Source organism: Peromyscus maniculatus, chromosome 17, assembly GCF_049852395.1.
Source record: "Peromyscus maniculatus bairdii isolate BWxNUB_F1_BW_parent chromosome 17, HU_Pman_BW_mat_3.1, whole genome shotgun sequence".
NCBI lineage: Eukaryota > Metazoa > Chordata > Mammalia > Rodentia > Cricetidae > Peromyscus > Peromyscus maniculatus.
The window spans coordinates 51,531,291-51,675,469 of record NC_134868.1 but is presented as its reverse complement, the minus strand read 5'-3'; the positions used below and the strand labels follow the sequence as shown (position 1 = coordinate 51,675,469).

General features: G+C 39.8%; 5 protein-coding genes, 2 long non-coding RNA genes and 1 pseudogene across 9 annotated transcripts; 2 read left to right on the top strand and 6 right to left on the bottom strand.

The window, feature by feature from the left end:
* Positions 1-1,270: 1,270 nt before the first annotated feature.
* On the bottom strand, positions 1,271-2,335 carry LOC102928918 (alpha-defensin 3-like). The gene is made up of 2 exons (XM_042262850.2): positions 2,016-2,335; positions 1,271-1,433 (listed from the first exon to the last, which is right to left on the bottom strand). Exons 1-2 carry the CDS (start codon positions 2,185-2,187, stop codon positions 1,330-1,332), a joined length of 276 nt encoding a protein of 91 aa, XP_042118784.1. The 5' UTR covers positions 2,188-2,335; the 3' UTR covers positions 1,271-1,329.
* A 31,044-nt stretch (positions 2,336-33,379) lies between these two features.
* LOC102927420 (alpha-defensin 3-like) lies at positions 33,380-34,236 on the bottom strand. The gene is made up of 2 exons (XM_042262849.1): positions 34,061-34,236; positions 33,380-33,485 (listed from the first exon to the last, which is right to left on the bottom strand). The coding sequence occupies exons 1-2, from the start codon at positions 34,234-34,236 to the stop codon at positions 33,380-33,382; spliced, it is 282 nt and encodes a 93-aa protein (XP_042118783.1).
* Positions 34,237-62,474: 28,238 nt separating this feature from the next.
* On the bottom strand, positions 62,475-64,758 carry LOC102907726 (neutrophil antibiotic peptide NP-2-like). Its single transcript, XM_006997781.2, has 3 exons — positions 64,687-64,758; positions 63,259-63,440; positions 62,475-62,720 (listed from the first exon to the last, which is right to left on the bottom strand). Exons 2-3 carry the CDS (start codon positions 63,425-63,427, stop codon positions 62,605-62,607), a joined length of 285 nt encoding a protein of 94 aa, XP_006997843.1. The 5' UTR covers positions 63,428-63,440; positions 64,687-64,758; the 3' UTR covers positions 62,475-62,604.
* A 5,319-nt stretch (positions 64,759-70,077) lies between these two features.
* On the bottom strand, positions 70,078-75,391 carry LOC143266827 (alpha-defensin 23-like; annotated as a pseudogene).
* Positions 75,392-87,074: 11,683 nt separating this feature from the next.
* LOC143269121 (uncharacterized) lies at positions 87,075-99,711 on the top strand. Its single transcript, XR_013045484.1, has 3 exons — positions 87,075-87,172; positions 98,742-98,825; positions 99,288-99,711. It is a non-coding gene; the product is annotated as an uncharacterized LOC143269121 (long non-coding RNA).
* A 14,486-nt stretch (positions 99,712-114,197) lies between these two features.
* LOC143269069 (uncharacterized) lies at positions 114,198-116,565 on the top strand. Its single transcript, XR_013045409.1, has 3 exons — positions 114,198-114,302; positions 116,231-116,317; positions 116,402-116,565. It is a non-coding gene; the product is annotated as an uncharacterized LOC143269069 (long non-coding RNA).
* A 2,735-nt stretch (positions 116,566-119,300) lies between these two features.
* On the bottom strand, positions 119,301-126,676 carry LOC102906712 (beta-defensin 33-like). 3 transcript variants are annotated; one of them, XM_015990771.3, is made up of 3 exons: positions 126,588-126,676; positions 122,796-122,952; positions 119,301-119,518 (listed from the first exon to the last, which is right to left on the bottom strand). In XM_015990771.3, exons 2-3 carry the CDS (start codon positions 122,851-122,853, stop codon positions 119,388-119,390), a joined length of 189 nt encoding a protein of 62 aa, XP_015846257.1. In that variant the 5' UTR covers positions 122,854-122,952; positions 126,588-126,676; the 3' UTR covers positions 119,301-119,387. The 3 variants fall into 3 exon arrangements, with proteins under 3 accessions (XP_015846257.1, XP_076409775.1, XP_076409776.1); XM_076553660.1 differs by having other exon boundaries at positions 122,796-122,930; positions 126,588-126,663; XM_076553661.1 differs by lacking the exon at positions 126,588-126,676 and adding an exon at positions 123,024-123,053 and having other exon boundaries at positions 122,796-122,930.
* Positions 126,677-133,431: 6,755 nt separating this feature from the next.
* On the bottom strand, positions 133,432-136,048 carry LOC102906403 (beta-defensin 4-like). Its single transcript, XM_006997779.3, has 2 exons — positions 135,870-136,048; positions 133,432-133,686 (listed from the first exon to the last, which is right to left on the bottom strand). The coding sequence occupies exons 1-2, from the start codon at positions 135,925-135,927 to the stop codon at positions 133,553-133,555; spliced, it is 192 nt and encodes a 63-aa protein (XP_006997841.1). The 5' UTR covers positions 135,928-136,048; the 3' UTR covers positions 133,432-133,552.
* Between the last annotated feature and the right edge of the window lie 8,131 nt (positions 136,049-144,179).

The window sequence follows — 144,179 nt, the reverse complement described above, 5'->3', positions numbered from 1 at the left end:
CGCAAGTAACTTATTGGAGACAAAGGAGAAACACAAGGGCCTCAGATGGTCATCGTGCTGTTTCTGGTCTCCATGCTCAGCTGCAGCAGAACGCATAGGTTTTGCTACCCTTGGTGCAACCTCTACTGATGCGTTCTAGTATTTTATAGTATTGGCTTTGACAGTAGCATATCAAGAGCTTTTTTGAGGCTGGAGACACAGAGAGAAAGAGGAACTGAGTTTAGAGGTTGGTAGGATGGGATAGTATACAGCCCTATGAAGATGTGTGACAGAGCATGGGCATATTTTGTTGGCAGCATTACAGCCAGCAAGATGGTCAACTCAACACAAATTGAAATAATGTGCTGAAGGAATGTTGGTAAAATGTAGGGCTTGAGATCCATGCTGACGTGTCTAATTTTTTATGGTCTTTTCCTCACCATTATTATACTAGACTGAACTCTACAACTGATTTGAATTTCTCTTAGACAAAGAAAATTTTCTCATTATAACTAAGACTACTCATTTTTTTCGATAAGAATCTACTCAGTATATTGCTCCTATTCTGGTGAAATTTCTAAGAGTACTTGTAGAGCAAAAGGCTTATGAGAAAGAAAATCAATTGACTTACTCCACTCTCACCATTACTGCTATGAATAAGAAAGTGAAGGAAGTAAGATAGAGTAATCAAGGGAGTCAGATCGCTTTTGACAGGATTGCAAGGCACATCTTCAACCCTCTCTCAGGAGACTGAGAAAGGAGATTCCCTCATTCAATGCTGGTGGGATTGTAAACAGAAACTATGGAAATTAGTGTGGAGACTTCTCAAAGACTATAAGGAACTCTCTATATGGCACAGCTGAAACAATCCTTGGCAAATTCCCAAAGGACTCAGTATCCTACTCCACAGATACTTGCTCAGCGATGGTCATTGCTGCTATGTTCACAATAACTGGAGAGTGGCAACGTCAATGTCTTTAAATTGAAGAATGGATCCTGGATATGTGGGACATGTTTCTGAGGGTGAGTCCCATCTAAAGAACAGGAGAGTTGACAGACAGAAATAGCTAGAGCAGAATCACTGAGATGTGACTTTGTATCTACCTGTTCACACTTGATATGACTACTAAAATGTAACCTAGACTTGTTTTTACAAGCTATTCATTGTAGATTCTGCTAGATAGCTTGGAAGAGTCCTGACTAAGACACATAGAAAGCATGAAAGAATTGTAAAAACAGATTCATCTTCTGCAAGGAAATTTATTGGAGAAGGAAAAACCATCGAGGCAAAGTATAAGGGTGCTGACAGATGATAAAGTCTCAGAGCACATGGTGATCTTGTCTCTGGTCTCAGCGGCAGCAGAATACAGAGCCTTTGCCGCACTTGCCAACTGGACGTTCAAGAAATCTGCAGGTTCTTTTTCTACAGAAGCACATGGGGATCTTTCTTGGATCTGAAGAAAAATTGAACATCAGACATTAAATAAGGTAGCCAGCAGTATGCAATAGTGTATAATAAATTTGAAGATTAGGATACATGGTACAGAGCAAGTTTGTTTCTATTGATGACATCACACCCATCACCATGATCAACTTCAAACACTGGGAAATAATACATTAAACAAATATTGATCATATGCATGACTTGACTCCCATTTCACATCCTTCACCTGTTTTGTGTCTTCCTGAACCAACACATTCATGGCATTTGCTTCCTAATTCTATTCTTTAAAAAAAAGCAGATTTTTCATTCTATAACAAAACTTATCAATGGAAAGACAAAGAGCTAATCAGTATGTTCTATATTTTGAAACTATTCCAAACTTAAATTTTTAGATCGAAATCTTAAAAGAAAGAAAAACATTTACCCTTTTCTGACTCTCTCTGTTACGTCTAACAATAAGACAGTGAAGACTCCACAGGATCAGAAGAGATACTTACCTAGATCACACAGGTCTGGACATGATTTGGGAGCACATCATCAACCCTCTCTCAGGAGACTCTAACCCACTATCATACTGGGCACCACCACTCACCTGCATCTTGAAGAGCATCGCCTACTGGGCCTCCAAAGGAGATGGACACATCCTGGTCCTCTACCCCTGGCTGATCCTCATTTTTAGTCTCCTCAGTTGCTTCAGGGAGAGCATCAGCCTGGCCCAGGATGGCCAACAGGACAAGGGCAGAGAGGAGGACAAGTGTCTTCATGGCTGAGAGTCACCTGGAGGAAGGATGAGCAGAAGGCCAGCGTGTGGGGAGTGAGGAGCCAGGCTGCATTTATAGGGCTGTCATGAGAAGGAGCAGAGACCAGCCCTGTTGTTAGAGATGGCATGCACAGATGGGAACTGTTGGAGACTGTTGCCCTCAAGATCCCTTTGATGTTCCTCTGTTCCCAATTGAAGTCATAATGTTGTTCTGTGTGTTCAGTGACAGCTCTCCCTTCTAGCTGATAATGATGAAGGGTCCATACTATCTTCCCCTGTTTCCCATCTGCTTGAGTACTTACCTTTCTGTGGTCAGGAAAGAAAAGAGGCAGGCATTTTCTAAGTTAGTAAGCTCATAGAACAAATGATTTTTAATGTTCTAAAGTTGGAGCCCACAATTCTCAGAAAGTGTGGAACCTCAAACAGACCTGAATCCCTGTGGATTGGATAGTCAGTTCTTTGAGTGATGCTGGGGTATTGTCACCTTCATGAAGGAAGACTTTGTGAATTCCTTCCTTTGGGGACATAATGGACAAAGCCCATGGCCCTGGTAAATCGAGCTCAAGAGGAGACAAGGGACAGAGTTGGTCAGACTGAAGCTAGAGCAGGTTGTTTTGAAGAAGCCAGTGTGACCTGAACACATCTCATGAGTGCATTCCAGGTGCCTCTTCATACTTTGAGAGCCATGAAATGATGTGCTATGGATGACATCTGAGATCTTGGACATTTTCTTTTAGGAGATGAGAATTAAGGCACAATAAATAATCAACAAATACCCAGTAAAGAGTGTTGCAAGCTATTTCTCATCCTCAGCCATGCTAGGAAATTCTGTGTTTCTGCTGCTCCATGAAACCACCAGTATTCACCAGGACACTTTTCTTACTGAATGGTTACCTTTTCCCAAGTAAGATTTTTTTTACTCATGTTGTGCATGAAAAAAAATCAAAATTTTGTCTTGCTTTTAATTATTCATGGTACAGGCTATCTCTGAATTCATTTTTAAAAACTGAGGTCCTTTCCCAATTGGAAGAATTTGGCTAATTCTGTGCTTTTCTAGTAAGTAGGAAAATATCAATTAATATTATTATATGGATACATGTGTAATTAAAATACACATGTATAAATTTACCATATAGTCTAAAAGTAACACTTGTATGATTACAAATCTAGAAGCATAAATGCTGGGTGTATTACTACACTACCCCAGTAATACACAAAATATCATATATGCTCAATTTTGTCATCCATATTACACCTGTGACAGTCGATCATGATGCTGACCATCATGAAGCCAATATGACAAACATTCTGGATTCTTCAAGCATCTTTCCAAGATTGTGTCTCACTCATTGGTAATTTCTTTATCAGTGTTTTATACTCTCTCTGCATCTCCAGGCATAACCAAGACTTGTCCTGCCATTATGGGAGTATTCTCCAGTATACCTGACTTACTCTGTGTCAGGCCCAAGTTATGGCTTCTTATTGTGACCCTACACTCCTTGTAAAGCATGGAAACACAGGAAAATGTGTGTAAACTGGGGCTGGAATCAGAATTCCTGTATTGACTTAACAATTAAAATGTCACTAGAATTCACTGGTTCCTAAATACTTAATTTAAAACAGGGAGGTTTGTTTCCCTTGTCTGAGGAAACTCCTCAGCCTAATATGAAGCTCAACTTATTTTTCATTATCCATCCTAACATCATAGTCTTCTGGTCAGAAGTATCTGCACATTACTCTGTTGGACTTTCCCTATATTTTTCTTCCCACCACCATTAACGTTTCTCAGTCTTGTCAATCCTCCAGTGAAAATTGATGGCACACTCTTCTGTATTTACACTTACCTGTAGCATGAATTCTAATGGTCTTAATAATAAAAATCCAGAGTCAGATATAGTGGTAAATGCTGAAAGATCAGAGAGACAAAGGAGCAGGCCAAAGTCACTTCTTTCCTCACCAACTCCTCAGGCTGAAAAGGGGGTGAGCTCCTCTCTCTCACACCTTATATTCCTCTCTCCACCCAGCCATATCACTTCCTATCTCTACCTCCCTAGTGCTGGCATTAAAGGCATGGGCCTCCCAAGTACTGGGATCAAGGCATGGATCCCAAGTGCTGGGATTAAAGGTGTAGCCTCCACTGTGTGGCTCTGTTTCTCTTTTACACTGGATATATTTCATGTTGCCCAGAGTGTCCTTGAACTCCTGATCTTCCTGCTTTCTCCTCCCAAGTACTGGGATTAAAGGTGTGTGCTACCTCTGCCTGGCTTCTATGCTTAACTAGTGCCTGGCTCTGCTCTCTGATCTCCAGGCAAGCTTTATTTTTTGGAGCACAAACAAACTGTCACCACATTTTCCCCTTTATCTAAAATAAAGAGGTATAACTAATATAAAAAAAACTATATACAATAAGTACAATACCTATATACCATATATACAGGCAATAAATACGTTAACAATGTATAGTCTATTAGCATTTGACAAATTCAGAGAAAATATTCCATTATCAATCCTATCTTGGTGAGTCCAAAAGGTTGTGCCAAATTCACTTTCTATTCTAACGTGCATTACCAGAATTATCTTTTAATGGCTCTCAACCTTATACTCTTTACACCTCTTTAGTGAATTTCTTTTCTGAATTTGATAACAAGGAAAACTATAAGTCTTCAACTCCATCAGAGACCTAAGAAGGACATAATATTACCTGAGTAAGCAGGAAGTGCAAGAAAGTGACTTTCAAAAAATGTGAGAAATGATAGAAACAGCTGGCTGCCTGGATAGTCACCAAAGGTTCCTTTGCAATGTTGGGATATCTATTTTTGACCTATAGGCGTAGAATATCTGCCAGACTTATCTGTGAATCAGGATTTTCTGAATGGCTGTCTTACCTTGTCTTGTCAAGGATTGGCAGTCCTTTCTTTTATGTCCTGCTTGTCCATTTTGGACAGCAAATGTCAGCATTCAAGGCAAAGGCATTTTCTTGAATGTTATTTAAAACATCTTACATGCCATATTCTGTATATCTTTGAAGTGTTTGAAGACTACCTGTCTACCTAAATAAATCTCTGTTTAAATTTGAAAACATATCTAATATGACTACAAGTTTGATTATAGTAAGTAACTACTAACTTGCATTTCTTTATTATCCTAAATATTTTGTAATAATTAAAAGACTAGAAATTTACATTACATTGTTAAATGAGTTGCATAGGTACAATACTTTGAATGTGAGTTGAAATGTATGAATAGCATGTTCTAACACAAATAATCACAAATTTGTATCATTAAACAAAGATCATATCAATGTTAAATATTCAAAACATGCAGTTGCTTTTTAAAAATAAATTTAATAATCTACCCTTTTATTCTATCATATCTATATCTCCCTTTTTTCTTTTCAGTGTTGATTCAGTAATCTACTCTTTTATCCTATCTTTTTTAAATCTTCCTTTTTTCTTTTTTTTCAAAACATAAAACCCTGAATCTAATCTCCTTTTTTTCAGTTTTTTAAAAAAACCATTACAAATAACAATTTGTAACCAACCTTAAACAATGACAAATATCCATAACCCATTGGAAGACCAAAACTACCTACCCCACCTCTTGGGAATGTGGGTGTTGTGTTCTTAAAATTACTTCCTTCTGTCTGCAAGTAATAGCATCTTTAGGGGATCGTGAAAAGAAAAATTTAAATTAATTGTCAAGTCCTGGGAGAGGCAGCTGTTTCATTTGTTGTCCAGTCTCTGTGTACTGTGAAAGGGAGCGATGTCTCAAGTCCTAGGTAGAGCAGTCAGTGAGGCTGGGTCATCTCATCTAGCCGCATCGAAATTGTCCTGAGAAGTTTGTAGTCCAAAGCTGATCTTTAGGTAGTGTTTGCCAGCTTAGTGGCATTATCATAGTCCATGTGGAATCATTATTGTGAGTCTCCCCTATTTTTGGAGACTTCAGAGGTTTCACACGGCCTGATTATTCCTTTTCTGTGCATTAGCATTTTTTTTTAAAGCCAGGGATTCAATAATGATTTGTGTAGCTTCTCAATTTGGTATCATTCTATTTACTGTTGAAGTCAATCTTTGTAAGAATCAGGGAAGGTTTCTTTTGGGCCCTGTATAACTTTAGTAAATGACTCAGTTTTCTTTCATACTTCTTCAGTTCTGTCCCAAGCATTCAAGGCTACTGTGTCATATAAAACCAGGGTATGGTAATTATATAGAGATTGTCTTTCTATATAGACATAATCTCCTTCTTCAAGAGGTTGGTGTTGGGAGATTTCCATACCTCTAGTCCTACTTCACTGTTCACTGGTCTTAGCCTCAACTTTCCACCAGGTCCTCCACTGTAATTGAGGACCAGTGTGTTGATATTTTGTTTGCACTCTAAAAAATAAAGCTTGACTGGACACCACAGTGTGGAGCTAACCACTAGATAGATATAGAGGCCAGGCAGTAGTGGCACACACATTTAATCCCAACACTCTGGAGGAGCAAGCCTGAAGATCAGGAGTTCAAAGCCACCCTGGGCAACACAAGATTGATCCAGTTTAAAGGAGAAACAGAGCCAAGTTGTGGAGGCACACACCTTTAATCCCAGCACTAGTGAGGTGGAAAAAAGAAGTGACATGGCTGGGTGGAGAGAGGATTATAAGGCAGGAGGAGACAGGAGCTTAAGCTCTTTTCAATCTGAAGATTCCTAGAGGTAAGAAATCTTTCTTGGGCCTGGCTGCCTGCTTCTCTGATCTTTCAGTTTTCACCCCAATATCTGATTTTGTTTTTTTACTATTAAGACCAATTAGAATTTGTGCTACATCTGGCACCCAACGTTTGAGGCTTGAATCCACAAAAAGTACAATTGCTTGTGACTTTGCAGCGAGGCACAGGCTGGAGCTACACATGGCCCCGAGTCACCACCTCCACTGCCTAAGGTTTTCCTTTCTTTTCCCCAAGGCTCTGAGCAAGTTAGGATTTTTCTCTTACAGCCTATCTGCTGCAAACTTCATAGGGTTTCAGTTTCCCAAAACTCCAGGAGTTAGCCACTTTCACATGTTCACCTGAGCAGATAGATGGCAGGATCTTTGTCTTCTCTTCTACCCATGGGTTGTTGGCTTTCCCTGGACCCCAACATCAGGCTAACACCAAATTAGGGAGCTGTCTTGAAATGCTGACCAGGCTTCTACTGTTCTACACAGAAGCAGTCAGCCTCATAACTGAATCATCATTTTTAGCATTTTGGTCAGAAATCTGCACATTACTCTGTTGGACTTTCCCTATTTTTTTCTTCTTACCACCATTAACATTTGTTTATACATTTAATCACAACATAGTTTATACAGTGTTAAGTCTATATTGGTAAATCCTATGTTGATTATTTTATTCTTTAAATGGAAATTATCAGTGCATATGTCACATAACAAACTATTGAATTTATTTCCCCTCTAGTTTTTTGTGATACAATTAATAAAAAATTTTATGTAATGTATACAATGTAATGATTTGGTACATGTGTACACTGTGAAGTGATCACCACAACCAGCTTAATTTACATAACTATCATCTCTCGGAAATAATCACTTCAAATTTCTTTTATCTTTTCAGATTAAAATATATATAAATCCTTTTCCTCCCTCCAAATCCTCCCATGATATGTCACCTTTCTCTCTTTAAAATTTACAGCCTCTGTTTTCATTAATTTTTGTCACAAATACATATGTTCATACATATATTCCTAAACACATAAACAACCTAGATGCCCCTCAACTGAAGAATGTGTAATAAAAATGTGGTACATTTAAGCAATGGAGTACTACTCAGAGGTAAAAACATTAACTTCATGAAATTGCAGGCAATTGGATGAAACACGAAAAAGTTATTCTGGGTAAGGTAACCAAGACCTAGAAAGAAAACACAGTATATACTCACTCACAAGTGGGTAGTAGATGTAAAACAAAGGATAACCAGGCTACAGCCTACAGTCCTAGAGAAACTAAATAAGAAGGAAGACCTAGAGTGACTCTTGAATCTCCATGAGAAACAGTAAGAGATGAGATTTCCTGTGTAAATGTTGGATGGGTGTGAAAGAATGGGAACATGAGGGATTGGGATGGTTGAATTGGGTGGGACAAAGATGGAGAGCAACAAAAGAGGTATGCAAGGAAACTCCCACCATTCTACGTGGATGACCCCAGCTAAGAGTCCTAGCAATAGTGAATATGTTGTATGAAGTCTCCATCTCTTGTAATCAGATTGGTGACTACCCTAATTGTATTCAGTACTTCAACCAGTAACTGATGGGAGCAGATGCAGAAATGCTCAGCTGAGCACTTGGCCAAGCTCCTGGAATTTTGTTGAAAGTGAAGAAGGATTGTGTGAACGGTGTGTGTGTGTGTGTGTGTGTGTGTGTGTGTGTGTGTGTGTGTGTGAAGATTATCACAAAGGAACCCATAAAAACAATTAACCTGAGCTCATAGGAGTTCAGAGATCCTAGACTGACAGGTAAGTGCCCCTGTGGGACTCATCTATGCCTTCCACATATGTGTGACCATTGTAGAGCTCACTCTTCTTGTGGGACTCGTGGCAGTGGGAGTGGGTCCTGTTCTATGTGCTCAGGTCTTTATCTATATCTAAAATTACCTAGGTGTTGTTGTCCTAGGATGCCTTAATCAATATTTCTCTATTTGTGCTGAGCTGTTGACAAAGGTGACTGATCTCACTTGTATATAAGATATGCCAGACCAGAGCGAGGTACAGCAGGAGGGAACAGCTCCCAGAGAACAGTATTCTCAGTCTCCACACCAGCTCATGCCTCCTGTACAGGGGCCTAAATAATGACCAAGTATGGTGGACTGCAGAAGGAACTGTAGGCCTTGAGCTTCCAATCCTTCACAACCATCTGCCAAATTTTTCAGACAACTTAAACATGAGTGTTTAAGAATGCTTCCAAGCTTATTCTTTTCCTTTTTTTGGTTTTTTTTTTTTTGGTTTTTTTATTATTATTATTATTATTATTATTATTATTATTATTTTACAACACCATTCAGTTCAACATAATAGCCACAGAATCCCCTGTTCTCCCCCTCTCGCCCACCCCTCCCCCCAGCCCACCCCCCATTCCCACCTCCTCCAGATCAAGGTCTCCCCCGAGGACCGGGGTTGACCTGGTAGACTCAGTCCAGGCACGTCCATTCCCCCCTCCCAGACCGAGCCAAGTGTCCCTGCATAAGTCCCAGGATTCAAACAGCCAACTCATGCAACGAGTCCAGGACCTGGCACCAATGCACAGCTGCCTCCCAAACAGATCAAGCCAAATGACTGTCTCACCCGTTCAGGGGGCCTGATCCAGTTGGGGGCCCCTCAGCCTTTGGTTCATAGATCCTGTGCTTCCATTCATTTGGTTATTTGTCCAGGTGCTTTATCCAACCTTGGCTTCAACAATTCTCGCTCATATAAATCCTCTTCTTACTCACTAATTAGACTCCCAGTGCTCCACCAGGGGCCCAGCCGTGGATGTCTGCCTTCAGATTCCTCAGTCCTTGGATGGGGTTTATGGCACCACTATTTGGGTGTCTGGCCATCCCATCACCAGAGTAGGTCAGTTCCTGCCGTCTCGCGACCATTGCCAGCAGTCTTTTGAGGGGGTATCTTTGTGGATCTCTGTGGGCCTCCCTAGCTCTCTGCTTCCTCCCCTTCTCACCTTCTCATGTGGTCTTCATTTACCATGGTCTCCTATTCCTTGTTCTCCCTCTCTTTTCTTGATCCAGCTAGGATCTCCCACTCTGTCCCTCGACTGTCGCCCTTCATTGTTCCCACTCATGACCAGGCTATTCATGTAGATCTTGTCCATTTCTCCGTGTCTTTTTTTGGGGTCCCGTTTTCCAGGTAGCCTCACTGGTGATGTGAGTAGCAGTCTAGTCATCCTTGTTCCACATCTAGCATCTTCCTATGAGTGAGTACATACCATATTTGTCTTTCTGAGTCTGGGTTACCTCACTCAGGATGATTTTTTCTAGATCCATCCATTTGCCTGCAAACCGTGTGATGTCGTTGTTTTTCTCTGCTGAGTAGTATTCCATTGTGTATATGTGCCACAATTTATTTATCCATTCTTCAGTTGAAGGGCATCTAGGTTGTTTCCAGGTTTTGGCTATTACAAACAATGCTGATATGAACATAGCTGAGCAAGTGCTCTTGTGGTATGATTGAGCATTTCTTGGGTATATGCCCAGGAGTGGTATAGCTGGATCTTGGGGGAGATTGATTCCCAATTTTCTAAGAAAGCGCCATATTGATTTCCAAAGTGGTTGTACAAGCTTGCATTCCCACCAGCAGTGGAGGAGAGTTCCCCTAGTTCCACATCCTCTCCAGCATAAAGTGTCTTCAGTGTTTTTGATCTTAGCCACTCTGACAGGCGTAAGGTGGTATCTCAGAGTTGTCTTGATTTGCATTTCCCTGATGATTAGGGAAGTTGAGCAATTCCTTAAATGTCTTTCAGCCATTTGGGATTCCTCTGTTGAGAATTCTCTGTTTAGTTCTAAAGCCCATTTCTCAATTGGACTGTTGGTCCTTTTGATGTCTAATTTCTTGAGTTCCTTATATATTCTGGATATCAGTCTTTTTTTTTTTTTTTCGAGACAGGGTTTCTCTGTGTAGCTTTGCGCCTTTCCTGGAGCTCACTTGGTAGCCCAGGCTGGCCTTGAACTCACAGAGATCCGCCTGCCTCTGCCTCCCGAGTGCTGGGATTAAAGGCGTGCGCCACCAACGCCCGGCTTCTTTTCCTTTTTTTAAAAATCCACTTAAAGGTACTAGTTTAACACTAGCAAAACACAAAGAGACTCCCAAGCCTTCCAAAATCTAAAATGATAACAAGGAGTCATGATTGATTTTGTGAACTCACACCCTCACTGATTCTTAGAAGATCTCTTAATTCATAGATTCCAGCCTTTTTTACAGAGTCTCTTATTTTGTTCTTGGAATGTTTGTTTTGGAACTGAGATGGTAATGCTGCTGGTTCAGCAGACTGGTGCTTGAGTATACTTCTCTGAGGGGCCTCTGAAGACTCTCTGAGAAAAGAAGAGTCTTTGGGACAGCTGTTCCATCTGTCTAATTCTCTATGGGAGCTGGTCCTCCTTACTGGAATAGTGTATTCTTGGTCAGTGTCTCATGAAGAAAGACATTTCAATATGGAAGCACACTGGAGCAGCTAAGCATAGACAGGCAGACCTGGGTCCCAACAGGCTGCATTTCAGTGCACCATCCTAGATGACTGGCTATTAAACTGGTTAGCTGTGAGTGTAAGACTGGGGTGAAGAGACAAACCCAGATCAGAGATAAGACATCCTTGACTATCATCCTAGAGACTCCTCTTCAGCCTGGTAAATTAAGAAGGGGTAGGGGAGGGATGCTTCTCTTGTTTGCATTTGGTCACTAAAATATTGTACTGAGAAAAACGCATTGTTCAAAATAGGGTTATATTTTAGTGTTTGCATATGTGTAAGAGGGAGGCTTAGAAATGTGGACTGGAACCATGCAAAGCACCATTATTCCCCATGAACCCTTTGATGTTCCTCTGATCTGGGATTTCTGCTTATACCACATGTTGCCTCTATTTAAAGGCTAACTATGGTTACTTGATGAGCAATGAAAACATAATGATAAGATTCCTTGATCACTAGCTGCTTAAATATTTATCAACAGCCATGTGTATTCTCCTCTGTTGTAACCTATTGCTTTTAGAACAGACCAGGAAAATTCATTAATTCTCAAAATATATCACCCAGTTCCACTAATATATGTCCCTGCAATTTAAAGAAACACTTCCAAGAATGGCTTTAGTTTCCAAATGTTTTGACTCTGCAGTAATGTTAACAATAGCCTTTGAGGAAGAACTTCTATACCCAGTGTGGAAGCTTCAGTCCTGATTGCTTGTGACCCAGGTATGTGTGTTTTCTCAAAACAAGTCTCATTCAAGCACAACTGAGGTCAGGCCTGGTGGCACTGGTCTGTGACTCCAGTACCAGAGTGAAGCACTCAGGAAGACAGTAATACCCATGCCAGACTGGGCTATATAGTCAGACCCTGTCTCACAATGAACAAACATGCACACCACAGTGGCTATGATCACTCTACTGACTTTCCTGAAAGTGTCCTTCAAAGCTTAAAACATTAATATTAATTATGAACACGTGTTGCTTTTGTTGATTGCCAATCAAAAATTGTAACTCTCTTGTCCTCTCCAAGATTTGATAGTCAGGTGTCAGTTCTAAGAACCTGCTTTACTCTGAGTTGACTTTTATACATCACGTGAGGTAGAATTCCACTGCATTTTATTGCTTGTGACTACCTAGGTGCTGTAGTGGGTAGCCATTCCAGCTTGGATCTGGAAGTTCCAATCCCCATTGAGACTCTGGCAAAGCCAGGGGAGGCACCTGGAGACTCGAGAGCTGGATGGGCCAGCGCTCTCTCTGTGTGCTCTCTCTGTGCCAGGACGCTGAACATTGGAGGTGGACTGAGCAGGGCTCCAGAGAACACTGCTGGACTGAGATACACCTTTCCCAGACCCTGCGACCTACTTTTCACTTAATTTGTGAGTTACACCATTTAATAAATATCCTTTTAACTACGTGGAGTGGCCAAAATAATTTCTCCAATATCTGGCACCCCACGTTGGGTGCCATTTGTTGCTGGAGGGCTTCTCTCCAGGTTCCACCAAGCCCTGCAGTCCCACAATCCACGTATAAAATAATCACTCAGACGCTTATATTACTTATAAACTGTATGGCCATGGCAGGCTTCTTTCTAACTGTTCTTATAACTTAAATTAACCCATTTCTATAAATCTATACCTTGCCACGTGGCTGGTGTCTTACCGGTGTCTTTACATGCTGCTTGTCCTGGCAGTGGCTGCTGTGTCTCTTATGTTTCTTCTCAGGTCTTTGATGAGGTTAAAGACTAGATAGTTGTAATTTCCTCAGTTATGATAAAAGATAAGTTAGATATAAAACCTTAAACTCACAAATATAAGATAGATAGGACATCTTCTTTAATATTGTAACTGTAATTCTTGCTTGATAATTGTTTTGTTATATGTAATTTTACTATGTTAAAATTAAAACATTCCCTTTTTAAAAAAAGAAGAAAAGGGGAAGTGCTGTGGATATCACTCTATATAAATAAAACATGGATGGCCAGTGACCAGGCAGGAAGTATAGGCAGGACAAGGAGAAAGGAGAATTGGGGAAACAGGAAGAAGGAGGGAGAGACACAGCAGCCACCTTTAAAAAGAATGCCCATTTGAAGTAAGTCAATCAAGTTTTGATTTGCACCATAGTTTTCATTTTCTTATTATTTTACATTCTCTCCTTTGTTTCTTCCCAATTCCTGGTAGCAGAAGATTTCTCATTTGAAGAAAGACATCTGCTCATGTAGACACAACAGAAAGTAGAGAACAACATCCTCCATCAGTTGGCCACTTACTTCTGTGTTTGTTGAACCTTGGGCGGGGGGAGGGAAACAGAACTTTACTTTGTGAGTTTACAGTCTGCTGGAGATTTTATGATCCTTGTGAAAGTTGATACATGTATTATGATGCTTTTCTAATATTTACTAGTGCCAATATAACAGGGAAAATTGATATTTCAGCATCATAGTAGTCAGGAATTGATGGTACAAGTACCTATGCTCAAGTAGTGTGTGTACCAAGTGTATTTGGTCAAATGCTCCATTGAGGTAGTGGTTGGCATATTCATTTCATATTTTCAAGAAAACATTTACTTATTTTTATTTTGTAAGTATAAGGTATTTGTGTGTGTGTGTGTGTGTGTGTGTGTGTGTGTGTGTGCCTGTTGCCTGTGGAGTCCAGATGAGACAGTCGAATCCCCTAAAAATAGAGTTACCGAAAGCTATCAGCTAACATGTGGGTGCTGAAACAGAATTTGTGCCCTCTGAAAGAGCACCAAATGTTCTTAACAACTGAGTCATCCCTCCAGACCCACATTTTCTCTAACTTTTAGCTATTGTTCATAATCTGGAAATTTTTTCTTTGTAACATGTTACAAAACTTAAAGATTATCTTTTTCCTTTGTCTTTTTGTTTGCTATACCAAAAATGCTGGCTTTTATTTTTCTTTAATAATGTTTCTGAGTTTTATTTCTTTTAACTTAAATTTCTAAAACTCAAATTTGTGTATTCGAGTGATATTTGGCATTAGCAAAATTTTTGTCATATCCTGTGATTGAGACAGAGTTGTCTTTCTTACTCACTGCTACAAATGAGGATGTTTAGTCTTCCCAGGATGGGTTTTCATGATCATTAATGATCTGGCATATAATATCAGATGTGGATGCCCAACAAGCAGTTAGAAAGTAGAGTTGTGGATGAATGGAGTTGGTGGGTCAGATATATTGAAGTGATGTTGGAGAAATGAAGGAACTCTTCATAGTTCACACTCCATTGTACTAGATCATGTCCAAGTACCATCACTTACTCAAAGAGTGCCTCTAAAGAGTGGAAGTTACCTCCACTGACCTCTGAAAGCTCAGATCTTGTAGCTGACCCACTTGTGCTCATGGGAGGGCTCTTCCTCATTCTTCCTCACAGGCACTCAGACTCTACTGACCTGTCGTAGGTGCTGGGTAAGATGAGTCACAGCCTTGAGAGTTTGTTTCTTCTTAAGATCTCCTGAACTCGAAGATGGGTGCAGATGTAATCACTCCTATACTTGTTTTGTGTCCCAAACCAGTATGCAAAATGTCAACAGAACTCAAAATTACCCTTAATAATCTACTCTATTTTATTAGCAGTGATCATGCATGTGTCATTTCATTTGGCTCATTATAATTGACAAAAACCTTTTCTTTAGATATTTTTAGAGAATGTGGGTTATTTATTGGTGAGTTCACATCAAATCCCAGAGGAGAGAATTTGCAGAGGTAGAGACCAAGGAGAAGCTGTGGAGAGGACATCTACCAATAGGTGTCTTTCAACTTTGAGCTTCTGTCAGGTTCTAAGCAAAGAAAACAAAAAATTCCAATAAATGACAGAAGTTATCACTCTAAAATGCAGAAGTTAAGGTGGAACATTGGTTAGTGGTGATGTACAAGGGATTTTGCCATAGCCCTGTTACCTCACCTTTAGTGTCTCTGAGTAAGGCAGTTAACCACTTCAAAGTTCCTTTTACAAAGCCACAAAATATTGGTCAATAAATACAGCTACTTTGTTGGGTTGTTATAAAATCCTGTTATTGGAATAGATAAAAAAGATCTTATCACTCAACACATATTAGCTAATATAAATTTATTGCATATATTACATACTTTGAGAATGAAACCTGATATCTCAAATTTCAAAATTTGTGGTTTCTATGAAGTCACACAAAGCTGCCCTGACTCTACAATAAATGAAAATTTGGTATTCTCACCTTATGTATGAAGTTGGTAAGTTCAATATCCTTTAAATGTGTTATCTAATAGTTAATAATTTATATTTGTTAAACTAGCAAGGATCATATTTTCTAGTTTCCAATACTTCAAGAACTTTATAGCATTAGTAATCTCATTTTTAAAGAGAAATCACACAAAATAAGCAGTTTTTCAGATTAAAGTCAAAGAAGTTAAGTTTAACTACAGAAGAGTGAGACATCAATCTCCATTGAGGATGCTTGAGACTTGGATGACCTAAAAAGTGAAGTGTGTTAGAAATGTTAATGGTGGTGGGAAGAAAAATAATAGAGAAAGTCCAACAGAGTAATGTGCAGATTTCTGACCAAATCTACTAAAAATTATGATTCAGTTATGAGGCTGACTGCTTCTATGTACAACAGTAGAAGCCTGATCTGCTTTTGAAGACAGCTCCCTAATTTGGCGGTAGCCTGATGTTGGGGTCCAGGGAAAGCCAACAACCCACTGGGATAAAAGAAGCCAAAGAGCCTGCCATCTATCTGCTCAGGTGAACATGTGAAAGTGGCTAACTCCTGGAGTTTTTGGAAACCAAAACCCTATGAAGTTTGCAGCAGATAGGCTGTAAGAGAAAAATCCTAACTTGCTCAGAGCCTTGGGGAAAAGAAAGGAAAACCTTAGGCAGTGGAGGTGGTGACTCGGGACCATGTGTAGCTCTAGCCTGTGCCTGTGGCTGCAAAGTCAGAAGGAATTGGGGTTTTTGTGGATTTGAGCCTCAAATGTTGGGTCCCAGATTTAGCACAAATTCTAATTGGTCTTAATAATAAAAAACACAAAGTCAGATATTGGGGTGAAAACTGAAAGATCAGAAAAGCAGATCAGCCAGCCACTAGACAGACTTCTTCCCTCTAGGAACCTTCAGATTCAAAAAAGCCTAAGTTCCTGTCTCCTCCTGCCTTATATTCCCCTCTCTACCCAGCCATGTCACATTTTTTTTCCACCTCACTAGTGCTGGGATTAAAGGTGTGTGCCTCCACAACTTGGCTCTGTTCCTCCTTTAAACTGGATCAATCTTGTGTAGCCCAGGGTGGCCTTGAACTCCTGATATTCCTGCTTCCTCCTCCATAGTGTTGGGATATAAGGTGTGTGCCAGTACTGCCTGGCCTCTATATCTATCTAGTGGTTAGCTCCACACAGTGGTGTCCAGTCAAGCTTTATTTGTTAGAGTGCAAACAAAATATCACCACACTGGTCCTCAATTACAGTGGAGGACCTAGTGGAAAATTGAGGCTAAGACAGTGAACATTGAAGTGGTGCTAGAGGAATGAAAATCTCCTAACACCAACCTCTTGAAGAAGGAGATTATGCTGATGTAGAAAGGCAATCTCTATATGATTACCATAGCCTGGTTTTATACCACATAGCAGACTTGAATGCTTGGGACAGAATTGAAGAAGTATGAAAGAAAATGAATCATTTACTAAAGTTATACAGGGCCCAAAAGAAACCTTCCCTGATTCTTATAAAGATTGACTTCAGCAGTAAATAAAATGATACCAAATTTAGAAGCTAGACAAATATTAATTGAATCCCTGGCTTTAAAAAAATGATAATGCACAGTGCAAAGAGGTAATTAGACCGTTAACAGCAAGATCAGCAATCAGGAAATGGAGGAATGGAATTGATGTACAATCAACATTGAATCTTATAACTATAATGATGCTTGAGTCAGAGAGGTGATTTCCAGAGGTTTGAAGAAAAACCAAAATGTGAGGTGTTTCAATTGTGGTAAATAAGGTTTTTACAAGATAAAAAGGGTTTGTAAACAAGCATTCCTAGAAACAATGTTTCTTGCTAAGAATAATCCCAACAGAACGCCCCTCCCTTCTACATTATGCAGAAGGTGTGGCAATGGCAGTCATTGGACTAATGAGTGTAGATCCACAAGGAAAAGTCAAAGGAACCCTTTGCCATCAGAAAAAGCCTTGAGGGGCTCCTTGATGACCCTATGTCAAATAGTGTTCAGTTGTTTCCTGTCATCATGGAGGAAACTCCTACCCAGAGCAACTAAAAGATTAGATTTGAACAAGAGAGACCACTTGATTAGAAGAGGTGATAGTTCATCAAACGGCTTGACTACTCAATCTAAAATAACTTATAAAACTCTCAAATGCTTTTCATTGGATCAGATATAACTTGCCAAAGGGAAAACTCCCCAAATTATGGATTGGGGAGGGTTTTGCTTTTGTCTTTCCAGGAAAATATAAACAACCATATAGAGAAATTTAAAGACCTTTGGACTGTAGATGTATCCAACTGTCTTATTAAAATAAGAAACACAGAACCAATATGAAAGAGAAAGCCGAGAGGTCAGAGCTCAGAGCTAAAATCTTACCTCCTGCAGTGCTCTTAGCTTCCCGAAAGAGGAGCTACTTCCTGTGTGTCTGTCTTTAAATAGTCTTTCTGTTTTGCCTTCTCATTGGTTGTAAACCCAAACACATGACTGCCTCGTCACTGCCTGTAAGTACTGCCCTGCAGGTCTTAAAGGCAAATGTCTCTAATGCTTGCTGTATCCCTGAACACACAGAGATCTACCTAGCTCTTCTACCAAGTGCTGGGATTAAAGGCATGCACCACCACCACACTCTTGCTGTGGCTCTAATAGATCTGACCCCCGGGCAACTTTATTTATTAACATACAATGAAAATCACATTTCAGTACAAATAAAATACCACCATATGGGGAGGGTTTTTGCTTTTGTCTTTCCAGGAAAATAAAAACAACCATATAGAGTAATTTAAAGACAAATTTGGACAAATTTGGACAATAACTTTGGACAAATAACTATCCAAAGAAAGAGAACTACCTGAAATCATTACCGAGAAAAAGAATAATCTGGCCTAACGAGATCTCTGAAGTCTCCAAAAATTGGGGAGACTCACAAGGATTCCACATGGACTGTGATAATGCCACTAAGCTGTCAAACACTACCTAAAGATCAACTTTGGACTATAAACTGCTCAGGACAATTTCGATCTGGCTAGATGAGATCACCCAGCCTCACTGACTGCTCTAGCTAGTACTTGAGACATCCCTCCCTTTTACAGTACACAGAGACTGGACAACAAATGATGCAGCTGCCTCTCCCAGGACTTGACAATTAATTCAAATTTTTCTTTTCAGGATCCTCTAAAGTTGCCATTACTCTCAGACAGCAGGAAGTAATTTTAAGAACACAATACCCACATTCCCAAGAGGTGGGGTGGGTAGTTTTGGTCTTCCAATGGGTTATGGATATTTGTCATTGTTTAAGGTTGGTTACAAGTTGTTATTTGTAATGTTTTTTTTTTTTAAAAAAAAGCAGAAAAAGATTAGATTCAGTTCTTTTTGTTTTGAAAAAAAGAAAAAAAGAAAGATTTAGAAATTATAGGATAGAGTAGATTACTGAATCTACTCTGAAAAGAAAAAAGGGAGATAAAAAGGGAGATATAGATATGATAGGATAAAAGGGTAGATTATTAAATCTATTTTTAAAAGCAACTACATGTTTTGAATATTTTACATTGATATGACCTATGTTTAATGATACAAATTTGTGATTATTTTTGTTAGAACAGGTTATACATACCTTTCAACTCACATTCAAGGTATTGTACCTATACAACTCATTTAACAATGTAATGTAAATTTCTAGTCTTTGAATTATTACAAACTATTTAGGATAATAAAGAAATGCAAGTTAGTAATTAGTTACTATAATCAAACTTGTAGTCATATTAGGTATGTTTTCAAATTTAAACAGAGATTTATTTAGGTAGATAGGTGGTCTTCAAACACTTCAGAGATCTCCAGAATATGGCATTTAAGATGTTTTAAATAACATAGGCTCTTTTTTTTAATGACAATGAGACATGTCTGCTCATGACAATACCAATCTACTTCAGAGAAGATGATGGCCATTGAAAAAACTCCTTTTCTAGTTTACTTTCTTTGTGGCAAAAGTTAGCCACTGGGCAAGAAAATGCCCTTGCCTTGACTGCTGACAGTATGCGTTCCAAAATGGACAAGGAGGACATAAAAGAAAGGACTGCCAATCCTTGCCAATACAAGGTAAGGCAGCTATTCAGAAAGTCCTGATTCACAGATAAGTCTGGCAGATATTCTAGGCCTATAGGTCCAAGATAGATATCCCAAAATTGCAAAGGAACTTTGGTGACTATCCAGGCTGTTTTATCATTTCTGGCATTTTATAGAAGTCACTATCTTGCACTACCAGCTTACTGAGGTAATATTATGTCCTTCTCAGGTCTCTGATGGAGATGAAGACTTATAGTTTTCCTTGTTATCAGATTCAGAAAAGAAATTCACTAAAGAGGTATAAAGAATATAATGTTGAGAGCCATTAAAAAATAATTCTTGTAATGCACGTTAGAATAGAAAGTGAATTTGGTACAACCTTTTGGACTCACCAAGATAGGATAGATAATGGAATATTTTCTATGAATTTGTCAAATGCTAATAGATTACACATTGTTATTGTATTTATTGCCTGTATATATTGTATCAGGTATTGTACGTATTGCATATAGTTTTCCATATATTAGTTACACCTTTTTATTTTAGATAAAAGGGGAAAATGTGGTGATACTTTGTGCTCCAACAAATAAAGCTTGCCTGGAGATTAGAGAGCAGACCTAGGCACTAGTTAACCATAGAGGCCAGGCAGAGGTAGCACACACCTTTAATCCCAGTACTTAGGAGAAGAAAGTTGAAAGATCAGGAGTTCAATGACACTTTGGGCAACATGAAATATGTCCATTCTAAAAGAGAAACAGAGCCACACAATGGAGGCTACACCTTTAATCCCAGCACTTGGGAATCTCATGCCTTGATCCCAGTACTTGGGAGGCCCATGCATTTAATGCCAGCACTAGGGAGGTAGAGACAGGAAGAGATATGGCTGTGTGGAGAGAGGAATATAAGGTAGGAGAGACAGGAGCTCACCCCCTTTCCAGGCTGAGGGGTTGGCGAGGGAAGAAATGACTGTGACATGCTCCATTGTCTCTCTGATCTTTCAACATTTATTACTATATCTGACTCTGGGTTTTTATTATTAAGACCAATTAGAATTCATGCTACAGTTAAGTGTAAATATAGAAGAGTAAGCCAACAATTTTCACTGGAGGATTGACAAGACTTGAATGAGCTGAGAAATGAAGTGTATTAGAAATATTAATGGTGGTGGGAAGAAAAATATAGGGAAAGTACAATAGTGTAATGTGCAGATACTTCTGACTAGAAGGCTATGATGTTAGGATGGATAATGAAAAGTAAGTTGAGCTTCATATTAGGCTGAGGAGTTTCCTCAGACAAGGGAATCAAACCTCCCTGTTTTAAGGATAAGTATTTAGGAACCAGTGAATTCTAGTGACATTTTAATTGTTAAGTAAATACAGGAATTCTGATTCCAGCCCCAGTTTACACATATTTTCCTGTGTTTCCATGCTTTACAAGGAGTTTAGGGTCACAATAAGAAGCCATAACTTGGGCCTGACACAGAGTAAGTCAAGTATACTGGAGAATACTCCCACAATGGCAGGACAAGTCTTGGTTATGCCTGGAGATGCAGAGAGAGTATAAAACACTGATAAAGAAATTACCAATGAGTGAGACACAATCTTGGAAAGATGCTTGAAGAATCCAGAATGTTTGTCATAATGGCTTCATGATGGTCAACATCATGATCGACTGTCACAGGTGTAATAAGGATGACAAAATTGAGCATATATGATATTTTGTGTATTAGTGGGGTAGTGTAGTAATACACCCAGCATTTATGCTTCTAGATTTGTAATCCTACAAGTGTTACTTTTAGACTATATGGTAAATTTATACATGTGTATTTTAATTACACATGTATCCATATAATAATATTAATTGATATTTTCCTACTTACTAGAAAAGCACAGAATTAGCCAAATTCTTCCAATTGGGAAAGGACCTCAGTTTTTAAAAATGAATTCAGAGATAGCCTATACCATGAATAATTAAAGCAATTCAAAAAATTTTGATTTTTTTTCATGCACACCATGAATAAAATAATCTTACTGAGGAAAGGGTAATCATTCAGTAAGAAAAGTGTCCTGGTGAATACTGGTGGTTTCATGGAGCAGCAGGAACACAGAATTTCCTAGCATGGCTGAGGATGAGAAATAGCTTGCAACACTCTTTACTGGGTATTTGTTGTTTATTTATTGTGCCTTAATCCTCATCTCCTAAAAGAAAATGTCCAAGATCTCAGATGTCATCCACAGCACATCATTTCATGGCTCTCAAACTGTGAAGAGGCACCTGGAATGCACTCATGAGATGTGTTCAGGTCACACTGGCTTCTTCAGAACAACCTGCTCTAGCTTCAGTCTGACCAACTCTGTCCTTTGTCTCCTCTTGAGCTCGATTTACCAGGGCCATGGGCTTTCTCCATAATGTCCCCAAAGGAAGGGATTCACGTCTTCCTTCATGAAGGTGACAATACCCCAGCATCACTCAAAAACTGACTATCCAATCCACAGGGATTCAGGTTAGGTCCACCATCCACACTTTCTGAGAATAGCAGGTTCCAACTTCAGAACATTAAAAACTACTTGTTCTATGAGCTTACTAACTTAGAAAGCGCCTGCCTCTTTTCTTTCCTGACCACAGGAAGTTCAGTACTCAAGCAGATGGTAAACAGGGGAAGATAGTATGGACCCTTCATCATTATCATCTGGAAGGGAGGGCTGTCACTGAACACACAGAACAACATCATGATGACAGCTGTGAGAACAGAAGAACATCAAAGGGATCTGGAGGGCAACAGTCTCTCCCAGTTACCATCTGTGCATGCCCTCTCTAACAATAGGGCCTGTCTCTGCTCCTTCTCATGACAGCCCTATAAATGCAGCCTGGCTCCTCACTCCCCACATACTGGCCTTCTGCTCATTATTCCTCCAGGTGACTCTCAGCCATGAAGACACTTGTCCTCCTCTCTGCCCTTGTCCTGTTGGCCTACCTGGCTCAGGCTGATTCTCTCCCAGAAGCAACTGAGGAGACTAAAAATGAGGATCAGCCAGGAGTAGAGGACCAGGATGTGTCCATCTCCTTTGGAGGCCCAGTAGGTGATGCTCTTCAAGATGCAGGTGAGTGGTGGTGCCCAGTATGATAGTGGGTTGGAGTCTCCTGAGAGAGGGTTGATGATGGGCTCCCAAATCATGTCCAGAGCTGTGTGATTTAGTAAGTATCTCTTCTGATCCTTTAGAGTCTTCACTGTCTTATAGATAGAAGTAACAGCAAGAGTCAGAAAAGTGTAAATGATTTTCTTTCTTTTAAGTTTTTGGTCTAAAAATTTAAATGTGGAATAGTTTCAAAATATAGAACATACCGATTAGCTCTTTGTCTTTCCATTGATAAGTTTTGCTATACAAAGAAAAATCTGCTGTTCTTAAAAAAAAAATTAAGAAGCAAATGCCAGTATGTGAATGTGTTGGTTCAGGAAGACACAAGACAGGTGAAGGAATGTGTAATGGGTGTCAAGTCATGCATATGATCAATATTTGTTTAATGTATTATTTCCCAGTGTTTGAAGTTGATCATGGTGATGGATGTGATGTCATCAATAGAAACAAACTTGCTGTTTACCATGTATGCTAATCTTCAAATTTATTGTACACTATTGCATACTGATGGCTTCCTTATTTAATGTCTGATGTTAAATTTTTCTTCAGATACAAGAAGGATCCCCATATGCTTCTGTAGAAAAAGAACCTGCAGATTGCCCGAACGTGCCGTTGGCAAGTGCCCCCTAGGCTATGTATTCTGCTGCCGCTGAGACCAGAGACAAGATCACCATGTGCTCTGAGACTTTATCATCTGTCATCACCCCTATACTTTGCCTCAATGGTTTTTCCTTCTCCAATAAATTTCCTTGCAGAAGAAGAATGTGTTTTTACATTTCTTTTATGCTTTCTATGTGTCTTAGTCAGGACTCTTCCAAGCTATCTAGCAGAATCTACAATGAATTGCTTGTAAAACAAGTCTAGGTTACATTTTAGTAGTCATATCAAGTGTGAACAGGTAGATACAAAGTCACATCTCAGTGATTCTGCTCTAGCTACTTCTGTCTGTCAACTCTCCTATCCTTTAGATGGGACTCACCCTCAGAAACATGTCCCACATTTCCAGGATCCATTCTTCAATTGAAGGACATTGAGGTTGTGTCCATTCTCCAGCTATTGTGAACATAGCAGCAATGACCATCGCTGAGCAAGTATCTGTGGAGTAGGATGCTGAGTCCTTTGGGCTTTTGCCAAGGAGTGTTTCAGCTGTACCATATGGAGAGTTCCTTATAGTCTTTGAGAAGTCTCCACACTAATTTCCATAGTTCTTGTTTACAACCCACCAGCATTGAATGAGGGCCCTCCTTTCTCAGTCTCCTGAGAGAGGGTTGAAGATGTGCCTTGCAATCCTGTCAAAAGCGGTCTGGCTCCCTTGATTACTCTATCTTACTTCCTTCTCTTTCTTATTCATAGCAGTAATGGTGAGAGTGGCGTAAGTCAATTGATTTTCTTTCTCATAAGCCTTTTGCTCTACAGGTACTCTTAGAAATTTCACCAGAATAGGGAGCAATATACTGAGTAGATTCTTATAGAAAAAATGAGTAGTCTTAGTTATAATGAGAAAATTTTCTTTGTCTAAGAGAACTTCATATCAGTTGTAGAGTTCAGTCTTGTATAATAATGGTGAGGAAAAGACCATAAAAAATTAGACACATCAGCATGGATCTCAAGCCCTACATTTTACCAACGATCCTTCAGCACATTATTTCAATTTGTGTTGAGTTGACCATCCTGCTGGCTGTAATGCTGCCAACAAAATATGCCCACACTGTGTCACACATCTTCATAGGGTTGTATACTATCCCATCCTACCAACCTCTAAACTCAGTTCCTGTTTCTCTCTCTGTTTCCAGTTTCAAATAGCTCTTGACATGCTACTGTCAAAGCCAATCCTGCAAAATACTAGAATGCATCAGTGGGGTTTGCGCCAATGGTAGCAAAACCTATGTGTTCTGCTGCAGCTGAGCATGAGAACAGAAACAGCAAGATGACCATCTGAGGCGCTTGTGTTTCTCTTTTGTCTCCAATAATTTACCTGTGATATGTTCCTGTGGGTTTGCATTCTTTGGGTCTTTGTTATAAGGCTCAGTCAGGACTCTGGGTACCAAGTATCAGAACCTTAATGAAACCTTTGCTAATGAATCAATTACATCACCACCTATCATTCATTTAATTTCTTAATCTGGGATATATGGCAGAGGTGCCTATTTAACATATACTATCAATGAAATTACTAATGATCTTAATAGGCCTAAGAGATTTACAGTTGCTTTAATTTGGGGTATTACTATACTCATTACTACTATGAGAACTATTGCTGCATGTACAGCTGCCTTAATACAACAAGTTCATACCATGGAGAATGTTAATCAGCTCTCAAAAAATGTTATCATAACAACAAAAAAGAAAAAAAAACAATAAAAATGTAAAGTATAAGGTAAATACTTAAAAGAAGCAGTCTTATTTACAGGAAATCAAATTCAAAATATTGAGGTTAGATTAACTGTCTTTTGTCATTCAAAATTTAAATTTATTTATGCCACTCCACTTCCATACAATTCCTCTGAGATAACCTAGGCATAGGTTAGTCCTACTTCCTCTGCTTATGGAACAATTCTAAATTAACTAAAAACATGCAGTCTTTGCATCAGTGAACCACAGCCATTAGTTTAGCTCAACTGTAGTCTGCCTTGGTATCTGTGGTAACAAATATATTTTTATAACCTCTCACATTTTCTTCAGTACATAGCTTTTGATCTAGTATCATTAATTTGGGAATAACCCTAGGAGTTATGCTTATTTTGATTCTTGTCCTCCCAGTCATCTTTTTAAAAACAAAAGTGGGAGATGGCACAGCCATATCTGAATGGAATGTCAGAAGACCTAAAGCCAGCACAGCCGCTTGACAAAGGTCCAGCAAAGCTGAGCCACATGTTGGCTGCCATGCCACCTTTGGTTTTCATCTCCACCTGTTGCATACTTGGGGAACTTTTAAAATTGAATAATTTGGGGATATTGATTTGATGGAAAATTTCTTATGAATTATTTATGCCTTCTCCCGGGATTGCTGCTTCTTTGCTTCTCCAGGACAGTCCTGAACATACTATTTCTCCCTGCTTTTAAAAAGATATCCTTATCAACTTGAAGGTCTTCCTTATGCCTTAGAGGTTGTGACACATAAAGAAGCCAGAGGTCTCTTCATGAGGCTATGAGAAACTCCTGAAACATCTATCCCTGTACTTACTCAGGAACAAGATAATCAAAACAAAATAAAGTTTAAAAGGTTAACTAGAAGAGTTGTCCACAGTTCAGATTACAAGCCTCTTCCCACTGTACATTCAGACAATTATGTGGCATACAACTGTGCCCTACGCAGAGTCATGTTGATGAGCCCAGGGCTAGTGAAATCATGGATGTTAGAGGAGAACTTACAATCACCATTTTACTAAGCCATCACTATCCCTAATTACACTATCCATATTTATTCTTATATTCATAGATAAGTATAGACCTTACTCCTTGTCAAGGAAACATCTCTTTGCAACCAAGAAAGACCATTACGGAAAACCACAACCAATCTAAATGTAGAGTTCAGTTCCAATACATCTACAAAAAACTGGCACACTGAAGGCTCAAGGGCAGAAATTTTGGAAGAACCAGATAATCATGGAGTTTGCTATATATATTGTGTCTCCAAAGAATGTCAGAAGACACACCCATAAATTCTCCCCAACCTGACTTCCTGAGCATGAGTTGAACAAGAACAACAACAGATATGTTGAAGAGGATGAGGGAAAGCTCAGGAGGACTTAGCCCTACACCAACAACTAAAGGCAACTAAAGAATACATAAGTGGTAGAAATATTCTTCACTGGGAAGAGCACAGCAATAATTTATCCAATACTGAATGATTACCACTGAAAACATCATACAAGTAACATGCCCATAGAACAAGATGTATTTACGTGTTTAGGAATATATGTATGAACATATGTGTATGTGACAACAATTAATGAAAACAGAGGCCGTAAATTTTAAAGAGAGAAAGGAGGCATATCATGGGAGCATTTAGAGGGAGGAAAAAATGATGTGTATATATATTAATCTAAAAAGATCAAAGTAATTTGAGTGATTATTTCAGTGATGATAGTTATGTAAATTAAGCTGGTCATGGTGATCACATCACAGTGTATACATGTGCCATTCTGACAGCTGTAAGATGGTATCTCATATTCATTTTAATTTGCATTTCCCTGATGACTAATGGTGTTGAGCAATTCCTTAAATGTCTTTTGGTCACTTGAGATTTTTCTGTTGAGATTTCTCTGTTTAGATCTGTATCCCATTTTAAATTGAGTTATTTGGTATTTTGACATCTAGTTTCTTGAGTTCTGTATATATTTTGGCAACCAGTCCTCTGTCAGATGTATGGTTGTTGAAGATCTTTTCCCAACTGCAGATTGCCCTTTTGTCTTATTATCCATGTATTTTGCTTTACAGAAGCTTTTCAGTTTCAGGAGATCTCTTTTGTTTTTATGTTTTTATTTTAATATTTTAATTCATTTTACATACCAACCACAGGTCCCTCTCTCATCCCTCCTCCTGCTATACCTCCCTCCCTTATCCCCTCCTCCATCAGGGTAAGTTCTCCCATTGGTGGACAGCTAAGCCTGGTACATTCAGTTGAGACAGGATCAAGACCCTTTCCACTTTATCAGGGGTGAGCAAGGTGTCCGACCATAGGTAATGGGTCTAGAAATCTGGCTCTTGCAGCAGGGATAGATCCTGATCACACTGTCAGGGGCCCCTAAAATGGGAAAAGAGGTTGTTCTGAAGAAGTGAGTGTGACCTGCACACATCTCATAAGCACATTCCAGGTGCCTCTTCAAAATTTGGGAGCCATCAAATAATGTGCTGTTGCTCATATCTCAGATTCTGCATTCTTTTTAACTTTTAGAAAATGTGAACTTACCGACAAGAAAGAACAACTAATTTAGAGAGGGTGATGTGCTTCTTCCCAGTCAGAAGTGCTTCTACTCCAAAGAAGCCACTGCTGTACCTATACAAACCTTGTTCTGTAGATGTTTTTATCCATTTTCCCTCACTATGTATATGTAAAAAGATACAGAACATGCTACTAATTTCAGTCTTCATATGATGTCCCAGTGTTATAAGTGCTAGCTCATATTTACATGTTGATAAATACTGGTCAGTTGTTAAAATGTTTTTATTTATAGCTGTGTTCCTTTACTAGAAATCAGGAAGAATACTGTTTTACATACTCATATTTAAACATATACATGTCATATTGTCTAATGGGACATGACCTCTCCAATATCTTTGTGAACTTAGATCTATCAGTCATAAAATATATATCTCCTATTTCAGACACATCCCTCACTGTCTTCGTGATCTTCACAGAGTTGGCCTCAGTAGCACTCACTAAATTTGCATACCCAAAAGACCACCATGCTCATATGAGTGATTTATATTTTTGTGTTTTCATTTCCCTTTTTCCTGCCTGTACTCAGCACAGAACTGGTCATTGAAATCCCAGAGTATGTCCAACCAGCATATATAACCTTTCAAAAGAATGCCCATTTGAATTAAAGCAATCAAGTTTTGATTTGCACCATAGTTTTCATTTTCTTATTATTTTACATTCTCTCCTTTGTTTCTTGCCAAATCATGGTAGCAGCATCTTTCTCACTTGAAGAAAGACATCTGCTCATGTGGACACCACAGAAGGTAGAGACCAGAATCCTCCATCAATGTGGCCTCTTACCTACTTCCGTGTTTGTTGAGTCTTGGGGGGAAAACAGATCTTTACTTTGTGAATTTACAGTCTGCAGGAGATTTTATGATCCTTGTGAAGAATGATACATGTACTATGATGCTTTTCTAATATTTACCAGTCCCAATATAACAGGTAAAATTGATATTTCAGCATCATACTAGTTTACCTTATTCTCATGAATTGATGGCACAAGTACCTATGCCCAAGTAGTGTGTGTATCATGTGTATTTGGTCAAATGCTCCATTAAGGTAGTGGTTGGCACATTCATTTTACACTCTTTTTAACTTTAATTTTTTTATTAAGAGATTTTCTATTCATTTTACATATCAACCACAGATTTCATTTTACATTTTTAAAGAAAAACATTTACTTATTTTTATTTTTACATGTATAAGGAATTTGCCTGAATGTGTGTGTGTGTGTGTGTGTGTGTGTGTGTGTGTGTGTGTGTGTGTGTGTGTGCGCCTCTTGTCTATGGAGACCTGATTATACAGTTTAATCACCTAGAAAAGGAGTTTCAGAAAGCTATTAGCTACCATGTGCGTGCTGGAACAGAACTTGTGCCCTCTGCAGGAGCACCAAATGTACTTAACCATTGAGTCATCCTTCCAGACCCACATTTTCTCTAATTAACATTTAGCTTTTGTTCATAATTTCTGGAAACTTTGTCTTGGTATTATGTTACAAATCTTAAAGATTATCGTTTTTCTTTGTCTTTCTTGTTTGCTATACCAAACAACGTGGGTTTTAATTTTATTTCATAATATTTCTGAGTTTTCTTTCTTTTAACTTAAATTTGTAAAACTCAAACTGGTGTGTTAGAGTGATTTTTTGCATTTGCAAAATTTTTGTTATATCCTGTGATTGAGACAGAGTTGTCTTTCTAATCACTGCCATAACTGAGGAAATTTCATCTTCCCAGGAAGGGTTTTCAGGATCATTACATTCTGGCCTATAATATCAGATGTGGATGCAAACCAAGCACTTAGAAAGTAGAGCTGTGGATGGAGTTGGTGGGTCAGAGACATTGAAGTGATGTTGGAGAAATGAAGGAACTCTTCATAGTTCACTGCTGTTTCTCCTACATTTCATTGTACTAGATCTTGTCCAAGTACCATCACTTATTCAAAGAGTGCCGCTAAAGAGAGCAAGTTACCTCCACTGGCCTCTGAATGTTCAGATCTTATAACTGACCCACTTGTGCTCATGGGAGGGCTCTTCCACTTTCTTCCTCATAGGCACTCAGACTCTACTTACTTGGAGGATTCTTCTTAAGATTTCTTGGACTCTAAGATGGGTGTAAATGTAATCACTCCTATACTTGTTTTGTGTCCCAAACCAGTATGCAAAATGTCAATAGAACTCACAGTTACCCTTATTAATCCACTCTATTTCATTAGCAGTGATCATACATGTGTGATTTTTTTTGGATTGTTATAACTGGTAAAAACCTTTTCTTTAGGTGTTTCTTGAGAATATGGGTTATTTATTAGTGAGTTCACATCAAATCCCAGAGGAGGGAATTTACAGAGGTAGAGAGCAAGGAGAAGCAATGGAAAGCCCATCTATCAACAGGTGTCTTTCAACCTTGAGCCTCTGTGAGGTTCTAAACAAGAAAAACAAATAATTCTAATAAATGACAGAGGTTATCACTCTAAAATGCAGAACTTAAGGTGGAACCTTTGCTAGTGGTGAAGTACAAAGAATGCAGGATTAGTGTGCAACCCAAGTTCCATTCTCTGTCCTTGTGGAGAGAGTTAGTAGGAGGTGTATGGCCTTGGCAATTGCTAGAACATGAGGGAAATCAGAATGTGATATTTTTTTAACTAGGAATTTAATATAATAAGGTTCTATAGATCTGCCCTTCATTCACTCTGCCACCATATCAAAGACATCAGTAAAAGAAAGAGAAATAAAGGCCAGCACAACATTATTTTTCCTTGAACCAGTCAGTGTCTCTAGTCAGGATTCCTCTTAACAGTTCTCAAAAATTTGAATGAAAATGCTGCCTCAGCCTCAGGTGGTTCCTGAACCTTGAATCCAAAACTCCAGTTAATAATACATAGGCAAAACACGATCAGTTCTAATGTAGGGCATTCTGAATGAAAGGGATAGCTACAGCTGGCGTAGGTATCGCCTGGGCATCAGAGTTCTCAGGTCATTCTAAAGCACAACTTTACTGAGGCTAATTATCAAAGAACTGGGGTCACCCACATCAGAAGACCTGAAAGCAGTGGGATAGATTATAATCCAGGAGTATTAGGTTGACACACAAAGAAGGGGGAATCAAGGCAATGGCAAGTGTGTGGACATCTGGTCATTGGCTAGAGGGTTGAAGAGAGTGAGGTCACTGTCATCTAGGGAGTCAAACTACTAAGAGGTTGAGAAGGTGACCATCTGTGCCACCTAAGACCAGAGAAATTTTTCTCTAACCTGTACATTTCTGAAATGACCTATGGAGCTTTTATTGCGAAAAGGAAAGTTCTCAAAGCACACAAAAATATATTTTCTCACTCCTTTATATCCTGATTCTGGTTGTAGAAAGCAGGAAACCAAACTTTCAAATGGAAATGAACACAAATTGGACAGATATTGTGTATTATAGCTCTGTACATTGTACATTATTGCCAAGAGATGGCATTGATCTCCATGTTCCACAGTGGGTGTGTCAATATGGAGAATTTGGTATACAAAAACATTGTGTGTGTGCGTGTATTTGTGTGTTTGTGTATGTGTGTGTGTATGTATTTGCGTGTGTACAGATAGAGTACTGTTCAACCATAAAAAGATGGAATTTTCAATAACTGAGATGATCCTGGAGGACACTTTCTGTGTAAAATCCAGATGCACAAATATAAGGACAACATGTTCTCACATATACAAGGTAAAAATCAACATAATAGAAAGTGAGAATAGAATACTTGCTAAAGAAGACTGGCAAGGTCAAGGGTTGCAGAGGAAATGTTGGTCAATGGGTACAGAATTACATCTAGGTAGGAACAATGAGTTCTGGTCAATTACTATATAATAACATGATTTTAAATAATAATGGATTATGTATTTCAAAATAGCTAAGACAGTAGAATTTTAGTGTTTCATCAGAAAGAAATTATAAATGTCTGAGGTAACAGACATGCTAATTCCCCAGTTCAATAATTTCACAATCTGCATATACATATATCAACCCTTACTATTATGCACTGTAATTTTTCACCATTACAATAGGTCAGTTTAAAAACAAACAACTCTTGCATTTTATAAGAAAATTTCACCTCAAACTTCAAAAGTGGGAAGGAAGAATTCATAAGATTAATTCAACCATGGTCAAGAATTGGCAATAGAGTGAGAAGTTTGAATGAACTCTTTAGAGACAAAGTCAGGCTTTCGGCATTGTGGTCTAGTGGAGAAGCCTTGGAGAACGTCAGTGGTTTAATCAATGTGATTGTGTCAAATGTTTGATGATTGACACTTAATGGAGTTACACTAACTGTACCTGAAAACAGAGTACCTATGTCCTCAGATGATTATATTTCAAAAGGATGACCCCACATTTGGTTATCATTAAATCATTAAGTTTATTTTGGACAGGACATGATAAGAAAGATTTTAAGAAAGAAATGTTTTGTGGGACTTTGGTAACTGCATATTATGTTTGCAATCACTCATCAATTTTCTGTGATATTTGAGGCTAAAAGAGTTGTACTGTCTGAAGTTACACTTTCTCTACTAGTTCATTTGGTGGAGCTGGTATCTGTCATGGCCCAACACAGATTGTTATAGCAACTACCAAATGAGATGCTTCTAGCATCCCTTTTTCCTCAAAGAGTGATGGGGTATTCTATTCTCCCAGCATGCCTCCTTTGCCCACAAGGATGTATGCTGTGAACCCACATTACCTGTGTTCCTGGAATATGCAATCTAAGAGGTCACCGATGATGTCTTTTCATCAGATATCATACATAACTCCACTAAGGAGTGTGCAATGTTCTGGAGTCTGAGTCTTAACAATCTGTAGCACCACTGGGGACTCCAAGCTTCAGGGAGAACCATCTGTTGATTTTTTATTTTTCTTGGAATCACATCCAAGCTACATTACGCCCACCAAAGCTACCAGATAACTCACATAGTGTATATTGCAGAGCAAATTGGAATCATTAGGCACATGCTCTTACTGTATATGAAGAACAGTTTTCTGTATAGAAAATACCTTTTGCTGTATACAAGCTTAGGTACTGTGAATATATGCACATCATATAATGGGTTGCTTTGAATTTGTTCAGACCTATTCTGTCTTTGTACTAACATTTCCAATATTGGTAAAAGTTGTCTCTATGGAGCCAAAAACAACCCAGTGCTTAGAAGGTAGAGGCATAATCCAGGCCTAATCATTAAAATTTTAACACTTTTTAAGGAGACTGTGGTTCCTGAAAAATTAAGGTTAGGACTGTATAAACCTGAAGCCCAAAGTAATAGTTTTTTCTTAAGATGTAGGCATGTCTTTGAGTGTGAGTTGTATCTACATGAAGGCAGAGTCAAAAGTCAAGAGAGAAATGTAGAAGAATCATAAGCACTATGAAATTTCTTTACATTTTGTTTCCAAATGAAGGGATCATACGTTGGAGTCTATATTTTGTGGGTAAAAACTAAATTATTTATTCAAATGCAAAAGTTTCCTTGAAGGCTCTGGTACTTGATTTCCAGAGTCCTGACTGAGCCATATAGCAAATACTGAAAGAATGCAATCACACAAGGAACATAATGCAAGAAATTTAATGGAGACAAAGGAGAAACACGAGGGTAATGTTAATCAGAGGCCTCTCTTGGGCCTCAGATGGTCATCTTGTTGTTTCTGGTCTCCATGATCAGCGGCAGCAGAACACGTAGGTTTTCCTACCCCTGGTGCAGATCCCACTGATGCGTTCTAGTATTTTGCAGGATCGCCTTCGACAGTAGCATGTCAAGAGCTTCCTTGAGGCTGGAGACATACATAGAAAATCAAGAATTGAGTGTGGAGGTTGGCTGGATGGGATATTATACAGCCTATGAAGATGTGTGATACTGCATGGGTAACATTACAGCCAGCCATATGGTAAACTCAACAGAAAATGAAATAATGTACTTGAGTCGTATTCAGTGTTGATAACATGCAGAACATCAAATCTATTCTGATATGTCTATAATTTGTATGCTCATTTTCTCACCATTCATATACTTGAGTGAAATCTTACACTGACTTGAAGTTCTCCTAACAAAAGAAAATTATCTCCTTAAACCTAAGACTACTCAATTTGTTCTATAAGGCTCACTCAGTATATTGCACTATATTCTGGTGAAATTTCAAAGTGGGTTTTTAGAGCAAAAAACATGAGAAAGAAAATTAACTGACTTCCTCCTCTCTTAATGATACTGTTGTGAATAAGAAAGAAAAGGAAGCAAGACAGAGTTCCTAAGGAAGCCAGATTGCTCTTGAAAGGAACCCAAGGCACATCTTCATTTCTCTCTCTCAGGAGACTCCAACCCACTATCACACTGGGCACCACCACTTACCTGCTTCTTGAAGAGCAGAGCCTTCTGGGCCTCCAAAGGAGATGGACACATCCTGGTCCTCTACTCCGGGCTGATCCTCATTTTTATTCTCCTCACTTGCTTCAGGGATGGAATCAGCCTGGGCCAGGTAAGCCAGCAGGACAAGGGAAGAGAGAAGGACAAGTGTCTTCATGGCTGAGAGTCACCTGGAGGAAGGGTGAGCAGAAGCCCAGTGTGTGGGGAAAGAATAGCCAGCCTGCATTTATAGGGCTGTCTTGAGAAGGAGCAGAGACAGGCCCTGTTGTTAGAGAGGGCATGCGCAGATGGGAACTGGGAGAGACTGTTGCCCTCAAGATCCCTTTGATGTTCCTCTGTTCTCACAGCTGCCATCACCATGTTGGTCTATGTATTCAGTGACAGCCGTCCCTTTCAGCTGATAATGATGAAGGGTCCATACTATCTTCCTCTGTTTCCCATCTGCTTGAGTATTTACCTTTCTGTGGTCAGGAAAGAAAAGAGGCAGGCAACTTCCAAGTTCATAAGCTCATGAAACAAGGGGTTTTTGTGTTCTGAAGTTGGAACCTACTGTTCTCAGAAACTGTGGACCCTGGACCAGACCTGAATACCTGTGGCTTGTACAGTCAGTTCTTTGATGGTGCGGCATTATCACCCTCATGAAGGAAGACTCTGTGAATCCCTTCCTTTGGGGCCGTTATGGAGATAGAAGGATTACTCTGTTGAATAAAGCTCAAGAGGAGACTAGCGACGGAGATGGTCAGAGTGAAGCTAAAGCAGGTTGCTCTGAAGATGACAGTGTGACCTGAACACGTCTCATGAGTGCATTCCAGGTGCCTCTTCACAGTTTGGGAGCCATTAAATAATGTGCTGTGGCTTACATATGAGATCTTGGACTTTTTACTTTTTGGAGATGAAAATAAAGGCACCAAAAATGAACAACACCTACCCAGTATAGAGGGTTGCAAGTTGTTTCTCATCCTCAGCTAGACAATTAAATGTTCTGTTCCTGGGGCTCCAAGAATTGCACCAGTATTAACCAGGACACTTTTCTGTACTGAACTGTTATCTTTTCCCCAGTAAGATTATTTTTTACTTATGTTTTGCATAAAAATATTAAATTTTTCTCTTGCCTTAAATTATGTATAGTATATGCTATCTCTGAATTCATTTTTATAAATTGAGATCTGTAGCTAGAATTTTCCACAGCAGTTATCCTTTTCCATATGGAAGAATTTAGTTATTTCTGTGCTTTTCTAATAAGTAGGAAAACATCAATATATTTTTATAAATTTACATGTATCTATTAAATATATTTAATGCATACATATATAATACAATACATATAAATAAATCGTATAGCCTAAAAAAAACCATTATTTTGACTGCATATCTAGAAACAGAAATGCTGGATGTATTACTACACTAATTCAGTGACATAAGAAGTCATATATGCTCCACTGTTTGCATCCACAGTACCCTTGTGACAGTTCATCATACTGCTGACTGTCATGACGCCAATTTGGCAAACATTCTGGATTCTTCAAGCATCTTACCAAGATGGTATGTCACTCATTGGTAATTTCTTCAATCAGTGTTTTATACTCTCTACATCTTCAGGCCTAACCAAGACTTGTTCTGCTATTATGGGAGTAGTCTACAGTTTACTTGACTGAATCTGAAACTTTGGATATATAAAGGGTGGTACATGCTGCTCACTTTGTTTATCAAGAATTGGAAAAAATCAAAGTACTGCTCACTCTGAATCTGCAATTACACAGTACTTATCAATGATGCTGTTATTTTTATCAACAGTCCTTGGAATGTAAGTGTCTGCCTCTTAAATGAAAGTGTTTTAATCAAAAGACTGACAATAGTTAATAGCAGTTGCAAAGAGGAGCACAGATTCCAGATACAAAGTGAAAAAAAAGAAGCTCAAATGCTTCTACTGGTCGAGTTGTGTACTTCTCTCTCTCTCTCTCATTTTGCCTTAATTTACCCTGGACTCAATCACAAAGGAATCTCTCCTGTAATAGGCTCACATATTATTCTGAAACAATCTCATTCAGAGAGAATGAATACAAGACACCTGAAGAAGGAACATCAATGAATTCATGTAGTGGTAACTAGAGTGAAAAACAAAGAGAAAGGCTATTCACAAAATAAAATGTCAAGGAAACAAATCATGCACAAAGAAAGCCCGTTATAATAGAAATTAAACAAATGAGGGCCACAAGATGGCTAAGTGAGAGATGGTACCATCACACCTGAAAAACCATAGAACCCACACAGTGGAAGAAGCAAATAGATCTATTACCTCTCCTCTGACCTCCACACATGTACTGTGCTACATGAGTTCTCTCTACACATACAATAGGTAAATAAATGTAAAACAAATTTTCATGAGTCAGACTCCCCTATCTTGCTAAATTTTACTTTAATAAGGCAAAACAGGTTACATTTGTTTATGTTGCAGTATATTACTCTAACTCTTTAAAGGTGTATTATATTTGTTTATGCTATATTTGTTTGACAATGTAAGGATGTACATAAATTATGTAAAGCTGTGTTGCATTTGATTCACCTTGCCTACCTAAGGCACCTGATCAGTCTAATGAGCTGAATGGTCAATAGCTACGCAGAGAAGATGGATAGGTGGGCCTGGTGGGCAGAGAGAATAAATAGAAGGAGACTTCTAGGCTCAAGACAAATGAGGGCAAGAAGAATGAAAAGAGAGAAGAACAAGAGAGAATAAAGGAAAAAGAAAGGAGAATGCTGGGAAGAGTCAGGCGGCTGCCAGACAGCAGAGACAGAGCAGGTCATATAGAAAAAAGAAAAAAGCCCTGAGGCAAAAGGTAGATAAAGAGAAACAGGTTAATTTAAGTTAAAAGAGGTAGCCAGAAATGAGGCTAAGCTAGGATGAGCATTCATAAATAATAAGAAGTCTTTCAATTATGATTTGGGAGCTTGTTGGAAATCAAACAACAACAACAACAACAACAAAAAAGCCTGGTACACCTCTGGGGATCAGGTACAGAAAGCATACTTTGTCCCACAAAGGGGTTCCCTAGTTTAACTGAATCACAAAGAGTCTAAACAGTTAACTTTGTTTGGTCTTGGACAAATATCGAAGATCTGCCAGTTTATATCCTAATTGACAATTACTTTAGTTTGTGATGCTCAAAAGACATGCCCCTATTGGAATCACATCTCCTCTATCAACACAGCATTGTCAACGTGTCCACCAACTGGGCCAGATGCCATCACTTATCACTACAATGATGCTCTGAAGAAATTCCAGTAGGCAATCTGCTATCATGAAAAAACACCTAAGATTTTTGAAAATATCCCACACTTCACAGGAATTTCAAATGTACAACACATGCTTACTGGCTCATACCAGCCAACACTGTGGCAGGCCCAAATTATGGCTTCCTCTTATGACCCTAGACTCCATGCAGAGCATGGAAACACAGATAAGTATGTAAAATATGGCTGGAGTCAGAAGTCCTGTATTGACTTCAGAGTTAAAATTCCAATAGAGTTCTCTGGTTCCTGAACACTCATCTTTAGAACAGGGAGGTTTGTCTCCATTGTCTTAGGAAACTGCTCAGCCTAATGTGAAGCTCAGCTTACTTTCCATTAATCATCCTAACATCATGATCTTCTGACCAAAAATATCTGCACATTACTCTGCTGAACTTTTCATGGTTTTCTTCTTCCCACCACCATTATCATTTCTAATACAGTTCACTTCTCAGATCATCCAAGTCTCTTTCATCCTCAAGTGAGACTTGATGTCTCACTCTTCTGTAGTTACACTTAACCTCTTTGACTTTATCTTGGAAAACTGCTTATTTTGTGTAATTTCTCTTTAACAATGAGATAACTAATTCCATAAAGTTCTTGAGGTATTTGAAACTAGAAAATATGATTCTTGCTAGTTTAACAAATATAAATTATTGAGTATTGGATAAAACATTTAGAGGCTAATGAACTTAACAACTTCTTACATAAGGTGAGAACACCAAACTTTCATTTATTATACAGTCAGGACAACTTTGTGTGACTTCACAGAAATCATGATAATTTCAAACATACGATGCCAGATAGAACTTATAATTATATAATATATGCATTATATTTATATATATATTGGTTGCTTCTCTTTATTTATTCTCTTTATTTATTCCAATCTTCTCTTTATTTATTCCAATAATGGATTTTCACAACTCAATAAGGTAGTTTCTTTTATTGACCAATATTTTGTGGCTTTTTAAAGGAACTTTGAAGAAGTTAATTAACTTACCCAGAGACACTAAAGATTAGGTAACAGGGCTGTGGCCAAATCCCTTGTACTTCACCACTAGCCAATGTTTCACCTTAACTTCTACATTTCAGAGTGCTACCTTCCATCCATTAATGGGACTATTTGACGTCCTTGCTTAGAACCTGACAGTGGCTCATGGTTGGAAAACAGCTGTTGGCAAATGATCTGTCCACAGCTTCTCCTTGGTCTCTCTCTACCTCTGAAAATTCCCTCTTCTGGGACTTGATATGAATCCACTAGTAAATAAATTACACTCTCTAGAAATACCTGAAGAAAAGGTTTTTTGCCAGTTATCAAAAATCAAACACACACGTGTGATAACTGCTAAAGAAATAGAATTGATTATTATAGGTAACTGAGAGCTCTGTTGACATTTTGCACACTGGTTTGTGACACAAAACATGTGCAGAAGTGATCACACCTCCACCTACCTTAGAAGAATATGTCCTCAAGGCTGTGACTCATCTTACCCAGCACCTCCTGCGGGTCAGTATTGTCTGTGTGCCTGTGAGGAAGGAAGAGCAATAGCCTTCCCATGTGGACGCATGGGTTAGTTGCAATATCTGAAGTTTCAGAGGCCAGTGGAGGTAACTTCCATTCTTTAGAGGCAATGTTTGAATAAGTGATGGTACTTGAACACCATCTAGCACAAAGGAATATAGGATAAACATCACTGAACTTTGAAGAGTTCCTTCATTTCTCCAACATCACTTCAATGTCTCTGACCCACCAGCTCCATCCAAAGCTCTACTTTCTAACTGCTTTTTGGGCATCTACAAGTGACTTATATGGCAGAACATCAGTGAGCCTGAAACCTCCCTGGGAAGGTAGAACCTCCTCAACTGTGGTAGTGTTTAAGAAAATAAACTTTCTCAATCACAGAATTTTAATAATGCTGCTCTGCTAAATCACGCCAGCATACAAGTTTGAGTTTAACAAATTTAAGTTAAAAGACAGGAAACTCAGAAATATTATTAAATAAATTTATAAATCAAGTTGTTTGGCATAGAAAACAAAAAGACAAAGAAAAATAATAATCTTAAGATTTGTAACATTTTAAAAGATAAAATTTCCAGAATGTATGAAAAACAACTGAAGGTTAATTAGAGAAAATGTGGGTCTGGTGGGAAGGCTCAGTGTTTAAGAGCATTTGCTGCTCTTGCAGAGGACCCAGGTTTGGTTCCAGCACCCACATGGCAGCTCATATCTTTCTGTAACTGCAGTTCTAGGGATTTGGCTGTCTATTTGGTCTGCACAGACAACAGGCACACACACACACACACACACACACACACACACACACACACACACACAAACACAAACACACACACACGCAAATTAATTATTCTTATAAAATAAAAATAATTAAATATTTTCCTATAAAAATGTAAAATGAATGTGCCAAACACTCCCTCAATGGAGCATTTGACCAAATACACGTAGTACACACACTACCCTTGCATGTCCGCATCTTCCCACAATTCATGAGAAAAAGGTAGACTGGAATGATATTGAATTAATAATTTTCACCTACTAGATTGGGACAAGGAAATATGAGAAAAAAATCAAAGTACAGGTATCAACCCCCAGAAATTCCATAAAAACTCCACCAGAATGTAAACTTACAAAGTAAAGATTTGTTTTTCCCCAAAGCTCAAAAAACTCAGAAGTAGGTAAGTGGTCACATTGACTTCCCAGACAGAGGATTCTGGTCTCTACCTTCTCTAGTGTCCACATGAGCAGATGTCTTTCTTCAAATAAGATAGATGTTGCAACCAGGATTTGGGAAAAAACAAAAGAAAGAATAGAAAATAACAAGAAAAAGAAAACTATGGTGCAATCCAAAACTTGATTGCCATATTTAAAAAGGGCATTTTTCTTAAAGGACATATTTTAATGGTTTGAGATACTCTGGAACTTCAGTGACCAGTTCTGTGCAGAACACTGGCAGAGAGAATAGAAAGTAAAAACACAATAATATAAATCATTCAAATGAGCATGGTGTTCTTTGGTTATACAAATTTAGTAAGTGCTACTGAGGCCAACTCTGTAAGATCAGGATGACAGCAAGGATGCGTCTAAAGTAGATGATGTGCTTATTGACTGATAAATCTAAGTCTATAAAGGTATTGAGAGGTCATGTATCATTAGCAATTATGATGTGTGTGTGTGTGTGTGTGTGCATGTAACATAATACTCTTAATGCTTTGCTAATTATTGCACAGAACTGTAAATAAAAACATTTAAACAATTGAACAGTATTTATCAACATGTAAATATGAGCTAGGACTTATTATACTGAGACCCCAGATACTAACTGAAATTAGTAGAATGTTCTGTATTTTTGGCATATTCATAGTGAGGGTGAGGGAAAATAGATAAAAACATGTACAGAACAATAGTTATATATGAATAGCAACCACTTCTTGGAGTAGAAGCACTTCTTGGGGTTGAGATGAAACACATCACTCTCTCTACATTTGGAATGTTGTTTCTTGTAGGTAAGTTCACATTTTCTAAAAGTTAAAAAAAAAACCTCAGAATCTGAGACATGAACCACAGCACATCATTTGATGGCTCCCAAAGTGTGAAGAGACACCTGGAATGCACTCATGGGACATGTTCAGGTCATACTGGCTTCTTTAGAGCAACCTGTTCTAGCTTCACTCTGACCATAGCTGTCAGTTTTTTCCTCTTGAACTCGATTCACCAAAGGCATCTTTCTTTCTCCATAATTGGCCCCAAAAGAAGGGATTCACAGAGTCTTCCTTAATGAGGGTGATAATACCACAGAATCACTAAAAGGACTGACTGTCCAAGCCACAGGTATTTAGGTCTGGTTCAGGGTCCATGCTTTCTGAGAACAGCAGGTTCCAACTTCAGAACACAAAAACCCCTTGTTTCATCAGCTTATGAACTTGGAAGTTGCCTGCCTCTTTTCTTTCCTGACCACAGAAAGGTAAATACTCAAGCAGATGGGAAACAGAGGAAGATAGTATGGACCCTTCATCATTATCAGCTGGAAGGGAGGGCTGTCACTGAACACACAGAACAACATCATGATGGCAGCTGTGAGAAGAGAGGAACATCAAAAAGATCTTGAGGGCAATAGTCTCTCCCAGTTCCCATCTGTGCATGCCCACTCTAACAACAGGGCCTGTCTCTGTACCTTCATGACAGTCCTATAAATGTAGGCTGACTGCTGTCTCCCCACACACTGGGCTTCTGCTCACCCTTCCTCCAGGTGACTCTCAGCCATGAAGACACTTGTCTTTCTTTCTTCCCTTGTCCTGCTGGCCTACCTGGCCCAGGCTGATTCTCTCCCAGAAGCAACTGAGGAGACTAAAAATGAGGATCAGCCAGGGTTAGAAGACCAGGATATGTCCATCTCCTTTGGAGGCCCAGAAGGCTCTGCTCTTCAAAAAGCAGGTGAGTGGTGGTGCCCACTATGATAGTCGGTTGGAGTCTCCTGAGAGAGAGTTGAAGATGGGCCTTGGAATCCTGTCATGAGATGTGGGATTCGGGTAGTTATCTCTGTTGATCCTTTAGGATTTTAACTGTCTTATTTATATGAGTAACAGTGAAAATTAAAAAAAAAAAGTAATTAATTTTCTTTCTTTTGAAGTTTTTTGATCTAAAAATTTATCTGTGGAAAACATTCAAAATATACAACATATTGATTAGCCATTTGCCTATCCAACTGATACTTTTATTATAGAAAGAAAACTCTGCTTTGCTTTAAATAATACAGTTAAGAACCAAATGCCTGTTGTATGATATTTTGTTTGTGTACTGACAAATAAGGCTTGCCGGGAGATCAGAGTGTGGAGGTAGCCAATAGTTAACCATATAAGCCAGCCAGTGCTGGTCCATGACTTTAAGCCTAGCAATTGGAGCATTCACATTTTAACTTGGAAGTGGAAACAGGAATATAAGGTAGATGGAGACAGGATCTCCCCCTACTTGGTCTGAGGACTCCAGGAGGTAAATCATTCAGATGTCCTTTGTGGCTTCTGCTCTGCTTCTCTGATCCATAGGCAAGCTCTATGTTTCAGAACACAAACAAAAATATCACACCACATATGCCAGTGTATGAATATGTTAGGTCAGGAGACAAAGACAGGTAGATGAATGTGAAATGGGTTTCAATTGATACATGGGATCAACACTTGTTCAATGTATTATTTCCCAGTGTTTGGAGTTGATCATGGTGCCTGGTGTGATGTCACCAACACAAACAAACCTCCTCTTTACCATGCATTGTGAAGTTTTATAGTATTGTACACTATTGTATACTGCAGTCTACCTTACTTAATGCCTGATGTCCTGTCTTCTTAGCCGGCGGAAAAATCTTGACTTGCTCCTGTAGAACATCCTGCAAATTTTTTGAACGTGTCACTGGGATCTGCTGGCAAGGGTCCAAACGCTTCAAATTCTGCTGCCACTGAGTCCAGAGATAAGATCACCATGTGCTCTGAGACCTTATGATCTGCCATTTCCCTTGTATTCACCTCAATTGTTTTTCCCTCTCTAATAAATTTCCTTGCAAACAAAGAATATGTTTTTTTTTCTTTGATATTTTCTTTTTGGCTTAATCAGGACTCTTTCAAGATATCTAGTAGAATCTGCAATGAATACTTTATAAAAGGAGCCTGGGTTACATTTTACTAGTCAAGTGTGAACAGAAGGATAGATACAAAGTCACATCTTATTGATTCTGCTCTAGCTACTTCTCCTGTTTGTCAACTCTCCTGTCCTTTAGATGGGACTCACCTTCAGAAACATGTCCCACATTTCCAGGATCCATTCTTCTATTGGAGGACATTGAGGTTGTTTCCACTCTCTAGCTATTGTGAACACAGCAGCAATGAACATGCCTGAGCAAATATCTGTGGAGTAGGATTCTGAGCCCTTTGGGCATTTTCCAAGGAATGTTTCAGCTGTGCCATATGGAGAGTTCCTTATAGTCTTTGAGAAATCTGCACACTGATTTCAGTAGTTACTGTTTGTAATCCCACCAGCATTAAATGAGGGCTTCCCTTTCCCAACACGCTTACCAACAATTGTTGTCTGTTGTTTTCTTGATCTTAGCCATTCTGACTGGGGTTAGATGAAATACCTGAGAACATTAAATTCATGTTTCTCTAACTGTTAAGATTGTTGAGCACTTTTAAATATATTTATTAGCTATTTTTCTTAGTTTTTTGAACATTTCCAACAAGCTGTTAACCTTTTGGGAAAATACTTATCATTCCCCAAACTCTTCCCAGATTAGTGCCTTCTCTACCTACCCATGTTTGTGTCCCCCTTTTTTAAATCCATCTAGACCATTTTTTGCTGCCCATATATTTTTAGATATGAGGTTTTCATATGGCAAATTTACCATGGGATACACTCAGAAAGAATCAGTCCCCTCTCTAAGTAGGTAATAACTGGTAATACAACAACTGATAGGAGTGGATTTTTGAACTCAACTCCCATCTCCATTGAGGAATTTTGTCTGATTTGTGCTTACACACTACAGTCATACCACCTTGACCATTCCTGATCTCATTTTAGGTATTTTTTAATATCTATCCCCCACCCCTGAATTCAGTGTTCTGATCCATACCTTATTTTCAATTTGGATGTTTTCTTCACGTCATTTTATCTTTTTGGGTTTTTTTTGTATGCTGGATGATATCCTTATCAAAGGTATAGCTATGCAAAGATCTTTGTCACACTCTGAACTTCCTCTTTACTGCACTGATTTATATTATTATTTGCTATAGGGAAGGTGATTTGTTTTATAAGGTCCTATTGTCACTTGGCCTAAATCCTAAGTTGTTATTCCTATACCCATGGATATATAAGCATTGTTATATAAACTCTCTTATAGATGCATGTGTGTATTTGTAAGCATTCAAAATTTATACACACACACACACACACACACACACACACACACACACACACATATATAATAATTAAAGAAGTGGTAGTATATTTGTGGTGAGGATGTGGGAGGAATTGGAAGGTTGAAAGAGAGCCAGAAGCAGAGTAGATGCAATGCTGTTCATGTTCATGGTTCCGAGGAAAATTTTTAAAATGAAACTGAAATTTAAAACATTGTATCCCACGAGTTCTGTTAGAAACATCATCAAATTCCGCATGTCTCATAGATACTGTGCCCAATGGACTGTCCTCCAGAAGCCTTGGTATTAGCCCTGTACAGTGTCTTTTCCTTCAGCCTGTGTTTAGTGCAGTACTGGCCACCTCTGATGCCTGACAACATGGAAGACCTCCTGCTGAGAATCTACAACAAACAGAATTCTGGCCACATAAACTCCCTCATAGGGTAGTAATGAGGATACCTTTTTAATATTAAATATATTTGACTTACCATATCTTCATGTTCCTATTGTTTTTACGTTCTTCTCTCTTCCTTCCTGTGGGGTTGGGAGCCCTGCACCAACTATCTTTTCCATGGAAGAGCCAGTTGCTTGATGGGCATGAAGGACCAGATTGAGGACAAGTTTCTGTGTCCTCAAATCCACAGATTCAGGCACTAAACTGACACCCTACTTTGCACATGTAGGAATTTGATGTGAGATTCATTGGATTCATTGGGGCTGAAAATAATCAACTTGTGTTAAGGATATATAAAGTTGTTTTTTCGAGACATGGTTTCTCTGTGTAGCCCAGGCTATCCTGAAACTCACTTTGTAGATGCTGCTGGCCTCAACCTAACAGTCAGCCCACCCCTGCCTCCAAATGCTGGGATTAAAGGCATGTGCCATCACCACCACCACCACCACCCAGCTAGATAATTTTGAAAATATACTTTCTAAGTTGATAGGTAAATATTGGTATTCCCTTGAGGCTCCATTTGCATTCTTGTATGAGTTAGTGCTCGATTTGCATGGAAGGAATAATTTGTAGATCCTGGTATTCTCTTGTTATTGTTCATTTTGTGTTTGATTAATATGTAGTGTTACAAACTCTTCATAAATTAAAAAAACTAGCACTGTTTCCTAGGTTTTACAGAATGTTTGAAAGCTTATAATTTTCTCTGGCATTAACTTCATAAGTCCTGTATGTGTTTAATATATCATGCACCCCAATAAACTTATCTGGGGATCAGAGAACAGAACAGCTACTATATTAAACACAGGTTTAGGCAGTGGTAGCATATGCCTTTCATCCTAGCATTCCAGAGGAATGGAAACCACACTGGAAACAGCCAAGCATGGTGACACATGCCTTTAATCACAGGAAGTGATGGCAGGAAGCAGAAAGGTATATAAGCGTGAGGACAACGAACTAGAGCCTTTTTAAGCTTTTAGCTTTTAGCAGCAGTCCAGCTGAGGTTCGAATGAGGACTCAGAGGCTTCCAGTTTGAGGAAACAAGATCAGCTGAGAAATTGGCGAGGTGCGGTAAGCTCTGGCTTTTTCTGTTTCTCTGAACCTTCAGCGTTCACACCAATATCTGGCTCCCTGGTTTGTTTTCATTAATAAGACCTGGAACAGTTCCTGCTACACGTGTATTATTCCCCCTGACTTTTGTAAACCTGGACGTTCTTTATTAGTGATTTCCTGGCATAAACACATGCCTTCCAAATTGCATCCTGAGTCAAGTTCTTTCTCTCCAGCAGCGTTTCGTGAATGTTGTCATTCTGACATATACATCACGTACATTTGCCCAGCAAGTGCAGAGGAAACAAGACAGGCGATGGCACTGATGAGTCAGAGATTGCAAGGTGACTTTGGTGACACCTTCCTAGGCTGTTTCTTCTTCTTCTCTGGTCTTCTGTGCCACAACCTTCTTTCCATCCTCAGCCGACATACAAGTCTTTTCATCAAAGATCCAAAGTTGATCCTGGACTATTACCTCTCATCTTGACCTGATGAATTTGTCTGCTCAGGATGCCCAATTTTTCCCTCTGCTTCAAAGAAATTCAGAATGATGCTCACCGCAGTGTGGAACCCCAAGATGGGCCACAATTTCAGTACTTATTTCTCCTTGCAGTCTCCTTCTAGACACAACACCAGCGTTTCTGTCCTTGTTTCTGACTTTTTATTCTTTTGGTACAACAAGTTCTGATCACAGTTTTCCTTCTCAAATCTCCTCTCAGATCCCCCCATCGTTCCAATCTGATGCCTTCTCTCTCTCTCCCACTTTAGAAAACAAGCAGGCAAATCAAACAAACAAAGAAGAATAAAGTGAACAAACAAAGGGAAAACATGATATACTCATCACATGTGGAGACACACATACACAAACAAAACCCATAACAAAACAAAACAGAAGACAGCCTTAGAAATCATAATATAGAAAAAAAGACCAGTAAGGTTTTAAAAACAAAAAACAAAAGCCCAAACCAAGTTACAGGAGACAAAAATACCTTCATAAATAACTTTGAGTTAATTTATACCAATATTTTTTAATGAAGAATTTTCTTCACTCACCTTTCATAGGGCATTTGAATTATTGGTGGTGCCATGTGATAAATATTGTTTTCATGCTTTCTAGAGTGCACACAAAAATCAGGTTCCATGGGCCTCACATCAAACCCCAGAAGAGGGAATTTGCACATATATCCTAAGAGGAGTCTGTGAAACCCATAGGAAGGAGTATGTAGAGATAGCCTAAGGAGAGGTTATGAGACTGAAAGGAGGGAATTTGCAGATACACCCTAAGAAGAGGCTGTGAAACCCAAAGGAAGGAATTTGCAGGGATATCCTAAGGGGAGACTGTGAGACTGAAAGGAGAGAATTTGCAGATAGTCCCTAAAGAGAGGCCCAGAGCAGCAGCAGCCTTATCTGAGAATCAATTTCCTATTTCCTTGTCTCTAATTCCACTCTTAAATCAACAAATGAACAAATATCTATCTCATTTGTTAAAGTATTAAGTATTCATTCCCTCAGAATTAGAATGCCTGTGAAGAAAAACACACATTTTTTATTTGTTTGTTTGAGACATGGTTTCCTGGAACTCACTCTGTAGCCCAGGCTGGCATCAAACTCACAGAGATCTGCCTGCCTCTGCCTCCAGAGTGCTGGGATTAAAGGCACGTGCCATCATCACCACCCAGCTCAAACACACATATTTTTTCAGTGTTGTTTTTGAAAATTGAAGTTATCCAGTCCCTAATTTTATATTTTATAAATATAAAATATTGTATATGTTTATTTCATATTTTTAATAAACAACTTATTTGTCATTTAAAGCTTTTTCTTTCTCCTTCAAGCCAATGTCTTGCTCAGCATCTCTTGTAAGAAGCAGGGGCTGAGTGTCTGTGAGGGGCAAAAAGAAACTGGTCTCAAGTAAGCTCATCAGTCAACTGAGGGCTTCTCATGTGTGGTGTTGAAGTCCTTGTTAGATGGATTTTAGCTCTTGGAGGGAGAATTGTCAGCCCAGATGTGAAAATTTCATCAAAACTATATGGGCATATTTATAGACAGACTTACAGTGTTATAGATTCTTGTTTTCTTTTTAACAGTATGCTTGCTAATGCTGTCTTCAATGGAGCTAATACAATCTCAAGTCCTAAAAGACGTACATTTTCTTGGGATGTTTTCAATAAAACTCCAGTCTTTTAGGGAAGAAGGTGGTGGCTTTCCTTAGAAAGAAGTTGACATGAGTGTTTAAGTGTGTCTGGGAGAGAACTGTCTTTGAAAATGGTGAAAATGTAAGTGAAGGCAGAGTTGAGAGACAAGAAATACACACACACACACACACACACACACACACACACACACACACACACTAATCAGAAGTGCTCTTAAACTTTCCTAACACTTTACTTCTTAAGCTTGTTATTTCCTGACATTTCTAGTATTGGAAGACAGGATTTTGTTTAAAGGGCTCTTGTTTCTTTAAAAATTGCTGTGTTGGGTTCCTAAGGAGCTCTAGTTTAGTCTAATAGTAAGTGGCCTAGAAAAGTAACCTAGGGAAGTGGCTGCAGTGAATTATTTCAAATAAAGAAAATTAAGAACAAGGACAAGGACATTGTCATCTGGTTCTTTGTTCTTGAGGATAAATGTGGTGTTGTTTTATCTCTGCTCTTGATGCTCAGTGGCAGCATAGTAGGACAAGTATACATGTTTTTGAACAGGCGCCTCTTACACTTTGAGGACAACATGGCAGAGTCAACAGGAGCACCGCTGGTTCCTTGATAAACCTACTGATGCAGAGTATATGATTCCCTGAGTGCCGGGTCACACAGGGATGGTAAGGGAATTTAGAAGTTTTGTGCTGAATCAAATGGGTATAACATGGGACTTCCTTAGACGCAGCTGCATTAACAACTCTGTCAACAGAATTCAATACACACAGTAAGTGTTAGTCACTTGGCATTTGAAGCTTTGTTCAACATTCTTTACTTCTTTGTACCTCAGACCCTCCAAGCACACACTGAACATATTATCATTCCAGGCACAGATTCAAAATTATCCTCTATAATTAAAATATTCTGTCTTTAGCTAACTTGACTTGTTTTGACTCAGAAAGTATTAAGGTCTGTTGACGTCTTAAGATGTTGAGTTGCAGACAGATTTCAGAACCAAGTCTTTAGAGGAAGAGCATCTCTTAAATGAATTTGTCTCTGGCTTTTCAATCTTCAATTAACTTTCAATTCAAGTAACTTTTAACTTTCAATGGGAAAGTTCAAGCCCTGAGAAGTTAACTAAAGAAGCTTGCAAGCAATATGGACCTTTCCAGACCTCATCCACAATCTCTTTCCACCCTTCTCCTTGAACTCCGATCCTCTATCATGTGGATGTGTTCACCAGCTTCTTGAAGAACAGAGCTTTCAAGCCCTCCAAAGGAGATGGACCTGGTCTGCTGTGGGATGGTCTGTATGCCAAATTGCTTTGATTGGTCAATAAATAAAACAGTGATTGGCCAGTGTCTAGGCAGGAAGTATAGGCGGGACTAACAGAGAGGAGAAAAGAAAGAACAGGAAGGCAGAAGGAGTCACTGCCAGCCGCTGCCATGACAAGCAGCATGTGAAGACGCTGGTAAGCCATGAGTCACGTGGCAAGGTATAGATTTATGGAAATGGATTAATTTAAGATATAAGAACAGTTAGCAAGAAGCCTGCCACGGCCATACAGTATATAAGTAATATATGTGTCTGAGTGATTATTTTATATGTGGATTGTGGGCTTTGGGGCTTGGTGGGACCTGGAGATAAACTCTCCAGCAACAATGGTCTGGTCCTCTTCTGATGGCTGCACTGATCAGGGGCTTCCTCAGATGCTCCCAGAAGAGGCTCAGCCTGGGCTTGGAGGACCAGCAGATAAGTGGTGATAAGGAAGAGTGTCTTCATGGTTGAGAGTCACCTGGAGAATTGATGAGCAGTAACTAAGTGTGTGTGGCATGAGGACTCATTATGTATTTATCGGTCTGTTAGGAGAAAGTGCAGAGACGGGCTTTGCAGATAGAGAAAGGGAGCATTAATTAGGAAACGAGGAACTTTCCCCTTCAAAGTCCCCTTGATGTCCCTCTGTTCTCATAGGTTCCAGGACATCTAAACTGTGTTTAGTATCTGCTTGCTGAAGAGCATGAAGATAAGAATATCATTATCATTTTTTATTGTCTGAGTCAATTTTCTCTCATTAATATTTGAAGAAGAAAAAAACCCACAAAATTTTCCATCCCTTCAATATTTTAGAACAGTATGGAAAAATAGTATTAATTGTTTTTTAAACATCTTGGTGAATTTGGCAAGTGAAGCCATCATTCCTTGGGACTTTCTTTGTGGAGCTCTATAAACATTCTCAAACTTACATACTGTTGTAAGAAACCCAGAGTAGAAAATATAAATTTGGTCTAGACATAGGAGCCTGTTTCCAAACCCCCTCTAAAGCACTTGTGTATACAGTGGACAGTGCAACATGAAAAGATATATCCAGACTTTTAAAGGGAATTGTCTTACAGTACACTGTTTTATTTTTAGTATGTGTACAAAGTGATGGGTCATATTATGGCATTATCACACAAACACTGATAACTGATATTCTTCTAGTAGGGACTAGGAGAAGTCACTTTAATCAAAAGTTGTCAGAATACCTAGGTAGTAACAAGCAATAAAATTTAGTTGAATTGTACCTCATGCCATATAGCCATGTATAAAAGTCAATTCAGAGAGAAGCAGAATCTTAGACCTGACACCTGATATAACAACTCAGAGAGGACCGGAGAGTGTTTATGTCTTATGATTTGCATGGAACAAAATAAATGTTTATCACTAAAATTAGTGCCTTAATCTTTGAAGGACATTTTCAGGAAAGTCAGTAAAGCGATCACAGCCACTATGGTGTGCATGTTTGCTCATTGTGAGACAGGGTCTGACTATACAGCCCAGTGTTGCATTGGTATTGCTCTCAACCTGCCTGTTTCACGCTGGTGCTGGAGTCACAGCCCAGTGACACCAGGCCTGATCTCAGTTGTGCTTGAATGAGACTTGTTTTGAGAAAACACACATACCTGGATCACAAGGAATCAGGACTGAAGCTTCCACACTGGGTATAGAAGTTCTTTCTCTAAGAGCGTTGCTGACATTACTGCAGAGTCAAAACATTTGGAAACTAGAGCCATTCTTGGAAGTGTTTCTTTAAATTTCAGGGATATATATTAATGGAAGTGGGTGATATATTTTGAGGACTAATGAATGTTTCAGGTCCATTCTAAAGGCAATAGATTACTACAGAGAACAACACACATGGCTATTAATAAATATTTAGGCAGTTGCAGATGAAGGAATCTTATTATTTTTTCATTGCTCATCAAGTAACCGTAGTCAGCCATCAAATAGATGCAACATGTGGTATACACAGAAATCCCAGATCAGAGGAATACCAAAGGGTTCATGGGGAATAAGGGTGCTTTGTGTGGTTCCCATCCACATTTCTATGCCTTTCCCTTACACATACACAGACACTAGAATCTAACTCTATTTTGAAGGATACATATTTCTCAGATCCATATTTTAGAGACCAAATACAAACAAGATAAGGTTCTCCCTCCCTTTCATAAGTTACCAGGCTGAAGTGGAGCCTCTGGGCTGACAGTCATGGATATCTTATCTCTCATCTGTATTTGACTCTTCATGCCAGCCTTATATCCACAGCTAAGCCAGTTTAATAGCCAGTCATCTAGAATGGTACACTGAAATGTAGCCAGTTGAGACCCAGGTCTGCCTGTCTATGCTCAGCTGCTCCAGTGTGCTTCCATATTGAAATGTCTTTCTTCATGAGACACTGACCAAGAATCCACACTATTCCAGTAAGGGAGGGCCAGCACCCATAGAGAAGTGGACAGCTGGCAGGGCAGTGGCCAGCAGGTGGCACAACTGTCCCCAAGGCTCTTCTTTTCTCAGAGAGTCTTCAGAGGCCTCTCAGAGCTGTATGCTCAAGCACCAGCCTGCTGAACACTTAACCTTACCATCTCAGTTCCAAAACAAACATTCCAAGAAGAGCAAAAGAGATGCTCTAAAAGAGGCTGGAATCTATGAATTAAGAGATCTTTTGAGCATCAGTGAGGGGGTGAGTTCACAAAATCAACCATGACTCCTTGTTATCACTTCAGATTTTGGAAGGCTTGGGAATCTTTTGTATTTTGCTAGAGTTAATATTAAAGTGGCTTTAAAAAAAGGGGAAAAGAATGAGCTTGGGAGCATTTTCACATATCCATGTTTTAATATGTCTGATAAATTTGGTAGATGGTTGTTAAGGATTTGAGGATCGAGGTCTCTCGTTCCCTCTGCATTTTCATGTTCAGTTCAGGATCTAGTTAATTGTACAGGAGGCATGAGCTGGTGTGGGGACTGAGGATACACTGTTCTCTGGAACCTGATCCCTCCTGCTGTACCTCTTTGTTTTGTGGCATATCTTCTTATGGAAGTGACATCAGTCACAATTTCTAACAGCCCAAAACAAATTGAGAGCCATAGATAAAGGTATCTTAAAACACCTACACCTATATATCTTAAGGTATAGATAAGGACCTGAACACATTGGTTTCATGTTTTTAAAAGCCTGGCCTACCTATATCAAATCCAGCTTTACCAGATGTGGGCAAATAGTTCTGGTGATGAGCACATCTGGGAGGGACTTCCTGCTTTTCTTCTTATTTAGTACCTTTGCTGCTAACCTTTTTTAAAAAAATATCTTTTATTAATTAAATTTATTCATTTATTTTGCATCTTGACTTCAGTTTCCCCTCCCTTTTCTTCTCCCATTACCTCTTCTACCTCCCCTCTGCCCACCCTCCCCAATCCATTCATTACTCCTCTGTTTCTTTTCTGAACAGGACAAGCCTCCCCAAGGTGTTCACAAAGTATGACTTATCATGTTGAGATAGGAGTAAGCTCCAGCCCTTGCTAAGACTTGGCAAAGCAACCTAGTATGAGGAAAAGGTTCCCCAAAGCCTGCCAAAGTGTCAGGGACAGACCCCACTCCCACTGCTAGGTTTCCCACAAATAGACTAAGCTCTACAACTGTCACACATATATTGAAGGCCTAGATGGGTCCCGTGTAGATTCCTTAGCTAGCAGTTCAGTGTAGATGTAACCAACCGTCTTATTAAATAAGAAACACAGAAACAATGTAAAAGAGAAAGCCGAGAGGTCAGAGCTCAGAGCTAAAATCTCACCCTTCCTCCTGCTGTCCCAGCTTCGCGAAAAGAGAGCTGCTTCCTGTCGGTTCATTTTTTTTATAGTATGTTGTTCTGCCTTCTCATTGGTTGTAAACCCAAACACATGACTGCCTCGTCACTGTCTGAATGTACAGCCCCCTAGGTCTTAAAGGCATATGTCTCCAATGCTGGCTATATCCCTGAACACACAGAGATCTTATGGGATTAAAGGCGTGTGCCACCACCGCCACACTCTTGCTATGGCTCTAATAGCTCTGACCCCCAGACAACTTTATTTATTAACATACAATCAAAATAATAATTCAGTACAATTAGATTACCACCACATTTCCCCTTTTCTATTTTAATAAAAAGAAAAAAAGCAAAAGGTTATAACTAACAAAAGAAAAACTATATACAAAAGTACAATAACTATATACAATATATACAAGTAATAAATACCTAAACAGGTATTTGACAAATCAGAGAAAATAATTCCATTATCTATCCTATTTTGGTAAATCCAAGATGTATCTAATGCACTTTCTATCCTAATTAATTTTCAACTATAACTAACTAATCTTCAACCATAACTAACTAATCTTCAACTCCCTCAGAGACCCAAGAAGGGAATAATATTAGCTAACAAAAATAAAAACAGGAAGTGCATGCAAGCAACTTCCAAAAAATTTTGTGAGTTGACAGAAATAGCCAGCTGCCTGGGCAGTCACCTGAGGTTTCTCCGCAGTGTTGGGGCATCATCTTCAGCCTATAGGCTTAGTGTATCTGACAGACTCATTTGTGAAGTAGGATGTATACAAGGTCAACAGTTCAACCTCATATTGGGTGAGAGCAGTCCACGTACCAGAAACACCTGAATTCCACTAGTGTCCTGTCATGATTCAGGATTTTAAATTCTGGAAATTGTTGACAGTTTTTTAATTCAGCTGTCCATTCTTCTTGGCTATGTATATATGGCTTCATCTCAGCATCCCCTTCTTCTCCACATCCCTCTATTAAATGCCAGTCTACTTTTGAGAGGCATGAGCTTTCAGCTGCTGTTCCATTGTACAACAGAATCCATCGGTCCTCTGCCTGTTAAGCTGCCTTCGAAGAAAAGGGCACTGTACCTTTTCCGGATGCGAAGGCTACTTCAGGGATGGGGCCATATTGTCCTGGCCTCAGAAGATGCCTTTTGATAAAGCCATAACCACACTTCTTTTGGCAAGAATCAGTAGTCCCTTGTTTCGTGATCTGTCTGTCCATTTTGTCCTGTTGATTCGAGGATACTTTGTTGTCCAGTGGCTAACTTTTGCCAGAATGAAAGTTGACTCCATATGCAGTTTCTTCAATGCCCATATTTTCTCTAAAGTAGATTGGTACTGCCAGGAGCCGACATGTCTCAAAAAAGAAAAATTTTCTAAGTTATTAAAACATTGTAAATGCCATATTCTGTAGATCTCTGAAGGGTTGGAAGATGACCTGTCTAAAACATCTCTGCTCAATTTTTAAAACATATCTAATACGACTACAAGTTCTATTGTAATGTCTAACTACTAACTTTCATTTCTTTATATCCTAATAGTTGATAATAATAACATTCAAGGATCAGAAATTTGCATTACATTGTTAAATGAATGGTATAAATACAATTAGAAATATACATATAGCATTTTCTAACAATATCAATTTCAAATTTGTATACAATATAAAACAATCCAATCCAATGTAAAGTATTTAAAATTAGTAATTGTCTTTTTCTTTTCTTTCTTTCTTTCTTTCTTTCTTTCTTTCTTTCTTTCTTTCTTTCTTTCTTTCTTTCTTTCTTTCTTTCTTTCTTTCTTCCTTTTTTTTTTAAACAAGAACCTTAAATCTAATCTCCTTTGCTTAGCCTTTTTCCTAACCCTTGACAATAACTTGTAACCAACCCCCCTAAATACTGAAAATTATCCCAGACCCAAAACCCATTAAAAAGACCAAAAAACCACCTGCCCCACACCACCTCTTTGGGAATGTGGGCGTCGTATTCTTAAAATTGCTTCCTGCTGGGTATGGGCGAAGTTTTCTTTATCCTGAAAGAAAAATTTTAGGTTAATTGTCAAATTCTAGGAGAGGTAACTATATCCTTCATTATCCAGTCTGTGTATAATGCCAAAGTTCAGGGTTTATCTCAAGTCCTTATTCAAGTAGTCTTTGAGACTGGATCATCTCAGCTAGTCATCTCAAAATTGCTCTGAGCACCTTGTAGTTCAAAGCTGATCTGTGGATTATGTTTGTCAGCTTAATGATATTATTATTGTCCATGTGGAATTGTTGTTGTTGTGGGGCCCCATCTTCTTTCTGGAGACTTCAGTTGATGTTAGGCCTGGCCGTGATTTCCTGCAGAAAACTGATAAGAGACTCGAACACAAAAACATATATATGCAGCTAGCCTTTTTTCTAGAATTAGTTAGTACTCTATGTGACCATTCATATCTTAACAAAGTTTAAAATGTATATATATATATATATATATATATTAATCTTGTAAATTTTGATATAAAATTTATACTTTGAGAAAAGTTTAAAGAATCAGAATAGAATCAAAGAGTTGAGATTAGTAATAGAATAGTCCCTTAATTAATTTTGCTTTTGTCCTGTATCATAGCAGAAGATGGCTCTTATTCTGGCATGATACAGGGAGTTTGCATTTTCCTTTTAACAACATGCTTGAGTTTAAAGAAGGAGAGAGCCATTCTCCAACTCCAAAGTCCGCTTTAAATTTTAATTGAACTGGGACTATTAGAAAACCAATATTGTTAAATCTTTAGAGAAAAGCAGAAACAAACATTTAGGAAGACATAAAATTTTTTAGATAATATATACCCATACACCGTTTCATTCTGTTTCTTGGGATAGATGATTTGTCCCTTTTCTTCAGGTGTCTCATTTGTCCAGTGTTCTTCAGATTCCTTAACCTTCATTCTCCTACAAGACAAAAACAAAAACCTTTCCCCAAGACTAGTTTTGGGGATGTTTCCTTTTGACAAGTTATTATCTGATTAAATGAAAAGGCATGTGTTATTGATACAAGTTAGTTTAAATTGGATGTTCATGCTGGTTGATGAACTATCACCTCCTCTAATTAAGAGGTCTCTCTTGTTCAAATCGAACCTTTATCAATTTTGATGGTACCCACAGCTTATCTTCTCCTGTAGAAACAAAAGCAAAACCTCGTCCCCAATGTAATACATACCCTGGTTTCCATTCTGAGGTCAGCACATCCTTAAAGTATATAGGCTGATTTAATTCTGTAGTTTTTTCTATTATCCAATGTCTCTCTGCAGCTGTTGTTCCTTTCTCATTGGCATTCAGAAAATTCAAAGTTAGAAGAGCATTATGCAGTCTATTTCTGGGGGTTTTTGTTACCCATTTCTGTTTATTTAGCATATCCTTTAGAGTTCTGTTTGATCTTTCTATAACTGCTTGACCTGTAGGATTATGTGGTATGCCTGTAATATGCTTTATATTGTAATAAGCAAAAAACTGTTTCATTTTAACAGAGACATATGATGGAGCATTGTCAGTTTTGATTTGTGCAGGTATACCCATGATGGCCATAACTTCTAGCAAATGAGTGATTGCAGAATCAGCCTTTTCGGAACTCAAAGCAGTTGCCCATTGAAATCCTGAAAAAGTATCAATGGTGTGGTGTACATATTTCAGTTTTCCAAATTCTGCAAAGTGAAACACGTCCATCTGCCAGATTTCATTTCTCTGAGTACCCTTTGGGTTACATCCTGCTGGTAATGGCGTCTGATTGTAGAAGGAACAAGTAGGACATTTCTTTACTATTTCTTTGGCTTGTTGCCAGGTTATGGAAAAATCCTTTTTTAAACCTTTACTATTAACGTGATGTTTTTTATGAAATTCTGATGCCTCCAGCACATTTCCTATCAATAATTTATCAATCTCATCATTGCCTTGTGCTAGAGGGCCTGGCAGACCAGTATGGGATCGAATGTAAGTTATATATAAAGGATGATTCCTTTTCCTGATTGTATCTTGTAATTGAATAAATAGTGAAGTTAATTCTGAAGCATCAGGGATAAATTCTGCAGTCTCAATATGTAACACCACTCTTTCAGCATACTGAGAGTCAGTTACTATGTTGAGAGGTTCTGAAAAATCCATTAATACCAACAGAATAGCATACAATTCTGATTTTTGAACTGAATTATACGGACTTTGAACCACTTTACTTAAATTTTCTGATTTGTAACCTGCCTTTCCTTCTTTGTTGGCATCTGTATAAAATGTACGAACTCCAGATATGGGTTTTTGCCGTACAATTCGAGGCAAGATCCAATCAGCTCTCTTTATAAGATCAATTCTATTACTTTTGGGATATTTGCTGTTAATTTCTCCAAAAAAATTACTGCAAGCTCTTTGCCAAGGTTCACTTTCTGTCCATAATTTTTCAATGTCCTCCTTAGTTAATGGTACGACAATTTCTGCTGGGTCTATGCCTGCTAATTGACGAAGTCTCATTTTTCCTTTGTAAATCAAGTCAGAGATTTTTTCCACATAAGTTTTTAATTTTTTATTTGGTTTATTTGGTAAAAATATCCATTCCAATATAATATCTTCCCTCTGCATTAATATTCCAGTAGGAGAACACCTAGAAGGTAAAATACCCAAAATGCAATCCAGCTTTGGATCAATACGATCCACGTGTCCTTCATGCACTTTCTTTTCTACCAAGGCCAATTCTTTCTCAGCTTCAGGTGATAATTCTCTTGGACTATTTAAGTCCTTGTCACCTTCTAAGGTTCTGAACAAATTAGTCAGTTCATCATTTTTTACCCCAACAATAGTTCGTAGATGAGAAATATCTCCAAATAATCTTTGAAAGTCATTAAGTGTCTGTAGTCTATCTCTCCGAATTTGCACCTTTTGGGGTCTAATTTTTTGTAGCTCTATTTTATATCCTAAATAATTAATAGAATCTCCTCTTTGTATCTTTTCAGGAGCAATTTGTAATCCCCAGCAAGGCAAAATTTTCTTTACTTCTTCAAATATTATTTCTAAAGTATCTGCATTTGAATCAGCTAGTAAAATATCGTCCATATAATGATAAATTATAGATTTAGGAAATTTTTTACGTATCACTTCCAATGGCTGTTGTACAAAATATTGGCACAGAGTTGGGCTATTCAACATTCCCTGAGGGAGGACCCTCCATTGAAATCTTTTAACTGGTTGAGAATTATTATAAGTAGGCACTGTAAAAGCAAATCTTTCTTTGTCTTTTTCTTGTAAGGGTATTGAAAAGAAACAGTCTTTTAAGTCAATAACTATGAGAGGCCATCCTTTTGGTAACAGAGTAGGCAAAGGCATCCCAGATTGTAGAGAGCCCATTGGCTGAATTATTTTGTTAATTGCTCTAAGGTCTGTTACCATTCTCCATTTACCAGATTTCTTTTTAATAACAAATACAGGAGAATTCCAAGGGCTGGTTGATTCTTCAATATGCTGAGCATTTAACTGTTCTTCTACCAGCTCTTCTAAAGCCTGGAGTTTCTCTGTTGTTAAAGGCCATTGCTGGACCCATACAGGCTTGTCTGTTAACCATTTTAAAGGTAGAGCTGTTGGTGTCTTTGGAAGATCATCAGTTATTGTGCCCTGTTCTTGTATAATATGGATGGCTGGTGACCACTCATTAGAACAATATCTTCTAATATTTCTCTCAGTAACATGTGCTAGTTTATGATTTGTTTCTGAGATTGGAGGGATGTTAATCTGAGTATTCCATTGTTGCAACAAGTCTCGACCCCACAGGTTCATAGTTATGTTAGCCACATATGGTTTTAATTTTCCTCTCTGTCCTTCTGGACCTATACATTCGAGCCATCTTGCACTCTGTTTCACCTGAGATAATGTCCCAATTCCTAACAGTTGAACGTTTACCTCCTGAAGAGGCCAAGTTGGATGCCAAAATTCTGGTGCAATTATGGTAACGTCCGCACCTGTGTCTACCAGACCAGACAACAAAACACCATTTATTTTTATCGTTAATTTTGGTCTTTGTTCATTAATAGAAGTTTGCCAAAAAATTTTCTTTATGTTTTCTCCTGAATTTTCTATTCTCTCTGTTTCATCATCCTGACCAGCATGATTTATTCCAATAGGCATTTGGTTATTTAATCGCTCTCCAGAGCAGGCATTTCCTCTATGGCTGCAGGAAAGGTTTGAACTGGATTTGCACTGGGGGCCTGCCTGAGGCCCCTCTGGGAGTTTCCCGAAGACTGAGGCAAAGGATTACCCTGTCTGTCCTTTGTTGATCTACATTCGTTGGTCCACTGTTTTCCCTTACCACACCTTCTGCATACTCCAGAAGGAAGGGGCATTCTGTTGCCATTGTTCCTTGAAGAAACATTGTTTCTGGGAATGACCTGTCTACAGTCCCTTTTCAAATGTCCTTGCTTTCCACATCCAAAACATCTAACACTCCTCAAACCTTTTGAAATTACTTCTCCTACCCATGTATCATCATGCTCATCAGCTTCAACATTAATTGTTTCTCTAATCCAATCTTCCATAGGTGCAGATCTTGCCCTTAATGGCCTGATTATTCTTTTGCATGCTGCATTCGCATTCTCAAAGGCCAAAGATTCAATTATTGCCTTACTAGCTTCTGAATCCGAGACCATTCTCTTTACTGCTGAAGCCAGTCTTTGTAAAAAAATCTGTAAAAGACTCTTTTGGGCCTTGCTTCACCTTTGTAAATGACTCAGATTTTTTTCCTGGTTCCTCAACTTTGTCCCATGCATTCAAGCCTGCCGTTCGACATAAAATTAGGGTTTGGACATCATATAAACATTGTGTTTGTGCTGAAGCATATTGGCCTTCGCCCATAAGCTGATCCTGGCAAACTTGTATTCCTTTATCCCTCCATTGTTTTTCTATGTTGTTAGCCTCCTCCTTAAACCAAGTCAGAAATTGAAGTCTCTGGCTGGGTTCCAGAACACCTTGTGCAAGGTCCCGCTAGTCCTGTGGTACTATCCTATTATATGTTGACCAAGAGTTTAACATTTGCTTTACATATGGGGAATGCATGCCATAAGATACTATTGCCTCCTTAAACCTTTTTAAATCCAACATTTCAATTGGAGCCCAAGTATTTTGTGTAGGCATTTGATCAGGCATCTGCTGTACGGTTACAGGATAAATTAAGGGTGACTGTGTGAAAACAGGCTTTCTTTCTGCAACCTTATGATCCCGACTTGAAACAACTTCACTGTTAATTTCTTCTGTCTGAATTTTTACAGGTTTAACAAGTTCTTCTAAAGCTGTTATCCTGGCACTTAAATTGACTATCTTTTTAAATATTAAAATGTGGATTATTAAAGTGATAAGGTGCATAATTCCACCAATACTAATATTATATAGTTGTTCCATTGCCAGACTGCCTAAAATTTCGAACAAAAACCAATTTTCTTCCAATGTACACATAAAACCCATTTGTTTTTTAATGTGGAAAAAAATTCTCTTTTAGATAGTTTCCTTTAAAATATCTGATATGTTATGACTTACCAAATCTGCGTAGAACTGTAGAAATCCGAGGGGATTTTCAAAGCAGCCACCTAGTGTCCCAGGTGTAAATCCAAAGAGAAAGAGAGAGAGAGAGAGAGAGAGAGAGAGAGAGAGAGAGAGAACAAGAAAGCGTAGCTGGCTAAAGTTTAAATGCAGCCACGTGTTCCCTCTTGTGCCGAGTCAAGGCTTGGGTCTGACTTCCTTAAGCTCCGACCACGTGTGTTGGCTTTACAGGCAGGGCCCTGTTCGGCAGGGCAGGTCTGAGTTGTTTGTAGCACCGGCTTTAAGCAAGCAGGATTTAAGCAAGCAGCTCACCAATAGTCCAGCCTGAGGTCAAGCAGAACTAGGCCCAGGCTAAGAAGCCACTGCTCGGACTAAGAAGTCGATCGCCGCTGGCCGCCATGTGCTGCCGCCGCCGCCGCCGCGGGCCGCCTGCCGCCCTTGTGGGAAAGCGGACCTGCCGCCAAGCCAAGCAGTTTTTAATGGATTCTTGTCACGTTGGGCACCAGATGTAGATGTAACCAACCGTCTTATTAAATAAGAAACACAGAAACAATGTAAAAGAGAAAGCCAAGAGGTCAGAGCTCAGAGCTAAAATCTCACCCTTCCTCCTGCTGTCCCAGCTTCGCGAAAAGAGAGCTACTTCCTGTCGGTTCATTTTTTTTTTATAGTATGTTGTTCTGCCTTCTCATTGGTTGTAAACCCAAACACATGACTGCCTCGTCACTGTCTGAATGTACAGCGCCCTAGGTCTTAAAGGCATATGTCTCCAATGCTGGCTATATCCCTGAACACACAGAGATCTTATGGGATTAAAGGTGTGTGCCACCACCGCCACACTCTTGCTATGGCTCTAATAGCTCTGACCCCCAGACAACTTTATTTATTAACATACAATCAAAATAATAATTCAGTACAATTAGATTACCACCACAGTTCAGTGTTTGTGTGATCCTATGAACCCATGTTAGCTGTTTCTGTGATAACCTTATGATAGCTTTGGACACCCCCCCCCCCCGCCCCCTTATTGGTTGGTACAATCTTTCCTCCCTCTCTTCAACACAATTCCAGGAGCTTAGCCCAGTGCTTGGCTGTGGATCTTTGCATCTGCTTCCCTCAGTTACTGGACTAAACCTCTCTGATGACAATTCAAGTTGTTACCAATCTTATTACAGGAGATGCCAGTTCAAACTACCTATCCATTATTGCTAGGACTCTTAGCTGGGGTCATCCTGATAGATTTATGGGCATTTCCCTTACACTAGTTTTCTACCTGGCCACATAATGCACCTCCCTTCCCTCAAGATATCTTTTTCATTACTCTCTCCTTTTATCCTGTCCCTGAGCCCTCATGTTCCATCCCTATGCGCCCCAATTTTACCCAGGAGATGTCTTCAATTTCTGCTTCCCAGGGAAATTCATGCATCCCTCTTTGAACCATTCTTGTTACCTAGCCTCTCTGGGGCTGTGGATTGTAGCATGTGCTAACCTTTCTTAATGCTACTTATAGTTATGTCTGTGGAGCTGATACAAATCTAGGGCTTTATGGGCAGATATATGATGTTGGCATGTTCAGTTAAATCCTAATATTGAGAATGAGGATGTTGTCTTCTTTGAGAAGTTAGGTCATTGAGACAGTGGAAACATGAAGATAGTTGTGTTGTTTTCAACCTCCCACATTGCTTTGAGAGTTGTTCTAATCTAAATGAGGCAAGTTATGAGATGAGAAATGAGAATGATTACAATAGCGTTGAGCTTTCTTATTTTCCAGAAGCCTGTGTGACAGCCTTGATATTCCTACACATCAGAGCCAGGAATTTCTTTATAGCATTCTGGTACTCCTTTCTCAGAGTCTTGCTTGGAGAAACCAGACAAGCACAAGCACACACGTAGAGAACTTGCTGCAAGGACTTTATTTAGATATAAAGGAGGAAGAAATTCAAGGACACACAGCAGGGGACAAGTAGTATCCTCCAGGCTCTCAACTCATATGGCAAATCTCTTTGTCTTGTTCTTAGTGATCATGCGCGGCAGCAGAGTCGGTAGATGACATTCCGGTACCTGCAGTACCCAATGAGGCGTTCTCCAATTCCACAGCCTCTTAATCTGCAATAGCAGGTCAAGCCTGACCTCACATCTGGGGAGACAAGGACCACAAGAAGCACTCAATGCCTGGGTCAGCAGGGTGAATGTGATCATGGGCACGATATGTGCTAGGTGAAGTGGGTCCCCCACATTCACCATTACTGACAGCAGCCTGAGCAATCACAGTCAATATGAATAAATATACACGTTAAACATTGGTAGTTTTGTTTTCTTCTCTTGTGCTGCTATCATCACACATTTTTGTACATCCTACCATTACATAAATCTCTAAACATCTGCCTCCAATTACTAAAATGTAATAGGCACAATAAGATATTCTCCTCATGACCAAGTCTAGCCATTTAGATCTAAAAAAAAAAAACTAGTCATTAATCTCTTTATGTATTAAACCCAGTGATAGTCACAAGCATATCTTGAAACAAAAATCTTTGCAGAAAGAAATTGGTTTATTTGGTTCCTGCTGTTGAATGAGAATAATGAAGTAATTAAATCACCTAGGTGAGCTGATTTCAGAGCTTTTCTTTATCCTTTTTCTTTGTTCCTATCTCTAACATGCTGACATCTCTCACCTGCATCTTGAAGAGCACTACTTTCATCCCCTCCAAAGGATATGGACATATCCTGGTCATCCTCTCCCAGCTGCTCCTGGTCTAGAACTTCCTCAGCTCTTCTTTGGAGAGGTTCTGCCTGGGTCTGGAGGGCCACCAGAAAGGCGATGAGCAGAGTGAATGTCCTCATGGCTTTGGGTTTCCTAGGGGATGAAAAAAAAATCAGGAACCAAGTGTGTGTGTGTAGTATGTGAATAAAAGGGTCCGAGATAGGCCCTGAAGTTGGACAGAATTGATAAGGCTAAGGATCTGTCCTTGAAGTCCTCTTGATACTCTTGTGCTCACAGCTTCCATCACAAAATGTCTTCATCAGGGTGTTTGGTGACTGCCTTTGGTTTAAACTAGGGAGGATGGGGAGGACTCTGCTATTGTTTCCTGTTACCGCTTGGATTTTGTACTTACCATTTGAATGAGTGCATACTTTTTAAAGTTAAAATAGAATAAGCAGCACTCTTATGCATTGAGTTCAAGAAAACCATGCCTCTAAATCTCTGAAGATGGATTCTGATGCCTTCTGTTGTCTACTCTGGGGTCAGACCTGAATCCTGATGATGCCTGTTAGTCAAGGCTTGTTAGGGTTAAATGTGTTACAGAACATGTGATGGATGACCACTTTGACCTTATCACACTATGGATGAAATGAACTCCTGTGATTCTGAGTAAAGCATGAATCTAAGAAGGAGAAATGTTTATTCTTTACACCTCTATGCAAGTAGGAGTGACATTTAAGTTATCAGAATTAAACCACACAACCCAATGAATTCATACACAATTGGAACTTGATCTCAAATAAAATGAATGATTCAAAGACCTTGGCATATGATATGAAAGCATTAAACTACTAGAAGAAAATTCAGACCTGGATCTGGACAGTGATTTTTTTTTGTATGACACTAAGTGTGCTGAGAACAAAGAAAAGATGGGCAAGTGGGATTGCACTGGACTCTACATAGGAGAGGAAATAAGCATCAGCATGGAATGCCAACTAAAACATGGTGGGAAAGGTTGGCAAAACATACACCCGATAAGAAACTATTATCCATATATAGGCAATGTGTGCAACTCAGAAGCCAAAACCAAGTCAAACACTAAATGGTAGTTGACCCAAAGAGATATTTCTTAAAACAGAAACACACTTTTAAGATGATATTATTCTCCCTACCTAAAGGATAAGTAATACATCTGTTTTTGGGAAGAAGCATTGTGAATTTCCCCTTACCCAATGACTATTGTCCTTGGAAGCCACTAGAGGCCCATACAGAAGAGCCCTAGAAGTTGTGTCTGCAAATGTGGGCTCCTCCAGAGTGCCCTTGCCTTTAGGAAGTCAATTGCAGCTAGGCCTCAATGCCATATCCATCCTTTGAAAATAAAGGGACTTTCATTACTTACAGATCCTTGGGCTGTGCGGAGAGCAGAGCAGGAGACAGCACTCCTCTGTCCAGATCTTGGGATGCAACAGCAGTTGTAGCCTTGCAGGACAGACTTGCCCTTTTTAATGGTCACTTGTGATGTCCTAATTTTTTGTGGCTAATTTCTATTGGGTCCTTCCAACACCTGTGGTGCAAGGACACTTAGGCAATTTGGAAAAGCTGGGGCAAGTCAGGGCTTCCAAGAAGGAACTTGTATCTATGTTGTCCAGGCCTAGACAATATTTGTTTACCCCATCTCTGCTTACACAGTGGAGCGTGTGCTGTATAGGCCTGTGGCTGAGGCCTAATCACTGATGTCAGAAAGTATGAAAGAGCACAAAGGAAACATATGGCTTACAAATCTGCTTTATACCCAGTGAAGATGACTAGAATAAATATTTAATGAATGTGTAAAAAAGGACTTTAAAGTGAGTTCTCAGTGAATCTCCCCAGGACCTAGGTGGCAGCCATGAGAGCTAGTTAAGACATTCAGTGTATTAGGGATGCTGCACTAAGATGAGATTGTACGTTGGTTCTGCTGTGTGGCTGTACAGTTTCTAGTGGACTCTCTCACATGATTGATATGTATGCATTATGCCATTCTCTGGAGGGGCAGATGCAACCTTTCTTCGTCACTAGCTAAGGATAAACAATTACCTAGAACAACATGGGCAAAATAGTCATGAGATGGTTATTTGACACATAATGACTTCTGGATGTGCCAGAGACTGGACATATAGCAGAGAGATTGGTAGTAGATGGTCTTGCCAAGTGATGTGTGTTCAGAGGCATTATACCTAAACCAATACTGGTCATCTCTAAGGGCTGTATTAGACCAAGCATGACCAAAATGGACATTGCATGTTGGAGATGCACCAGCTTTTCCTGTATGCACCATACAGTCCCAAGGATGGAAAACAGTGCTTTAAGATGACTTCAAATCCTGAGACACTTGCTATCAGAATGCAGACTTGTCTAAACTCTTCTTGAGCATATATGGTAATTTCTTGACCAATAGCAAAATCTCACACATGTCAGCACGCTGTATTTTTGCTTCCAAGACTTGAAATATTAATATTTTCACTTTCTTCTTATTGGATTATGTTATGGTCTGAATGCTTAAGTCTTACTAAAATTACTGTGTGGACATCTTCCTCCTAAAGTTTATGAAATTTCTGAGTGTGGTCTTCTGTCAGGGGATTGGGTTAAAAGAGAAGAACTCCCAAGTATGAAGTAGCTCTTTTATAAAAGAGGCTGAGGGAACCTCCATGTCCCTTTTACAAGTTGGGGTTATTTCCTGAAAGTATCATTTGTCAACCAGGAAATGGGCCATCACCACAGAGTAAATCTTTTGACACTTTCATTTTAGACTTCCTAGCCTCCATAACTTCAGGAAATTGATCCCATCTGCTGTGTATAATACGATTATCAATGATCTGATACATGGTGTTGTTATATACCAGTCAAAATGTACTAAGACAGATGTTCATGCTGGAACCCATTTGCCATACTTTGAGGAACTCCATGTCTTGTGGAGGAGACCAGCAGGGAAGAACTGAGGCCTCTTATAGTGGTAGATCAGAAGTACTTACTTATTGCCAGGTTGCTCATGGAAAAATGATTTGATTTATAATGTTTACAATATTCATCATTAAAACCCACCCGGTTCACACAGGGACAACTGTCTAATGATTCTTCCCTCCTGAGCCAGTATGGATAGTTGTGGTCTGCACATCTTGTCTCAGCTCACAGCCCTGCTAAGCTTCCTCCTGACACCAGTACCACTTGCCTACCATGCTGGAGAGTTCATCTGCAGTAAACTATTCAAATCCTAGAGAACCACTCCTTTCTCTGCCCATGGTGTTGACCAATGTCCAAGTGGTAAATTCAAGTTAGAACACGTGCGGGTGTTGTATGGAATCCATTTCTTATTCTAATGGTTTCTTACACAGCAGTAGGAGAGCAGAGCGTGCTTAGGTACACAGTGAGCAAACCTGTGACTTGTGTAGATTATTTTAAACATAAACTTTTGCTTTGTCAATGTATTTATAAAGGGGGACTTTATCTTTTCTCTTAATTTCTCAAGAATAACCCAGAACACATAATAAATAAATGGCATCAATTTCTGTACTCATTGGAATGTTTTAGTGAACAAATTCTTTTCATTTTTCATCTAAATTTCTGCCAAAGTGTGGTTCAGGTCTCTGTCCTTGGGGAGAGAGTTAGTGGGAAGTATATGGTCTTGGCAATTGCTAGAACATGAGGGAGACCAGGAAATTGTCGGGTTTTTTTTGTTTGTTTTGTTTTTGTTTTTAACTAGGAAGTTAAGCTAGTAAGGTTCCATTGATCTGCCCTTCATTCACTCTGCCATCATATCAGAGTCATCAGAAAAAGAAAGAGAAAGACAGGACAGGACAGCATTTTTATTCCTTGAACCAACCAGTTTCTCTAGGCAGGATTCCTCCTTACAGTTCTCAAGAATTTGAGTGAATATGCTGCCTCAGCCTGAGGTGGATCATTATCGTTGAATCTAAGACTCCAGTTAATACACATGGGAAACCCGACCAAACCTAATGCAAAACATTCAATATGAAAGAGCTGGTTACAACTGTTGTAGGTAGAGACTGGGCTTCAGAAATCTCAGGTCATTCTAAAACACATTACTGAGGCTAATTATCAAAGAACATGGGGTCACTCACATCAGAAGACCTGAATGCAGTGGGATAGGTTATACACCAGGTGTTTTAGGTTGACACTCAAGTGAAGGTATATCTAGGCAATGGCAAATGTGTGGACATGTGGTCATTGGCTAGAGGGTTGAAGAGAGTGAGGAGAGAGTCACTGTCACCTCGGGTTTCAGAGTTCCAAGTTGTTGGGAAGGTGAATATCCGGGCCACATTAGACTGGAGAATCTTCTTCTCTAACCAGTACATTTCTGAAATGATCTGTGGAGCTTTGAGTGGCAAAGAAAAGTTCTCAAAGCACAGAAAAATATATTTTCTCAATCCTTTATATCCTGTTTCTGGTTGTAGAAAGAGATCAGGAAACCAAACTTTCAAATGGAAATAAACACAAATTGGACAGATATCTTTGTGTATTATAGCTCTGTACATTGTACATTATTGTACATTATTGCCAAGAGATGGCATTGACCTCCATGTCCTACAGTGGGAGAGTGGGTAAAGAAAATGTGGTATACATAAACATTGTGTGTGTGTGTGTGTGTGTGTGTGTGCGTGTGTGCACACTGAACACTCTTCAACCACAAAAAGATGGAATTTTCAATAAATGAGATGATCCTGGAGGACACTTAATGTGTTAAATGCAGTTGCACAAATATAAGGACAACCCTTTCTCACTTATACAAGATAAAAATAAACACAATGGAATGTGGGACAAAATACTTGCTATTGAAGATTGGCAAGCCAAGAGATTTGGAGTAGATGTTGGTCAATGGGTACAGAGTTACATTTAGGGAGGAGCAATGACTTCTGCTCAACTATGACACAATAACATGATTGTAAATAATAACGGATTATGTATTTCAAAATAGCTAAGACAGTAGAATTTTAGTGTTTCACCATAAAGAAATTATAAATGTCTGAGGTGACAGACAGGCTAATTCCCCAATTTAATCATTTCATAATCTGCATATACATGCATCAACCCTTACTATTATATACCTTATTTTCACTGTTACAATAGGCAAGTTTAAAAGCAATAAACTCTTGCATTTTACAAGAAAATTTCACCCCAAACCTCAAAAGTGGGAAGGAAGAATACATGAGATTATTGCATCCAGGGTCAAGAATTTGCAATAGGGAGAGGGGTTGGAATGAACTTTCTGGAAACAAAGGCAAGAGAGGCTTGTAGCCTTGTGAGCTGGTGGAGAAGAAGCCCTGGAGAACGTTAGTGGGGAGATTGGTCAATGTGATTGTGTCAAGAGTTTGCTCATTGACAGTTACTGGAGTTACACTAAGTGTAACTGAACACAGAGGTCCTACATCTTTAGATAATTACATTTCAGAAGGATGACCCCACATTTGATTAAATCATTAAATTTATTTATCCTGGAACATGAGTAACTTATTTAGTCAGAAATGTATTATAGGACTTTGGTAACTAAATATTACATTTGCAATCCAATAATCAGTTTTCTGTGATATTTGAGGCAGAAAAAGTTGTACTGGCTAGAGTTACACTATATCTACTAGTTCATTTGGTGGAGTTGGTATCTGTCACAGCCCAACACAGATTGTTATAACAATTACCTAATGGGATGCTTCTAGCATTCTTTTTTCCTCAGAGTGATGTGGTATTCTATTCTCCCAGTATCCTTCCTTCCTTATTGAATGCCCACAAAGATGTATGATGTGAACCCACATTATCTGGGCTACTAGAGTCTGCAGTCTAAGAGGTCACCACTGCTGTCTTTCATCAGATAACACACATAACTCCTGTAAGGAGTGTGCAATGTTCTGGAGTCTGAGTCTTAACAACCTGTAGCACCACTGAGGACTCCAAGCTGCAGGGAGAACTGTCTGCTGATTTCTTTATTTTTCTTGGAATTACTTCCAAGCTGTATTAAGCACACCAAAGCTATAAGGTAACTCACTTGAGTGTATATTGCAGAGCATACTGGAGTCGTTAGGCACATGCACTTTCTGTATGTGAAGAACAGTTTTCTGTATAGAAAATACATTTTGTGGTATATAAGCATACGTGCTGCAGATAATATACACATCATAGATAGTAATGACTTGATTTTCTTCCTACCCATTGTGTCTCTGTATTAACTTTTTCTAATATTGGAAAAAGTTGTCTCTATGGAGCTGAAAACAACCCAGGGCTTAGAAGGCTGAGGCACAATCCAGACCTACTCATTGAAACTTCAACACTTTTTAAGGAGACTGTGGCTCTCTCAAAATTAAGATATTAGGACTCTATAAACCTGAAGACCAAAGTTGTAGTTTTTCTTAACATGTAGGCATGTCTTTGAGAATGAGTTGAATCTACATGAAGGCAGAGTCAAAAGTCAAGAAAGAAATGTAGCAAGATTATCAGCACTCTGAACTTCCTTTACACTTTGTGTCTGAACCCTGGGATCATCCTTAAAATTGTTAGTATTTGGAGTCAGCATTTTTTAAATAAAAATTAAATTATTTATTCATTTGCAAAGGTGTCCTTGAAGTTTCTGGTATTTGATATCCAGAGTCGTGACTGAGCCTTATAGCAAACACTAAAAGAATGCAAACACACGGGGAGCATAATGCCAGCAGTTTATTGGGACAAAGGGAAGCACAAGGGCAGTGGTAATCAGAGGCCTCTCTCGGGCCTCAGATGGTCATCTTGTCGTTTCCGGTCTCCATGCTCAGCGGCAGCAGATCACGTAGGTTTTTCTACCCTTGGTGCAAATCCCACTGATACGTTCTAGCATTTTGCAGGATCGGCTTCAACAGTAGCATGTCAAGAGCATTTTTGAGGCTGGAGATACACAGAGAGAAACAGGAATTGAGTTTGGAGGTCAGCAGGATGGGATAGTATACAGTCTTATGAAGATGTGTGATACAAGCATGGGTATGTTTTGTTGGCAACATTACAGCCAGCAAGATGGTTAACTCAACACAAATTGAAATAAAGTACATAAGGAGTGTTGATAATATGCCAGACTTCAGATCCATTCTGATGTATCTTTAATTTTTATGCTCCTTTTCTTACCATTTATATAATTGAATGAACTCTTACACTGATTTGAGGTTCTCTTAGGCAATAAAATTATTTTCCTCATACCTAAGACTACTTCTTTTGTTGTATAAGGATCTACTCAATATATTGCTCTCCATTCTGGTAAAATTCCAAATTGTATTTTTAGAGCAAAAGACCAATGAAAAAGAAAATGAGAAAAAAAAGTTTTACTTCATTCTCACTGTTGTTAATGCTATGAATATGAAATAGAAGGAAGTAATATAGAGTTATCAAGGGAGCCAGATTGTTCTTGACAGGATTACAATGCACCTCTTCACCCCTCTCTCAGAAGTCTCCAACCCACTATCATACTGGGCACCACCCCTCATCTGCATCTTGAAGAGCAGAGCCTTATGGACCTCCAAAGGAGATGGAAACATCCTGGTCCTCTACCCCTGACTGCTCCTCATTTTCAGTCTCCTCAGTTGCTTCTGGGAGAGGATGTCTGGGCCAGGAAGGCAAGCTAGATAAGGGCAGTGAGGAGGACAATTGAGTTCATGGCTGAGAGTCACCTGGAGGAAGAGTTGAGCAGGAGCCCAATGTGTGGGGAGTGAGGAGCCAGCCTGCATTTATAGGGCTGTCATGAGAAGATGCTGAGACAGGCCCTGGAGTTAGAGAGGTCATGCCCTGATGGGAACTGGGAGAGACTGTTGCCCTCACGATCCCTTTGATGTCCTTCTGTTCTCACAGCTGCTCATCAAGATGTTGGTCTGTGTGTTCGGTGACAGCCTTCCCTTCCAGCTGATAATGATAATTATTCTTGTTTGTTTATTTGTTTTATTTGCCTGCTCATTTTCAAGACCAGGGGCGGGGGCATCACATTGGAGTTGTGAAGAGGATCTGTGAGGAGATTTGAGAGGAAAACTGTCATCAGAATATATTGTACAAAAAGAACAATTTCAATAAAAATTCAGAAACAAAGACAGAAATGTTGGTGTTGTGTCTACACGGCGACTGCAAGGAGAAACAAGTACTGAAAGCTGTGGCCCATCTTGGGGTTCCACACTGCGGTGAGCACCAGTCTGAATGTCTTTGAAGCAGAGGGAACAATCAGGCATCTTGAGCACACAAACTGGTCAGGTAAAGATGAGAGGTAATAGTCCAGGATCAAATTTGGATCTTTGATGAAAGGACTTATGTGTTGGCTGAGGATGGAAAGAAGGTTGTGGCACAGAAGACCAGAGAAGAAGCAGGAACAGCCCAGGAAGGTGTCACCAAAGTCACTTTGCCATCCCTGACTCATCAGTGCCATCTCCAGTCCTGTTTCCTCTGCACTTGCTGGGCAAATGCACGTGATGTTTATGTCAGAATGACAACGTTCATGAAACGCTGCTGGAGAGAAAGAACTTGACTCAGGATGCAATTTGGAAGGCATGCGTTTATGGCAGGAAATCACTAATACAGAGATTCTAGGTTTACAAAAGTCAGTGAGAATGATAGAGGACTTGTATACTGTGGAATTAATGCCAGAGTAAATTATAAGCTTTCAAAAATTATGTAAAACCCAGGAAACAGTGCTAGTTTGTTAAATTTATGAAGAGTTTGTAATACTACATATTAATCAAATGCAAAATGAGCTATAAAAAGAGTATACCAGGAACTGCAAATTATGCCTTCCATGCAAATGGACCACTAACTCATACAAAAAACAGCAAGTAGCACTTCAATGAAATACCAATTTTTTACCTATCAACTTAGAAAGCATTTTTTTTTTTGTAATTATCTAGCCCAGTATGGTTGCACATACCATTAATCCCAGTACTCGAGAGGCAGAGGTAGGCTCATCTCTGTGAGTTCCAGGCCAGACTGGTCTGCAAAGTGAGTCCCAGGACAGCCAATGCTACACAGAGAAACCCTGTCTCTAAAACCAAATGTATAAATATTTAACACACATTGTTTGTTTTCAACCCCAACAACTGGAGGGATCCAATGAATCACATCAAATCCCTAAATGTGCAAGGCAAGGTGTCAGTGAAGTATCTGAAACTGTGGTCTTGAGGACACAGAAATTCCACCTCAATCTGGTCCTTCATGCACATCAAGAAACTGGCTCTTCCATGGAGAAAATAGCTGGTACAGGGCTCCTGACCCCACAATACAGGAAGGAAGAGAGAAGAAAGTGTAAACAATAGGAAGATGAAGATATGGTAAGTCAAATGTATTTGAATATTAAAAGGGTATCCTCATCACTACCCTTATGAGGGAGTTTGTTCATGTGGCCAGAATTCTGTGTATTGTAGATTCTAAGCAGGAGGTCTTCCAGGTTGTCAGCAATCACAGGTGGCCACTATTGTACTAAAGAAAGGCTGGAGGAAAAGACAGTGGACAGGGCTAATGGCAAGGCTTCTGGACAGTCCATTGGGCACAGTATATATGAGACCTGTGGAATTTGATGAGGTCTCTAACATAACTCATGTGGGATATGATGTTTTAAATTTCAGGTTCATTTTAAACATTTTCCTGAAAATCACATTCATGAGCAACACTGCATCTACTCCACTTTGATTTTTCTTCCACCCTTCCAGCTCCTCCCTCCTTCTGTCCCAAACTTACTACCACTTCTTTAGTTATAATTATTACACATGTATCCATGGGCATGAATATATTACAGACTCCATGTAATATTGTTTATATTTCTATGTCCGGGAATAACCATTTAGGATTTAGGCCAACAACCGACAATAGGACTTTATAAAACTAAAAACCTTCCCTGTAGCAAATAATAATAACAATAATCACTACAGTAAAAAGGAAGCTCACGGTGTGGTAAAGACTCTTTGCAAGCTATACATCTGATAAGAATTATTATCCAGCATAAATAAAAAAACTAAAAAGATAAAACAGTTAAGAAAATCATCCAGTTGAAATGAGCAAATGAGCTATGGATTTGAACAGAGAGTTCAGAAAAAAGAAATTAAAATGCCTAAAATGAAATTACGAATGTTCAGGGTGGTATGCATGTAGTGCGTAAGCCCAAATCAGACCAGATTCCAGCATGGACTTAGGAATTGGGTACAAAAATCCCACCTCTAGCAGTGGTTGTATTGCCAGTTGTTCGCTACTAAGACAGGGAAATGGGAATGGTTCTTTTTTATTGTACCCCATGGTAAATTTGCCATGTGAAAAACCTCACATCTAAAAACATATGGGCAGCACAAACTGGTCTAGATGGATTAAAAAAAAAAGGTGTGGGGGGACATGAACTTGGGTAAGTAGGGAAAGTGGTAGATCTGGGAAGTGTTTGGGGAGAGATAAGTATTCTCCCAACAGGTTAACAGATTGTTGGAAACTTTCAAAGACCTAATAAAAATAGCTAAGAAGCATATTTAAAAGTGTTCAACATTCTTAACAGTTAGAGAAATGTATATTAAAAGTACTCAGAGGTTTCAGCTAAACCCAATCAGAACAGCTAAGATCAAGAAAACAACTAACAACATATGTGGTGAGGGTGTAGGGAAAGTGGAGCCTTCATTCACTGTGGTCGGGATTGCAAGATTGCAAACTGGTGCAGGAACTATGGAAATCAGGGTGGAGACTTCTCAAAAGACTATAAGGAAATTTCCATGAGGCACAGCTGTACCACTCCTTAGCAAATGCCCAAAGGACTCAGCATCCTACTCCACAGATACTTGTTCAGTCATGTTTATTGCTGCTGTATTCACTATAGCTAGAAAATGGAAACAACCTCAATGTCCTCCAATAGAAGAATGGATCCTGGAAATGTGGGACATGTTTCTGAGGATGAGTCCCATCTAAAGAACAGGAGAGTTGACAGACTAGAGAAGCATCCAGAGCAAAATCACTGAGACATGACTTTGAATCTAACCTCCTGTTCACTTTTGCTATAACTACTAAAATGTAACCCAGACTTCTTTTATAAGGGATAAATTGCAGATTCTACTAGATAGCTCAGAAGAGTCCTGACTAAGCCACATAGCATCAAAGAATCATAAAAAAAGATTCTTTTTCTGCAAGGAAATTTATTGTAGAAGGAAAAACAATTGAGGCAAAGTACAAGGGTAGTGACAGATGATGATTTCTCAAAGCACATGGTGATCTTGTCTCTGGTCTCAGCGGCAGCAGAATATGGAGTGTACTGGTCCTTTGTTGCAGAACCCAGAGTATTGTTCAGAACGTCTGCAGCCATGTTTTCTACAGTGACATGTCACCTTTCTTGCGGCTAAGGAATCAGAGAACATCAGGCATTAAGTAAGGTAGCCAGCAGTATGCAATAGTGTACAATACTATGAAGATCAGGATACATGGTCCAGAGCAAGTTTGTTTCTATTGATACATGGTTACATCATACCCAGCACCATGAACAACTCCAAATACTGGGAAATAATACATTGAACAAGTGTAAATTACATGCACGACTTAACACCCATTTCACATTCCTTCATCATTTTCTGTCTCCTGACCCAACATGTTCACACACTGGCATTTGGTTCCTAAATCTATTCTTTTAAGCAAAGCAGAGTTTTCTTTCTATACCAAAATTATCAGTTGGATAAACAAAGAGCGAATTAATATGTTTTATATTTTAAAACTATTACACAGATAAATTTTTAGATAAAAAATCTTAAGGAAAATCAAACACACCTTTTTGACTCTCACTGTTACTTCTACAAATAACACAGTGAAGATTATAAATGATCAATAAAGATATCTACCTGAATCATACAGCTCCAGACAGAATTCCAGGGCACATATTCAACTGTGTCTCAGGATATCCCAACCCACTGTCATACTGGGCACCACCACTCACCTACATCTTGAAGAAAAGAGCCTTTTGGGTCTCCAAAGGAGATGGACACATTCTGGTCCTCTACCCCTGGCTGATCCTCATTTTTAGCTCCCTCATTTGCTTCTGGGAGAGGATCAGCTTGGGCCAGGAAGGCCAACAGGACAAGGGCAGAGAGGAGGACAAGTGTCTTCATGGCTGAGAGTCACCTTGAGGAAGGGTGAGCAGGAGCCCAGTGTGTTAGGAAAGAGCAGCCAGCCTGCATTTATAGGGCTGTCTTGAGAAGGAGCAGAGACCAGCCCTGTTGTTAGAGGACACACACTGATGGGAACTGGGAGAGACTGTTGCCCTCAAGATCCCTTTGATGTTCCTCTGTTCTCACAGCTGCCATCATGATGTTGGTCTGTGTGTTCAGTGACAGCCCTCCCTTCCAGCTGATAATAATGAAGGTCCTTTGCTATCTTCTTCTGTTTCCTATCTGCTTGAGTATTTACCTTTCTGTGGTCAGGAAAGAAAAGAGGCAGGCAACTTCCAAGTTCATAAGCTCATGAAACAAGGGGTTTTTGTGTTCTGAAATTGGAACCTGCTGTTTTCAGAAAGTGTGGACCCTGGAACAGACCTGAATACTCACGGGTTGGACAGTCAGTTCTTTGAAGGATGCTGGGTTATTATCGCCCTCATGAAGGAATCCCCTTGCTTTGGGGCCATTATGGAGAAAGAAAGATGGCCCTGGTGATTCGAGTTCAAGAGGAGACAAGGGTCAGAGTTGTTCTGAAGAAGCCAGTGTGGCCTGCACACATCTCATGAGTGCATTCCAGGTGCCTCTTCACACTTTGAGAGCCATCAGTTGATGTGCTGTGGCTCATGTCTGAGGTCCTTGGCGATGAGAATTAAGGCACAAAAAATAAAACCTACCCAGTAAAGAGGGTTGCAAGTTGTTTCTCATCCTCAGCCAAGCTAGTAAATGTTCTGTTCCTGGTGCTCCAAGAAACCACTATTATTCACCAGGACACTTTTCTTACTGAACGGTTACCTTTTCCCCAGTAAGATTATTTTCACTCATGTTGTGCATGAAAAAAAAAAAAACATCAATTTTTTCTCCTACCTTAAATTATTCGTGGTATTTGCTGTCTCTGAATTCATTTTTATAAATTGAGATTCTTTCCCAATTGTAGAATTTAGTTATTTCTGTGCTTTTCTAAAAAGTAGGAAAATATCAATGTATATTATTATATGGGTACATGTGTAATTAAAATACACATGTATAAATTTACCATATAGCCTAAAAGCAACACTTGTATGGTTACAAACCTAGAAGCATAAATGCTGGGTGTATTACTACACTACTCCAGTCATACATAAAATATCATATATGCTCCACTGCTCCCATCCATATTACACCTGTGATAGTTGATCATGCTACTGACCATCATGAAGCCAATATGACAAACATTCTGGATACCTCAAGCATCTTTCCAAGATTGTGTTTCACTCATTGGTTATTTTCAGCCAGTGTTTTATACTCTCTCTGCATCTCCAGGCCTAACCAAGACTTGTCCTGCCATTATGGGAGTAGTCTACAGTTTACTTGACTGAAATGGAATCTTTTGGATACATATAAGGGGTAATACATGCTGCATATTCTGTGTACCCAGAATGGGGAAAAACAAAGTACTGTTCACTTTGAGAACTGGAAATTATATGGTATTTACCCATGATGCTGTCAAGTTTAGTCAAGAGTCTTTTGAACATAAGTGTCTGACTCTTAAATGAAACTGTTTTAAACAAAACCCTGACTCCAGTTTGTAGCAATTGCAAAAAGGAGCACAGATTCTAGATACAAAGTGATAAAAAGAAGCTCAATGATTCTGGCCAAGTTACATACCTCTTCTCTCTTCTCTTAATTTACACTGGACTCAATCACAAACGCATCTCTCCTACAATAGGCTCACATATTCTTCTGAAACAATCTCATTCAGAGAAAATGAATACAAGACACCTGAAGAAGGAATATCAATGAATTCATGTAGTGAAAAATAGAGGGAAAAACAAAGAGAAAGGTGAGTCAAGAGATAAAATACCAAGGAAACAAATGATGCACAAAGTAAGTCAGTTATAATAGAAATTAAATAAATGAGGGCCAACAAGATGGCTTAGTGGGAGAGATGTTATCATCACACCTGAACAACCTCAGGATCCACACAGGGGAAGGAGCAAACAGATCCATTAGCTATGCTCTGACCTCCACACATGTACTGCGGCACATGAGTTCTCCCTACACATACAATAGGTAAATAAATGTAAAAACAAATTTAATGAGAGAGACTCCCCCATGTTGTAGAATATTACTTTAACTGGGCAAAGATGTGTTACATTTGCTTATGTTGTGGAATATTACTTTAACTCCGTAAAGGTGTATTATATTTGCTTATACTACATTTGTTTAACAATGTAAGGATGTGTGTTTAATTATGTAAAGATGTGCTGCATTTGTTTTACCTTTCCTGCCTAAGGCACCTGATTGTTCTAATAAAGAACTGAACGGTCAATAGCTAGGCAGAGAAGATGGATAGGTGAGGCTAGTGCGCAGAGAGAATAAACAGGAGGAGAAGTCTAAGCTCAAGAGGAATGAGGGGAAGAAGAACGAGAAGAGAGAAGAGGAGAGAATGAGGGAGAAATAGGAGAAGCTGGGGCCATCCAGGCAGCCACCAGGCAGCAGAGACTGAGCAGGACATATAGAAAGAAATGTAAAGAAAGGTTAAAAAGCCCCGAGGCAAAAGGTAGATAATGAGAAACAGGTTAATTTAAGTTAAAAGAGCTATCCAGAAAGGAGCCTAAGCTAGACAGAACATTTTTAACTAATAATAAGTCTTCCTGTCATGATTTGGGAGCTGGTAGGTGATCCAAAGAAAAAGCCTGGTACACCTCTGAGGTTCGAGGTTCAGTTATAGAAAGCATGCTTTTGTCCCACACACGGGTCCCCAGTTTAGCCTAATCTCAAAGAGTCTCAAACAGTTACCTTCATTTGGCCTTGGTAAAACATTGAAGGACTGTCAGCTTATATCCTAATTGAGAATTACTATAGTTTGTGATGCTCAGAAGACATGTCCATATTGGAATCACATCTTCATCAACATGGCATTATCAACATGTCCACCAACTGGGCCAGATGCCATCACTTATCACTACAATGATCCTCTGAAGAAATTCCTGTAAGCAACATTTGGTATCATGAAAACAAAAACAACAACAATAACAACAAAAACCCAAGATCTTTCAAAATATCCCACTCATCACAGGAATTTCAAATGGACAACACATGCTTACTGGCTCATACTAGCTAACTCTGGGGCAGACTCAAGTTATGGCTTCTTATTGAAACCTAGACTCCCCTGTAGAGCATGGAAACAGGGAAAAGTGTGCAAACTGGGGCTGGAGTCAGAAGTCTTGTATAGACTTCACAATTAAAATTCTACTAGAATTCACTGGTTCCTAAACACTCATCTTTAGAACAGGGAGGTTTGTCTCCATGGTCTCAGGAAACTCCTCAGCCTAATGTGAAGCTCAGCTTACTTTCCATTAATCATCCTAACATCATGGTCTTCTGGCCAGAAATATCTGCACACTATTCTGTTGGACTTTCCCTATTTTTCTTCTTCCCACCACCGTTAACATTTCTAATATACTTCACTTCTCATGCAAGTCTCATCCATCTTCAAGGGAGACTTGATGTCTCACTCTTCTTATTTACACTTAACAACTTTGACTTTAACTTTGAAAACTGCTTATTTTATTTGATTTCTCTTTAACAATGAAATTACTAATGTCATAAAGTTCTTGAGGTATCTGAAACTAGAAAATATGATCCTTGCTAGTTTAACAAATATAAATTATTGAGTATTGGATAAAACATTTAGATGCTAATGAACTTAACAACTTCTTACATAAGGTGAGAATACTAAACTTTCATTTATTATAGAGTCAAGACAGCTTTGTGAGACTTCATAGAAATCATGATAATTTGAAATTTATGATGCTAGGTAGCATTCTCAATGTATATAATATATGCAATACATTTATATTAGCTTAATTTATTTATTGTTAAGATCTTTTTATCTATTCCAGTAACAGGTTTTCACAACAGCTCAATAAAGTAGCTGCTTTTATTGACCAATATTTTGTGGCTTTGTAGAGGAACTTTGAAGAGGTTAATTGCCTTGCTTAGAGACACTAAAGATTAGGTAACAGGGCTGTGGCCAAATCCCTTGTACTTCACCACTAGCCAATGTTCCACCGTAACTTCTGTATTTTAGAGTGCTAACTTCTGTCATTTAATGGGATTATTTATTTTCCTTACTTAGAACCTGACAGTGGCTCACGGTTGGAAGACAGCTGTTGGCAGATGGTCTCTCCACAGCTTCTCCTTGGTCTCTACCTCTGTAAATTCTCTCATCTGGGATTTGATGTGAACTCACCAATAAATAACCCACACTCTAGAAATACCAGAAGAAAAGGTTTGTTGCCAGTTTTCACAAATCAAAAAATCACACATATGATCACTGCTAAAGAAATACAGTTGATTATATAGGTAACTTCCAGTTCTATTGACTTTTTGCACACTGGTTTGTGACACAAAACAAGTGCAGGAGTGATCACACCTCCACCCATCTTTGAGTCCAGGAGATCTTAAGAAGAAAACGTCCTCAAGGCTGTGACTCATCTTACCCAGCTACTGATTGCAGGTCAGTAGAGTCTGAGTGCCTGTGAGGAAGGAAGAGCAATAGCCTCCCCAAGTGGATAAGTGGATCACCTGTAATATCTGAGGTTTCAGAGGCCCGTGGAGGTAACTTCCACTCTTTAGAGGCAATATTTGAATAAGTGATGGTACTTAGACACGCTCTACTACTATGGAGTGTTGGAGAAACATCATTGAACTAAAAGAGTTCCTTCATTTCTCCAACATCACTTCAATCTCTCTGACCCACCAGCTGCATCCACAGCTCTACTTTCTAACTGCTTGTTGGGCATCCACATGTGATATCATATGCCAGATCATGATCCTGAAAACCCTTCCTGGGAAGATGAAACTTCCTCAGTTGTGGCAGTGAGTACGAAAAACAACTCTCTCTCTATCACAAGATATGATAGGAATTTTGATAATACCACTAAATCACTAAAACACTTGAGTCAGAGACTTACAAATTTACATTGAAAGAAAGAAAACTCAGAAACAATATTAAATAAAATAAAAAAAACATGTTGTTTGGTACAACAAACAAAAAGGAAAAAGAAAAATAACAGTATTTAGGGTTTGTAATATGTTACAAAGGTAAACTAGCCAGAATTTATGAACAACAGCTAAGGTTAATTAGAGAAAATATGGGTCTGTAAGGATGGCTCAGTAGTTAAGAGTATTAGTGTTCTTGCAGAGGACACAGGTTCAGTTTCAGCACCCACATGGCAGCTCATAGATTTCTGTAACTACAGTTCTATGGGATTTGACTGTCTATTCTGGTCTGCATAGGAATAGGCACACACATATGCATGCAGGCAAATTTCTTATACTTACAAAATAAAAATAAGTAAATATTTTTCTTAAAAGAATAAAATGAATGTGCCAACTACTCCCTTAATGGAGCATTTGACTAAATACATGTGACTAGATCATGGTTTTCCCTCTCGAATCTCTTCCTAGAGCCTCCCCACCACTCTAACTTGATGCCTTCTCTCTCCCTCTCTTTAGAAAACAAGCAGACAAAACAATAAACAAATAAACAGGAGTAAAATTAGCCAAAAAACAAAGTGCATGAGACACTCATACACATGCAGAGACACACACATACACAAACAAAACTCGTGAAAAAAAATCACAGCTTTGGAATCCATAAGATACATGCAAAAGACCAGTAAGGTTTTGTTGTTGTTGTTGTTTATTGTTTTTTTAAGCCCAAACAAATAGGAGACAAAAATACCTTTGAGTTAAATTACATCAATTTTTTAGGGAATAATTTTCTTTACTCAACTTTCATAGGACATTTGGATTATTGGTGGTGCCATGTGGTAAGTATTGTTTTTACTATTTCTAGAGTGTACATAGAAAGTCAGGTTCCATGGGCTTCACATCAAAGCCCAGAAGAGGGAATTTGCAGATATACCTTAAGAAGAGACTGTGAAACCCAAAGGAAGGAATTTGCAGAGATATCCTAAGGAGAGGCTGTGAGACTGAAAGGAGGGAATTTGCAGATACTCCCTAGGAAGAGGCCCAAGCAGCAGCAGTCACCAGAACTGGGCTCTTGCTGACTCATCCTACAACCCCCACATTTCTTTCTTTAATATCTCTGAGTCAATTTCCTATTTTCTTGTCTCTCATTCTGTTACTGTTGTGAAATGACATGAGAGGCTTTGGTGGGTTTGGATCAATGTGCCCCGTGGTGGGTGAGGCATGCCATGTGGGCAGGGTGGACAGCAGTGTGGTGCTGGGAAAAGCTACTCATGTGGCTGATGAGGCAACCACATGGAAAGTTTTTTTATTGAGAGAGAGAGAGAGAGAGAGAGAGAGAGAGAGAGAGAGAGAGAGAGAGAGAGAGAGAGAGAGGTGGGGGGAGGGAGGGAGGGAGGTGGGTAGGAGGGAGGGAGGGAGGGAAGAGAGAGAGAGATGCATGCTATCTCTGGGGAGAGGTGGGAGAGAGAGTGAATTGGGAGGAGTTTTTTCTTAAAGGGGACTTCACATAAGATGATGTCAGGATGCTGGGCGGGTCCCCAAGGAGTGGGTCAGAATACTAACATTCCTCCGTTTTGATTATTTTAAAAAGGTGAGTTATGGATAGCAAGTTCAGGGGAATGAGGGCGTCAAATTCTCAAGGCTGCTTTCTACTGACAAGGGGCAAAGTGGGGGGGAGGGGGACTGGGAGTCATGGCAGGAGGTGTGAGTGAAGAAGCATTCAGTTAGCTGTCACCATGGAGATCTCAAGTGTGGATCTCAAGTGTCTGCTCCTGGAGGGAGCTGAGAAGGCAGGTTGCAGCAGTGATGTTCCAGGGGCTTGGGGGAATGGCACATGAAGTCAGAAGTTAGGAGCCCTCACATCTGCTGTTTCTCTGGAGGTAGAAATGCCTCCATTGTGTCGATAAATTAGGAGACAACAGAGTTTTTGTGAATGGGCATGTGAGTGAAGTTAACCTGTCAGTATTCTTCTGGTTGGCATCCTCAGTGGGTGGCTGGCATCTTCAGAGATGCAGGGGCTGGCTTATCTGGAGGATTCCCTGGGGATTGGCCTTTACACCAATCTGGTAGGAAGTGTGAAACTGTAAAATACACTCAAAAATGGGTGGGGTCAAAATGGGCTCTGGAGACAGGAAAAGGTCAGGAATTGTGTTGCAAAAGCCAGAAGGGCATAAAGAAGCTGTGGGCACCTCCAGAAAGGGTGTAACAACCTAATTGAAACTTACGTGATTGCCAATGGTGGATAGAGTGGTGAGCGATTGAGTGAACCAGAGCCTGTTGTGGGTAGACTGGGTCCAAGATCCTGGCATGTGAGGGGCTGTCAGGAGGGCCTATCCCAGTCATGCAGCACCAGTGTTAATGTTGAGAAAAGGCATGAGAGGCTTTGGCAGGTTTTGGACCAAGGTGCCCCACGGTGGGTGAGGCATGCCATGTGGACATGGTGGATGCCAGCATGGGCTGGTGGAAAGTTAGTTACTCACATGGCAGATGAAGCATCCATGAGGAAAGTTATTATTATTATTATTATTATTGAGAGAGAGGAAGAGAAAGAGAGAGAGAGGTGTTCACTATCTCTGGTGAGAGGTGGGAGAGAGAGGGAAGGGGAGGAATTTTTTCTTAAAGGAGACTTTATATAAGGGGCAGGTCAGAATACTAACTAACTAACACATTCAACTCTTTATTCAACAAAGCAAACATATATTTCCATGGTTACTGAAACTATTTTCTGTTCATTCCCTTAGAATTAGAAAGCCTAGGAAGATACACATACATCATTGTTCAGTGTTATTTTTGAAAATTTGATGTTATTCCCTCCCTGATGTCTAATAAATATTTTATATTTTTAATGAACAACTTATTTGTCATTTAAGGCTTTTTGTTTCTCCTTCAAGTGAATATCTTGCTCAGCACCTCCTGTAAGTAGCAGGGAATGAGTGTCTATGAGGGCATAAAGAAATTGGTCTCAGTAAGTTCATCAGTCAACTGCAGGCTCAGAGGTAATAGCCTATTAGACATGGACTTTTGTACTTCCACTGCATATATAGTACTGAACCACAAGGTGGGTTACAGTTTCCAGAGCTTGTTTCCTCTTACAGCTCTGCATCAGAGCCTTTGATAGGCCAACTGTTCCTGTTCCATGGACCAGTGTGGATAGTCAACAGAGCTCCAGCCACCATTTCCTGGACAGACCATGTCCATTCACTAAATAATGGCCATATATGTAAATTATGACTTTACATGCCTGATAATTAGTTTTACTTCAACTATTTAAAGATAAAAGAATACGGATTCTCATTGTCTCAATGGTAGGGATATGGAAAGCACATACATGAGATGATCAGTCAGCAGTTGGGTTCTGGGCACAGAACACAAATGTTCCCAACATTGAGAATAGCTCGTTTTGTAACACGTTTAACAATTAATAGAGAATATAGGGTAGTAGTTATGTATATGGGGCTACGCAACAGCTGTGTTGCTTAATCTTCAATGACTTTGAGTGAGAGATGTAAACTCTCCAACTTGCTATTGAGACTCAAATAAGAAACTGCTTAAAGAAACCTTTTCCTCAACAGGGTCATAACAAACCTATACATACAGTTAGCCTTCACTCTGCACACACACATAGCTCGTGCTCTCTAGTCCTGCAGGTAACGCTCATCCTCTTCACTGCTATTCTCCTGGGGGTCCTCAGGGACCCAGAATGGACCTCTCTGAGAAAAACCTGAGTCATCTCTATGCCAGGAACATCTTAGATAAAGAACCATGACATGATCAAAGAGCAGGTGAATGGCCACAAGAGGATAGAGACAGATATCTAGAGAGGAGGATCTAGATACAGACTGCATAAAAAATTCTGGAAAGATTATATCTACATATCAATATCATCTACATATATCTTTTCATCTATGTCTATATATCTATATCATCTATGTCTATAGCTACATATCTATATATCTTTGTCCTTCTTTAGCTTATTTTATCTCACCTATATGTTCAAGCATGAGAACCAAATAAGTGTAGGAGACTTATTTCTACCATAAACTTTTGATATGTTGGAAAATTTCTTAGTATAAGTTAGAAGAAATCAAACTATGAGTAATTAATATTACATTTAAGTATAAAGTTTAATTGCAGAGCCTATTTCAGTCTACCTATTAGAAGAGATTTTAGAAATTGGAGGTATGTGAGAGTCTGTATAAGCATATAGGCTGGGGTTGGGGTCCAGAAACACCAATAAGGAGAGGCAGTAAGAAAAATTCTTACATCCTGGAAAGAACAACAGCTCCTCTGGATATCAATTCCCACCAGCAGAGTTGTTCAAGCTGCTTGCTCTGATGCAGCCAGGATAACACACCCACCCAACTCAGCCTGGGGCTTCTCAGATTCTCCACTACTGGATAGTAGACCTATTTTTAGTGTCTAATGTTCTCTGTATCTCTAGGTCTGCCACTTTGTTTTCTTTTTTTGAAATGGGGTTTTGTTTTGTTTAGCCCTGGCTGTCCTAGAACTTGCTCTGTACGCTGGGGTGGCCTCAAACTCTGAGATCCACCTGCCTCTGCCTCTCAAATACTGGGATTAAAGGCAGGTGCCACCCCTGCCCAGCTAAGGAACATTTCTTCATAAAAAGGTACCTACCAGAAGAATAAAGACCTGTATGTGTCACAGAATGAAACTTGTGTCTACATTGTGTAAGGAAAGTAGAAAAACCATAAAGTCCTAATTTGCTTCTTTATTACAAGGAAATTATTAATGCAGTGTCTGCATTAAGACTCCAAGTCCCCTCTAGAAAATTCTTAGTATTTCATTTGATATTTACTTTGTGTCTTTGTAAAGACTCGGTTTCAAGCCTCAGAATCTTATTTCAAAGTCTTTTTAGAAAAAAGTCCTAGCTCCAATTGTTATGGGCGCAGAAAACACTGACTCAGTTTAAATTGTAATTAGCTGAATTTGTATTTCAAGCTGCAGCTGTTCTCAGTTCCCATGGTTGGATTTGGAACTGAGATCCCGCTAAAAGGGGAGGACTGCTTTTAAATGCAAAGGCTACAATGAACTCTTGTGAAGTGAGTTTCCTCAGGTTTGAGAGAACGTCTGGGGTCTCTTGAATTCCTGGTATTTCTGGTGTTGTCTTAACAGCCTCAGGTTGCTCTCAAGGCTGGCCACCAGAAGAAGTTTCTTTAGCCATCACATTCCCCATTGACTCTTGTAGTAACTGTCCCTTTATTGTCAGGTTTGAACTTGGGCCACTGCCAGGCAGATGGGGATAAATGCAGCAGTGACAGTGGGCCCAGGGGTAGAGGGTTTTTATAAGGAAAAACCACAAGCTAGGAATCACATGCTTTGGCAACTTGGGATTGAGTAGAAGGGCTATGGGGCAAGGTGATTTTTGGAAACTATTGGTCTAGACGTTCAGCACGAAACCACATTTGAAACTATTGGGTTGGACTTTTTGGTGAGGAACCACAACTTGTTGAGCAGGATTATCTGGGCTGCTTGGCAGGATTATCTAGATATCTTCAAGGGCCATAAACTGCAGACAGAATGTCTACAGGAGGATACTGCCCTGTATCTGTTCCCATTCCTGAGGTCCTTCCTGGAACTGAGTACAGCAGGTGGTCTAAGATGGTGGCCCTTCCCTAAGATGGGGTCTGCATTGCCTTCACACTCTAGATCATATGAATCAAATCATTGATTTGTGTTTGTTGTGCCCAGATCGCGACCTCCAGAGAGACCACCAAAGATGAGCATGCCGGAATGCAAAAGCAAGGTTTAATTCTGGATATCCAAAAGCAATACAAGCCTAGGCAGGGACTTTGTCCAATACATCCAACACAGTGGAGGCTGGAGGAAGTGCCCACCTGTCTGCAAGCTCAGTTTTTAAAGGGAAAAGTCACAAGGTTACATCATTTAGGGGTGCTAGTATGGATACAATTCAGATTGGCTCGCTTCTAGGGACTTCTAGAAATTACTTCTAAGGGAGTGGTTGCCCGCCACCATTTCTCATTGGCTGCCCTCAGATGGGGGCATTTCTGTGGTCAGTTACCCTGGAAACCAGGGAGAGGACATTCCATTGTCTGACAGGCATTGCCTTGTGACTATCTTGTGATTCTGTACTTTTACACTTCCTGGTTTCTGGAATCTGAACTGACTGGTTTCAGTAACTAATGGCCTATTCCCAAAAGGAGAAATCTTAGGCCTTAATTTTAGGGTGAAAGCATTTTGGTCTTATTTCTAAGATGGCTCATTTTGGTGTCACAGTGTTGATACAGGTTGATACTGAGCATGTAAGGCTAATATTTTAACAGAGTTGATTATTTTATGAGATACATCAATTACAGTTTAGTAGCCTTTTTTTGTTTCCACTGGCTCTAGAAGAATGAGTCAAATCTGGGAGATTTAATTTTAAATGTTTTTATAGTATTTGTCCTTGATTTCCACAAATGAGCATTAGGATGTATAAAGCAGTAAGAGAGAGAAACTAAACATCTGCTTTACCCAGGTAAAATTTGTAACCATGAAGTAAACCATTCAATCAGATCCCAGCCTCCATGTTGAGTAGCCCTTTTCCAAGTTGGGGTTTTGTTTTGTTTTGTTTTTGTAATATGTACTTGTGATACTGAAGGAATGCGGAGGCCAGCATGGGCCCTGGCATGTCAATAGGCACACAAGTAGCCATTTTGCAAGAGAGAAGGAAGTGACTCCTTCTGGTAGAAGTGAACAAGTTTCCTTTGAACCTAACATTCCAGCCTTTTGTTGAGGGTAAGTGGTGACATTCTCTCTTCATAACTGCTTCTCTGCTGAAATTAGGATCTCATTGTCAGGGGCAAAGAAGGTTGGAATGCTGGTCAAGGCTGGGGGGGGGGAATTTAGGCAATGGGGGGACATTGATCAGAAGCATCTGGTCAGCTGACCCAGTCTGAAGAGACAGGGATTGATAACATCAGCTAGCCTGGTTCACATCAGCTTTCAGTGAGTTCAGCGCTGTCCGGTTTTGTAGGACCACCTAGTGTTGGTGTAGTGTAGGTTACTTTGGAGCAGTTTGTAGTCTGCAGCTGATCCCTGGATAGATGGTGTCTGTCAGCTGAGTGGAAATATGCTAGGATAGATACAGTCCAGATACAGAAGGTAAAGAGCTTAGGAGAAAATCTTTTATTTGGAACCTTTTAGGCCTGTAGTCCTGATAAGAATGGGGGGGGGGGGCACGAATTTGTCTTCAGGCATAGGCAGTGGGTAGGGAAGCTTAAACTGTTGAATGACAGGACAGGAGTACTTATCTGGAGTCTGTTTGACCCATAACAGGTGGATTAAACTCATGACTGTCTGAACCTTACATGTATTTCTTTTAAGTTTATAAGAAGATAAACATTTTAGCATATTATCATAAATATTGCCTGTAATCTGCACTGAAATCCTCATTATAAAAAAAATAGTTGACATGTGTCTGTAAACTGTTGGGTAAATTCACACCTTGAACCTTAGCAAACATTTTAAATGCCATATTCAGCAGATCTGAAGAGTTTTGAGGGCCACCAATTAATTATACCTGATTTTAAACAAACTTTATTTGTTTTTGGTTACTTGCTTCAGGCTTAACCTTAAAAACATACAGGAAGCTAAATAACGCTTGTCCCTGTAAAGTGAATTACATTTGTACTTAGCATGACTACAAGCACAGTTCTGAGTACATTAAAGAATTTGATCATTTATAAGGTGATTATTAACTTGCATGTCCTAATTATCTTTAACAGTTTATAACAAGTTATCAGTTTTTACAAGATTAGCATTTTATGGTTTTATCCTTGTTAAATTTTAGCCTTAAGAATTACAATTTTTGAATCAGAGATCTTTTAGATACAACATAAAACTTTAAATTTTAAATGCAGCCCATAGAGAGACTGGAAGTTTTATTAAAACATAAATATAGTTCACAGAGAGACTGGAAACCTTATTTTCTTGATTCTTTCATAGTACACCATTACAGAATATCACAGGTTTTTTTATGGCTCAGTTCATCCAAATGGCTCAGAAACATCCAAAGCTGTTTCTGACAGCTTGAACAGCTCTTAGGAATTTATAAACCTCATTTGTCAAACAAATCTTATTAGTCATAAATACATTGTTTCTTTTTTATAAATTTCTAGAAGTCTGGTGTTGAACACAGTAATAAAAACTTAAGTGGGTAGATGTATATCTCTAAGTCAGTTTTTGTTAACCTGAGTAGACCTTTTATACCATTAGGAATTAATAAATCTTAATTAGGCATATTTTATTCATTAAACATATGTTGTTTTTTGTTTTCAATCTAAATTTTATTACTCTCAGGACAAAAATCATCATACAAAAATCCATCCTAATCCAAAATATCTTGGAGACCTGATGTTGCCTGCTTAGTTGATTTATAACACGTGATTACCTTAATCAAGATGGTGGTAAAGTCAATGGCATGTACCCTCTTTAACCTTAGTAAAGATGGCTGCCATCCACATAGTTAGTTTCATCCTCATGAGGTCATCAGTCAAAATGGCTGCCAGTCACATGGTTGTTATTTATTCCAAGGTGAGGCCATTAGACACATATCCCTTTAACACACACACACACACACACACACACACACACACACCTCTGTATAGATTTTTAACTATCAATCCTTTTGTTACAAGTTTTAAGTTAATTTTTTCTATAGATTTTTAACCATACCCAATAAACTTACAAATCTTGAAGTACAAAAGGTTTACATAATGGTCTTACAAATCCTGAGATGAAATTTATACTTTAGCAAAAGTTTTAGGGAGTTAAATAAAACCAAACCTAAAGCATATGAGCTGAGTACCAATAATCACTATTGGGAATAGTCTTCTTTTTGTTTGTTTTTAGCTAATTTAGAGCACATAGTGTGTTTTCCTGGGCTGTTTTATTGGGAGCCTTTGGGGCAACTGCAAGTAGCCATCATACCTAAATTTGATAATTTGATATTGAATATCTGTGACTCTTTCATATGTGATTTGTTGACTCTTGTATTGATTTTCCTGTAACTGTTTTGTCTTTGATTTAAAAAAACAACAAGGACAAAAAAACCTTTTGTGTGTTTTGTTTGTTTGCATGCACATAAGAGTACATGTGTGTATATATATATATATGCATTCATGTTTGTGGATATGGGCACACAAATGCAACAGTGCATGTGTGGAGATTTGGGAACAAGCTTGTGTGTCAGTCTTGGCCTTCTACCTTGTCTGAAACAGAATTTCTTGATGTTTCCTGGACTGGGTGGTCCATGAGATTCTGGGAAGTCTCCTGTCTCCACTTCCCATCCATACACTACTACTACTTCAGCTTTACTTGAGTCCTGGGGTTCCAACCTGAAACTCTCATTCTTACATGGCTTCACCCACTGGGCCATCTCCCCAGCCTGTGCCCTTGATTTTAGATGGTCTTACTATAGTGTGTCTAGGAGAAATCATCTCTGAATTGAGTTTGAATACAGATTTCAGTTTTTGCTGTAGCTAGTCATTGGTTGTTTGGGGGAACTTTTGTTATACAAGCTGGGAGATCCTACTACCTACTATTTCTTCAGAAACAAACTGGGAGGCAGAGATTGTCTGACATATAGTTTGATTCAAGTCTGGGCATAAAGTAGGATAGAGACTATCAATGTTTTATAAAAACCATTCTCCACTTCTTTAAAGGGGGAAAGTCTTCTGGCTTCTTATGGGCTTTGGGATGTTCTTTGTCATTCTACACATTCCTTGAGGGATTTGTAGAGTAAATAGTCCATTTTTTTTTTTTTGGAACAGCAATTTCCTTTGTCCCTGTTAACACACTAAGTTTTTCTTCTCTTTTTTCTTTTCTTTTCTTTTTTTTTAAAATAAGATTAACAGGAAAAGGAATGAGGAAGCACCACCAAGTCTCTCTCCCTGGAACTTAGAGTGCTTTGTAAACAGCAAAGGCTGTTAAGGGACTGGGCAAAGGGAACAGAGTTTGGCAAGGCTTTGTTTACATTGCTTATCAATACTCAGCAAAGGGAAGGCAGTTCTTTCCTGGTATAACATGGCTTTTTTGTTGTTGTTATTGTTGTTTATAAATTCATTTTTATTTCATTTCTGTCATTTTAATCTGTTTGTTACTATTTCTACCATTATTTCTTCAAATATGCCTCCCTCCCTTCTTCCCCGATCCCTCCCTCTCTCCTTTGTGTGTGTGTGTGTGTGTGTGTGTGTGTGTGTGTGTGTGTGTGTGTTCCTATCACTGAGAGCAATGTGTTTATTCTATAGCCTAAACTGTCTTCAAACACCTGTCACAAACTAAAGAAGATTAAGGAGATGTAGGAAAGGAAATCAGCCCCTCATTCAAGTGTCTGCTTGAGGTCCTTGCCAGTCAAGAGTCCAGAATTTTGATATAATTAACAAAATTTACTGTGAGGGTTACCTGTACAGAGACAATTTTTTTTTAAAGACACTCCAAATAAGAATGATAAATCAGTATGAACCAGCTTAAGGCCTGAGTATGTGTGATCTCTGTGTTTGACTTTACTCCTTTCTCAACTTTATATCTGGAATTCTGGGAGAAGTTAATAAAAACAAGATGATGAACTTCGTTTACCATCAAAATATATTTGAACTCCCCTATAACTTAGCATAAAAGCCCTCTTTTGAACATTATGACCTATGGTTTTATCTGTCTGTACTCTTATCCAGAATACCTCTGAAATAAGTCTATGATCTCACTTGGGAAAAGAAAAAAAGTTTCTTTGAATAATAAAATTCCAGAAGTTATCAAGGTTATCTATAAGGTTATTGCAAAAAACATGATGTATGACTCTCTCTTGAGAAGCTCACCCCCTTGTCTAGGGTGTGCTGCCGTTTTCCTGGGCTACCACCAATACACATGCTTAAATTAAATGTTAAAACTTTTTCTTAATAAAATGTAATTCTGCTTCATATGCATTGGTCCTGAAATTCTCTCCTGTTATAGTCAAGGATCCTGCTTTTCCTGAGTGAAAGTCCTCAAGGCAGAACCTCTCAGGCTACTGACAGCAATGCTTCGATGTATCTCTCCTGCTGCCTCAGACATCGTCACCAAGAAAATTATGAGGCTAAATATATATTTACCATTAGAAGATGATAGTTATAGAAAATATATTTCATGGTTTTCCTCACTATTTTAGACACACACACACTCATTATAATTAGTAAAAGTGAGATCACACTAGATATATTGTTTTGAAAACAAGAGTGACTCATTTACTGTCTTTATTATTAGACATTGGTTTGTAACCTTTCTAAGGATTGCTTAATGACTAGCACTAAATGAAAAATAGAGCAAAAACAGCAAAACATCTCACAATTCTGAAAAACTGAAAAAAAAAATAGTTAAAAATCCAAATAAGATTGTGAAATCAATTAATAATGCACCAAAATAAATGAACCCGGAAAAGCCAGGATTTGGACATTGTCATTTCTGATTTGTGATTCAAATCAATTTGGTGACAGAATCCTTACTTCTATCCATTTATCTTGTTGGGGAGGGCAATTTTGTTTTAAAACACATGTTATCTGGCTCCAAATAGCAGTCATTTTCTTTTCAGGCATGACCCTCTGGCTTCAGAATGAGAATTCCCATCACTTGTAATAGATAAGGACCTACTTTTCTGAGACGAAGATCAATCCTACTGACTCTGCCTTCATCTCTCTACTCTGGCCATCTGTCAATATTATTTTGTTGTTGTGATTTGTATAAATCCATGTCCCAATGTTATTTGTCCTCCCATAAGAAGGACTTCTTAAAAAAAAAAAAAGATTTGGAGGCCCCAAAAGGACCTAGAAGTGCCCTCTAGGTACTGGCAAAGAAAGAGATCTGCTTTCTCCAGAAAGGTCCAGGCACAGCATCAGGATGCATGAAGAGTGGGATTCCCCACTATACCCTGTAAAAGGGTAGAGCTAAGTACCCCCAAAAGCCTGGAGTTGACAGGGACGATAGAGGGGCAAAGTGAAAAGGCATAAGCATCATGGTGTCCTCTCTACACACTCTTGATGAGCACACATGAACAAAATCTGGAGCTACCTGACAACAGAGTTTTTCTTGAATGAGAAGAATGAATGATAGCATGCCTTGGGTATATCTGGTCAGCTCAAGAACACTCCAAATGGAACAGAGGATAATGTGTCTTCTGGTAACATGAGTGGATCTTGCTGTAGATGTCAGGATGGTGACCAACTATGTCATCAGAATCTGGACATTCAGGAGACCCAAGACACAGAAGTTCTGGAAAAAGCCAGACTTTTGGGCACAGAAAATAGTGAGGACTTGCCATCCACACAAACCTGCAGAGAACACAGGAAAAGTCAGAGTTAGGAAGAATTGGGCCTCTGCAACTGTGTTTAGAGACAGGGTTTTTAAAGAGATGATCAAGGTAAAATAAGGCTGTTGCTGTATTACCTGATGACATGACTGCTTCATGGTATGATTAAGTGGAAGGGTTTTATTGTAGATATGAGAGAGAACATCCAGAGGCATCTAAAAGAATCCAAAGCAGAGAGAGAGAGAGAGAGAGAGAGAGAGAGAGAGAGAGAGAGACACTAAACATGGCCAGTCAACTGGACCTGGCTAGGACAGAAACAGGAGCAGAGCAGAGGGAGAGAGGAGTAGGAGAGGTGTGGGTGAGTGAGATGAGAAGACAAAGAAAGTGCAGGCAAAAGAGAGAGCAAAAGAGGAATCATCGCCAAAATAGTCGGGTTATAAGGAAAATGAGTAGCTGGAGGGAGGGAAGCCCATGAGCTGGATAAGTTTAGGGTAGGGCAGGAGGTGAGAAGATCTAGGATGTCAGCATTGACTCTGAAATGTGTAACAGGCACTGGTGATACAGAGGGACCCTGGAGGCCAGCACACACTTTGGTTTGTTAACAGGCACCACAGGTAGCCATTTGACCCTTCTGCCACTGATGAGGGAAATGGCTCTTTTATTAGAGGGGAACTGACTTCACAAGTTCCTAAGGCACACTGGCTTTAATCTAACCACCAGAATTTGTGAAAATGGAGTTTCCTTTGGACCTGATGGTGTACATCCTAGCCAATAGAGCTGGTCCTCTCATAAGAAGTGATACCAGAGGCCTGTGGTCACAGAAGAAAAGTTACCTGATGAAATAGCAAAAATTAGCCATCTTGGGCACCAAGGAAGTATGAAGCACCCTAGTCACCTCCTTGGTCTTGGATTTCCAACCTCCATAATTGTGTGCAAACAAATTAACTGTTTCAACCACCCAAATAGTACTGTTTTGTGATGGGAGTCCTAATTGAGCAACACAAATGTTTTAAGAGCTGTTAAGTACAGTGGAGAACAATGAAATGAGAGAAAGAGTGAAGATGAGGGCATTCTACAGACTTCTTCTAGACTGACCAACCCATGTTGGCAGTCGGGAAACAGAGTGTTGAATGTGGGTGTTCAGGTGTTCATTCTGCAGTCTCTCTTTTCTCTTGTTATTCAGTCTAAGACTCCAGTACATGGCATAGTGCAGCCCACATTTGGGGTGAGTTGTTTCTCCTTAGTTAAACCTTTGTGGAACACCTCACAGACATACCCCAAAATGTGTCTCCTCAGTAAATTCAGCCAAGTTGACAGTAAAGATTCACCATCTCAGTAGCCAATCCTGCTTCAGGAAGGAATATATCTTTAAATACTCTTAGGGCATATGCTAATGGCCTGGAAATCATTGACTCAATGATTCTGTCAGTTGATTAACACCAGTGTGCTCAGAACATGATCAGGGCATAATTGTAACCTGCAGCAATAACCACTCAAGAGTGAAGAGACTGAGTACAGTACTCTGCTGCCCAGAGGAGCAAAGTCAGACCAGAGAGGACTTGGGACTGGGCTGTGTAGTTCAATAACCTAGTTTTAGTTATTACATCCTTCCAAAAGATCCAATTAGACCAAAAGAACATGTTTATTCTCTCTCACAGTTTTCTCCCTCTCAGAGCTCAAGGTCAGGTAGTTACCATTGGGCACAGCAGACACCTGTTTTCACATTATTGCTATTCCAAAGACAGGAAGGTCTGCATAGACATCGAGGTTGTATTTTATTTTTAGGAACAAAGTAAAATACACCTTCTTATTTCATTATCTCAAGGATGGCATTGGTAAATGAGAGCCAGAGCACCCTTATGTGAATAAAAATGCTGCTGAGGGACGGACATTCTTAGCTGAAGGGGGAGTTGGGGTCACACAATCAATGTCCAGATCTGTCAAGTCAGTATATAGACAGAGGTGAGCTGAAGGATTCTGCATCTTTATGGAAGCTGTCTCGTTGTTATAGAAAGGCATCATTCTCCATGTGCTTCATTCCCAGTAGTCCAATGCCAAGAAGACAAAGAATAATAAGATCAATGCTCAGAATGACGACTTAACATGTAAGAGGATCTAACTGGCTCTGGATGACAGGGAAGCAGTTACATTTTCTAGTGAGAGAGGAAGTTGATTCGGTGAACCTGACAGATGATTTTGGAAGCTTGGGATTCTACAAGCAAGAATGTTGTAGTGAGAAGAGACTATCAAATGGTTTTGTTTTGTTTTGTTTCCAAGAGAGATGAAATAGGCAGTGTTCTAATTCTCAAGTTGTCTGCTCAGAGGCTGGCTTTCCCAGAGGGCACTGCCAGGAGACCTTGAAGAGTTCCCAAAGACTCTCATAAAGTCCTTCCTCTCATCCTCCTTTATTTCCTCCTCCCACTTCTTCCTCCTTCCTCTCTTCACCAACTTCATCTTCTACCTTCTCTTCCTCCTTACTTTGCTTTCTTTAGAAATCATGAATTATGCTTAACTTTTTTCTCACTTTCCCTACTTCTCAAGGACTGTTCTCAGGGCTTCAAACAGTGGTAATGCCCAGTTTGCCTAGACAAACACCCTCTGGCTCTACCTTCTTCAATTCTTGAGTTGAACAGAATCATACCAGTTTGGGACCCTAAAAGAAGCATACTCTGGTGAAGGATCACAGAGGCATCAGGCTTTTGTATGGTCATTAAAATTCTTTCAGTTTCTTTGCTAGACACAGACTCATTTCTGATCTCTAAGGGCATCTGAACAAAGACTGCAACCTGTGCTTAATGCATGAGTTGAAATTCTTAATCGTGTTCTGGAAGAAAAATCAAAGGCTTTTATGGAAGGTATCACACATGTCAAAAACCTGCCAAAGCATCTATTTTTAAAGAGCTGTTCTCCCCTCTGGCTTTTGGATATCAAAGAAGTTGGTCCCTCCCATGTGAAGTATCAAGGGACAAGAAAGAAAATAGGGAAGAAATAAGGCTGTTTCCCATGCTCTGCTAACTGAGAAAAATTTCCTCAGAGTTGAGGGGTGTCTACCACAAGTTTGCTTGGTAAGGTGAAGTTTTTTTCGCATCTGACTGTAGTTTCCCATGGGTAAGATGGGTAAGGTTAGGAGGATTGTCTCTAAAGGTTCTAGGAATGTTAGACTGTGCTATTAGATGAGGAAGCAAAATGACAATTCTTTACATATTTATGTTTGAAAAACTGCTGGGCAGTGTTACAGTTATGGTGTCCCCCTATGGCCCTATGTTTGAACGCTCCTGCTGAATTGCACTTGGGAGGCTGTGGAGCCTTTGGGAGGCTGGGTCTAGCTGGAGGAGGTGAGTTACTGGGGGTGGGTCTTGTGGTTTACTGGGACCTGTTTCTGGTGAGTTCTTTGCCTCTTGTTGCACTAGACTGTGAGAAGGTGAGTAGTCCCAGGCACTTACTCCTGATTCCATGGAGCCTCTTCCCTGCTATAACGGCTTATAACCATCCAGGAATGGCATGGACCATGTCTTCTCTGCTATAACGTCTTATATCCATCAAAGAATGAGCCGAAATAAATCCTGCCTCTCCTAAATTGCTGTAGCCAGGCATTCTTACAGCAAATGCTAAAAGTAACAAATGGGAGATAACTACAAAAAGGTAAAGAATTGTAAGAGTTCAGCTGTGAGATAGTGAGGAAATTAGAAAGCAAAATCATCAGCATTATCTATGGAAAGCAAAACAAAACAAACAACAAACCAAATCCCTTGCCAATCACATGCAGAGAAGCTATACAATATAATTGTTCACAATAACTCTCAACTATGTTGTGAAAACATTCTGGATCTGTAGGAAAATCTTATCACATGGAAACAAGGAGAGATGCTAAAATAAGAAAATGTTTTTAAGGCAAACTCTTATGATGGAGTTCTTCACTTGTTTGTTTGTTTTTCTTCAACAAAACCTACAATTTCAATTTAACATGCTAACAAAGCAATGGCTTCCAACTTGAGAAGGTAAGAGTGAATCATGGAGAGTGGTCATGAACTAGTTCAAACCCCACTATACCCTATTTGAGTTAAACTATGCAGGGCTGGCACAGGGAGAGAGATGACCTGAGGGATAAGGATAATGGAGTTCCCAAGTCACCACTGCTATCTAAGCATCACACACCTGGCAAGGATGAAATTAAGAGCTCTGGAATTTGGTAGCCAATGAGCTTGAGAAATGTCCTTCTACAGTGCCCTGCTGCACCCCAGCTGCCAGCATCCCCAACGTCTTTATTCCTCAAAATACTGTGATTTATTGTCAAAGTCTGTCAGACTCAATTCCTTAGAAAACTAGCAATAAGCCAAGCCCGTGCTTTTTATATGTGATTCCATGCTCAGTAACAGAATTTCTGTGGGCTTGGGAAGTCCGTATGTCTGGATGGGGCAAAAACCACTTGTTGTATCATAAATGCAAGTCTGCCATAAAGAACTAAGGATGGCCCTGACACAATCAGACAAAACCACAAATAAAATGAATATCCCTGAGAGAAAATGAATATGAACAACATACAGGTGAATGTTGAGCACAGCCATGTACGGCAGCTACTGGATGATAGAGTGCCAGTTAAAAACAACTCAGAAACCATTTCTTTGACACATATGGCAAAGATTAGTGACCTGAAATACACATGGAGTTCTTAAGTCACTAAGAAAGATGAGCAGCATAGCAGAAAAAGGAGTTGGAAGTGACAAAATAAACAATGAACATGAAAAGCAATTCAATCTTAGAAAAAGACTTAAAGTGCATACCAATATAAACAGAAATATTATCATTCACTTGTCTCACTGACAAATGTCAAAAATAACTCCTAATAATCAGTCTTGGTAATAATATTAGTAGTTAAAATGCTTTCATGAATATTAGTAAGAGAAGAAGATATATGGCAGTTTCCAAATGAGTAATTAACAGTATGTTGTAAATCTTGAAATATGTATTGCTGCAATATTCCATTTCTAAGAATTCATGCAAGGTCATAGTCATATAAATTTCTAAAGATACATATACATTCAAGATGGATATATTTAAGCAAATATTAAATATTTTTCAAGATAACCTTTTAATGAAAAAATATAAGTACCCTGGCTATGAAGTTTGATCATATAAATTTAAAACAGTATTTGTGATTTTATTAGCAATGGAAAATAATAAAAACATTCTAAACCAGTGGTTCTCAACCTTCCCAATGCTGTAACTGGACTCTTTAATATAGTTCCTCATGTTATAATAACCCCCAACCATAAAATTATCTTTGTTGCTACTTTCATAGCTGTAATTTGCTACTGTTATGAAATATAATGTAAATATCTGTTTCCAATGGTCTTATGCCATCCTTTTGGTCACATAAATAATGTTTAAAAAGTAGAAAGCAATGAGTGTTTCTTTTTCAACCTTTCATTTTTAGTATTTCTCTATCATTTGGGATTCTGTAATATGTTGTTTAATCATAAAAATGATAGATTCAAATGTAAGCAAATAATAATATTCAAGTTTCAGAAGTAAATGGATGTATTCTTTTCATTATTTCTTGACAAGTACGATGTCCTTATTTCCTTAGCATAGATATCTACTAAGATTATATCCAGTCCCAAACCACAGTGGATATTCCTTTGAAGGAGACTCGAAATATTCAGCAGATGGCCTCAAATCTTTTCAGATTTCAGTCTGGCTTGTGAGGGACCATTCTTGGTTTCCTTTTTTTAATAGCCCTACTCCTGGCCATGGTGGCCTTCTGACATTCAGATCTCAGACTCAGCTCAACCTCATCTTCATAGAAAACAGTGGGAAAGTGTGGAGGGAAGGAGCAGGCAGCAACGGGTAGGACCAGGGGAATGTGCCAGAAAGACCACGCCACTGTGAGCCACTGTGAGTCACTGTGAGCGAGGACAACCAGGGCCTTGGGAGAGAAAAGCTGGTCTCAGTCATGATCCGTGTGCCACCACAAGTTCCTCTGATAGAGAAACAGACTTCTAACTCTGTCCTCTTGATTGTCATCATCAGGTTGGTCTTCAGGACCCACTTCGACAACAATGAGACTCCACGTGTTCCTCCTGGCTCTCTTTGCCATCTTCCAGGTACTGCACGGTAAATACCAACTATCACGGCCTTTCTCATTATATTTTCTTTTTCCTTTCCCAACGTTAATGATTATCGGAAAGTAAAGCACTAAGGGATGACTCTGAAATCACCTCTATGCCCCCAAAATCACGTGCATGACACAGGATACTATGCCAGGTATTGCCAAAAGGGGGAGAAGGAAAGACAAAGGGTCAGAGAGGTAAAGGAGGAAAGATAGCTATGAACGTTCCTTTGGTATATGATCCCCATGTCTTCATGACACTCCAGTCTTTTTAGGAAAGTCATCTTCAGCTGCCCCTCTACCAAACGAATGGGATGAGTTGACAACCAAACACGTGACTGCTGTAAATGTGTGTGAAAGCAAAGACTCTTTTCATATGCCCTGGACAGAGACCTCCAAGCATTTTTACCACAGCAATTATATCAGTTTTTCCAGACTTCATACAAATGTTCTCTTTTGCTTTTTAGCTATCAGCAGTGCACTCCATTTTGAAAGACCTTGCTACCTCCGAGGAGGCATCTGCCTGAAGCAGGGAACACCAAATTGTGAGCCTTTCCGGGGGCCCTGTAGAGCTTTCACTGTTTGCTGCAAAATAAGAAACTGACACCAGAGGATTCAGGAACTGGATGAGCGATATGAGTGTGGATTCTGTTGTCTGAGTGACAGCAACGTGTTCAAGTCTAAATCACACATTGCTCTGTTATCACTATTGATTAAAGAGAGGGATGTTGCCAATGAAGAGGTAGGCAGGGGGAGAAAATGGTAAGAATTCATTTGTATTATATTTTAACATTTATAAAGAGGTTTGTTCATGTATAGAATCTTTGAAAACATTCTGGCTTATCTGCCACATTTTATAGATGTAGAAATAAAATATTAACTCAAAAAAAAAATCACAGACAATAAATTGAAATGTAAAGTTGAAGATTCTTCTTTCAGTTTTCCGAAGACAACTCTGGCTACAATGGGACGTGTCAGGATGTGAATGAGTTCATCACTATGAGGTAGATGCGGACTATGGTTGGCTTGAGACCAGCCACAGCACAAGTGTTACACAAAGGTTCACTGAGGAGCTGGATGGCCCAGGGGCATTGGGCCGAGGAGGAAGCCTCCTTGGATAGGTTTCTATTGCTATGATAAACACCATGACAAGAAAACAGCTTGTGGAGGAAAGGGTTTATTTCAATTTATAGCTTCTACGTTCATCTTCCAGGATAGTCACAGGATGAACTCAAGGAAGGAACCTGGAAACAAGAACTGATGCAGAGGCCGTGAGGAATGCTACTTACTGGCTTGTTCCTCACGGCTTCCTTAGGCTTCTTTCTTATAGAACCCAGGACCATGTAGCCAGGGGTATCAATGTTCACAGTGAGCTGGGCCCACCTACATCAATCATTAATCAATAAAATGCCACACAGGCTTGTCCATACACCAGTCTGATGGGGTTTATTTTCTTACTCGAGGGTCACTCTTCCCAAATGACTCTAGCTTGTGTCACAGTGACATAAAATTATCCACCATACCCCCAGTGTCCCTACACAGCCTATAAGAGCCTGCTGTGTGTGGAAATGTGGTTAGAAGCCAGAGGAAAGACGGGAATTCAAATTACAATCAGAAGGCTTTCCCCGAAGGGCTGGAGTCTTGGAGTAGAGGCAACTATTTTCTATCTTCCTTGGTCATTCTTCTTGTCCCCTTCTGGACATTAGCTGGGGTATCCTAATCCTTTGTGTTAGGCCTCAGTGAGAGACTTGGCCTAGATGTATCTGTTCCTAGCTGGGATTTACAATGCAAAGTTGTAATGGAGAGGAGATGGAGGCAGGAAATATTACATCAGGGAATTGCAAGGCAGGGGAAAAAATGCCAGCTAGATCAACATTTTTTTTTTTTAAACCAGACACAGTACCATGGAAAGCAAGAGGTCACAAGTGGTCTGACAACTTGTGACAAACAGGATCAGCTGTGCAATGTGTCCTTATCAGTGGATAACTAATGTAAATGCAGTGCATGTTTGCAGGTCAGCGCGGGTTACCACATCTGCAAGTCGATGTTTGTAAAGTGTTTGCAAAAATGTTGAGTCATTGGCATCAGCTCCCTATACAGTCTGTTAGGAGGGATTAGCACAGGATTTTGAGTACCTATTTTTTGATGGTTATATTCTTGTGAACATAAACATACACTAAATCCTAGAGGCTGTACATGAGGATGGGAACTAAAACTCTAATCCAGACCTTAGTCCCTTCTGGCGAGCAGCTTTGAAATCTCTAGATTTTCATGGTAAACATAAATTATACCTATTCTCCAATTTCAGCCCATCTCCTAAATGATCTTAAGGTTGCCTCTGCAGAGGTGGGAATGCTGCAGTGGCAATGAAGGCTGATTATGGGAAAGTTCTTTATGGTCAAAGGAATAGAATCCCTGACTTGATGGAGACCTAACAATCCAGTTGGGTATGTGAATCGCCCAGCCAAAGGAAGATGGTTCTACCTTAAGCCATGCTAAAGAGATAGCAGGGATAATCAGTACTTTAATGAGCTAACACATTTTTCCTTCCCAGAATCCCTACCCCTTAACACAGTTGCTCTAGATCGCCTTTAAAGTTCTGTTAAGTCTGTTTGCCTTTCTGTGTCTTGATTTTTCCTGTTTTTCCCCTTGACTAATTTTTCTGTCAGGTTTTAGCCAGAGCCTAAGTCTGCTTTCCCTGGTCATTTGGGCATTTTCGTTCTTTCTCTATTGTCTGCCCTATGGCTGACCTCCATGCTAACTGAGATGGTGGGGCTTTTGCTTTTCTCTCCCATTTCTTCCTCCTTTGCCGAGATCTAGAGCTAGCATTCTCCGTAGTTTTTATTTGAAATTCTCTTAAAATTGTCCTTGAGCTTAAAAACAATAATAAATAAGCAACACTCGGCATTTTATATATTTACAAACGTAATAAGATTTCAAAAGATACCCAGGGACAGAGATATGAAGTGTTGATGGTTCTGTAGCTGGGTCTTCGTGAAGGGCCTCACTGAATACATAAGACACAAGTGGCTCTCCAGGACCTGATGACATCTGCTTGACAGTTTGGCTGTTTAGTCCTGAATCTGAAGCTGGTGTTTCTGGGAATTATCAGATCATCTGAAGTCAAGGCCCAGAGAACAGATTTTGCAGATCTGAGATCCAGGTCTGTTTCATTCATTCTTCATTAGCTAGTACTGTTATTCATACCTTTCATTTGCTTCATTTATTTGCTGCAAATCTTATGTTCATATTAGTTGGCAAGCAAAGCTACATATATTTATTATATAATATGACATGTTGCCATAAGTACACATTGTGGAATTGCTAAATCAATCTTTTTATCAATGCATTTTTTTCACTTATTCTTTTCACGGTTTTTAAATACATTTATTTATTAACAGGAATCTGTGAAACCTGCCTGCTGTGCAGTCAATCTCCTGTGGTAATACTTGTATGTGTTTTTAGTCTCAGAACCAATTGCTTAAAATAATTTATTGATGTCCTCCTACCTTGAGGGTGTCAGGTTAAAAAAAAATACCCGATTGCTGGAACAAGCCACATAGAAAGCACTATGAGAAATCTTTTAATGCATCAAAGATGACACAAGGGCTCCCTCCACTGCCACCAAGCCTTTGGGGCAGACACCCATGTGGAACCCCTGACTTACTCTTTCTGCAGGCAGAGGCCCAGCAGCCCATGCTGTGAGCTCTCGGGTTAGGATGAGTCTTCAAGAAGATAGAAACCACAGATCTGCCTGACAGTTCATGATCCCCCCTATTGCTTTTGGTTAGTTACACCAAACAAACTTGTAGAATTAATAGACTCGATGAGCCAGGGCACATGCAATGTTTCCTTCTTCACATGGAGCACAGCAGAAGCAGACTCAAAGCAATGAGGACCTGCCTCCCAGTACAAGGGTGCTCCATTCTGTCCCACGAAAGATGTGCCCCACTTGCATCATGGAGTCGGTCAGCAGGGATATAGATGATGGTAGTGGGACCAGGCAAAGCTGGCATTCGTAACAACTTCACTGTACCCACAAGAGACCACGAGTGTTGACCAGAAGCCATGTGCACTGTATTTTGTAGTCTGAGAGACTCCACCACCTTCACTTCTGTCTGGCCTCCCTAGCATCTCGTTGTCGCTTGGCTTCCTGACTCTTCTCTGAGGGGAATGGTTGGATCCCAGGAAACAGCTTGGAGAAGTGGAGGCAGAAATGGAACTTGTCTGAGTTTCTGGATACCAGTGAGCTTTACAGACAGCCCATTAAGTGCTTCCCACTTAGAGTTGCCCTCTTGGTTCATGACAGGGAACACATTAGAGGTGCCTCACATTCACCAGGAAGATAACAGAGCCCTCCTACAAGAACTCAATTTAAATAGTACCAAAGAAAAAGTACATTTTCAGTAATAACTATTCAAGTTAAAACATTTTATATCCCCACGCCCAAGTTGGGAGAGGGACATAGGCTAGGGATGAAAGAGAATGGGAAGATGGTCACCAAAGGTGAGAGACACTAGGCTCTAATACTCTAGAGTCAAGGAAGGTTGGTGTTTGGGGCAAAGCATAGCAAGAATCTAAGCCTGTAAGTAATGACCTCATTGCCACCACCCCTTAATCTGACTTTAATCAGAAGAAATAATCAAATCAAAGAATTTGGAGATTTCCATAAGAATCTCAGTTAAATCCCTTACAATGTGCAAAGAGCTTTGCTGCCTCTTCCAGCCCCTGACATCCTATGCACACAGTATAGGAAAGAAAGAGATGCAGGCTGTTGTCACCTGCTGGGCAATTTGGTCCTTTTAATCGGGTCTCAGGTTTATGCAACAGTAGATTGCACCGACAAAGGAGATCTCAATGATCATACATGATCTTTGTTTATGATAACTGAAGCATTCTTGCAGTGATAAGAAATTCAGGGTTTACTTGAAAAGCAAATTTAAGTAGCCATATTTAAGTCTACACATCATAGATGAAGATAAGGTCCCAGGAGGTGAAGTTATTTGCCAAGGACTAGGAAAATGCTGAGGCAAAAGGTGTTTTATCTATTCTGAGATTGCAATTAAAAGAAGCAAACAATCCCAAACTAAACAGCTATTTTAAAAACATACCCAAATCTTATGTTAATAAATAAGAGGGGAAACAGATCTGTGAAACTGAGGCATTAGAAGCTTCAGAAGGGGAGGAGGCAATTAGATATGCTATGTTTGTTCAGGACAACAGGAACCATGGGCTACAGGACGTAATGAATGATGGATGGATGGCAGTATGGAGGAGAGGAGTTTGACCACAGAGCTTCACTGGAACAAACAGGATCCAAGACTTTCTCAAGTTCCAACTGGTTGGTGCAACTCTCGTATTCTCACTATGCATCAGGTTATAATCTAAACAGAAGATGCATTGTAAGCTCAAGGCTGTGCAGTGAGGCATGCAGAAATGAGAAGCCAAAGGTCTTGCTTACTGAAGGAAGCAGCCTCCTCAGTGCATGTGTTCCCCAAAGTAGAAAGAAGGATATATTAGAATTCTATTGATTTTTAAACATCAATTTTCATTGTAATATTAAAATTTTCATTTTAAGTACATTCACATTGCTGACCGATTGTTGCCTCAATTTATTGCCAGCACTGTTCAATTTTGCAAAAATTGTAAGTCTTCTCATTAAAAAAATAACAACTCATTAGCTCCTTTCTTCTTGCATGTTCACTATACATTCTGCCTCCAGAAGTTTTAAGGTGGTCTCCCCACCTCAAAATATCTGTGTTTGGGATGGGTCTTCCCACTTCAAATAAAACGCCCAGCTTCTTGGGTTTTAGTTAATTCCAGGTGTAGTCAAGTTGACAACCAAGAATAACATTCACAGATAAGCAGACAGACAGCATATCCCAGTTATTGTGAATAAAATTGCTATGTATGTTTGTGTACAACTATTCTAGTCTTTACTTTCATTTCTTTTGGTTATAAATTAAATAGAATTGCTAGGTCATATGGTAGTGACATACACACAAGCACACACATACACACACACACACACACACACACTAACGCACGCACGCACGCACGCACGCACACGTGCACGCCTTTTGGTGAATCTCCATACTCTTCCCATAATCTTGTGATATCCCACATTCTCATGAGCCCAATTTTTCCACATTCTCACCAACCCTGGTAATTTCTTTTCTTTTAAACAATAGTTTCCAGTGTGGGTTTCATGAGGTATCTTGTGATATCAAACCATTCTAAGACATCTATATTTATATTTTCTAGTAGACACATTCCAATGCATTGCATTGGACGTTTTAAGTAAACAAATAAACGTATATGAGGTACTCTCTGGCTTCTCATAAGGGGAACTACCAGAGAGCACGGACAATGAACATGAAGGGACTTGCCTTATTGAGCCATCTTGTGGTTCTGCATCCACAAACTTCCTCTTTCAGTCTGTCTGGAGGTGGAAAACACCAGTTAGATTGATTGTTAAAAAAAATTCTGAAAAGTCTTGGTAAATTTTTCAAACTCTGTGCCAAAAAGAGCTTGGCAAATCCAAAAGCTTTGTGTAGATGTTAACAATTAGTATGTCTTTTTCTGATGTTATGTATGAAAAATCGTCTTGTTTACATTTTGCTTTTAAAATTTATTTTGAGACGGGTCTCATTCTATAGCCCAGGCTGGCCTGGAACTCTGTCTCCTAACGGGTTAATCATATCTGGCAATCCTGCCACCTCCTCATCCATAGTGTGTCTGAGGAGGAACCCCGTCCTACACAGCAAGAAGACTCCTGCAGTATTTGCTGCCCAGTGTATTTTCTCATTGAATGTGGAGTCCCATTGGGGCACTTCCCTTTAACACTGTCTCTCAGCAACTAAAACTTTCTCTACAATTAAAGGATTAGTTCAATCCTAAATGGCACAATTGTTCCATTTACATAACAAAAGAATCTGGGATCCTATGAAAACATAAAACCTGTCCTTTGCTGATGTTTCTCTCTCTCTCTCTCTCTCTCTCTCTCTCTCTCTCTCTCTCTCTCTCTGTGTGTGTGTGTGTGTGTGTGTGTGTAAATTCTAGATTAAGACCACTGACTTCTAAACAAACAAACAAACAAAAACCAAAGCTCTCTGTCAAGCATTAATAGCCTCATGGTGAACATTCTGACAAGAAGACCATCTACAAGACAGTGATGTCATCCCTTTCCCAGTGTCCCACAGTGAAGACAACCTTTTGGATAATTTAATGTCCATTTTGGGTTTCTTACAAAAAAGGAACTAGAGTCTGCTGGTAAGAATATCCTGTATCACATATAAAATATGTTATGAGGAAACATACTTTTTAAAGATTATGAAATCTTTTCAAAAATGAAAGATTGCAAAATCATCTACTTCCTAGTTTTCACTATAAATTAAGGTACCTAAGGTTACAAACTCTATTAGGTATGTCGGAACCCATTGGAAAAGAAAGATGAAAGGAAACAATTACATATGAAAATAAATAAAATAATATGTATCTTTTAAAGGAAAAACATGTCAGGCATATGCTTGCATTAAGGAAAAAATAGTTTTTTTTTTCTTGAAAGAAATAAAATTGTAAAATTTCAGAACAAGAAAGAAAAGGAGTAATATGTAAACTAAACAGAGATAGAAAGTTGCAGTGTGGAAAAATTTCATGTGTGGTTAAACTGTGATGATTAGATGGATTTGTTTACAGAGTTTTCAGGAGACGAGGTTTATGCTGAACAGATCAGTGCTAGAATTTCATTTTCTTTCTATGTTCTCTGTTGTTGGTTGTTTTTTACTCTTTGTCTCTTTTGAGGGGCAGTCACCCAGCTCCCAAATAAACCACCCAGGGGCTTATTTTTACTTATAAATAAATGCCTGACCTTAGCTTGGCTTGTTTCTTGCCAGCTTTTCTTAAATTATCCTATCTACTTTTTTGCCTCTGACCTTTTATCTTTATCCTATATACCTTTCTTTACTTCTTACTCTGTGGCTTTCTGTGTAGCTGGGTAGTTGGACCCTGGAGTCCTCCTCCTTCTTGCACTCCTTGATCTTCTCTTTCCAGATTTCTCCTATTTATTCACTCTGCCTGCCAGCCCCACCTAGCCTTTCTCCTACCTTGCTATTGACCATTCAGCTCTTTTAGGTATTTTAGACAAGCAAAGTGACACAGCTTCACAGAGTTAAACAAATGCAACATAAAAGAATTGAACACATCTTTGCATCATTAAATAAATGTTCCACAGCATAAACAAATGTAACACATCTTAAAATACTATTCTGCAACAGTTCTCCTGAATTGTTGGTCAAAGACATCACTCAGAAGGAGCTTTGCCTTATCTGTTAAATAGTTTGCCTAGATTCCTTTGATCTTCTTTAAGGAGAAATCTTAAATTGGGTATGCTTATCTAATATGCTGAATTGCTGGGTGAGCCTTTTCAAACACAGATAGTGTCTCCTTAACTCTTACTGGGTCCTTCTCCATGGCTGTGCTGTCCTGCTGCTTTCTTGAGAGCATCAAATGCAGCTAGGATGCAAACATCAAGAGAGTCATAAAAAACACTGGCACATGAGCAGTTCTAATGACCGTAATACCAGACTAGATAATTTTCAGACCTCTAATGGAAAACTCATGGGCTAATAAAACTGCTCATCCAGTGTCAAGCATAACAGCACTGTGTGACTGACTGAATGAATCAGAGTGGTACTTATTTTTATGACTTTTATCATTGTTCTAGAATTTGGAAACTCCTGTTGACTATTCTTGCCACAGCCATAGGATATCTGCAAAAATCCAATAAGAAGGTAGTCTCCAAATGGCAAGATGGAATCAAGGAAGTCCTGGGCTTGGTTTCTTAGCACAGGAAGCTTTCTAAGGTTACAGTGGGAGATTCCTTAGTACCAAATATATATATATATATATATATATATATATATATATATATATATATATATATATACACATACATATATATATATATGTTTTGTGTGTGTTGTGTGTGATTTATATATTCATATATGTAATATACATACATATATATAAACCATATATAATGGATATTATCAAAACTTTGAGTAAAAATAATATTTAAAAATGTGCCCAGGTGTTATTATTGTTACTATATCATCAGTTCAAATTTAAAGATTTTATAAAAATAATCAACCCTCCTGTGATCATGTTGAGTAAAACAAGTGCTAACCATAAAGCTTATCTTTCTATAGAAAATTTTTAGTTTGCCCTTATACAATTTTACTCCCATATATTTCTTAAGGTTTTGTCATCCATCTGCAAAATGGATTAAATCCTCTATTTTCTACCTTGTGGCTGATGTATACATGGCTTGCTTATATATGAAGGCTTTCAGCACTGATGGCTGTTAAATTAGGTCACCCAGAGAGAACCTCTGGCTGTGAAAATCACGGTGTCATCACCAAAGCATGCTGCCAAAGGACCTATGGGAAAGTCCCAAGGCAGGGGAAGGGGGGTCAGTGGTGCACATCACAGATCCGGGATATGACAGGGAGTCAGGCTCCATGATTACCATTACAGAAAATTGAGGCGACTGTCCTTATTGTCCAAAGCCTGTGGGGATGTGGGAAAGGCTCCAACCAAGATTTGTAAGGGTAAATAGTGTGACTCTGGAAAAACCCAAAGCGGTGACCAACTGTTAATAACCCTAAAAAATACATTCTCAATTTCAGGACACAGATTTTAGCAGATTAAAAATCAATTTAATTAAATATGATTTACCATGCAAAAATTGTCAAGCAGAGAAAGAAATCACAAAAAGGGGAGCCCATAGGAACACTGAATCTTAGTTTGAACCCTCATGAGACAACAATACCATAAAGTTGCACCACAGAAGATAACAGTTGATTATGTAACAATAACTGCTTAACTTTGTAGAATACAAGTCTTCAAAATGAAAACTCTGCAAGTGGTGAGGAAACTGACCAAAAGTACTGGACAGCTGTTACTCACCATCACAATCATGGATCAGGAATTCAGCTTATCACCTGAAGGTAGACTCGACATAGCTGAGAAGTCTCTGATGGAGCTGGGGAAGCCACTCAGGTTGCAGCACAGAGAAACGAGACTGAAATTAAGAATAAAAACAAGATGGCTGACATTATGCAATAGAAGCAAGGACTAAGAAGATGGTATGAGACAGTCTCAAGCAAATATGTAGCAGTCGAGGATGGAAAAGAAGCAACATTTGAAAATATAGTGATTGGCATTTGGAAGTGCTGTTTAAAGACAGTGGTGTACAGATGTGAAAAGCACCATGCACCTAAAGAGAACAATAGAAAGAAATTTTAACCGTGACATACTGATTTTAAACCACAAGATTTAAGAAAAAAAAAAAAAAGAGAGACCAAAGTAGCCACTCATCACCAGCAGAGCCCAGCAAAGAGGAGCTTCCAAATCTTAGTGGACATGGTGTGGTGTGAGTCTATGCTCTGCTTTGGAGGGGAAAGTGGCAGCTAGTAGCAGAGCATGCACAAGCCTGAACTTGCAAAGAATGCATGAGTACAGAAATTGTCTGCTTAATGTTAAGGGATTTGGCCTAACTACACACACACACACACACACACACACACACACACTTCAGTAAGAAGTCATGAACAAACAGGTAACAAATGAAGAACAGTAAACCTTAAGAAAGAACAAGAGAGCTGGGGGCTGGAGAGAGGACTCAGCTGTGAGGACCCAAGTTAAGTTCATAAGCACCCATGTTAGGTGGCTTAGAACTGCCTGTAACTCCAGCCATATGGCTTTAATTATTTCTTGTTATTGCATATTTTTGAAACATTTTATTTGTAGTTATAAGCCTTACACAAAATACCATATAGTCAATTTTTATGCCAATATCAAGCTGTTTTTATTACTGTAGCTCTATAGTAGAGCTTGATGTCAGGGATGGTGATGCCTCCAGAGGTGGCTTTGTTGTACAAAATTCTTATAGCTATCCTGGGTTTTCTGTTTTTCCAAATGAAGTTGAGTATTGTCCTTTCCAGGTCTATGAGGAATTGTGTTGGGATTTTGATGGAGATTGCATTGAATCTGTAGATTGCTTTTGGTGAGATTGCCATTTTTACTATGTTAATCCTACCTATCCCTGACCATGGGGAATCTTTCCATTTTCTGATATCTTCTTCAATTTATTTCTTCAGGGACTTAAAGTTCTTGTCATACAGATCTTTCACATGCTCAGTTAAAGTTACCCCAAGGTATTTTATATTATTTCCGGCTATTGTAAAGGATGATGTTTCTCACATGTGGACCAATGGAATCAAATTGAAGACCCTGACATTAACACACACATATATGAACACTTGGTTTTTGACAAAGAATCTAAAACTGTACAATGGAAAACAAAAGAAAGCATCTTCAGCAAATGATGCTGGCATAACTGGACATCAATATTTAGAAGATTGCAAATAGATCCATATCTATCGCCATGCGCAAAACCCAAGTCCAAGTGAATTCAAGACCTCAATATAAAACAAGTTGCACTGAATCTGATAGAAGAGAAAGTAGGAAGTAGTCTTGAATGCATTGGCACAAGAGATCACTTCCTAAATATAACACCAGTAGCACAGAAACTGAGAACAACAATTAATAAATGGGACCTCATAAAACTGAGAAGCCTCTATAAGGCAAAGGACACAGTAAATATGACGAAATGACAGCCTACAGAATGGGAAAAGATTTTCAAAAAACCCACATCTGACAGAGGGCTGATTGCCAAAATATATAAAGAACTCAAGAAAATAGAGGTCAAAATAATAAACAATTCAATTTAAAAAATGGGCTATAGAACTAAACAGAATTCTCAAAGAAAGAATTTCAAATGGCTGAAAGACATTTAAGGAACTGCTTAGCATCCTTAGTCATGAGGGAGATGCAAATCAAAATGACACTGAGATACCGTCTTACACCTGTCAGAATGGCTAAGATCAAAAGCACTTCAGACAGCTTATGTTGGAGAGGATGTGGAACAAGGGGAACATTCCTCCACTGTTGGTGGGAGTTCAAACTTGTATAGCCACTTTGGAAATCAGTGTGGTGGTTTCTCAGAAAACTGGGAATCAATCTTCCTCAAGACCCAGCTATACCACTCTTGGGCATATACCCAAGGAATGCTCAATCATAACACAGAGACACATGTTCAACTAGGTTCATAACAGCATTATTTGTAATAGCCAGAACCTGGAAACAACCTAGATGCCCCTCAACTGAAGAATAGATTAAGAAAATGTGGTACATATACACAATGGAGTACTACTCGGCAGAGAAAAACAATGATATCATGAAATTTGCAATTGGATGGAACTAGAAAATACCATCCTGAATGAGGTAACCCAGACTCAGAAGGATAAACATGGTATGTACACACTCATAAGTGGATACTAGAAGTAAAGCAAAGGATAACCAGACAACAACCCACAACTCCAGAGAAGCTAGCTGACAAGTAAGATCTAAAGAAGGGTGCATGGCTCACCCTGCAAAGGGGAAATAGATGATATCTCATGAGTGAACTGGGAGTGAGGGGTGGGCAATGGAGAGTAGGGGATGTGGGATGAGAACATAAGAGGATGGGATAGTTGAGCTGGAACAGGTATGGAGTAGGAAAGCAATGAGGGAGATGCCATGATGGAGGGAGATATCATGGGGATAGAGAGAAACCCAGTGCTAGGGAAGTTGCCAGGAATCCTCAAGGATGATCTCAGCTGGGACTACTAGAAATAGTGGAGGGCGTGCCTGAACTGAACTGGCTTGCCCCAGTGATCAGATCAGTGAATACCCTAACTGTCACCACAGAACTTTTCTCCAATGACTGATGGAGGCAGATGCAGAGATCCACAGCCAAACACCAAACAGGCAGAGCTCCAGGAGTCCAGTAGGAGAGAAGGGAGAGAGAGAGAGAAAGAGAGAGAGAGAGAGAGAGAGAGAGAGAGAGAGAGAGAGAGAGAGAGAGAGAGAGAGAGAGAGGAGAGATTCTATGAGCAAGTGCATCAGGATCATGATGGGGAAACCTGCAGAGACAACCAAACCAAACTAGTTGGACCTCATGAAAGTTGGATCAATAGCTGTAGAGCTTGCATGGGACTGGGCTCGCCCTCTGCATGGAGAGACAATTGTGTAGTTTGATTTGCTTGGGGGGCGGGGGCTGATTGTGGTAGAATCAGAATCCATCCCTAGTGCATGAGTGGGCTTTGTGGAGTCCACTACCTATGATGGGACACCTCATGCAGCCTTGAGGCAGGGGGAAGGGCATGGACTTGCCTCTACTGGATGTGCCTCCCCAATAGAAGGCCTTGCTTTCTTGTGGGGAGGGAGTGGGAGGTAAGTTGGGGGAGGGGGACAGAAGGAGGGAACAGGGGGATTGGAGATTGGTGTGTAAAATGAATGAAAACATTTTCTTAATAAAAAATAAAAATAAACAAAATGTGTTGAGAAATCTGAAAAAAAACCCACACAGTCATTAACTGTCTAGTTTAAGCTGATAACAGTTAAACTTCAAATGTGTTCTAAGATTCTACACTTTTGGACTTCTCTCTATGACACTGGGTGGTTGGTACTGATGTTACAATTTACGTATCTTTATATTGTGCTTCCATGAACATTTCTATAGTTATAGTTTCTATATTTTAGTCTTTTAATTTTTACACTAAAATTAAAGCTGACTTGCCTGTCACTATTCTGTTATGATAGTCATCTGTATTTTTCTGTGAATTGACCTTACCAGCAACTTTTATTCTCTCATACTCTTTCATGTTTAATTATTTTCATTTCACTTTGAATGACTCTCTTTAGTACATCTTGTGTGACAAGTCCTCTTAGCTATTTTTTTTTTTTTTTTGGTTAGGGAAATCTGTATTTGTGCTTTCTTTTTAACTTCTAAGAATATTTAAAAGAATATATAAAACAATATTTAAAAGAATAGTTTTTTGAAAATTCAATACATTTGTACACTGCATTTTGTCCTTTGACAATGTCATAAATGTATATAATATTTTGATTATGTTATCCAACTTTTTAGCCTCAAGACTTCTTATTCTTTTAAAAACTTTTGAAGACTCTAAATTGCTTTAATTTCCTAGATTGTCTGTAATAACGTTTATCATAACTAAAATAAAATCAGAAATAGTTAAGTGGTTACAAATAATAAAGAAACTTTATGTTTTTTCTATACACACTTTATGAACAGTTATTGTTTCAAACAGCAACATTTATGGGAAAGAGTAGAGTTGGTTTTTAGTTTTCCCCCTTTTTTTCTGGATTAAAGGTGGCTGTCTTCCAGTCACTAGTCTACAGAAAGTTATTGCTGGTAAGGGCTTGATGCTGAGGGCCAATTATTGTGAAATAATTAAGTTATGCAGTATAGTGAAGAACCCAGAGCCCAGAGGCACATTGCTGAATGTAGTTTTGGTTTCACCATACACAAGTCTTATCACCATAATCAATAGTTCTAAATTCATTTTTTTCTCTGAATTCCTTGCAGTTAGCATCAATACCTAGGTGCTGTAAGAGTAATTTCATCTATATGAAAAATCACAATATGTTCATAATGTATAAATGAATAAAATGGATAGTTAATCAAGATAGAAGAGGAAAAGTCACAAAAATTTTGAGTAAGCCACTTCCCAAGGTACTTCTTACAATGATTCATTGAGGAAAGCCCCTCAATTTTCATGTTCCCAAGGACTGTATTAGGTTTAGCACTGCAAGGGCCAAGAACATAAGGTTCTGTCCATCATGGGACTCCACCATCATCTGAAGAGAGACCTGAATCAGCAGGGTCATCCCAGGAGTATTTGACAGTTCTCATTGGTCCAGGTGGGTAGGGCCAGCCCTTGCCAAGAACAAATGGAAAGGGAGCCAGCAGTGGCTGGGTGGCTGGGTATGATGTGGATGTCATATATTTCTGCAGACATGAATGTCTGTATCCTAAGAGAAAAGAAACCCCAGAAAGAAGATATTAAGAGGTAAGCAAAGGTTCTTATTCTCTTTAGGCATTTGGTCAATACTCTGGTAACTGTGGAAATAGATTTTTGAGTTGAGGGAGGGGATTATAACAGCTACATGAGAGTAACTAAAAACAGTGCCACGAACTAACTGAGGTTTTTCATAGAACAGATCATCAATTTGGTCATTTTCACTTTTACTCCCTTTGTGTCTGTTCTTTCCTAATCCTTGATCCATTAGGTGCTAAGAAAAGAAATACCCTCAGCCATGCATCAAATGTTGTGAAGCGTTGTTTAAAATCATGGTTATTCATTGTTTGTTGTATATTTTAACTGGCATTATTGACACAATCAGGCATTCCTTCCAGTTGGGCTGATTAAACCTGTAAAGGGGGTTCATTGTTCAATTGTCATTGTTTATCTTGTCCAGGGACTTGAAGGCCTTTTCCACTGGAGTTGGTGTCATGAAACTACTTTACCTTCTTATCTCTGCTGTCCTCTTTATCTCTCAAGTCATGGCAGGTAAGCCCTACTTAGCATATTCTTGTCTGAGTTCCAATGAGTTCAACTTCCCTAAGGATGCTTCTAGGGAGCAATAACCAGTGTAAGGCAGAAACGTGTTAAAGGGAAAGTCTTACCAAATCATGTTTTCACACTAACCTTGAACTGTTTAGAAATGCTGAAACCTAGGAAGAAGAGAGAAGGGGACTTTTCTCAACCATTCTACTGACTCTCTTATTGTCCCTCTACTGATGTGGCCTTGAACAAGCACTCTTCACCATTAGCCATGATCTGGAGACATCATGTTTAAGGTCTGGCTGTAAAGCCAGGAAGACAAATCTTAGAGCCTTTTAGAAAAAGACACCCACACTATTGGAGCCTCAGAATTTTGGAGGAAACTTAGACAATTGTGTTCCCTACTTTGAGAAAAGAGTTCCAGGTGTGGGATGAAGGGGAGAGAGGTTTAACTTTCAACCTAGTGTCTGTACCTTACATCATGGTGTGGGGCTGTGGGTCACAGAGGGGCTTAAAGGGCTTCAGAGAACTTTGATTCCTTAATTTGGGATGTCATTGAGAATTTGGACCTTGTCTCCTACAGCGAGTTAAGTGTCATCCACACCCATTATGCTTCCCATATCCTGCTCTTCATATCCTTTCCTCTTATTATTAGCCATTTATATAAGCACATAAAAACAAATATTTACTTCCTGTGTCTTCTTGTTAAAGAGTCATTGTGATTTACAGGGTACTAATTCAGAAGACCAACAGTGAGCTCAGAGGTTGGGAACAGATTGGAGCAGTCCTCTCCTTCATCCATGGTCCTTCTGTCCCTTTATATGGCAGTAGTTATTAACAATGACCCACTGGGAATAAGTAATAATGTTGTGTCACTCAAAACAGTGATCCTGACTCAAATTCCTTGCTGAGCTACTTTTCAGTCAAGTAGATGGTAAACTATGAGGGGCTCTCCTGTGGAGGAACAAGGAGAGTGCTCAGCAGTTTCCATGAAGAGACACCTGCCTGCAGCATTTGGGTAGATGTAGTTGTGCCCAGGAAGAGAAGGGGAACATTACAAAGTTTCTGAGTTACACTGGACTGATGATGACACAGGATCCCATGATAGACACATGTGAAGTGTCTCTACTACATAGTTCTAGTTACTTCCCTTTCAGTGTATGGATAGAATGGTACCAAACTGCTCCATGGAAATAGGGCTGAGGCCAGGTTAGGATGACGTGAGATGGGTAGATCTTGCATTCAGCACTGGTGTTGGCTTTCACATAGGATGTTCAGAGCCCAGAAAGCTACTCTGAGGAAGCTGGTGAGAGTCACCTCTGGGACATTGGCTGTATGAGTTCTGGAGTTGGTGGCCTCTGCTGATGGTTCATAATAGACAAGCCAGACCACAGGGAACACTGTAGCTGCTGCACTCAGTATGATCTTTCCTTTTCGTCCAGGTGAGAGGCAGGCAAGAAGCCAGATCCAAGTAAGGTGCAAGTTATTTTTCTGGTTAGGAAATATCCACCTCAGATTGTGTCTATCCTTCTGAATTCTTTGCTCTAAAATTTAGTTTAGATCTGCAGTCTCATTTTCCTATGACACATATTACCAAGTATGGTTTTATAAACCTGGAAATTGAGTATAGGTTTTGGAGTGTTGTTGATACCTCAAAAAGTTTGGGGAATATCATATATCTTCATACATTTTAATATCTGTGTCAATACAATCCTTTTTGGAAACAAGCTATTGTATTATATTCTTAATGTTATCCTGTCCTGAGAAGAGGAAAGCATAAAGTCTTAATACATTGCTTCAAAATAGCATTTTGAACAGTTCCATGGAAGAGTTCCAGTGGTAAATATACAAATTCCATGATATTCTTGCCTTATATGGATATTTGAAGACTCTTACCCTTCAAATTATAACACAAATACTTTCATTTAAACCAGCTCCTAAAGGCTGTAAACTGGAAGGAGAGACTGAGTGGAAAAATTCAGTACAGAAGGAAGACACCTTCATCAATAGTGAGTCCATGGGTTTCTGATCCTACTGGATGGTATCAATTCCGGCACAGGGAGCTTGAGAATTTCTACCTAAAACAACTTATTTTCTTTCTACAGATTATGATTACCACTACTGTGACTCTCTCATAAGTGTGTGCCTGAGAAGGAAAACAAATTGCACTCGAATGCCAGGGTTGTGCCCTGGCAGGAGCTTCTGCTGTGTGAGAACCATGACCTGAGGAATGTACATTTCCTGTCCTTCCTGAAATATATCAGAACACCAAGACCTTGTGTGTCATTCTCATTTATTTACTAATTTTTAAAGAACCATTGATCACTTTCTCTGTATCAGAATGGTGTTAGTGGTTTGGAGTTATAATTCAAGATCAACTTTAATAAGAAACTTATAGGCATAGAAACTATATATCGGTAGATCAAAGTTATCTACCTGGTAAGTCATGCCAGACCAGAATCTTGAGTGTTAAGGACTATCGAGGCAAAGTTGAAGTGATCTCAATAATTCCTGTTGTGAAGGAAAAATATGTATGGCTTCCAAGCCATAATTATGATCCCCACCATAATTTGAGGAACTTTGGGTACTAAAACATGAGAGACAAAACTTGCAAAGGAATAGTTGACATTTGGAGAACTTCAGATGCTAAGCTAAATGCATTTATCTTTTATACTATAAAGTAACACTGAAGAATTTTTAGTGATGTGGAAAAGGATTGGAAGACAGAGCGTAGAAGCATACAAGTTAGTTGGTATATTACACAACTTCAGTGGAACTATTTGGGGGTTCAGGGTGTGGATTAAGACAATGCCAATGGCTTGTAGCTGGGCTTAGTAAAGAGCCAAACATGGTGGAACATGACAGTAATCCCAGTACTTGGGAGGTGGACACAGAGGATGAGAGGGTTTAAGATCATCCTCAACTGAGTAGTTTGAAGTTAACCCAGGCCACATGAGACCCTGTTTTAGAAAAATAAAAGGAAAATAAAAGATACATAGGAAATGACAGCATGAGGAGTTGGTCCTTAGAGATGTGGAATCTTGGAGGAAGACTTTAACTTTTGACTTGTTGAACAATGGACACTTCCAGGAAATTGCAGTTTCTGGAGTTTTAGAGTGTGATTTAGGCAGGAGGTGGTTATTTAAGAGACACTGGGACTCATCTTGGATAGCAGATGAATAGTACTAATCTGTGAGAACACAATGGTAGCGGAGAGTACTGGGTAGGAAGAGAGATTGTTGTCCTCTTGAACACCAACACTCAAGGTGGACCCAGGTTAGACATGGAAAAGGCACTGCAGTGCATTGGAGATGAGAGCACACATTCCAGGTGTGGAGCAAATTAAAAGCATGATGAAAGTGAGCCAGGAAATAAGAGGTACAGCCTGTGGGGGCTTCGCTTGTAGCCATCCTGATAAACTGCCCTCCTGTGTCCATTTTAACAGCATCACAAGATTGCCATAGATCCATGAGATTAAAAACATCTTGGCTATATATTCAATTCTCATGTCTCCTACTCTAGCCATGCCCAACTTGAATCTAGATCACTGAGTGCTGCATTTGGCCTCTGCTACTCCATCTTCTTTGTGGCATCAGTGGGCTTTTAGAGGGTGGAATGTTTTCTCACTGTCCCCAGATTATGAAGAGTGGGCACTCCAGAGCTGTTCACAAGCCCTGCTCATAATTGTTGATGAGTCCTTAATGCTCTGGTAAAGGGCAAGTTTCTGAATCGCCTTAGGTGACCAGGCAGAGCATAGCTCTGAGTTATAGAAAATATTTTTTACTAATGGGGAGATGGCTCCGTGGAATAGATATTCCTGTTGTACAGTTGTGAAGCCCTGAGTCTGAATCACTGGAGCCCAGTACAAGCTGGATGTAGTGACCAGTTCTTGTAACCTCACCACTAGGAAAGTCAGAGGGGCGGGTTCTCCAGGGCTCACCAGCCAGCCAGTTTAGCTGAAATGGAGAGTGCTAGAGGAAGATGCCTCAAGCAGCCTCTGATACACACACACACACACACACACACACACACACACACACACACACACACACACACACAATGACAAAATAAATCAGGTCACTCATTACTGACTATGTCTTTAGATTTATTCTCTAATGTTTGGGGGCACTTGACATATTCTGAAACCTCTGCCTACTTTAATGTATCAGTGACTTCCTGTTTAACGAGATACCTCTTTTCAGGGGAAGGGACGAGGTTAGTTTCTCAGAGGCAGCTCTGCAGTTTCCTAAAGGTTCATGGAGATGGTCATTGCTGACTCCATCTCAACTTTACAGCATTCATTTAATCATTGTCTTAGTCACTGCTCCATTGCTGTGAAAACACCACGACCAAGGCAACTTATAGAAGAAAGCACTGGACTGGGGGCTTCTTTATGGTTTCGGAGAGTTTGTCCATGATCACCATGGTGGGAGCTCAGCAGCAGGAAAGCAGGCGTTGCTCTGGAGTGCAAGATTCACAAATTATGGGCTGGGTGGATGGCAGGATGAGACTGGGCCTTGTGGTCCTTTGTAACCTCAAAGCCCTTCCCCCTGAGACACTCCTAACAAGACCACACCCCTAATCCTTTCTAAACAGTTCTACTAACTGGGGACCAAGCATTCAAACTATGAGCCAACAGGGCCTATCTCCTTTGAAATCACCACATTCAACTATTACAACTTTGTGTCTCATTGACAAGTTTGCTCAGCCTTATGTTTCAATTCCTCAGATTTTCTGGTTTAGGCTTTCCTCAAATTAAGTACCTACCTTCACTGAGATGAGAAAGGCAGGCGGGAAGTGGGAATTTCAGTATCAACCTCCCTTGCTTTTAGTCCCAAACTTTCAGCAAAATTTCCTTGCTACGTTTGCAAATCTGGGTGAGTCTTTAATTTCTTGAATAAGAGGCTAAAAACCTGGAAACACTGGACCACAAACCCACTACCACCACATTCTCCCTTTTTAAGCACACTGGCATTACATCTAAAATTTACATCTTGGGAAGAGTTCATGTGCATTATGATGTCTTTATTACTCAGAAATTAGAGCAGGTGCCTACTCTCATGCTGAATCTCACATGTCAGTGAGCGGCCATTAAACCCTACAGCAATGTTTGTATCGACTTTTGCATTGTGCAGGCAGGATGGAGCATCCATGGGTTTTTTGATACTTGCACATGCCACCCATTTCCTCACACTGATGAAATTTCAAATTTCCTCTGCGCCCTGTAAGGAAAAGGTAAAGAATTGGTGAAGAAACAAAGCTTCATCAAAACAAAGATGCTGTAATTTATTCTGCCTAGCAAGGGTGCACAAACCAGCCCACAAGACCCACACTAACTTTCTGATGGCTTGGGTGTCACCTGAGGTGGTAACCATTTTCTCATTGGCAGACTATTATAAAGAAAATTAGATGAGGGAGCTCATTTGATAATGCATGAAGTCCTCATTTCAGTGTTGTTGAACAAGACAGCTTACCCATGCTTACTCACTCACTCTCTGTGGTTGCTTTATGATAAAGACGGAGGTGACTTGTGGTTGCTGAGGCCATGTAGCCACCAGAACCTGTTTTGTTTTGTTTTGTTTGTTTGTTTTTTTGATTTGTTATTTTTTTCCTGCTCCATCAGAAAACCCTCGATGCCTGTAACTTAAGTTTCATTTTCATGTGAAGATGCTTGGATCAGAGAAAATACCTCCCATGACTGTGTCTCAAGAATCTGAGTGTAATTCACTTTCTTGCACATGTCCTTTATAAAGCCTTCCTAACGTGCCTTCCTCCTAGACAGTGCAAAACTTGACTAGTGTGCAACCAATACCAGGCTGTGCACAGCTAGTGAATGACCGAAGAGGTGTGCTGCTGGGGTTGAGTGCTATACCTCCTGTGTTTGGTATGGTGTGTGCGATTTCATTCACGACACACCAAGGCATATAACCAGTGTCAACTGTCCTATGTCACAGTGAGTTAGGATAGGAAGACCTGAAGCCATAGAGAGTTAGAGAGTAGAGAGAACCTGAATTCTGTCCCCAAACCAAGAAAACCAAAGAACGAAAAACAGCCATGAGTAAATGCTGAGTATTGTTTCTATCAAAGCCTGTGTCTTTTTGAGGTGCTGTGTTGTGATGGAGGGCACAGCAGCTGGGAATAAGAGACTTTAGTTCTAAATCTAGCTATATTGCCACTATAGAAAGAAAACAAAAATAAACATTCTAATGCAGATATACGCTACTATCACAGTCACCTCCACAAGCATATCTACCATCAGTGAATATACCCATCATCCAGTTATCATCTATAGGCTATCAATCATCTGTCCATATCCCCTTCTGCCTCTCTCTTCTATTAGGGTGTTCAAAAATTGGTCTGGCTCTCTGTTGTCTCAGCACAAAAATATGATGGTCTTATCTTTTGCCTAAGTACATATAGCTATGAGCCAAGCAAGTGCCAGTTCCTAACTACTAGCGTGAAACTCCTTGGATGCTCTTCCCTTTTGCAGTGAGTAGCAACACCTGTGGTGGTGGCTGTTTTGTGAGCTTGGATTGCAGTGAACAGAGCAGAGTGGCCTGAGTGGATTTGCACCTCAGTGAGGAATGAATCCCTTTGCTCTTTTAAGATGTCAAGACTGGGGACATAGTCTTCTCCATACAAGATCACCAGGTAACATTAAATCTGAATTTTCAGGTAGGTAAGAATTATGCTTTTAGAATAAACACACCTCAAACATTGTATGGGCCATATTCACACCAAAAATCAATCTTTGTTATTTATAGCATGATAAATAAACTTATTATCTAAGATTGTTGGGTATTTAATAGTATTATCTGCAGAACTGACCTATTTTTACTTGTGAATTTCACCATGTATAGTCTCTGGCTTGAAGCAAGTTATGTCATCTACATCACAGCTATAAAATGACCACTCTATAACTATCACTGCAAAAAATAGAGTAGCTGCCTCATGTTGGAAGCCTGTGTTGTGGCATGGTGGTGTACATCTTCAATCCTAGCACTCAGGAGGGAGAGATATTTGAGTTTGAGGCCAGTGTGGTCCACATAGTGAGTTCCTGGCCAGCCAGAGCTCATAATATCTGAAAAATCTGTCTAAAAAAAAATGAGGTATTTAGGGGCTAGAAAGATGGCTTGGCAGTTAAAAACACTAACCATTCTTCAGAACATGCAAGTTTGATTCCCAGCATCCAGATCAGGCTGCTTACAATCACCTGTAATTCTAGGTTAGGCGAATCTAATGCCTCCTCTGTGGACATAATATTTAAAAGTAATAAAATGAAATCTAAAAATTTTCAGGAAAATGGATCAACTTAGAATATATAATGTTAATCGAGACACAATCTTAAAAAGAAAAACATACATACAATCTCTCTCTTTTGCAGAATGTGTGTGTGTGTGTGTGTGTGTGTGAAGAAGTGTACATGTGGATGTGGTAGAACATGAATACACAAACAAGATGGAGTATAATGGGATGAGAAAGGACTGGATGCAGGTGTAGACAGAGACATGGAAAAGGATATAATTGGCATGTCATGTGTTCTTTGGTTTCGGTAATGACTAAGTGCATGAAATATATTCAATACTGAAAGTGTAAGATTGAATCTGAAGCCCCACAGCTTCTGTTCTGAATGCCTAGTCTAACTGTAGCAAGCCCTCTGAGTTGTCTTGATCTTGGGTCTCATTAATATTGATGTGTGATGTTTTCATTTATTTGCAAGGCTTTTTAAAATAATAAAGTTTAAAAAATTCAAAATAAAATAATAATCAATATTTGAATTTGATATTCAATGATATAATTTGATAAAAAATGATATTTGGGAAGAGAAAGTTGTCATGATCATTTGCCATTGTTAGTATTTGTGTTGGTGCTGTTTTCATTCACGTGGAAGTGATTTGTAAGCTGAAAGGCACACTAAAACTGTTGTCTGTCACAATTATTTGTTATTACCAGTTGAAGACCTCAGGGAAGTCTTTTTTAAAAAAAAATTTATTTAAGCTTCTCAGTGTGTGTAAAGTGAAACATTTCTACACACTGTCTTAGTCTCTTCCCTATCACTATAACAAAAGCAACTTAAGGGAGACAGCCTTCACTTTAGCTCACAGTGAAGTCATGTTGACAGGAACTTCAGGGAGTTGGCTGTGTTGTATCAAGGTCACGAAGCACAGGGGGTAAATGCCTGCATGTTAGTGCTCAGCTGACATCCTCCACTCAGAGATAGTCCAGGATCCATTGCCCAGGAAGCACATGGGTCTTCCCATATCAGTTAAAGTAATCAAGACAAACCCTCCACAGACATACCAAGAGGCCTTCCATCTACACGATGCTGATTCTGTCTAGTTGACAGCACCAATGACCAGATACATTATGCTTCTGATAGCTGTATCATATACCACTAGCATATATTTCATTTAATGACTGAACTATGAATTTTTTTAGTTTATGCCGGGCTCCAAAGTCATCGACCATCTCACCCATCCAGGTGAGTTCACAGCTTACCTGATCCTACCTGAGTAAAACATATAAGAAGGAGAAAGAGAAGAAACAGCAGCTTCATGGTGAAAAGTGAGTTCTTGGCATGGAAGGAGGCAGTGTCTGAGGGCAGCGACTCTTTCTTCAGTGCACATCAATGATCTGGGAAGTTGGAATGATTCAGCTAGAAGAAACACTTATATTCTTAGTGCAGATGTTCAAATACGACCTGAGTGTGATTTGGGGATGTCTTACCCATGAACTCATGGTTACAAACCCAAGCTTCCTTCTGTCAAAAAGAGGAGCATTTAGCTGAGCAGGCCAGTTCACATTCATAATTCCAATACTTAGGAAGTAAAGGGTGGGAGGCTTGTGAGTTGAAGCCAGTCTGGGTTACACAGTAAGTTATAAGACAGCATGGGCTACATGTTGAAAACCCGTCTCAAAAAGAAAGAAAGAAAGAAAGAAAGAAAGAAAGAAAGAAAGAAAGAAAGAAAGAAAGAAAGAAAGAAAGAAAGAAAGAAAGAAGAAAGAAGAAAGAAAAAGAAAAGAAAAAAGAAAAGAAAAAAAAAGAAAGCAAAAATACCCCAAAACAAAACAAAAAAATCCCTACATGAGATCTACAGTAAGTCAGGATTTTCCAATGGGTTTCATTTCTACTTGTGATTTGAAGGACTTATGTTTAGTTTTTTAGTTTGTTTTGAGACAGGATCTTTCTTTGTAGCACACTGGCTGACCTCAAACTTGCTGTGTAGATCAGACTGGCCTTGAACTTGCCAGTTCAAGTGATTCGCTTGCCTCTCTCTCTCAGGTGCTGGGAAAACAGGGATACACTCCCACCCCCGACCCAAGAAGCTAAAAATTAGAAGAGATTTTGTAAATGAAAACTCCCTTCTTTGCTTATTCAGTTTCAATAGTTTGTGCTAACCAGTGGAGAAGGGCTGCTCCTGTGCAGGTTCAGCTCTTTGCATGGCCAGCTCTTGTATAGCCCACAGCTGGTAAGGCATGCAGTGCCAGAAGATGCCTCAATACTGATGCTACATCAAAGCCATCAATACACAGCTAAAAAAAATGTATGAGCAGATGGGAAGGAAGCAGAAGGGAAGTAAACAAGTGTTATAGTCTTCACGTTTGTGTCCCCTGACAAGCTCTGTGTTGAAATGCCAATCCTAAGGAGCAGGATTTGTGAGAGTCAAAAGGTTGGCATCTGTGCTCTCAGAGAGATCCATGTCCTTACACAGATCTCCTAACACCTTCAGCAGGGGTTCTCAACCTCCATGGCAATGAGAAATGAAGTGTGTGTGTGTGTGTGTGTGTGTGTGTGTCTGTTGCAGTTTGTTGTAGCATCTTGAAGGATCAAAAGACATTAAGAAGTAAATGAAACAACAGAGTGAAGAAGAGAGGTTAAGAACAAGGGAAGGAATTCAGAGACCCAAATCTCCCTACTCACTTGCTAGTGGTTACCCTACACTGCTAAGTGATATCCCTGTTTAAGAATCAAGGGTAGAGCCGGGTGTTGGTGGCACACTCTTTTAATCCCAGCACTTGGGAGGCAGAGCCAGGCAGATCTCTGTGTGTTTGAGGCCGGCCTGGGCTACCAAGTGAGCTCCAGGAAAGGCACAAAGCTACACAGAGAAACCATGTCTCGAAAAAAAAAACAAAAAACAAAAAACAAAAAACAAAAAGCAAAAACAAAAACAAAACAAAACAAGAATCAAGAAGAATCAAGGGTAGATGCTGCTTGAGATATAGCCATCAAATCAATTGCTCCACCTCTGAAGGAGGCTGGATCTTTAGGTGATAGGGAAAAAGGAATCTTACCTACTAGTTAAAAGAGCTATGTGGTTAGATAAGCCTGGGTTCAAAGACTGCTTTGCTGCTCACTGAGTGATCTTTTGCAAATAATTCTACCTTTTAATGCTTTGGTTCTTCCTCTATTCTTGCCACACAGTTGAGTGTCTGTGTGGGAAAATGGACTCTAGGAGCACTCAGCAACTCAGTGGTGATGATTATATAGCCAACTTCCTTCCTTCTCTACATCCCAGAAATGGAGACTCAGGGCAAGTTGGTGGTGGAGTTACACATCTTCATAAAGAGTGTTTAGCTTTGCCTGAGATCATGGCTAGGAATTTCAGAATAAACTGCAAAGGGATTAAGCAACCTCTGAGCATGTGTTTCCTCAGAGGAAAGCTAAGTGGTCTCAGAAAACGGGGGAGAAAGAAATTAAAACTAAATAAAGACAGTCTGTCTCTCTTCTAGTCCATAAGTGAAATGTCAGGTGGGAAACTGGATATGTGGCGTAAAGATCTTAGAAATGAATTCAAATTGTAAGCACAATTCCCCACTGGATTTCACTTCTAAATATTGTCATAACATAACAGCTTTATCATTTAATAAAATGGTATTGAACATTACCCATCACTCCAATAAGAGAATTTTCTTAAATAACTTTATATTTCAGAGTCTTAAATGTAACACTTAGCTCATACAGCATTCATGTAACATAGGTACTTTCTTCAAGGAAGACAATGCATACTGAGCCTAAATCAATTTCAAAATTTACTCTTTGAACAGTTTTTTTCTTGCTAAAATAATATTTGAAGAATGAAGGATATAGCTACAGGAAGAGTGAGTGTGTATTTGTGTTTTGTACATGTACAAATGTACATGCCTAAGATCTAGAGAGTGTAAGATCAGAGAATGAGTTCATCATGAAAGTTCTAGTTATCCTTTCTATCAGAGGGAAAGGCTGTGAGAGGGTAGAGTGTGATAGGCTGAGATGCTAAAGCAAGGTTACAAAATGTGTAATTGTCTAAAGAGAAGGACATTCTAGATTTCAATGTTTTGTTACTGATAGTTGCTGTGGAGCCAGAGAAAGGCTGGGTAATAGAAGATATTGCTGCCTCATCCCTAGGGAAACCTGCCATTTTGTAAGCATATTCCTGCGCTTCAGGGTCCTTCTCTTTCCTGCCCATCCCCAACTCCTGAAAATAACCCCAAACAGTAATGGACCACAATGGTTTTCTAGGACATGGTGATTGTTGATGGTGATGGCTTATCTTTCCAACTTGTTTGCCTATTTCCCTTCTCGGCCTAAGAATAAAGGAAAGATGAGATGTGAGAATGTCAGTCGTGAGCCCCTGGGTTCCCCTTGGAAGTCATCTCTAGAGTTTAGAATTTATCTCCAAATTTACAGTAAAGTCAAATAACTGCACTTTTAATTGTACACATTATTCATAGTGCATCCCACCAAAACTGTGCTGATGCAAGGATTCCTTATCTCAAAGGTGACCTTTAAAAAGGTTTTTCTGCTGTCTATTACTGACTGTAAAAATACATTTGGTTTTTTTTCCTCTTAGCTCTCCTTCAGCACAGTGTTTTTAGAGTAAGACTGGGGTGTTGATAAATGACTTCCTTCACATACTGACTCTCGTGTCCCCTACTGGGTTTTGAGAGATCTGGAGAGAATTCATTACCCTGCTCTTCAGTGTCTCTGTGGGAGAACATTTACTTCCTCCCTGACCACCTCCTCCTCAGCCTTCCACATTTATAAGGGAACTAATTCTACTCATGAGGGCTACCCTCATGGTCTAATCAAGTCCCCCAAGTCTCACTTCCTAATACTGCTGCACTGGAGATTGTATTTCAATATACACATTTTGAGCAGACACACAAGCATTCAGATGATAGCAAATGAGGAAACAAAAGCGTGTGGTGAAACTTTTCCACACTTCCCTTTCTCTTTTCACTTGTAGAAGTGAAAAGCAGTTATCTGCTCCTCACCTCCTCTTTACCACAAGTCATCTCCTCAGAACTTACCTAGGTAGTTGGCTCCCTCTGCCCTCCACAGGCAATGTGCTGCCTGTACTCTGAGGCAGGGCCACTTGGGAGTAGGTGCCCATTATGATATAATTAGGAGTCAGGGAAATCATGGGCAGAGTGAGGGGCTTCATAAAACACACACTATGACCCTGTTGACTAGTCATACCTGAGTGGGGGGAGAAGGGGGAAGGAAGTGGGGCTTGTGTGAACTGTTTCAAAGTTTCACTGAAAAAACTTAGCAAAGCATTGGCATAATAGCTGAGGGGTAATGTAGTGTCACAGATGTTTTTCGGTGGATACACTCAGTAGCACGACATGCAAGGTAAAGCCTTGTGGCCAAAGAGCCAAGCTCTTCTCCTTGGTTTTCTTTCACTACAAGTCTCTAAGGTGTCTTCCAGCCCTGTCTTCTATTAGATTGGTGCTTCTTAAGAAGACTAAATGTCTGCACAATTGTGGCACATGCCTTTAATCTCAGCCCTTGGGAGGTAGAGGCAGAGAGATGGAGGCCAGCCTGGTCTACAGTGTGAGTTCCAGGATGGCCAGGGCTATGCAAAGAAACCTTGTCTCAGAAAGTAAAATAAAACGGAAAAAAAAACAAGACTAAACAATCCATAAACTATGGGAAAATAGAAAATACAAGGATAATCAATAGAAAATGGCTTCCATGAATTCATGAATTCCACAAACACCACATGCCTGATAGGCATCAGGAATGAAAAAGTGATCTAATAAGATACCAGGAAATGCCAGCCTTAATTTTTTTTAAAAAGTTTTTTTTTAAAGAAACATTACTTTTATATCTAAGTTGGCCCTGTCCACTGCAATAAACATTGGTTACACAGGCTAATGTTTATTTACAGTTACAATTAGCCCAAAGGGCAAACCCCTGTTCAATGAACCACAATGTACAACCTTGGAATTGGAGACTTTCACAAGACCAAATTACCCCCAAAACTAATTCTTTTAAAAATCTGTCATGGCCCTTGGGTTAGACTGAGCGTGGCTAGGTGTCTGGTGGAAAAGATGTTCATGATTGACAGACAGAAGCTGGACCTAGAGTCTTCTCAAGACTCACATTTGTGCTAATGACTGAGTTGAGAGGGCTTGAGAAAGTCAGGGGATGGGGAGTCATTGGGCAGCACTCTTTTATTCCTCCTGGTTTCTCCAGATGGGCTCTCAAGCATAGTGATTTCAAGGTGATCAGGACTTGCACACTATGTTTAAAGGTTCACATAGCAGGGCATGTTATATTCTGGCAACTAGAGAGCCACGGGGAAGATTCTCATCCTTTATGACATCAGAGGCTCTTCAGCAACACAGAGACCACCTCAGTACAGACAACTACAGTGACCTATTAGGGAAGCGTCCTCAAGCCACCTCTTGATGGAAGAGTGGGCTGTTTGGGGAACATTTGGAAATACTATATCTTTCATGCAGAAGAGAGTGGAAACACATGTGCCATGCAGAGACTCATTAAAAATGAAATGCAGCCAGGCAGCAGTGGCACGTGCCTTTAATCCCAGCACTCAGGAGACACAGCCAGGCAGATCTCTGTGAGTTCGAGGCCAGCCTGATCTACAGAGCGAGATCCAGGACAGGCACCATAACTACACAGAGAAACATTGTCTTGTCTTGAAAAACCAAAAAAAAAAAGAAAGAAAGAGAGAGAGAGAGAGAGAGAGAGAGAGAGAGAGAGAGAGAGAGAGGGGAAGGAAGGAAGGAAGGAAGGAAGGAAGAAAAAGAAAGAAAGAAAGAAAGAAAGAAAGAAAGAAAGAAAGAAAGAAAGAAAGAAAGAAAGAAAGAAAGAAAGAAAGAAAAGGGACCCAAGCTCTTAACTGGCCTCCCTCACCACAGGGATCAGAATCTAAAGCTGGAACTGATCCTACTGCATCCAATAGAGCAGAGTCACTCACAAATGACAGCTGTGTTGTGGGAGAGTTGGCAGACATTCTCTCTTGTCCATCTGAGGACTCTGGCCTTAGACACAGAGAGATGTTTGTTTCTCCTTCTGTACAACAGGCAAATGCCAAAATGACAGTTTCCTGTCAATTCTGATGAGGAGCTTCCTTATTCAGGGCCAATTCTGTAAGATTTAGCTTAGAATACTCATGCCTAAAAGGAGGTTAAATTGGACCAAGTCTTAACATAATTCTTTGCCTATATCCATCTGGAGCTAACACAGGCTAACCCATCTATTTGCCACATGAGTACACAAACTTTTAAGGATTTTGAAATAACCAATGGCTATTGGTACTCCTAACAATGATAATAGTGAAGCTACATCTGTGTGTTTGGATCATTTACTCTATCTGGAACTAAGCAGTTTCCAGGTATTGTTTCAGTAAGTTCTGTTCCTAATGTGAATCTGTGTTCTCCAGCCTCCTGGGATCAGTCTTCACTCCCCGCCACACAGCTAAAAATCCTAATGATGTGTGTGAGCAAATTTTTAGTGTTTCTGAAAAGTCTCCATGTGCATTTCCCTCCCTCCTCCAGTGTCTCCTCAGCACCTCAGATGTCTAACCTTTTCCTTGAATAGCTTTCCTCTCTTCCCCAAATCCCACTGTGGAAAAGTCTCTTGCTCTGCCATATCCTACAGCAGCAGACCACTGTATGTGGCAGGATCCTGTGAACCTCTGGAGAGAATGCACGAGGCCCTCTGTTGGTCAAAGTATGGAAGAGACGAAACTAGCTGAGGACAGGAGCGTTGTCCCTCACTGGGGACCCTGGGAGTCTCTCCATTTCTTCATGTACAAAATACCCCTAAAGAGAATGTCCTTTTCTTGTGTCCTGTCGGAATAAGACTTTGCACACATATGACAGGCACATAAGCTTTCCTGTGAGGATTATTTTGAATTGGAAACAACTGTGTCTGCCTAAAAGTGATCTTGGACTCTTAGCCACCAGGGCTAACTCTAGACGCATCCATCCCTGAAAAAGCACTGAGCAGAATCTGCTCAACAGATTTACTAAACGGATTCGCATGCTCCCTAAGTTTTGCCCCCATCTTGCTGCCCCTAAAAGACAGAGCAGTGATTCCTTTTTCTGTTCTTCTACTGTGCCCTTTGCTGAGAGGCGGCTTAAGTCTGTTTTCTACTGGCTTCCTCTCAGGGGATGACTCCTGCACTCTTAAAACGTTTTCCTGCTGGGCAATGGTGGCGCACACCTTTAATCCCAGCACTCACTCGGGAGGCAGAGGCAAGAGCTACACAGAGAAACCCTGTCTGGAAAAAGAAAAAAAAAAGTTTTCCTGCTGTTTTGTCCGTTGTCACTCTAATGCCCATGACCATGACCAAGGGAATCCAGGAAGACAGAAGAAAATGTCTTCCTCCCCCACATCCCTCATGGTTCCCAGCCCCTGGTGGTAGTTAACAAGTAAACTTTTGTGCAGGACAGACTTGTTTGGTGTCCTCTCTCCTTTACCTCCACAGTATATAGCGTTCCAAGAAAAGACAAAAGGGACCAGCCATGTGAAAGTGAAAACTCATCTACTATCCAGGGATAACAAGCTGCATTGTTCCTTCGTGTGACCAATTATGGAGCCAGTATTTTCCCATATTACATTTAAGGAAATGAATTTGATGCTCTTAACTAAATTCACTGAAGAGGACAACCTCCTCCAAGGCAGCTTCTCACAGGACAGACACTCTCTTTTTTTTACGAACACAGAGATCTCCTTAGTTTATGTCACTGAAACTCTGTGGTGCGCTTCTGTGTGTGTGCACCCACTAGCTCTGCTTCTATCAGAAAACCAAACGGGCCTTTCATTTTTAGAAATGCAAAGCTATTTAACATTTTCTTGCTTTTTACCAGTTTTCCCTATGCACACAAGCATCTTGCCTTCAAACACAAAATAGTCATTAAAGTCTTTTCTCAGGTAAAATTTGCTGCAAAAACCTCACAAGTCGCCGTGCCATTCTCTAGAAGATAAGAATGAGGGCTTCACTTCCTGCAGTAAACATCATCTCATTTCTGCAACCTAAGACAGTGACTTTGGATATCAGTAAAATGGCAAGTTTACTATAGATAAAAATATGAATTATCAAAAATAATTATTTGAAGACAGGCTTTGAATGGGCTAGTATCAAAGTGAGGTGTGTGGGTTTAGCAGTGCAATTACAAGGTCAGATATTATCCTTATATAAAAGTCAAATACTTCCTTACTTTTATTTGTGTGTTTACAGGTGTGATGTGTATGCTTGTGTTTGTATGGATATGTGCATGTGTTCATGTGTGTGAAGGCCAAAGGTCAAGTGTTTTCCTCAGTCACTCTCTACCTTATTTTAAAAGTTATTATTATTATTTATTTTATGTGTATGGTGTTTTCCCTGTATGTATGTCTGTAAATAATTTGTAGGTATGGTGCCCACAAAGGCCAAAAAAAGGTGTTGGGTCCCCTGGAACTGGAGTTATGGAGGGTAACCATGTAGGTGCTGGGAATCCAGCCAGGTCCTCTAGAGCAGCAGGTGCTCTTATCTGAGGAGCCATCTCTTCAGTGACTCCATTGTTTATTTTCTTTTTTCTTGAGACAGATCTTTCATTGAGCCTGGGGCTCATCCATTTGGTTTGGCAGGCTGGCCAGTAAGTTCTGGGGATCCACCTGTCTCCATCCCACCCCTCAGCACCAGAATTACGGATATGCTGCTGTCCCTGGTTTATTACATGGATGCTGGAGATCAAATTCAGGTCTGCAAGCTTGCACAGCAGGCATTTAATTGAGTGTGTCTTGTCTTCAGACCCCTACTTTTATTTTAAGGATACCCTGCATTATGATATTTATTTTCAGTAAATAATCTCTTGTTACACTTCAATCATTTGGCCAATGCTTCTTGTATCAGTTGCATCTGTCCAGATGAAATAGTTTTACTCCAAGGTCTCATTTCTTCTTTCAGTCTGGAAGTATAGAGACTCCAGGGTATCATTCTGGAGCTGAATTATATGCACAGACAAGGACCAAATGCACATTAACTAAAGAGTGAAAGTAAAGGAATAGGGAGCTTTGCCCAAGCAGGACACAGAGCCCACTGTACTGTGAGAACCCCAGTGGGAAGTGATAGGAATTCCAACCATGCCCGATGGTCATACATGCCCGGCGGGACACTTAGTCATCTCTGCCTAGTCATTTCCGGGTCATACATCCTGCGTGACCCATGCCCCATGGTTACATGGACGGACATGACCGTGTGATCTCTGCACGTGGACCTGTGTGTGCAGGTGTGTCCTGGCCTTTATAAGGCGGCACCATGTTCCCCAGGTCTCCTTCTTACATGTGTCCTTCCACAGGCCTGATCACATCTATCCCTTTGTCTTGATAAAACTCTTGTTAGTGGATTCTGTCTGTTGTGTGTCATGACTTTTCCTTTGGGGCAAAAGCTGCAATAAAAAACGATTAGGAAGGTCTGGCCTAGGACAGAATCTGACCTCTTTCCTTACTAACTCTAATCTCATTCTCATCTTCACCCTGCTCTTCCTTTTCTGTTGCTTTCAGTAGGGTCTTGCTTTCCTCCGAAGTTCCTTGTATCTTATGTCTACATGTAAGAAAGCCCCTTCCTGCCCATTTGATTTAAAATAACCTATGATGCAATCTTTCCCTTTAGTAGTCAGTACACAAACGAATTAAGACCAAACCCACATCCAAGAGATCTCGCCTCCAGAGAGTGTATTAAAGTCTTAACTACAACCACGCAAGGCACAATTAACTCAGAGGCACAAGCCAGAGGGAAGCTGGGGCTGCCTTCTTTGGCTTCTGCTGGGTTGGGATGGATGAAGCAAGAGGTTGGAGGACACACAGGGATGCAGAAGGCAGGGCAGGAAGAATGCTGGTTACAGGAAATCACCCAGCTTGTCAGGGACAGGGACAGATGTCCATCAACCCAGGAAGCATAAGAGAGCCCTGCTTTCTCACTGATTGATTTCCTCAAGTGTAGATGTAAGTCTTATTAAATAAGAAACACAGAGCCAAATGCAGAGTTAAAAGCCCAAGAGGTCAGAGTAGTAGCTAAGAGCTAATACTAAAAACCTTTTCTTAACATTTGCTGCCGCTGTCATCCTTCCCTTCAGAAAGTGACCTACTTCCTGTGTATCTGTCTTCTGTTGACTTTTTGTTCTGCATTCTCATTGGTTGTAAACCCAACCACATGACCTCGTTACTACCTGTCTATACAGACCTCCAGGTCTTCTATGGTTGGTATTGAGATTAAAGGCGTGTGTCTCCATGCTGGCTGCATCCTTGAACACACAGAGATCTGCCTGTCATGTGATCGGGATTAAAGATGTGTGCCACCACCACCTGGCTTCTGCTATGGCTTTCTCTGACCCCCAAGCAACTTTATTTATTAACATACAAATAAAACACATTTTAGTACAAATAAAATATCACCATATTTCCCCTTTTCTTTGTAGCTAGAGTTTTCCTGGCTGGCCCATGGTCAGGACAAGTCTCTCTCACCTGCCAGTCCCACAGCTGCTCAGACCCAACCAAATAAACACACAGAGACTTATATTACTTATAAACTGTATGGCTGTGGCAGGCTTCTAGCTAGCTGTTCTTATATCTTAAATTAACCCATTTCTATTAATCATAAGTTGCCATGTGGCTCGTGGCTTACTGGTATCTTAACATCTTCTCATGGCAGCGGCTGGCAGTGTCTCTCTGCCTCAGCCTTCCACTTCCCCGAATTATCTTCTCTCCTTGTCCCGCCTATACTTCCTGCCTGGCTACTGGCCAATCAGTGTTTTATTTATTAACCAATCAGAGCAACACATTTAACATACGGAACATCCCACAGCACTCAAAGGTTTTATAATTCAACCTTTGAGAAAACAAACAGCAACCTCACACAGCCATGAGGAAGCAAGATTTTATATTTAAGAAAAGGACTTTAATTTGGTTTAAGTTTTGCACATCTTCATAGAGGAGCAGATTCTGGTATTTCATTTGTCTCACTGGTTCTTGGTCTTCTTATTCATTTTTTCTTGCAGCACCTGACTTTAGGAAGGCCACAAGTGCCGATCTGTCGAAAACCTTTAGAGCATGCACCCCAGCATATGCCCCCATTGGTCAGGCAACTTACAGGATTCTTGATTCTTTGAGTAAAAGCTGAAAGATGAGTAAGAAAAACCACACATTAGAGTTGAAGGCGTCACGTCAGAAATACACACCCATGTGCTTTTCTCTTGAGTAACTTGCAGCAGGCTTTTCCCCCAAGGCTGGGATATCTGTTTCTTCAGGACAGAATCCAGTTCTTGATAGAGACTGGCACCGCTGCAGTGAGGTGGTGCTAGCTCTCCTAGGACCCAGATGTTGAAGGGTCTGCTGCATAACTGAATGACTAAGCTCCAGGGCCACCAGGAAGGAGCTCAGCAAAGAATCTGTGTGAGTCCCCGGCTATTTCACAGCAGCCCTGCCTCTGCTTCCACACACAAGCCCATTGGTTCTAGTATCAGAATCAGCCAGTGGGGTATGAGTGTATGTGTGCATGGACTGTGTGCACACACATGCAGAAGCCAGAGGTCAGTATCAGGTGTGTTCAGCAGTTACTCCCTACCTCGTTTTCTGAGACAGCGTCTCTCACTGAACCCAGAACTCACTGAGTAGGTTTGTCTGGCTGCCCAGTGTGCCCCTGAGGAGCCTCCCCCATGCTAGGGTTATAGATGTGCACCAGCTGGCTCTGCTTCTACTTGGAAACTGGGGATTCAAACTCTGATTTTCGTGCTTACACAACAAGCGCTGTACTCACTGAGCAATCTTCCGATTTTTAACTAAGGTTTTTTAACTCCCATTGCCCATTTTTAACAAGCTCTCTGACTGGAAGCTCAATGAATAGGACTTGTCTAATGATAACGTGATACCTACATAACTTAGAATTGAAAACAAAAATCAACAGTAAAAATAAACTTTTTCAATAGTTTCTAATGTCTAAAATTAGGTCTTAATCTCATCCTTTCTTCCTTTCTCCCTTCCTTCCTCCCTTTCTTTTTCACATGCACCTGAAATTCTGAAATAGTAAGTGCTTGGGTATCCCTTGGTACCCATATGCTCCCCTGTAACCAGAGCCCATCAATGAAATTAGGTTTTCTCTCTGTAATTTATGTCTAATGCAGTTTCAGATCTTGTCTCAGCCATCTCATTTTCTCTCTTACTTGTTTTAACGCCTTCTCTTGAGTTGTCTATCCCTTTTATTCTGTTTGCCTAATGTCAAGGATGAAATACAATATTGGAGCTGGAAATATGGCACAGGAGTTAAGAGTGCATACTGCTCTTGCAAAAGACCTGAGATCAGTTCCTAATGCCCTTATCAAGCAGCCCACAACTACCTATAACCCCATCTCTGAGAGATCCAATGCCCCTTTATGAATTCCGTGGCTAATGTACTCCTCGGCACATACCCACACACAGTACACATAATTTAAAAGAAAATTAACCTTTCTACAGAATACAATTAAGACAGAGTTTGGGAAGCTGTTTTCCACAGTTTCTCCTGAGCTGTGAGTCTCATTACCCCTGTAGAGAGTGTGTGCTTAAGGATATTTCATGGGATTTTGGAGGACCCAAAGTTCTCAAAGAGAGGCTGGGCTGGTTATTCTGTGAGATTCTCTAGAGTAAGCATAGACTCTACTCCTTCATTGTAAAGATTTTTCAATAAATACTTTTTTTCTTCAGATAAGAATCAGACTTTCTTCATGTTATTATTTTTTAAGTTACTGATGAGAGACTCATCCTGTAATCTTAAATTCAGCATGAGGAGCTGGAAACAGAAGTCATGTGCTGCTGATAAACATAAAGTCTGCATTTGGCCCCTTCCAGGTCAAAAGAAAGTGTCCTTGGTTCATGTTAGCAGTGCTTAGAAGAAAGAAAGAAAAAGAGGAAGGTAATAAAGGAAGAATGGGGAGAGAGAGGGAGAGAGGAGAGAGTTGAAAAGAATGGGAAAAAAGAGGGAGGGTATGAGAAAGGGAAGTTGGGAAAGAAGTAGAGGGTTAAAGAGCAGAGACAGACGAGGCAAAAAATAAGAGAAGACAGGATAGGGGAGGAGAGGGGAAAGAGATGGGGGAAGGAAAGGGAGGGAAGGACAGAGAGAGAGAGAGAGAGACAGACAGACAAACAGACAGACAGACAGACAGACAGAGACAGACAGACAGAGACAGACAGACAGACAGAAACAGACACACACACACACACAGACAGACAGAAACACACAGACACAGAGAGATAGACATACACACAGACAGACAGACAGACTGTCTCTCATTTCCCTTTGGAACCACCCCACTCCCCTGCCTCACCTGCATGAGGTGACAGCAGCACCAGGAGAAACATGAAGAGGAGGTAATGGATCCTCATGACTGACACCTGGTGAGTTGCAGAGATACAGAGGGAGTCAGGCTCAGTGCCTTATATAGGTCCAAGTGCTGGCCCCTGGTTAGACTCCTATGCTGATGAGAACCCCAGTAATTACAGTTATGAAACAAAGAACACCTTACCTCTCTTGTTGAGGAGTGGCCCTTTGAGAGCACACTTATTGTCACTTATGCAAATGTGGGGAGCCTCAGACAATTTCTTCCTACCCTGAAAACCAAGAACAGCTTCCTGCTTTGTTTCTTTAGGTATCAGGGACCTAGGTTGCCATGGGTCACAGACTTACTGGTTACAACTTGACCTTACTTGCCTGTTCCTCACAGCTTTTACTTGGTCACCTTAGAGTGTGGCATCAGGCTTAGACCTCTGTGGGAATTAATTTCTCATAGATTCATCAGGGCCTAGGCACACTCAGCTGCTGGATGCAAGGTCCCCAAGCTTTTCTGGGTCAGAATATGGGCCTAGTCTCAAAGATTTCTCCAAGATACTACAGAATAGTGAAAGTCATCTACTATTAAAAAACTGCCAGCAATTCACCATCCACCCAATGTGATGGGCATGGAGTCCAAAAGGTGTGCTATTTCCTCTCACCGAGAAAGCAATGAGTTGGTAACATTTTACTGGAACATGTCTCCCTTTGCCCACCTAGAACAAAGCCAGTGAGTGGCTGGTTCTGGCTACCAAGTGATGCACAACCCCATGGGATTGGATAGCTGTTGAGTCTGTGGTTGTCAGCTTTCTGGGACGATGTGAATATCAGTGGTAAGGAGTTGAGTTGAGTTTTGGATTCTATTATGAGAATCCATGACAGTGGGACTCCTGTCCTTCCTACCATCTCCCTGTTGATCTTGGTGGGACCTGTTCTGAGGGAGGCCATGTGGCTTGGAGCTGAGTGAGATGTCATATATCTTCCATAACCCAGTTGTTTATTTTTAACCTAGAAAACCATTGACAGTGATCAGGACATAACCCATGCAAAGGACTGAGAGTTGAAGATTTTCTAAGGGAAAAGAGGCTACATCAATCATGATGTCTTCCTCTCTACAGGGAGTTTAAACAAATAAACACATAGGCAGAAACTTATAATTTAAGGTCTGTTTTAACAAAGGCTTTTATGGAGTTCCAAGCAAAGAGATTTGAGGCTGGAGAATGAAGAGTTTAGACAAACACTACACTGCTTCACTCCCACCATGATTTGAAAACCCATGGTGTTGAGCTGGGTAGGGAGGGTTTTAAATTGGCACACAGTAGAGATTGTTAAAAATCATACACAGTAAGTATGCATTGTTGTGGAATATGTGTACTTTTTCAATATATACATACAGTGTGCAATGATCAAATCAGGATAATTAGCATATCCATCACTTCACATTGCGTAGTCTTACTATACTGAGTAGCCTCAATCCCCTTTTGGAGCTATTTTGAAACATACAATAGCTCATTAGCTCCAGTGACATGACTAGACAATAGAGACAGTGGAAAAGAGGACTTAATTTTCCTATCTTTTCTACTGCCCTCATCCCTGCCTTTCTCTGTCATTATTAGCCTACTCTGTCATTAGAGGTGCTCTTAAAGGAAGCTGATGATTGATCTGTAATGATGATTTGGTCCAAAGAGGAAGTTTCTGATGGATCAAGGAACGGCAGGGCTGGGTTAGGATAGTGTTGCAACTTATAAACAAATTCCTGTCTGGGGCTGGAGGATAGCCATATGACATCACACCCCTTGTCAGGACTTTGTTTCCCTGTGTGATGCTTGTATTAAAGGCAGGCTTGTATTGAAAAGCTGGCTCATTCATCCCCAACACTGAGAATATTTCTTCCAGGCCAAGGAATCACATACAAAAACTGAATGGGGCAAGATAATTGTCTGTAAGTGTGCCGCCTGAACTAATACTCCATCACTCTCTATTTGCCTCAGTTCTCTCACTTTTGACAGTAAAAATTAAACTCATCAGTTTTCTGTCAATGTGGCAGAACACTTTTGACAAATCATCTTCGATGGAAGAAATGCTACTTTGGCTCAAGGCTCAGAGATTCAGTCCATAGTCAGTTGGCGCCACAGTCTCCTGGTCTTTTATGAGCCAGGACGTCAAGGCAAGGAGCATGTGGTGAGGTAAAGTCACTCACCTCCTGGCAACCAGAAAGCAGAAAGGAGGGGTTTGGAATGCCGACGTCCATTGCTGTGGTGTGTGTCCAAAGACTTAGCTTGCTTCCACTAGGCCCACTTGCTAAAGGAACCACCAACTCCCAGAGGAGCCTAGGCTAACCAAAACGTTAACAGATGGCTTTAGGCAAGCATTTAGGATCTCAGTCAAGCCTGGTATGGCTGTGAATAGCCATAATCCCACCCATGTAATCCCATCCACTCAGGAGACTGAGGCAGGAGGGCCTGAAGTTCAAAGCCCATTAGAGCTACATAATGACTTGGAGGCTAGCATGAACAACTTATGGAAACCATGTCTCAAACTGGAGTGGACCAAGAGTAGCTGTGGAAGAGGAGCTCGGGTTTAAAGAGCACTTGACTAGCACGTACTAGGCTCATGGGTCATTCCTTAGTATCGTGGGGGGGAAATTATTAAAAGTCCTGAGTCACAAAACTTCATTAAACTTAACTTTTTCTTAATTATCTCATCATATTTTTTTTTTGAAAAAAAAAATCCCACATACACTACGGTCCTATTTATATACATAGAAGTACTCCTTAATATAATTTAGAATCTGGTCAATATTCATAGACCTCCCATTTTTACAAGTAGTATCTCAATAACTATTGATTTTTTTTCTGGATCATTTTAAATCTAAAACATGCACTTTGAATAAAGTTAGTGTAACTATTTATTTGTAGACTTCTGTTTTGTTTTGCTTTTGAGCAAGCAATCTTAAGGAATTCTTACACTATAGGGGAGAGGCTTTATTGGGCTTAGAGGTTGAATGAAGTTAGTGGTTATGCTTAGCCTTGACTCTAACTCATCCTTTCTTGATGAATCATCTGCTTCCAATTACTATTAAAGCAATGTGCTGTCATTTGAAGATCCACCCATACAAGTGTGAATTTCCCATAAAGTCCTGTTGCAATCCCAGGGAGCAGCCAGCAGCGCTTTCCTGGATGAAGTCTGTCCTGTTTTGAACTCAGCGAATGAGTGAGGCCTTGATAAAAAAAAAAGAAGCAAAGATGATTTGAAACATACGAGAGAGAGAGAGAGAGAGAGAGAGAGAGAGAGAGAGAGAGAGAGAGAGAGAGAGAGATTTTTTTCCCACCTCCTTTGAGGACAAACACCTCAAAGATGTTGAGGACAGTGGCCTGAATGTCCCATCAAGAACTCTTGTGCCTGCAGCTTATGCTTCTTGACATGGGCTAAGGTGACTTCTTGTGGCTGTGTCCATCCTACTAAGTCTGCTTGAAAGAGGCCCCCAGAAGGGAATTTCCCCCTCAAAGGATGACCATTCTGCCTCAGCCTAGAAGACCATACACCATCATAAACAAGGGCCCCTCACCACAATCTGGAGATGAGGTTGATAGCTTTTAGAGTGAGTTCAGGTGTAAATCTAAACAAGTTTTAGTTATGAGCTTCATGCTATGGATACAGTAGTAACTGACAAAGCTGGGAGCTTGGGGAGAGTAGACTCATGGCCCTTCTCTTTTTAAGGAAAGATAAAGACTGTACTCCCACGTCTCTCACCTATACCTGGAGAAAGCAAATAGATTCTATGTCTCCATAGGGAGATGGCATAGGAAAAGCCTGACGTGTTGCCAATGGAATCTGTGCTGGAGGTACCTGAGAATGAGGACATCGATCCCTCTGGGCCTGCCCTGCCAGATACTTTACCAAGCCTACCTTCTGTGAGCTAGGGAGAAAACAAGCCTTGTGTCCCGAGGGCAGGCTTTATGGCGTATGCATGTCCTGTTCCCACCCACGTAACTGTTAACTGGTTTTTGGAATCCTCCACTCTGTTTGTTCTTTATGATTTTCTTTCTCTCTCCTGTGGTGGTTTCCATGACATTAGAAATGATATTGAGATTGTGACAGTGGCAGGAGTGGAAGCTGTTCTGCAGGTCATGGGAAAAACCCAGAAGGCTGGTGGCAAAAAAATCTGTAGATGGAGTGACATATAGATGGGATAAAAGACAAGAGTGGCCCAGAACTAGTTAGAAGACAACTTGATAAATTACAGAGAGATGAAGAAGGACTTAAACTGAGAGGAAGCTGGCAGTCTGGCACCTTAAACTGTTGCTTGTACTTCTGTGCTTTCTGAGAAACCGCCAGTAGATGACCTCTGAGGTGATAACCTCAGATGTTCTGATAATTATTAACCTGCAAAAGAATAAGCTGGTATGCTTTGGATTTCTGCCTGGGAATTTCTACGTGCAATAAAGGGGCACGGGGTACACTTTGCTGATTTCCAAAAAGAACTTTTGAAACTATTGTGAAAAACCCAATCACCTGTTGAATTTTCTCATCCCCTATTTCCTTGTTTTATTACAATAAAAGACTGGGGTTGAGTCGATTGGGAGGAGGCAGAGAAGATGCAGAAGAGTCTTTGCTTGTGCCTGCCAGACATCCCTGCCCTTCGAGACCCTTGAAACTACTGAGGCTGGTCCCCAGCAGATGGGCTTTCAAAAAGCAAAGCTTTTATCATGGGTGTTATTTTTGGAAAATACAACTTCGCAGCATGGTGGTTTCAGTCTTTCTTTCTTTTTCTTCTTTCCTCCCTCCCTCCCTCCCTCCCTCCCTCCCTCCCTCCCTCCCTCCCTCCCTCCCTCCCTCTCTCCCTCCTTTCTTTCTTTCTTTCTTTCTTTCTTTCTTTCTTTCTTTCTTTCTTTCTTTCTTTCTTTCTTTCTTTCTTTCTTTCTTTCTTTCTTTCTTTAATGTGGCTGTGGCTGTGGAGCCCCCATGGGACTGGACTAGGCCCTCTGGATACGGAAGATGGTTGTTTGCTCGAACTGTTTGGGGGACACCCAGGCAGGGGGGATCAGGATCCATCCCTGGTGCATGGGCAGGCTTTTGGGAACCCGGTGCCTGTGGTGTGATGCCTTGTGCAGCCTTGGTGCAGTGGGAAGGGGCTTGGACCTGCCTGGGCTCAGTGTGCTGGTCTCTGCTGACTCCCAATGGGAAACCTTGATTTGGGGGATGTGGGGATGTGGGGTGGCTTGCAAGAGAGATCTGAGGGATGGGAGGAGGGAGGGGATGAGATCTGTGGGTGGTATGTGGAGTGAGCAGAAAATTTGTTAATAAAGAAAAATGGAAAGAAAGAAAAGAAAAGTATGTCTTCAACCCGTCTGTGTAAAAGGTGGGGACAGGTACGAAACATTTCAGAAATGTTTATTATTCATTAAAATTAAAAGTGTTGCATGGCAGATTCTAAGTAAAGGTTTTTTAACTGGGTGAATAACTGGGTGCAGGGAGGTTACTCCTTCCACACCTTCCCCCACATATCTGAATAAGTGGGGCGGTAGAACAGGACTCCTCTGCCGAGTTCTGTTTTTTTTATAGATACCTGATTCTGTCCTCTAAGAACAACTCAAATAGAAATGTGGCATCATTTGACAAGGCACTTGTTGCCAGTGCCTTCAAGTACTATCCAGCCATCTTTAGGAAGCACCCTCAAAGCATGCGGAATGGAAGCCGATGATTGGTTCTCTTGCAGATGTGGATTTTCTGAGTCAAATCAGTAATGGATACAAGTGTAGTTTCCCTAGATAATTGGCCTATTTAATTAAAGAGTTAGTTGTTCTTTTAAAGGAAATGGATTTATCATATGCATAGAAGGTGTGGTGTGGTGTGGTGTGGTGTGTGTGTGTGAGTGTGTGTGTGTGTGTGCACGCGCATGTGTGTGGCTTGTAAAATGCAACTATATGCAGAAAAGTTAATAAGATAGAAACAGACAGCTATACTATCTGTGTAAAAAGGCCAAATGGAAGTTATGCTTAGCCTTGTGCACCAAAAAAAGAAAGAAAGAAAATTTTTTCATTCATTTTACACACCAATCAAAGATCCCCCTCTTCCCTTCTCCTGCTCCCCGCAGCCTCCCCTCCCAACCCATCCCCCACTCCCTCCCACAAGAAGGCAAGGCCTCCCATGTGTAGGCATATATAGTAGTGGTAAGTCCAAGCCCTTTCCCCTGCCTCAAGGCTGCATGAGGTGTCCCATCATAGGTAGTGCGTTCCACAAAAGCCAGCTCATGCACCAGACATGGATTCTGAACCTATCGCTAGGGGGCCTCCCAAGCAGATCAAGCTACACAATTGTCTCACTATGGAAAGGGCCTAGTCCAGTCCCATGTAGGCTCCACAGTCATTGATCCAACTTTCATGACTTCCCACTGGTTTGGTTTGGTCGTCTCTACAGGTTTCCCCATCATGATCCTGATGAACTTGCTCATAGAATCCTTCTTCTTTCTCTTTGACTGGACTCCTGGAGCTCTGTCTAATGATTGGCTGTGGGTCTCTGCATCTGTTTCCATCAGTCATTGGGGAAAAGTTCTGTGATGACAGTTAGGGTATTCACTGGTCTGATCTCTGGGGCAAGCCAGTTCAGTTCAGGCATCCTCTGCACTATTGCTAGTAGTCCAGGCTGGGGTCATCCTTTTAAAATGTAGTTTTTCATCTTTTGCTCCTGGATAGGGTTGATGTGGGGTGGAATTCAGGGCTTTAATGTTGTGGGGTGTCACACCGGGTCCTGAACTCAGAAGGTGGGTGGTGCTTGGTGTCACACTCTGTGACCATGATCTTAATATTTTCTTTTCTCTTAACTTGGCATTTTGTAAGTAAAGTGCAATGGGACAATGGAGTCAGCACTTCAAAGACTGGACATTTCTGGAAACAGAGTACACAGACTCAGGCCCAGAGGGCAAGGTTGACATGGCCATCTTGAGCAACTCAGGAGCAGTCTGGGAATCTCAGGGTCCAGATGTAATGATGATGGCAGCTGTGACCCCAGGCCTGGAGACAAAGGATGGTCTCTATGTGAGCCAACCTTGGAAAGTGCATTTATCCATCAGTGGAAATATCCTGTGCACAATATGTGCACAGATGTTAATTCTGACCTGATCTTTGGGCTGGAATGCCAAAGGTCCTAGCAATAGTCAAGGAATGATCTCAAACTAGATGTGATCATGTAAAAAAGGCAGAAAAACACCAGAGCTCTTAAAACTCTTATAGGAGCTTAGAAACTTCAAGGGCTTAGGACTACCTCAGAAATGGGGATTAAATGTATGAAGAGTCAAGTTCAATGAAGAAGAATGTCATTTTCACATGAAGTTTTAGATAAATCCATTGTTAAGGAGGGCTGCTCAGTCGGCGGTGGCTGTTGATGAGGGCTTCTCTCCAGGTTCCACTAAGCCCCGCAGTCCCACAATCCATGTATAAAATAATCATTCAGACGCTTATATTACTTATAAATTGTATGGCCGTGGCAGGCTTTTTGTTAACTGTTCTTATATCTTTTTTTTTTTTTTTTTTTGTTGATTCCACTCCTTTATGTTTATTCTTTCGGCAAACACCAGATAATATGAGCAAAGCCACTTTACTCATAATAGTTACACATTCTTTGTTTTACTTTTTTACAGGCTGTAAACATTCGTAAGTGAATAAAATTCTTGGCTGAAGACAAATTCCAGATTCTGCCATATACATTTCCAATCAGGACTAAAGAACACTCGTGGGATTCCCATTAGACCAGCAGCAGCAGCAAATTTAATTCGCATATGTTGTCTTTAAATTAACAACTGCCATTCTTAAAAGACTTTTTTTTTTTTCATTTAAAGCTAAAATGGTAGAAGTTGGCCATACACTTTATTCATAAATATACTGGCCATTTTAAAATAAAACATATACACAAAATACAGAAATACATAATTAAGTACATTTAAATTCATGTCAAAACAACAAAACATTGATGAGTTATTTTAGACTATCTTTGTTAAAAATGAAATTTTCAGTAACAAAGTTTCATAACATTTTGTTTTGTTAATCCTCAATGCTGATATTTTAACATGAAGATAATATTACTTCAAACTAAACTCAAAGCATTCAATTTACAACTTCATTCTTTTGCAAATTTCAGAGAAAAAAATCAGAAGTTACAAAGCAGGCACCCTTCACAACACACTGTGTAGGAGGCAGAGCATGTTTTAGTCTGCTGGAATGATCTCAAAAGGCCTGACTTGCTCTGTTGACCAGTCTGCCAGCTTGCCACAGTGCTACCTGCTTTTAACATCATAAGCCCATTATTTACT

What these genes read in the sequence shown, in the direction of transcription:
- LOC102906712 (XM_015990771.3), bottom strand. Translation starts at nt 122,853, where the DNA reads ATGAAGCTGCTGTTTCTTCTCTTTCTCCTTCTTATATGTTTTACTCAG. An exon ending in TTTTACTCAGGTAGGATCAG is followed by an intron (nt 119,519 to 122,795) that starts GTAAGCTGTGAA and finishes TTTTCCTTACAG; the next exon opens with GGCGCAGAGGAAATTTGAAA.
- LOC102906403 (XM_006997779.3), bottom strand. Translation starts at nt 135,927, where the DNA reads ATGAGGATCCATTACCTCCTCTTCATGTTTCTCCTGGTGCTGCTGTCA. An exon ending in GCTGCTGTCACCTCATGCAG is followed by an intron (nt 133,687 to 135,869) that starts GTGAGGCAGGGG and finishes CTCATCTTTCAG; the next exon opens with CTTTTACTCAAAGAATCAAG.
- LOC102907726 (XM_006997781.2), bottom strand. Translation starts at nt 63,427, where the DNA reads ATGAGGACATTCACTCTGCTCATCGCCTTTCTGGTGGCCCTCCAGACC. An exon ending in TAGTGCTCTTCAAGATGCAG is followed by an intron (nt 62,721 to 63,258) that starts GTGAGAGATGTC and finishes TTGTCTCCCCAG; the next exon opens with ATGTGAGGTCAGGCTTGACC.
- LOC102928918 (XM_042262850.2), bottom strand. Translation starts at nt 2,187, where the DNA reads ATGAAGACACTTGTCCTCCTCTCTGCCCTTGTCCTGTTGGCCATCCTG. An exon ending in CGATGCTCTTCAAGATGCAG is followed by an intron (nt 1,434 to 2,015) that starts GTGAGTGGTGGT and finishes ATTTTTCTTCAG; the next exon opens with ATCCAAGAAAGATCCCCATG.
- LOC102927420 (XM_042262849.1), bottom strand. Translation starts at nt 34,236, where the DNA reads ATGAAGACACTTGTCCTTCTCTCTTCCCTTGTCCTGCTGGCTTACCTG. An exon ending in GCTCTTCAAGAAGCAGGTAA is followed by an intron (nt 33,486 to 34,060) that starts GTGGTGGTGCCC and finishes TCCAGCCTCAAG; the next exon opens with GAAGCTCTTGACATGCTACT.